The sequence below is a fragment of the Pan troglodytes genome, chromosome 4 (assembly GCF_028858775.2).
Source record: "Pan troglodytes isolate AG18354 chromosome 4, NHGRI_mPanTro3-v2.0_pri, whole genome shotgun sequence".
Classification (NCBI taxonomy): domain Eukaryota; kingdom Metazoa; phylum Chordata; class Mammalia; order Primates; family Hominidae; genus Pan; species Pan troglodytes.
In genome coordinates, this window is record NC_072402.2 from 79,970,929 (window position 1) to 80,115,107 (window position 144,179).

At 41.7% G+C, this 144,179-nt stretch overlaps 1 protein-coding gene across 4 annotated transcripts; it reads right to left on the minus strand.

The window, feature by feature from the left end:
* Positions 1-2,150: 2,150 nt before the first annotated feature.
* NPR3 (natriuretic peptide receptor 3) lies at positions 2,151-86,386 on the minus strand. 4 transcript variants are annotated; one of them, XM_003310761.7, is made up of 8 exons: positions 85,592-86,386; positions 71,534-71,656; positions 57,990-58,156; positions 19,023-19,158; positions 13,059-13,153; positions 10,860-10,995; positions 8,986-9,070; positions 2,151-7,642 (listed from the first exon to the last, which is right to left on the minus strand). In XM_003310761.7, exons 1-8 carry the CDS (start codon positions 85,710-85,712, stop codon positions 7,531-7,533), a joined length of 975 nt encoding a protein of 324 aa, XP_003310809.1. In that variant the 5' UTR covers positions 85,713-86,386; the 3' UTR covers positions 2,151-7,530. The 4 variants fall into 4 exon arrangements, with proteins under 4 accessions (XP_003310809.1, XP_054541079.1, XP_526959.2 ...); XM_054685104.2 differs by having other exon boundaries at positions 8,986-9,073; positions 85,592-86,178; XM_526959.9 differs by lacking the exon at positions 85,592-86,386 and adding an exon at positions 83,812-85,049.
* Positions 86,387-144,179: the final 57,793 nt, after the last annotated feature.

A 144,179-nucleotide genomic window follows, 5' to 3' on the forward strand; every position in this document is an offset into this window, starting at 1 on the left:
ACCAGTCCTCTACGTCATGGCAGGAACTGCTCTGACCAATCACAGCAGTGAGGTGATGAATTCCAAAGAGCAGTCCCCAGACCCGTCTCAGCCAGGGGAGAAAGCAGGGGGTGGAAGGCAGGTATAGCATGTATGGCCTACTGCTCCTGGATTGGCGCCTACACTCTAAGGAGGGAACCCAGATTTGAGTAAAGCTGCGCAGGCCCTCTGAAAGCTTCAGAGGCAATGTGGCTATCACTGTCCCTTTCTCGGCCCTTGTCGGGACCCTTTAGAGAGGGGCGGTGTACAGAAAAGGGACCTCTTGCCTTTCATCTCATCCTCCACGAGGTCGAGGCTACTTGTCATCAAGCCAAATTGAAAAGAAAGAAATGTGGGCTGCCCGGCTTTCAACAGTAAAATTCCTTTTGCCTTAAAGGCCTCAAAAATTACCAACTGAGAGGTTTGTCTCCTTATCCAAGGAGACAGGAGAGTATAATAGTAATTCCACTGAATCTTTCACTACCTGCCAGGCAGAATCCTAAGCGTGAAGTTCTCACAGTAGCCCCATGAGGTTGGAATTGGTATTATCCTCATTTTCACACAAGGATCGGAGCCAGGCTATGAAACCCCAGGAGTCTGGCTCCAGAGAGTCGCCATCTATGAAATGGAAATGACAGAAGGGGCAGCATGTGAGAAAACGGCATGACGGATTAATACAAACCACATAACCCATCATGCCCTGCTCGTCTTCCTCCTCCTCTCCACTCCTCAAGAACTTCAGCAGCTAATGATCATCAGGGTTGCACAGGCCTGCAAAGGGAATTTTTTTCTTGACTCTAGTTTGATGCTAATGGATGGTTTATAAAAGTGCTATTTTTTGGCCAGGCGTGGTGGCTCATGCCTATAATCTCAGCACTTTGGGAGGCCAAGACGGGTGTATCACCTGAGGTCAGGAGTTTAAGACCAGCCTGACCAACATAGCGAAACCCCGTCTCTACTAGAAATACAAAAATTAGCCAGGCGTGGTGGCACACACCTGTAATCCCAGCTACTCAGGGGACTGAGGCAGGAGAATCGCTTGAACCCAGGAGGCAGAGTTGCAGTGAGCCGAGATCGCGCCGTTGCACTCCAGTCTGGGCGACAGAGCTAGACTCCATCTAAAAAAAAAAAAAAAAAAGTATTTTTTCTTAAAGACACATGGCCATTGGTATCTCCCACTATAGTAGTTGCTATTTAAGTCAATGCCAGATGCCCCTGATTTAGGATTAGGGCAGAGCTCTAAATCAATGGTGTTTGGAGCTCCCTAGGGCTTCTTCAGTGGGCACAGCCCCAAGAGCCAGTCATGAGGCATCTTTAGCCCATCATGGGATGTTGGGTATGCATGAAATGAAATTCAGAGGGGACTGGGGAGGTAGGAATATGGTGGAAAGATTCAAGGAGGCCATGTTTCCCAAAACGGAGATGGAAAAGTCACAGTGGGAAATCTTGTTTTCCAGAACTTTTCTGTCTCTACCCTTCATTCCTGCCATGCCCCCATGCCCTACCCCACCCCACCCCGAGTCAGCAGAATCTCCTCAAACATGGGGAGTTTGAGTGGTATTTGTGGTGTCACCTGGGGACCTCATTGGTGGTGGCAGCAGCAGCAGGATCAGGGGAACATTGCTCCAACCACGCGAATTGCTATATGTTTCTTGGGCTTAAAATAAATCATTAGTAACTTCCCAGATGGTGAAGCAGCTTTCTACAACCCAGAGGCAACTGGAGATGCTGGAGACTGGTTAATCTGCTTAGTATGCTGGAACATGGGGAGGTCTTTAAAGTGACAAAATTGACTTAGGACCTCTTTAAAGTGGCAAAGGACTTAATAACATGAGTCGATGAAGTCAAACATGAAGTGCTCTCGAGCTGTAGTGACTCAAGATGATGGTTATTCTTCATGAAGATTCTTTCCCTTACCAGCTGATTCAAGGTTTGCCCCTCATTTTAAAATTCTGTCGATTTGCCTTTGCTAGGCAGAAATTCTTGGGTTTTTTCATGGGTATCATTCAAATATTACAATTCATCGGACCCACCTATTGCTCTTTGACTTAAACAAGTCCCAGGAGAACAAAAGCCCTCAAAGAATATGGATATGTGCAGTGCATGCTGGTTGAATTATAAACAGGAAGAGGTTTCCGTGGGATGTATTTTTTAATGAGAACACATTGTTATACTCTGAGTACGTGGCATTCTTGCTTGATAGAAACATTTACAAGGACACATACACATTTATATCCAAACATCAAATGAAGTAGATATTTTAAATGACCAGTTTGCACAAGAAATAAAATATATTATACAAAACATGGGTTATATCCACAGTCATTAGTTCTCCTTTTCTACACAAAACAGCAATAAATTAAATCACATTATATGCAAATAGTTGTACATTAGAACAATAAACAGTATGTAACGTGTGCAGCTTTTACTTTTACTTTTCTACCAGACTCATGATAGATTTGTACTGTTTGGTAGTCCTGTATTTAAATCAACAATGAATAATGTGACCCAGAAGACAGAATTGGTCTGTCACAAGGTCTATCCCATGTCCTCTTGGTTTCAATTATCCACCATGCACAGGGAACAAAGCTCAGATTCCCAGGACCCAACACAAAGGTCTGCAATGAACAAACTCACAGCAACTCCATGCTGTTCAGGGGCTACTTCATTGTTGTCTTATAAGGTGTTGAAGATTTTCAGATCTTGGCAATAAATAATGAAGAGGCCACCCTGTTTCCAAATCTGAATTTGCCTCTTTTTTAGCCATCTCTGTCCAACTATCATGCACCGTGACAGCTTTGTTCTCCTAGCAAATAAGAAATATTTTGGTAGCCTATGTTGTGATTTACACTTGGTAAGTAGGCCCTTTATTCCTTGTGCATAGAAATTTAGGTCTTTAAACATGAATCAAAGCAATGCAGCATTTTTGCTAACACTTAATTCTGCTTGTTCAAATCTCTCCCTTACGAATCATCTCCCACTGATATATCACAGAGCTATTATAAAATGGATTTTTACTCATGAGATCTGGCTCCCATTGAAACACTTCCATTGTGTTTGAAGTCACTTAAAACTTGAACACTAACAGCATCAGCTGGTTTAGAATACTTTGCATTTGGTATGAATTAACATTAGTGGTTAATGAGAAATTTGAACAAACTCCAATCCAGCACCTTTTGGAAGTTATTTTAATCCTGCAGTCTAGCTGTGGGGTATGGCTGCAAGAGATATTTATGGAATGTGCATGCTGAACACCAAAGCCAGGCTTGTTGGAGTTTATGCACATCACAGGCTTGAACTTCCCCGAGAGCAAGTGTGGTCAGGTTAGCATAAGGGTTCTGATGAAAAGCCAGCTACATTCTTAAAACCAGCACTAGTTTCTCTTTCTTCCCCCGAGGAAGTATGGAGGCCTACTCACAAATTTCTACCTGCATGAGCAAGATGCTGACACATCCTTGGAGTGATGCTGAATGTGGATGTGGGTGGAAGGGCAGAAGGGGCAGTAAAGACAGTGGCAATGGGCAAAGCTACCCTCTTCTATTTCTGTTAGAGGATCAAGCTTCTGATTCTTCTTGCTCAGCATGTTCCATGCTTCTTGCTGAGTATGGCTGTTGAAGGGGCACTAAATTATTGATTATTCTTCAATTCTAAAGACAACTGAAAAAGAAGCTGGTCCCTCTGAACACCATCATCTCATTCTCTCTGCTTCCACAATTGCCTCTAAAATATATCCCGTGTTTTTAGACAGTTTCAGTTTTTTTCACTGAATAAGAAATTCAGCTCATTACCAACTTCTTCATGTAGCCCCAAACCATGGGGTGTGATTAAATAAAACCCATGAAATGTCTGTAGGTCGAGGGGCCTAATTTGGGCTGACATTTACTCTCATGTCTGCATCCACTCAGGATCTGAGTGCTTTGTGTCCCAAGAAACACAGGTACTTGTTCCTTCCAGTTTATAAACACTCACAGTGGCATAATACTCTATTTGATCTCCCAAAGAGATTTCCACAAATAGCCAGTGTATACTGGCTTACAAGAAGGTAGTGACGCCACTGGAACCTACTTTCTGAATCCATCACTATCTGCATGAGATCTATGCAATGGCCTTCATCTCATTGTTGACTGCATGTCTTACACACACACACCCAAAATCAGCCATAACTAAAAGGAAAGTGATGCATTTGGGGCAAAGAAGGCACATGTGCCTTGAGTAAATTAATGATTTTAGAAGCCTGTGAATAGGGAGAAGTGAGGGCATTCCAAAGCAAACGTCTTTGAATTTAAGAGAAAGGAGAAAAGGAGGTGTTCTTTTCCCATGCATTTCTCTCTTCCCTCCATTAAACATGGGTTCTGAAATGTGAAGAATTATAGTAGGGTCTGTAGAACCATTCCTGTGGTTCAAGAAAAGACAAGTTGATGGTTCTTCAGAGAAATGTGATGTTTTCAGGGACCTTCTCATGAAACCTGTGGTCAGTCTTGAGGGAGAGAGGGACTCTATACAAAAAATTCTTTCCAGATTGAAGTTATCTGGGGAACGCTTTTATTTCTGAGTCTCCCCCTACCTGGCCCCCCTACCCAAAAATCTAAGAAGACAATGATGACCATAAGACAGACACTTATTTCCAACACCAAAAAGCATCTACGCATTTTGACCTGTATCAATGTCAGCTGAAGTTTGACTGGATGAGAAAATACTGATAAAGTATCCTTTTTGAAATCTGAACACCCTGGATTTCAGGGTAAAATCCTATAGAGTTACTTAAGAACTAAAGCCCTATTTATTTTACTATATGACATGTGACTACTAGTAGAGTATGAATTACTAGTTGTCAAAGATGTTGCTTAGCAGTTAGGAACGTAAATCCCCAAATATAATCATGAGAGATCTGAATCCAGGGTAACCATGGGCCAGGCACCTACATTTTTAACCAAGGTTTCCAACTTAATGGAATTTTCAAAACCTAACAGAGTTTTTGTAACCCATATGCAGATTTCAAAGAAAAAAAGTAGATGACTGACATGTAAATAAGCAATCGATATTAACATAAGAATTGATTTTAAATTGGTATAGCATCCAGAAACCTCATGATTTGTTCTGCCACTTTTAGAATACTAAATGCTCACTTATCTTTAAGATCTTATCTAGAGCTATCATGTTAAGTTTAGGACTATTCCTCTACCTGAAGTTAAAATAGAATATATTTGCTCTAAAAATGTTAGTGTTAATGGGCTGCTATAGAAGTTTTAAAAAGGTTAGAAATGTTTATACTCAAAGACTGCAACCAGGTAGATTATTTTTCCCCTGTAATAAGCACATAGACTTGAAATGTAAATGCTTTTTACAAGCACAAGATAAGAGAAAATGAATATCTCTAAAATATAAAGAAAACATCATTGAAAAATAAAAATGAGAGAGAAACAAGCTCTCCAATTCAAGTAACTAAGATGGACACAATCCTTCCTTGCTGTTTCACTTTGGGGAGTCCCAAGCGGTACAACGCTTTGCTTTCCTGGATTTTACTTCTCAAACTCTCTTCCTGCACTAGAACTTCTGGAGTTTGCCCTTCTTGCCTTCTTCTTCCATCCTTTTTGGAATTCGACACTTTTCCCTTTGCATCCAGCATGGAGAACTACAACATAGTTGTTTCAGTTGATCACACTTAATTCTTTTATCACGCCCTCTCAGCTGCCTCCCAGCTCCCATTTCTTAAACAACAGAAGAGAAATGTGCCTCACACAGAAATAATCTGTTAACTGTGACTCAGGTGGGAGTAACAGAAGCAGACTTCTCCAGGGAAGCACTCACACATGGGCCAGCATCTGGGACAGGCAGCTTGCGCTTACCTTTGCCTCCACTGTTACTTGTGTGAACTACCACCTTCATCACCACCAAGGGATTGCTCAGACTCTCCTGTTTCCTCCCTAGACATGCCTTTTAATAGATATTAAGACAATTTTTTAAACTATTTTTCAGATGCTCAAAATGTTATTGAGGAAAGACCCCAGTTATGTAATTCCAAGATGGTGCACTCTCATGACAGCTTCCCATTCCTCCCTCACTGTCTATCTTCTCCATAAAGTATAAGTGAAAGTAGTAACCTGAGTTTAAACTCATGTTGCAGACTACTGGGTGCAAAGCAGATACCCAGTAAAAACTTACTCAACTTTCTCCAAATTCCTTATCTCCACACCTAACCCACTATTACAGGTATTCATGGATGCCTACAAAGTTCTGTGGAGTTAACTGAAAGGGAATAGAGTAGATATTTAGGTTCCCTCTTTTAAACAAAATAATCACTGGGAATTTTGGTAAATGCCATGTGTAAAAGTTTTAAATTTGTCATTTCTGTGCTTGCTGTCAAGTAGTAACTCTCAACAAAGTTGTTCTTGAGGGAAAAGGGCTGCCTCCCTTTATAAAACTGTTTAATTCTAATAACTTTTTACTCTTGATCTTGAAACTCATGATCTGGCCAGAACTGGAAGGAGTGTCACCCTAAAATAACTTGCATTTAAAACAGTTAAACAGTAAAAACGCAAAAGAGTTAAAATTTTGATGTATTCCTGTAGAGTTTGTAATCTGAATACATTTACACATCTCTGTAATTAAAGCAGCAATTAGCATTTGGCTGTGGCCAAGGGAAAAAGGGAAACAGGGAGAAAAAGAGAAGTATTTTTTATCATTATTGGTTTGTTGTACACTTCACCCATGCTTTTAAAATGTAAGCAACATTTAATCTTCAAAATGAAAAAATAGACAAATTTTTCTAATACCAAAATATAAGATTAAAATACTTGTAAAATAAAATGTTAGTGCGAAATAGGGCTTTTTTTTTACATCAAAAAGGAAATATTTTTGACTTGCTTTTCTTCTGTAAATCCTCCCATCTCACTAATATTTACAACAATCCAGAGTAGCGTTTATGAGACACTGAAAAAGACAGGGAGGAAATCCTTTTTCAAGATATGAAGTCAGAACCTGAATGTAGACATTGGACAGAGAAGTCCTCAACCACAAACCTGTCCTCCAGCTCTAGAGAGAGTAAGGCTGTATTTCCAACCTTGAGATTTTTCATTACATTTTCCCCTTTTTGGGTGTTAAATTCTTTCCAAGAATGCTGTACTTGTAAAAATGATTTTATTCTAGCTACAAAACATTTCATTTAAGAAAACCGCATTTTATATCCTTGTGTGAAATGCTCCCCAAAGCCATCAAGATATGGAGACAACAGATTTTAAAAACATAAATCTAATCATATGGCCTTGAAACAGTATGAACATTTAACAGAGTGACACGATATCATTATTATATTTGTTTGTCATGAGATGAAAGGCCTGGAGGCAGATGGTGATTAATAATTCCTGAGCTTCTACAGAAATTTTAAAATGAAATTACTAACTGCTTAAAATTATGAATTCTTCAAGAACGCCCCTTCTGTTTCATTGATGTCTTTCAACCCGTCTATCTCCTTAAAGAATCTCAGGCAGAAAAAAAAAAAGTGGGGGGCTTCCTTTAAGCTACTGAAAAATGGGATCTGATGGAATCTTCCCGTAATTCCCGATGTTTTCCAAGGTTACTTTCTTCTTGCTGGGTTCGCCTCTCAATGGTTATTCTGTATTTCTTCCTGGGTAAAGGGAAAGTGAATGTGGTAATAAAACTTGGCTGCAAAATACCATGGTTTCTCTTACAAAGAGTGCCCTCAAGGGACATCTGGGTTTCAGTTGATAAATGAGAAGTGACAGAATATGAAACCCTGGTCAGAGATTAAAGTAGTGTGCCCCCAGGCATGGTGCCCTTATTCAAGAGAGAAAATTGGCATGCTTTCCCAAATACCACAGAACAAGCCTTCCCCTTCTTCCCTGGGTGCCTTGGGGGTTAGGTCTTGTCTATTAGGCTACAGAAGTTCTCCCTGATTCCCAGGATATGCCCTTGATAAAGATCAAATTACATGTACTGTGGCCAAAGGAACAGGAATACAATTGTTCCCACAAAGGGTCACATATGCCTAGTTACAATCCCATGCAGAAATAAAGAAACCTTGCTCTAATGACTTATGAATAAACCACAAACTCAACCACCAAAGATTACAAAGGAATGGGCCACCCTCACGGGGCAGAACAATCAGTACCAGTGCACACACGTACATTATTACAATTTTGCAAGCCTTGGAGCTGAACCACAGTGGCAAATGAGCATGTGGGCTCTCCAGATACTGAGCACAGATCAGCCTGAGAGCATGGGCTACGCAAAGCTCCCTCCTCCTCTTTAAGGTGAGCCCAGGCATCTATTTCTGAATTGGAGAAAGCCTGAGAAGGGGGAAGTTGATTTCCCCCTTTATCCAGATTCCCTCCCCACTGCTTCACTTGGTGGGTGGTAGGAATTCTTGTCAGAATATCTGTGATCAAAGGGCTAGACACAGTGGCTCACACCTGTAATCCCAGCACTTTGGGAGGTCGAGGTAGATGGATCACTGGAGGTCAGGAGTTCAAGACCAACCTGGCCAACATGGTGAAACCCCATCTCTAATAAAAATACAAAAAATTAGCCAGCCATGGTGGTCTGCACCTGTAGTCCCAGCTCCTCGTGAGGCTGAGGCAGAATTGCTTGAACCCAGGAGGTGGAGGTTGCAGTGAACAGAGATCGTGCCACTGCACTCCAGCCTGGGTAACAGGGGGAGTGAGACTCCGTCTCAAAAAAAAAAAAAAAAAAAAATCTGTGATCAAAGGGCAGCAGCATCTCTCTGTCCCACTGTGAGATGTAGTCAAAACCCATGACCCCGGCACCCAGTATGCTAAACCACTGACCACACCAAACCTGGGGTCCTGCCAAAAGAATGGCTAAGATTTTTTAACCACCGTGCTTCCTGGGTGAAAGAGGGATGTGGACAAATCACAAAGAGAATCATGTAAAATCAAATGACAAAGACAGTAGAAGAGAGTGAATTGTACCTTTACAAACGGTCCTCACCTGAAAAAGTAGAAGGCCATTAGCAAGCCAGCTCCTAGTAAAGCCCCCACGACAATTCCTGTCACTGCCGATTCTTCTAGGCCACCTGCTTGAAAAAGAAGCATGGATAATCAGGGTTCATTTTGAGATACAGTTAGAAATGCCTCGAGTTTCATTCATTGCAAGAAGTTCCTCGATTTCCCATTGGAGGCAACTTTTCCTTTTTCAGAAATATTTTCTAAGGGACCCTACACTTGTTTTTTGTTTTATGTTTTTGTTTGTTTGTTTTTGCCCAGTGCAAAGCTTAAGAACCACTTGAGAAAGTGCTAGATAAACAAAAACACTATTAAGAGAGTGGACACAGTGAGAACAGAAGAAAATTCAAGAATCAGAGGAAAACTGGAACTGAAGATTTCAGATATAGCCACTCTCTTTTGAGTTTAAAGTCAAAGAATTGGGAGGCCAAGGTGGGTGGATCACCTGAGGTCAGGAGTTTGAGACCAGCCTGGTCAACATGGTGAAACCCTATCTCTACTAAAAATACAAAAATCAGCTGGGTGTGGTGGCAGGCACCTGTAATCCCAGCTACTCAGGAGGCTGAGGCAGGAGAATCACTTGAACCCGGAAGGTGGAGGTTGCAACGAGCCAAGATCGCACCACTGCACATGAGCCTGGGTGAGACAGCAAGACTCTATCTCAAAATAAATAAATAAAGTCAAAGAAGACAACCAGATGGACCAGGGCACTGACCCAGGGCTTCTTATTTTCACAGATGGATGGTGACACTTCAAAGTGCTAGAAGATTTGATGAAAAATTCATTGGGTCAATGTTCTGTTTTTAGATGTTCTCTCACCAAAGCCAGCGTTTCATGTCAAAATGTCCTACATAGCTTTGGAAAATGTGGATAACAATTTGAAACAATCAACTTCAGTAGTATCCCAGTTATATAAAAGTGATAAATAGCTAACTTGTATCTAGAGTTTAGTACGCGGCCCTTCAATGTGTTATCTTGTGTAATCCTCAAAACAGCCCTCAAAACGCTTAGGTGGGCACATTTCTTTCTCTTCACACATTGGAAAACTGAGGCTTAAAAAGCTGAAGGAAGACTCCTAGGGTCACAAAACCAGCAAGTAACAACAGTGGGATTTCAAATACAGGCCCAGTCTCCCCAGTGTGTTCTTAAAACACTTCCTCCTTAATTCCTTCCCGTAATTATTGCATAGACATAAATACCTAACAGTTTAAAAGATATTTTCAAAAGCACACATATATTAGCCTAAAATGATCAACTGGCCTCCTGAAAGACCTATATTCACTTTGTTCTCCCTCACTACCTTATTCTCTAAAACAATTATTTCTAACAGCTTTCCTATTTGTAAGCTACTTATGAGAACATCCAATTGCTTCTCTACTTATATACAAAGCTGCTCATAAGTAATACATCTTACACTTATTTGCCAATGTGTAAATGTTCAGATGTTTAAAGGATGTTATCTCTTTGGTTCTGAGGAGCTGGAAAGTAACCACAAACTTGAAAAATCAGAACGAGACTTGCTGTGACAGATGAATAAGGGAGTGATATTTACTAATTGATATTTTGATTATCTCTAAAAGTGGAAACATGACCTAGCCAAGAGATTATAGTAAGAGATGTAAAAATAGGAAGAAACATTCTACCATTGTGGAAGAGAAGACTGGAAGGGAAGGAAGACCTGAAAGCCTCTGATAAAGGCAAGATGCCAGTTTGTGAACTGTTCCCATGCGTTTTACCACATCAGAGAAAGAAATGTAAACTTCCAAAATGTAAGCCCCTAGAAACACTTGGGTTTTAAACTTACATTACACTGAGGTTAGAGGTGATGACATACATAGCAAATTAAGTCTCCAGACTTACATGATTTGCAGGGAGAGCTGTTTGTATGCTCTACAATTCGGTTTTCATCTATTCTCAGTTTTAAAGGGCCCCAAGGATATTTGACATTCGGCCGCATTTCAAAACGACCTTCTTTTCCAAAATAATCACCAATAACCTATATAGAGGCAAAAAACAAATAGACAAACCAAAAAGTCAAAGGAGGCACAAAGCTCGCAGCCTTCCACAGCTATTCCCCAAAATGTACAGCCTGATCTAAACTGGCTGCCTCTGGGCATTTCATCACATCACCGTCTCCAGGGCAAGGACAGCAAGTGCTTCAGAAAAGCGTGGTACATTGGGCACGTTCCTCGGTTGTCCACACTGATGGTCATGGTGTGTTCTGGGGACTTCACAAGTCAAGATTTGAAGTCGCTAATGGTGCTCTCAAGAGAGCATTAAGAGCGGTCGTGCCAGAGCAGGATGTGGGAAGCGGTGAGAGTGGTGTCCCCTGGGCTCTGCACTCACTGAAGGCCCAGCCCTGTCAGTGCTGCCCCTAGGATTCTTCAGTCACTACCCCCTCGTGGAAAAGGAATAATCTCGGAATTCCCGGCTTTTGCTTTGTTCATCGGATAAGGCACTATCCCACCCATCTGTCCCAGAGCAGCCCACCCCGTCAGCCAATTGTAAGGCCCAAGTTACTTTCAGGGACATGTGAAGGACAGCCAGGGTCCACCGTATACCCGATTTAAGCATATGACAGGTACCCAGCCTCACAGCCCTCAATTGTTCAACATATAATTAAAGAGCGTCTTTCAGGAACCTCCTGTTTCACCACTTCCGGTTGCCAGACTATTTCTTCAAGAGTTGCACTCTCCTCTCTGATGAACCCACCCTATGTGCACCCCCATTTCCAGGCAGAATTCTGTTTCTCTTAATTGGCTCCTTTGGCCCCTGGAAAATCATTATTCTGTTATGGTTTAATTCCACGGTCATCCCTCAGTTTCTGGTTAAAATGATTGTTTGATCAGCTCCCTAAGCCCCAGTCTAGAAGTGCCTTCCCACCCAGGTTCTTGGAAGTCATTTCTCTTTTGTCTGAAAACAAGCGCATGGCTCTCGAGTGGCTGGTGACATCTCCCCTTCTCCTGACGGAGGTACAGCAGGTTCTCACAGGCCATGTCAGGTCTAGAGGAAGTCTAGATCGCCACCAAAATATAACAATCACTGGCGTGTACTGAGCACTTGCCAAGGGCTTTATACACCTCCACCCCTGCAACCTCACAATGGACTCTGATGAACTGTTGCTACCCACCTTTCCCAGGGGGAACCAGAAATACAGATGAGACCCAGACCACTCAGTGGGCAAAACAATCATTCATTAAACATAGCGAGGGTGACTCCTGCTGCTTCAGAACTTCCCACAAGAGCCAGGCATCTATTAGGTTGGTGCAAAAGTAATTGAGGTTTTGGTCATTAAAAATAATGACCAAAGCCGCATTACTTTTGCACCAACCTGATACATACAAAGAGGAAAACAGCAAGTCCCATATGCCAGGTCCCATGAAGGGCACCGGAGCAATGACCCTGGGAGCCGGCGATCAAGGAAACAGAGGAAGTGGCATTCTTTGCTGAAGAACTGCATATTTGTATAATTGTATATGTATATTTATAATTTAAAATGTAGATAGTACTTTTCTAGGTTTCATTTGATCTGTTCCCCTTAACAATAATCATGTGACATCAGCCAGGAAGACATGATGATTTCCATGTTACAGCTGAGGAAACTGAGGCAGAGAGTTCACACTCCCAAGCACAGAAGACTCATCTTTGTGTCCAGGGCCCTCTTTTCCCTTCACGATGTTATCCTGAAACTACATCATCTTTGGAAATGTTAATACACATTGAGTTTGTAACCACCCACCCTCCCACTCCTCCTCAGAAAAGCTCAAATCTTAAGGGAGGAAATACAGTTTCACTTTACTGATTTTACCCGATGACCCTCATCCACAAGACTAAGGTGTGATTCTTGGCCACTTGAAGGGTAGGATTTCCTCACTTAGAATAAACAAGGAACCATTTCCTGAAGTCTTCCTTGAACCCTCAATCAAAAGTTGAGGTTTTTCAACTCATTTTTATTTGGAAGCTGCATTGGAGACAGCTCTTTGGCCGCCAGAACAAATGCATTCCTCAGAGCCCCCACGAGCAGAAGGAGCAACTGGTGCAGAGGTCTCACGTGCTCACCTCCTGGGTGCCCGCCTCCACATCAGTCATGGCAATCACAGAGAAATCCCCATATCGGTCTCCGTTGGCATCTATGGACACCTGCCCGGCGATACCTACAGGACCAGAAGCGAAGAACTCAACGTTGGTTACTTAAAATACCTCTGTCTGCCAACAAAAACAAGAAAATGAATTGGCAGGATTTTTTAAACAAACTCATGCCACAGGGAATCTCATCAGACTCTGAGCATTTTTGTTGGCATTTTGGAAAGACATTGTAATTTCATCTGCGTCTGCATTCCTAAATTCTTAACATTTCTCCATTTAAAAATGAAAAGAAAAAGAAATAAATGATCTTCTTTGGGGGATATGTTTGAAAAAAGATTAAGGCTAATCCTGAAAGCAGCATGCTTATCCCAGAGTTTTGTATTAATTTTTTTTAATCGCAGAGTTAGAAGTGGAGGTGGGGTACATTTATAGATTTGTCATGGGTTTGCGTTATCATTGGATGAACATTATAATAGAAAAATCATTCCAGCCCAGGACTCAGTGAATGTGCTTTTCTCCAGGCTGCTTTAATACACAGGAGAGCAGCAGGCCTGCTTTGTGGGTCACTGGAGCCAATAGCTAAGAAGAGCTATTCTTCTTTATCCTGGTTGAGTTCTTCGCTAATTGTTTATCCAAACATTCTCTGGACGCTTAGTACTGAATTAGTGCTGCAGCTGAGGCAAAGATGAATTGAACACATTCTCTGCTCTAGAGAGGGGCAGCCTGGACTGGGGATTTAGCTTGTTCACACCAGAATCTAACCACTTGCATTAAAATCCCAGTTTTTACATTTACATAGCTCCATGACCTTGGACAAGGAACTTAGCCCTCTAAGCCTCAGTCTCCACAACTGTAAAATGGGCATAATAGTACCTCCCTACCAAGAGGCTTTGGAGAAGATTAAATGAGACAAAACAAATAAAGCACTTTCAGCACATTTAAGGGAAGTTAATTGTTTTCATCTACTGTCGTTATTACTGTCACTATTATTACTACTATTTATTTTATAATTACTCTTGGTAGAGAAGACCCAACTGTACCCACATCACTCAGAGGAGGAGCCAGCACAACAAGTTGGAGAATCAGGGAGGACTCAGTGAAAGAGTGGGAATTTTATAGGGATGTTGGAGGAAGTCTAAGATTGGGCAAGCAGTAATCAAGAAGTGGGAGAGAGGCTGAAAGGCTGGCCTAGGTGTATCTGCCAAGGCACAGAGGCCCAAAGAGACCAGACGAATTGTGAGATTTCTGGGAAGATGGCCCATGTGGACAAAGGGAGTCAGTGACATGTAAGGCTGGAACGGGGTGGCCAGAGAACGGAGGGCTTTGGGTATCCACTTGCTTTGGCCTATAATGGTGGCTCAGAGCAACTAATCAATAAAAGCAAATATGTCATCGGCTGATATTAAGTATGTCTATGTCATAATTCTCATTCACTAAATAAGAGAATGCGTACATCAGCCCCATTTTAATTAACTAAAGCTATTCCCTTTTCAACTGGGGAGAGTTCAGTGTAATTCTTAATTGGCATTTCTATTGATTTGGTTCTCTGATTTGGTTCTCTCTGGAGGTACTGACTCCTCAAGTAAAATGAATGTCTGGGAAAAAGGATCCCAAGGGAAAGTTCCAACCTCTAGTGTGGCTTGGAGAGGGCATGTATTTGGGTTTACTGTCCTTGGGTTGTGGTTTGAAGGCCCATTGATTTTTCCAGACTTTGGTCTACTTTACCGGAAACAGAATGGAAGCTACCATTCACTTTGATTTTTTTGTCTTCTTAAAATAGACTGGTTACAAAGGGTACACCTACCATAAACTTGTGTATCCTTGACAGCCTATAAAACTCTTAAGTGATAAATAGGCTTAAAATATATTTGTATATTGGCTATCCAAAACCATTTGTCATTCTATTGAGAGATGTTTGTGTTGTGTCCTGCTAAGCATTTTGCAGAGTATTTTATAAGATGAGGTGGCCCTAGTAATTTAAGACCTCATTATGCCTTTAAGCTATTGCAATTCTGCCAAGAAATGGGGTAAGAATCCTCAGCGTGGCCAATTAGCAAAGTGAGACTTCACCTGAGAGTATCGTACATAAGGTGAGATTGCCAGGCTTACAGTAGAATTTTCCTGTACATAAGTAATGAGACTTTCCACCCTATTTCTGTTTGGCTGTAGTGGAGCTCAAAGTTTAAGCCACAGTCCTATTTACCTTGTCACTCTGACCTCTCACACAGAGGAAATCCAGCTTCTTCCCAGGCCATTTATTGAAATGAGAGTTGATCACAGGTTTCATGGCAATAAAAGCCAAATTTGTCAAATCACAGTCAGAGTATTTTTCCCTTGACAACTTAATGGTCACTTAATGGTGACCATTAAAGTTAAAATTGTTTTCAATTTTAGGAAGGTTTGAGTTTTTCTTCATACAGATACCTTAGAGATCTTTTTAGGCCTACCCTCAAATGGACCATTGTTTAGCAAATAAAATGGGCTCTCCAAGCAATTCAAGCCAAAAACTTAGCTTGGCTTCAATTATCTTTACATTTAAACAAATGAGATTCTAATTGTAGACTGAACTACACAGTTGATTGTTTCAGGACTCATTTCATATTGCCTGTGTAGACCTGGCCCTAGAATAGAGACATCAAGATGGCCTATGGGAAAATTGAACCCATGCCCTGGCTCTAACCAAAATACATTCCAGCCATCATTGGCACCTACCCTCCCCTTCACACCCTCCCTCAGTGGCGCCCTCCAGCATCCCCCAACTCTGGCTCCTGTCCCTCTGTCAGAAGACCAAGAACAAATGACCACACCATGTAGTGAGTAATAGCTAAGAATGGGATGTGGCCGACCAAGGTTGTGTCCACAGATGCCAGGTTCTCAGTGTATTGTGCAAAACTTCTGGGAAATTTGGCTCTGTCCTAATATGCCCCCTGAATTATCCTATTGGATTCTAGCTCCTCAACTGAAGCAGTCAGAGGTAAAACAAGATAATCCCGGAGGTCTACTCACCCATGAACTACAATCTGTCTAATGCTAAGGGAGATCTCACCCTGGTTTTGAGTAAGACACGGCATCCACTAGAGAGAAATGAAATCTACCAATTGCCACCATAGATACTGCCCAGACAACTCTAGCTGGAGCTCAACCTCTCCCTACTGTACTGTCCTGCCCTTTCTAAGAACTGAGGACAAACTAAGGGACAGGAGTCCCAACTGAAAAAATATGAGCCCCAAATCTAAACTTGGCAGTATTTGCTCCTGCCATTGAAAAATGTCACTAGTTGGATTACAAATAGATATAGGCATACCCCAGTGCATTAAAGGGCTCAAAGGAGGAAGAGCAAGCACAATGTAAAACCGAAAGAGCTCTTGTCAGTCATTAACTAGACCAACCTCCTTATTATACAGGTGAAGAAAGAGAAGCTCAGAGGACAAGGTTACTAGTTAGTGGCTAGGATGCACTGAACCCTGGTTCAGTAATTTGTACCTTATGTTACCGGTTGTCAAGTGATACCCATAAGCATATATAGTTTATTTTCCACATAGCAGCCATAAGGACCCCTTTTAAACACGCAAGGCAGATCATGTCACTCAAAAGCCTCAGGTGACTTTCTGTCTCACCCAGGTGGAGCCCAAAGACCTCAGCAAGGCTTGCAGGTCCGCATGATCTGGCCCCATTACCTCTCCGGCTTTGGCACCTATCACACTGCCTGTCACACTTGGTGTCAGCCACATTAGCCATCTTGCTCTCTCTGGGGACACTCCACAGTCTCCCAGATGCACTCAGGATCTCCACGTTTGCCATTCCCTCTGGAGTGATCTCTCCTAAACATCTACAGAGCTTCCCTCACTTCCCTCGGGTCTCTACTCAACTTCACTCTCAGAGACCTTCCCTGACCACTCTAAACTAGCAGCCCTACTCCTCCTTGCCTGGCATTTTCTAGCTCCCTATCCTACCTTATTTTATAGCTCTGAAAGATATACTGTATTCATTGTTTGTTGCCTCATCCCCCCACTGGCATGTAAGCTCAAATGATTGCATAAAATGTCTTTAGTTCACTGCTGAATCCTCAGCACCTTGAACAGCACCTGTCACATAGTAGGTGCTCAATGAACATTTGTTGAATGAATAAATTAATATAGAGTTGATATCTGCAAGGCTCTTGCAGTAAGATCACTTCCATATTGAGTTTCATGTTCATTTTCTTTGAGTGTTGGTGAGGTGAGAGGAAACTAGCACTCTTATATACACTGTTAGCAAGAATATAGATTAGCAGAACTTTCTGGAAGTTTTTGGCAATTTCTAATGCACTTTAAAAAGCACCAACATACTTTTGGACCCAGAAATCCCACAAGCAGGAATGTTCCCTGTTGGAAGGACTCACAAAAATTCTTCAAGATGTGCAAGAGGCTTGTGACAGCATATTGCATAATAGCAAAAATTGCAAACAATTTTACAAGTGACCATCAATAGGAGATTGGTTAAAGAAATTCCTGTACAGCCATACAGTAGAAAAATATGTAACTGTCATTTAAAACTGCATTGGATCTATGAGTTCTCATATGGAAAATTCTTTAACTTGACATACAAGTAAAAAACCTAAGATGAAAAATAGCATTCATACTATCACCCCTTTCATACAAATTTTAAGATAAGATATACAAGTGCATATGTGCTGGCAGAAGGCTTAAAATATTTATACACAGAATCAGAGGAAATCATTAATAGTGATACACAGTGGGGAGAGGGGACTAGGTTGGGAAGGAAAGTTTTCAGCTTTCAATTTGCACATTTTTGTACTGTTTAAATTTCCTAGCCAAGCATAGTCTTATCTTGTACAATTTTTCAGTGCCAACAGAAGTTGCTTGAGATGAGATTATGGGTCATTTTTTGTTGTTTTCCTATAGTTCCCTGTTATTAAGAAAGCTTGGGAGGCCAAGGTGGGTGGATCACCTGCAGTCAGGAGTTTGAGACCAGCTTGACCAACATGGTGAAACCCCATCTCTACTAAAAACACAAAAATTAGCCAGGCGTGGTGGCACACGCTTGTAATCCCAGCTACTCAGGAGGCTGAGGTACGAGAATCACTTGAACCCAGGAGGTGGAGGTTGCAGTGAGCTGAGATTGCTCCATTGCATCCCAGCCTGGGCGACAAGAGCGAGACTCCATCTCAAAAAAAAAGAAAGCAAAAACTAACAGTCACTATTTTAAAAGTAAAATAAAAGCACTTTGGGAGGCTGAGATGGGTGGATCACCTGAGGTCAGGAGTTAGAGATCAACCTGGCCAACATGGTAAAACCCCGTCTCTACTAAACAATACAAAAATTAGCCAGGTGTGGTGGCAGGCGCCTGTAATCCCTGCTACTCAGGACACTGAGGCAGGTAAATCATTTAAACCTAGTAGGCAGAAGTTGCAGTGAGCCGAGATCGTGCCACTGAACTCCAGCCTGGGCAACAAGAGCAAAAACTCCGTCTCAAAAAAAAAAAAATGCAGAGGCCTCAATTGAACCTGCTAATCATCTCAAACCACCAGGTTTAACTGTGACAGCTAATGTTTTCTGTGTTTCACAAAAACCAACATAGTCTGAACACATGAATGTATATCTGGGATTAATACTGGTTTTAAAACTCATCACAGAACTCTTCACAAACTGTCCTGTCGTGCATGAGGCTTGTGTTCAATGCAATATTAAGAAGCATAGAGCTATTACCTAAATAATCAGGAGACAAGGCCTTTCCTCTTTCAGTGGGGCTTGTTCAAAGCACTTTCACGTGTATTATCTCATTTAATTGGTACAACAAGCCTATGAGATGGGCTGCTTTAGAGCTGAGAAAAGCAAGAAGCTGGAAAGGCCCCACAGCTGCAACTGAGAAAAACAGAACCAGAAAAGCAGCAGCTCATTTGGCCCCATGTCGTTGCCTTATAGATGGAATCCCCACCTTCAAATGTTCTGTTCCAAGTCTGCTGTATAATTTTCCCTCCATCCTTTTTGCTGTAACCAGCTCTGAGTACTTCATGTAGAGCCAAGACGTAGAGGAGGATGGCATCGTGGAATCCTTCAACAAACATGTTAACCTGAAAAGAAAACCCCAGATGGGTGAACCAAAACACCAAGTGACTCATGCCAGGAATAAGATGAGCAATCCAAAGGGTTAACAAGTTAGACTTCAGGTCTGTTAGCCATGGCAGAGGTGGGCAGAAGGGGTACTGACAAGAATCATGCCATGACTTTCCTGGCATGGCTCAGAGGGGAAAACCCTTCCCCAGTTGGGGAATTTGGAAAGCCTCGTACAGAAGTCAAGAAAACTGTACCTGTTGACCAGGTCAAGTATTTCAAGTGCGCCCACTTTTGCCAATGGTCCCTTTTGGACAAGTCCCCTCCTCCTTCCCCACATCTGCCTCTACCTCAAGCTTATGTGAATTCAGCTTCCCCCTTGAGGTCTTCTCCACCTTCAACAGCCCCACGATCTCTTCATGCTCTGAACATGGAGCATAACTAAAGAACAGTAGAGATCCATTCACTTATATTTAGCAACTGTTGATATCTACTAGAGTGCTGGTGCTATGGGTACAAAGAAGAGTAGATGTTGCAACTTCTGCCTGTCTGCCTAGCATTTGTGTCCTCTCTCCCATTAGTAATAATGTCTTAGTCTCTCTTTCCAATTTGTGTTTTGAGTACATCTAACCACTCCCTATCCCTACTCCCTGCCAAGCTCCAATGACAGGAATGGAAAACAGGCTTGGACTGTTGGTATATCCCAGTTGAGCCCTGACTCAAGTAAGCTAGCCCTTGCCCTCAGGAAACTTAAAGTTTCATAAACATAAACACTGGTCATGTGGACTTGGGGAAGTCACTTTATCTCTTTGAGCTTTGTTCTTTTCATCTGTATATTGACCATGAGACTAGTGCCTGCTTCAAGAGGGAATTGCAAGAATTCTATTAAATAAAATGTTTGGTATTATCATGCCTGGCACATATCAACTTCTCAACAAATAGAAGCCAATGCTATCATGATATTATGTGGGCTTTAAAGTGTTGGAGTCTGTGCTGTGTTCGAAGTCTGTTCAGAATACAGTACAAATACCAAAAAGGGAGTGGTCAATCTGATGGGTTGGAGAAGGGCGGGCAAGAGGGGCTTAACAGCAGTGAAAAAAAGTCGAACTGAGTTATGAAGATGAAGGGATGTTTCTCAAGTGAGGGCCAAAACACAGAGTCAGGGCACATTCTCACAGCCTGGTGTATTTTGGGAAGTGCAAATGTTTTGCTCGGCTGGGAGCAGGAGAAACAGGGTCACACCAAGATGGAGAGGTAAGGAGGCTGGAGAGGTAAGGAGAGTCAGATCATCCAGAATCTGGAGACCACACTGAGGAACTTGGACTGTCTTCAGTAGGCATCTAATCACTTTAGTTCACCCCTTACCTACATTAAAAGCAACCTTTGGTAAATTCTAATACCACATTTAAACCCATTATAACATTTATTGGATATGAAATGAGCAAATTGAATCTTCAAACACCAAGAGGTTTACAAAAAAACTCTGTACAAAAAGTACAAAAAATCCAAGCCTTCTCATTTCAGAAAAAAGTGTCAATGATGAAATGCCAATGATGCAGAATGAACTGGGCATTCTGTAGATGACCACCTGGCATGGCTTAGTGGGGAAAACCTGCTACCCGCCCCATCTCTAGAAGGAAACCTCGTGGGAAGAGAGCTGCAACTGACCTTCTGCATCACCTGGTTCAGATACACAAACATTCACAAGATACGGTTCTGTGACTGGATCTACTTAACCTTATCCCACCCCTAGCTAGGATGGGGACTCCTGTTTGCATCCCGGAAGCAGATATTTCGTGTTTGCCAAAAGCTAGTGCTGAGAAGCAGTTTAGAATAATGGTTAAAAATCCTCGCCCCCCCTTTCCAGTTCTGCCACTTCCTAGTTGTGTTCTGGTTTCCTCATCTGGAAAATGAGAAAAATTAACAGTACCTATTTCGTGGGGATGTCGTTAGGTTTAAAAAATTAATAAATGTAGAAGACTTCAAATAGTGTCTGGCAGAATCAGCATTCACTGTTAGCTTTTGTTGCTGTAATTGTCTAGAGATGGAGAATTATTAACCTAGAGATCCTGCTTAGTTTGAAACTATTAACACCAGTATTCAAAATAAAAGTGATTTTCTTACAGGTATCATGTATTTTATTGGCCCATTTTACACTGAGTAGGAGAGAAGCCTACTGTTCATGTTGTTTGTGCCCTAGACAGTTCTCTTTATTCCACAACACCAAGCTCTTAATTCCATCCCAGTATGACAAGTGCAGTTCAAGTGGTCATCTGCTGACCCTCTGCAAGAGGTGGAGGGTGGGAAAGAGTGCTGATTTGCAGGAGAGTTTGGAGTTAGCTGGCTGGACCCACAGTCCAGTCCTGGCGCTGATAGGTTACTTAATCTCTCTAATCTTCAGTTTCCTCATCTGTTAAGTGGGGGTTTAGTACCATCTCACTTCAGAGAGCTCTTCTGAGGATTAAATGAACTAGTGCATGTAAAACACCCAAACAGTTCCTGGGACCGTGGAAGGAACTGATAGATTCTGGCTCTTACTCTTAGCTGTCAAGCTTAAGTGTCAGAGTGATTATTTTCTCAGGCAAAGAAAAATAATGTAGAAATAACATCTACCAGTCAAAGATAATTTCTGCTCATTTGGCTATGCCAATTTGATTTTCCAAAGGAATATGAAATTTCCACTTAGGCCATGAAGTCATTATGGCTTGAGAAAGTCTTCATGCTGATGAATTTTAATAAGTGAACTTTAGCGGTGTAATTTCATTCTCAGTTCACTTTTTTTTTTAAGTTTGAGGTCTATCTTCTCTTTGATAATTTTACAGAAGCCAGCCAGCTACAGAGGGAAGTCAAAGAATCACAGTCATGGCCTATGGGAGATGCCAGGTGCCCTCGGAAAGCTCTGATCAAATCCCCTTCTTACTTTGAGGACCCAAAGAGCATTCATTGCTCTCCTCAGTCTTCCTGCATTCTGTTCTTATTGTACAAGGGTTGTGCCCTGCAAGCTACTTGTTCCTGGGGTTCCCAAGACAGGCCTCGTTTAAATTGTGAAGAACCAGCCACCGGGCATCACCCATCCCCTTCTCGTCCTCCTCCTTCCATCTCATCCTCAAAATCCTAACCCAGGACCACCACGTTGATGTTGATCACCCAAAGCACTGACTGTGTGCCCCAGCACCATATCCTGTATAGCCCTTCCCCTTCCTTCCTTCTTGACATGCCCTCTGAGCTGCCCCCGCTACTATCCAGGATGGGAAGAAAGATTACGTGGTGGAGAACAATGAACTTGAGTTACTTTCGTCCTTGCAGGTTTAATGGTAGAAGGAAATAGATGGGCCCTGAATACACACCCCGGTCTGAAAATACATTCTAGCTTGATTTGCAAATGGATCGCAAAATTTACCTTCTTTCTTCTCAGGGTGGCTGAGTGTCTCCCTCTCCTGCCAAAATTAGCAGGAGAGCTGCTGACCCCGCTGAGGTTTGCTGGCACCCCGCCCACTGCGGGGGAGGTTTCATAACACCTACCCCACAGGACCTCAAGCCAGAAGCAAAGCCCCAGAGACCGGCTTTTCTTGAGAAGAACATTCTCACATCTACACGTGATTTTTAGTGGGAAGAAAGCCCATTAGCACATTGTAGACACTGAAAATTCGACGTGCAAATTAAGAAAAAAATAAGGGAGAAAAAAAAAAAAACCAAGTATGAAGTTAGCTTAAGAACACTTCCTATTGGCCCTCCAGGCTGAAAGGAACAAGGTCAGCTGGTATGTCCCCTGCCTCTGGACAGAACAACCCTTGAACTTCAAAGTCCAAGTCCTGACTAACACAGGTCATGCTGTCGTTATGCTGTTGTTACCTATCACAGGTAAACAACTGGGATTTCCCCACGGAGCAATCTGTTCTAGTAATTAGCATCCTTTATTGCCAGGAAGCTTTCCTTACTATCATCAGCCATAAGTCTTAATTAAGTTCCTACATGCAGCCATTTCCTCTGCTAGATGCTCAGAAAACTGGGAGAAGAGAACAATGCAGTTTCCAATCTCCATCAAACAGCACCACTGCTACCTACAAACAGGTAGATGGGCTCTGTGCATGCAAGTTACGAAGTTATGACATGGGCCTCGCTGAAAGCCAAGCTCCAGGGTAATCGTTATTGGTGCTGTTTATCAAATAAAGTGGCCTTTCAACGAGATGAAAATCATTCACCATCTTCCACCCATTCTTGCCAAAACAAGGTAGCATGACAAGAGGGCGCTAACTCTCGTTCCTTTCATTTCTATTTTCTTTCTATTCCTTTTTCTTTTCTTTTTTTTTTTTGAAACAGAGTCTGACTTTGTCACCTAGGCTGGAGTGCAGTGGTGCAATCTCAGCTCACTACAGCCTTGACCTACCCAGTTCAAGTGTTCCTCCTGCCTCAACCCCACAAGTAGCTGGGATTACAGGCGTGCACCACCATGCCCGGTTAATTTTTGTATTTTTTGTAGAGATGTGGTTTCACCATGTTGCCCAGGCTGATCTCAAACTGGAGCTCAAGTGACCCGCCCACCTTAGCCTCCCAAAGTGCTGGGATCACAGGCGTGAGCCACCGCACCAGGCCTGTCATCTCCATTCTCTTGCTTCTGTCCTCTGCAGCTGGCCAGAATGGAAGAACACTGTTTTGCCCCGGCCTTCCTCTCTGATATCACCTGCCAGCCACATTGATTTATTAGTGTTTTTTTAGATCCTCTATCATGGGGAGAGCTGAATAGAAATCATGTTGTTGCTGCTGTTTATCTTCCAACTGATCATAAAGAGTTGGTGCGCACAGCCTGGCTCCCAACCGTGGCAGCGAGCCACATCGCTCTCACTTCTCTCTGGAGACACAAATTCATAGTTAGATGAATCCCTCAATGCCGGTGTTCCAAACAAGTCAGCATAGAACGCTGCGGGCCTCAGCTGTTCTGTAAAGTGAGAGTGGTCTAGCTCTTGGGGTTGCTGGATAACTGACAAAGCCTGTCAAGCTCTCAGATAGAGGCTGCTGGAAGAAAGTGACCGAGTTCAATGCTTAGCTAGGCTGTCCTGGAGCTTTGCCTTTGGTGTTCACGGGAACACAAGCATAGCACACAGTAGTTCTACCTTCCCTACCACAGACCAGTGGTTCCCAGTGCAAAGGAGGGAAACTGAGGGTGCCGGGCAGCATTTCTCAAGACTGTCTTGCAAAAGACATGCCTTCTAACCACCCATTTTGGTTGAAGGGGAGATGAGAGAAAGGGAAATTTGGATGGAAAGCAGGTAAAAGAGGAGATGGGCCCATCATAGGCTTGTCCCTCATCATAGTGAACAATGGCTGGACCACCTTCTCTGACCTGAATTGAAACTGGTCCAGCCCGCCTGGACCACTGGAGGTGGTAGATAGCAGAAGGAAGTAGTCTGGGAGTGCTGTGTGCATAGCACGAGGGTTAAAGGACATTCTGCATTTGATGAACACTTTACAAATATAATACAGTACCTAGACTTTAAAAATAGAATATCTATTTTTGTTCAATTTCCTTTTAAATCATTAAAATAAGTGTACAATTTAGGGTCACAGCAGCAACTGCCATAAACCAAGTAGCCTCACAACCTCCTCAGCACCAAACAGAGGGAGGTCTCTTTCTTACTGACAGAGACCCCAATTCCTGTTCCATAGTGGGCCTGTCTTCATGGAATTCTCACTTGGTCACTTGATGACGTATTTTAGCCTTGAGGAAAGTTAAGCTGAAAATCTGCGCCTTTATCCCAGTGGAACTCTGGGAAAATGCAAAGGGCAGGTGACTGACAGGAAGCACCACAGGGAGAGAGCTGGGGTCTTCATCTACAACTCTGTGCATAGTGGAAGCATCTCTGAATCCTCTGGCATACTTCTTGCTCCCCCGACTGAAGTTAGAACTTACTTAGGGTGGGATCTGACCTAAGTTTTCCAAATAACTGTCCCCATCGTGGGCTTAGCTCTGCACTGGTAGCAATGCACTGGGCTGGCAAATTAACTTGGACCTTCCTGAGGTGTGGCTGCCTGCAGACTGTTTTCTCTCTCATGACCTAGAACAGACTGGATCATTAAACAAAAGCAGTCTTAGGAAGATCATTAGGTAGAGTTAGGGCCCTCATTCACCTCCTGTAATGACAGGGACAATAGAGGGTCACACAGCTGGCACACGGAATCCAGAGGCATAAGCACACCTCAGCAAGGAAAGCTGGTCCTGTTCATGGGAAGCAACGAGGAGATCTCTGTGGGCATCAGTTTTTGGAATTGGTGGGTATGGAGCACAAGTAAGTGAGAATGACTTTTGAAAATTCTCCCAAGGCTCATGCAGGGAATACGGTCATATGATATATTTGCCCTTTGGATGTGTCACACATGCATCATATACAGATGCTTCTCGTCCCATCACCCTCTTGAAGGCTTAGTTGAGAAATGCACATACACAATGACACAATCGTTCCTGGCCTTCAGATGAGCAAGTGAGTGATGTCTGTCCTAGGCCCTGATGATTCACCAGTGCCAGCCAGACATGCCTCTGAAAGGCTGGTGACCCAACCCCCACAAGACTGCTCGGGACACATGCAGGCCTCTCTTCCCTGAGGTCTGTGTCCTGTCAAGGCACGAAGTTGAGGTAGGCAAAGGCATAAACCAAAACCCAACAGGAGAAGGGCGGGAAGAGGAGCAGGATCAGGAGCAGGCATCCCACTCACCCTGCAACTGTGCCGGGCAGCAATACAAACAGGAAGAGGGGTGATCAGGTCAAACAGAGGTGGAGGCAGGGAAAGAGGAGGGGCACAATTTCTGGCCTCATTACTTCTGATCGTCCAAAATCAGAAGGAGCATGTAATTCTAATTTCTCTGACTTCATGATACCCTCTTAAACTTGTCCTGAGAACTTCGGACAGCTTCCCTTGAACTTTCTGAGTCACCTAGAGATGTGTTTACAAAGAAGAGATGAACAAAAATACAGGTTTTTATATGGATGGCTTTTTTTTCATTTCTGCTTTATACCCTAAAATGAAACTTCCCTGTTTTTATTTAAGAAATTTCAAGGTGTGGTGAGGACTGAGCTAAGATCCAGAACCCCAACTCCAACAGTTTAATTTTGTCCAATTCTTAATTCAGAGTTTCCCAAGCTGTATTCCACAGAACAGTAGCATTCCTTGAAATGTTAATGAATGGTTCTAGAAATAGAAGTATTTTGGTTAAGCAGTTTTACAAAATGCTAAATTAAACAAAGTCAAGCAGTTCTCTTCACTGCTGGGCAATAATTATAATAGCCAACTTTTATTGAACACCTACTATATGCTAGGAGTTATGTAAACATAGCTTGAGTTCTGTTGCACCTTACAAAACATTCATAGATGGGTACTGTTATTATCCTATGACAGAGAGTCTGACCAACCTCCGAACAGGAAAAAGAGATCTTGGTCAGTGGATGGGGTCAAAACTCAAGAAAACGTTGAGTGGGCAAGTTTTTAAGAGTCTAAACCTGGCTTGCCCAGTTATAACATTTATCCTATTGACACATTTGTTCAGCCAGCAAATATGATAAAACAGTTTTGTGCTCCAGTTTGTGTTTTTAATTGGCCAATACTTGGGTGGCTCTACAAGTGAGCATGTATGCTGTGAGAGACAAATGACACAAGACTAAGACTGACAATGTCCTTCAGTTGCTGTGACTGAGTTGACCTCCAACCCATCATCAGGGTGAGGGAGGAACAGAAACTGCACCTGGAGAGGGAATGAGAGGGCAGAAGATGGAAGAGAAAGGACAAAACAGTACGTAAGACAACAAGCTAATTGTCCCTCATCTCAACCTGGTCTTTAAACCAACAGCTAACAACAGCTTGACTCAGGTCAAGTGAATCAGGATTTCTGCTAAGTTGTGAACTCACCAAAGATATCTCTAAATAAGCCAGACATGAAGGATGAGTGTCCTACCTCACATAGCAGCTAAACACATCAGCAACTCCACCAGGTAATAAAAGATCTACTGATTAAATGTTTTCCAACTAGCACTCACTATGAAATAAGATGACTTTGGTTTTGAAGGGTCTTTGTTCTGGAGTGATAATTACAATAATAACCTTGATAAATAACAATAATAACCTTGATAAATAACAATAATAATAATAATAAATGTAGTAAAACTTCATTTACCCAGTCTCATTAGGAAAAAGAGATGTTACAAATAAGCAAATTTTCCAGGTTCCTTAATGTCATTTCTCTAAGTATCAAAACTTTTTATATAATCTAAAGACCTTTGATTGGAAATGCTCCTAAAATGAACCACAGACATTGCTGTCTTGGCAACAGAAACATGCTGACTGTGATATGTAATGCTATGATCATGAGCAGTCCAGTTGCCTCCACCACTATTGAGGTTGGGATTGTGCTGTCTACACAATGCTGACACCAGACTTGTGTTTTTCAGATATTATTTTTTCGTCCGCACTAGTGGAACATGAGCTGACGACCCTCACTCTTTCCTGCCATGCTTTCTCCCCTTGGCTGCTGGTCCCCTTCCTGCTAGGGACCTCTAGAGTACAAAATTCTACTCAACTTTGCTGGATATTCTCAGGTTACTCCTCCAGTCCACTTCCCGCCCTTCTCCAGCCAGCTCTGTGCTGATATATACCCACAGCACCAATGGGCACCCCCGCCATCCTCTGGCTTCCGGTTGGATTAGCAGGAGGTGAGAGGGCAGAGGAGATAAAGGTGGGATGCCAGGGGCTGCTCTCCCAGACCAGATGCCACAGGCAGTTCCCCCCCACCCCCACTGCCACAGGCCTTGCAGGCTCTGGTAACTTTTCCTCCTCTTGCTCCTTCTGGTCTAGGGATGGTCACAGCTTCCCACCATGTTCACAGGCCCTGGGGTTCTTAACCATCCTTTGTAGGTTTTCCTAAACATAGCTTTGTAAATAGTGCCTTTATTTATAGATTCCATTTGATTCCCTTTCAATGTGTCATCTGTATCCTCCAAAGACCCCTACGGACACAGAGATCAACCTTATGTGAGCCAGCGAACTTCTTCTCACTGAAGTCTTCTCTGAACCATCCAATTCCTCCTTCCTTCCATAACTGCACTCAGTGAAAATTTGTTATTGTTTCACTCACCAGTCCATTTTGCACTTTTGCGCATCTGTGTTCCCGATACTGCACAAGCTCCCTGATGCACAAGCCAAACCTCAGGTATCTTTGTTACCCTGGGACCTAGCCCTGCATCAAATACAGAAACTGCACTCACTGGAGTTAATGCTGCTGTCACCAGTCACTTCCTGCCACTGTCATCGTGCCTGCCCATAGCATGCCATCATCCCCTCTCTCACTCACTCCCACTAATGTTCTATAAGCTAGGGGAAGAAATCACAAGGCTTGTTATAGCTGTACTTAAAATCGGGGTAAATAGGTTCCAAGTGAGGATTTGAAAGATTCCCATGTGATGAAATTAATTGATTATATGTCTATTTTAGCTGCTCAGAGGCCTTTGTCACATACTTCTTTGCTCTTGACCATGTCTTGAATACCTGAGATTACCATAAAACTGGCTCAGCAGCTGCTGCCAAGGGGAAGACTTCCTGGCTTTAATACCAAGACAGGGATGCTCACGCTATAACTATTAGCAATTGCGGTACTTACCATTACTTTTAATGCACCAACCTAGTAACAATATGCTTCTCAGCCAGGGAATGAGTAAACTCATTTTTTTGAAAGCTTTTCTATCAAATTTGCTATAAAAAAAAGAAAAAAGCTAAACTAAATATTATCTCCCTCACAAGAAACTTAATTCCCTGCATTTGGGTAAAATTAAGGAATCATTGGCAACTTTTTGGTGTGATTAGTAGAATTATTGTTATGTTTTAAAAAGAGCATTCCAGTAGTGGTGGCATAGTTTGTATCAGATTAACTCTCTCCAAAAATAATTCTATATCCTGGACAAATTCTTTTTTTTTTTTTTTTTTTTTTTTTTGAGATGGAGCCTCACTCTTGTCACCCAGGCTGGAATGGAGTGGCGTGATCTCGGCTCACTGCAACCTCCACCTCCTGGGTTCAAGCAATTCTCCTGCCTCAGCCTCCCAAGTAGCTGGGACTACAGGCACCCGCCACCACGCCCGGCTAACTTTTGTATTTTTGGTAGAGACGGGGTTTCATGATGTTGGCCAGGCTAATCTCAAACCTTTGACCTCAGGTGATCCACCCGCCTCGGCCTCCCAAAGTGCTGGGATTACAGACAGGAGCCACCGTGCCCGGCCAAATTCTTTTTTTGAAGAACTACTTGAAAGCACTAGAAATTGACCAAATGCAGACGGTAGCTAGCAGAGATTTGACCCTCAAAAGAAGAGACAACACTATTTGGAAACTAAATTGACAGGGCTTTTCCCTTGAGGGTACCCCCTGGCCCCAGAAGCAGGGGGCAGCTGGCACTCAAGCAGAAGGTCACAAGCTTCTTGGCTTTAAAGATCAGAAGAGATAGGTGAGAGCTGATATCAAGGGGGTAATTCCTGGGAAGAACAGAGCCACAGAGAAAGGAGCACCCAAGTCTTTCATAAACTTCTGCTGTCCATGGTAAATCCCTAAACTGCACATGCACGAAGGAGACATCAGGAGTCCAGTAGAAAGAGGGTAGGCTGAGAAGCTGAGGAACATCTGAACTGCTGCCCTCTGTGCGAAAGAGAGTTTGGAGTTTGAACCCCACCAAGCTAGAGGAAACTGGGGAATGCCTCAGACTTTCCATGAAAACCCTACAAAAGGACCACAGGTTAGGAGTCAAGACTATGTCCAAAGACTAACAATTCATTCTAAGACTAAAAGCAAAACCAAAACAGAGCAACCCTAAGAAAGACCAAAACCAAGTTTCCAAAAGTTCAAGGACGTCAGTCAGTAATTTAATTACCTGCTAGAACAAAAATTAAGACTTCAAATAAATACTCTGAATACAATCTTTATAACATAATACCCACAACATCCAGTATAAAATCAAAACATACTGGACATGTGGGGGCTGGAAAGGTGACCTATACTCAAGAAAAATATCGTGAATAGAAAGTGACCTGGAGATGATATAAATGTTGGAATTAGCAGACATGAGTTTTAAAGCAGCTATTATAAATATGTTTAGAGACTTTTCAAAAAGATGGCCAAAGAGGCTGGGCACAATGGCTCAGGTCTGTAATCCCAGCACTTTGGGAGGCCAAGGTGGGCAGGTCACTTGAGATCAGAAATTCAAGATGAGCCTGACCAACATGATCAAACCCTGACTCTTAAAAAAAAAAAAAAAAAAAAAATTAGCTGAGCGAGGTGGCCATTGCTACTAGGGAGAATGAAGCAGGAAAATTGTTTGAACCCAGGAGGCAGAGGTTGCAGTGAGCTGCACTGCAGCTCTGCACTGCCACTGCACTCTAGCCTGGGCAACAGAGCAAGATTCTGTCTCAAAAAGTAAATAAATAAATATAAATAAAAAATAAAAGATGGGCAAAGAACAAAGCTGGAGGCATCACTCTACCTGACTTCAAACTATACTACAAGGCTACAGTAACCAAAACAGCATGGTACTGGTACCAAAACAGATATATAGACCAACGGAACAGAACAGAGGCCTCAGAAATAACACCACACATCTACAACCAGCTGATCTTTGACAAACCTGACAAAAACAAGCAATGGGGAAACGATTCCCTAGTTAATAAATGGTGTTGGAAAAACTGGCTAGCCATATGCAGAAAACTGAAACTTGACCCCTTCCTTATACCTTACACAAAAATTAACTCAAGATGGATTAAAGACTTAAATGTAAGACCTAAAACTATAAAAACCCTAGAAGAAAACCTAGGCAATACCATTCAGGACATAGGCATGGGCAAAGACTTCATGACAAAAACACCAAAAGCAATGGCAACAAAAGCCAAAATTGACAAATCGGATCTAATCAAACTGAAGACCTTCTGCACAGCAAAAGAAACTATCATCAGAGTGAACAGGCAACCTACAGAATGGGAGAAAAATTTTGCAATCTATCCATCTGACAAAGGGCTAATATTCAGAATCTACAAAGAACGTAAACAAATTTACAAGAAAAAAACAAACAACCCCATGAAAAAGTAGGTGAATGATATGAACAGACACTTAAAAACAGAAGGATATGACAGAAGGATATGAACAGACACTTCAAAAGAAGACATGTATGTGGCTGACAAACATGAATAAAAGCTCATCATCACTGGTCATTAGAGAAATGCAAATCAAAACCACAATGAGATACCACCTCACGCCAGTTAGAATGGTGATCATTAAAAAATCAGGAAACAACAGATGCTGGAGAGGATGTGGAGAAATAGGAATGCCTTTACACTGTCGGTGGGAGTGTAAATTAGTTCAACCATTGTGGAAGACAGTGTGGTGATTCCTCAAGGATCTAGAACCAGAAAAACCATTTGACCTAGCAATCCCATTACTGGGTATATACCCAGAGGATTATAAATTATTCTGCTATAAAGACACATGCACATGTATGTTTATTGCAGCACTGTTCACAACAGCAAAGACTTGGAACCAACCCAAATGCCCATCTCTGGTAGACTGGATAAAGAAAATGTGGCACATGTAAACTATGGAATACTATGCAGCTGTAAAAAAAGGATGAGTTCATGTCCTTTGCCAGGACATGGATGAAGCTGGGAAGCATCATTCTCAGCAAACTAACACAGGAACAGAAAACCAAACACCACATGTTCTCACTTATAAGTGGGAGTTGAAGAATTAGAACACATGGACACAGGGAGGGGAATATCACACACCGGGGCCTGTTGGGGGATTGGGAGCTAGGTGAAGGATAGCATTAGGAGAAATACCTAATGTAGATGACAGGTTGATGAGTGCAGCAAATCACCATGGCACATGTATACCTATGTAACAAACCTGCACATTCTGCATATGTATCCCAGAACTTAAAGTATAATGAAAAAAATATTATATTTTTGAGTTAAAGAAATAAAAAATAAAACTAAATTTAAAAATAAAATAAAATAAAAATAAAAGTAAAAAGATGGCCAAAGAGAGTTACCATATGAGTAATCTCAGCAGAGAAATGAAAGCTATATTAAAAAAAATAGAAATTATAGAACTGAAAAGTACAATATTGAAAAAGGAAATAGTCACTAGACAGGCTTAAAAGCAGATTAGAGACAGCAGAAGAGTCCATGATCTTGAAGAAATAACAATAGAAAATATCTCAATCTAAAGAACAGAAACAAACACCAGTATATAAAAATCAACTGTATTTCTATATACTAGCAATGAACAATTGGAAATGGTTGTTTTATTCTGTGTCCAATAGCAGCAAAAGACATAAAATTATTTTTTTTTGAAATCAGAAATGTGCAGGATCTTTACACAGAAAACTATAAACATTGCTGAGATAAAGAAGACCCAAATAAATGGAGGAGTATCTCATGTTCATGGATTGAAAGACTCAGTATATTTAAGATGTCAGTTTTCCCCCAAATTGGTGTACAGATCAACACAATCCAAATCAAAAATCCAGGATTTTTTTTTTTTAGAAACTAACAAGTTGATTCTTAAATTAAATTGACAAGTTGATTTATATATAAAAAGGAAAAAACTTACAGTAGGCAAAACTTTTTCAAAGAGAAGGACAAATTAGGGGGCTCACATTGCCAGATTTGAATATTTGCTACAAAGCTACAGTTTTCAAGACAGTGTAGAACTGGTGTAAGAATAGACAAATAGATAAATGGAACAGAATAAAGAGTCTAAGAACCACACTTAAAATAGTCACTTGAGTTTTGACGAAGGCACCTGAGCAAGACAATGGGAGAAACAAAGTATTTTCAATGCATTGTGGCAGAACAAAAAAAGATGGGAAAAAACTAAAACTTGATTCCTACCTCACAGCAAATACAAAAATTCACTTGAGACAGATCACAGACCTAAATATAAAAGCCAAAACTTTCATGAAGCTCTGAAAGAAAATCAGAAAATATCTTTGTGACTTTAGGGTTGGCAGATTTTTATTGAAGATGATACCAAAAAAGCAGAACATTAAAAAAACTGACTACATCTAAATTAAAAAAAAAAAAAACCACTGCTCATCAAAAAGCACAGTTAAAATATTAAAATGCAGGTGAAAGACAGAGAACATATTCACTATACATATATCTGACTTATATCCAAATATATAAAAAAGAAATCTTTCAAACAACAATAAAAAGACAGCCTAATTTTTAAATAAGCAAAGTATTTCAGCAGACCGGTCACAAAAGTGAAGTAGCCAACAAGCACATGAAAAGTAGCTCAAAACCACTAGTCATCAGAATATAATTTAAACTACAGCAAGGTAGCATTTTACATCCAACAGAATAGCTAAAATTAAAAAGCTGACAACACCAAGTGTAAATGAGGTTGTAGAACAACTAACTCCATACATTGCTGGTTGGAATGTAAAATGATACTACTTTGACAGCTTCTTATAAAGTTAAACTTGCATCTATGCTATGACTCAGCAATTCCATTCCTGGATGTTTACTCAACAGAAATGAAAGCATGGGTCTGCAAAAAAACGTATACAAGAATGCTCATTGCAGCTTTGGTCACAATAGTTCCAAACTGGAAAAAAAAAAAAAAATCCATCAACAGAAGAATAGATAAACAAATCGTGGCATATTTAAACAACATAGTATTACTCAGCAACTTTTTGAAAAAGAATGAACTACTAAGGGCAGCCACAGAGAAAAGTCGGGTTACCCACAAAGGGAATCCCATCAGACTAACAGCGAATCTCTCAGCAGAAACGCTACAAGCCAGAAGAAAGTGTGGGCCAATATTCAACATTCTTAAAGAAAAGAATTTTCAACCCAGAATTTCATATCCAGCCAAATTAAGCTTCATAAGTGAAGGAGAAATAAAATACTTCACAGACAAGCAAATGCTGAGAGATTTTGTCACCACCAGGCCTGCCCTACAAGAGCTCCTGAAGGAAGCACTAAACATGGAAAGGAACAACTGGTACCAGCCACTGCAAAAACATGCCAAATTGTAAAGACCACTGATGCTAGGAAGAAACTGCATCAACTAACGAGCAAAATAACCAGCTAACATAATAATGACAGAATCAAATTCACACATAACTATACTAACTTTAAATGTAAATGGGCTGAATACTCCAATTAAAAGACACAGACTGGCAAATTGGATAAAGAGTCAAGACCCATCAGTGTGCTGTATTCAGGAGACCCATCTCATGTGCAGAGACACACATACGCTCAAAATAAAGGGATGGAGGAAGATCTGCCAAGCAAATGAAAAACAAAAACAGGCAGGGGTTGCAATCCTAGTCTCTGATAAAACAGACTTTAAACCAACAAAGATCAAAAGAGACAAAAAAGGCCATTACATAATGGTAAGGGATCAATTCAACAAGAAGAGCTAATTATCTTAAATATATATGCACTCAATACAGGAGCACCCAGATTCATAAAGCAAGTCCTTAGAGATCTACAAAGAGACTTAGACTCCCACACAATAATAATGAGAAACTTTAACACCCCACTGTCAACATTAGACAGATCAATGAGACAGAAAGTTAACAAGGATATCCAGGACTTGAACTCAGCTCTGCACCAAGCGGAACTAATAGACATCTACAGAACTCTCCACCCCAAATCAACAGAATACGCATTCTTCTCAGCACCACACCACACCTATTCCAAAATTGACCACATAGTTGGAAGTAAAGCATTCCTCAGAAAATGTAAAAGAACAGAAATTATAAGAAACTGTCTCTCGGACCACAGTGCAATCAAACTAGAACTCAGGATTAAGAAACTCACTCAAAACTGCTCAACTACATGGAAACTGAACAACCTGCTCATGAATGACTACTGGGTACATAACGAAATGAAGGCAGAAATAAAGATGTTCTTTGAAACCAATGAGAACAAAGACACAACATACCAGAATCTCTGGGACACATTTAAAGCACTGTGTAGAGGGAAATTTATAGCACTGAACGCCCATGAGAGAAAGCAGGAAAGATCTAAAATTGACACCCTAACATCACAATTAAAAGAACTAGAGAAGCAAGAGCAAACACATTCGAAAGCTAGCAGAAGGCAAGAAATAACTAAGATCAGAGAAGAACTGAAGGAGACAGAGACACAAAAAACCCTTCAAAAAATCAATGCATCCAGGAGCTGGTTTTCTGAAAAGATCAACAAAATTGATAGACCACTAGCAAGACTAATAAAGAAGAAAAGACAGAAGAATCAAATAGACACAATAAAAAATTATAAAGGGGATATCACCACCGATCACACAGAAATACAAACTACCATCAGAGAATACTATAAACACCTCTATGCAAATAAACTAGAAAATCTAGAAGAAATGGATAAATTCCTGGACACATACACCCTCTGAAGACTACACCAGGAAGAATTTGAATCCCTGAATAGACCAATAACAGGTTCTGAAATTGAAGCAATAATTAATAGGCTACCAACAAAAAAAAGTCCAGGACCAGACGGATTCACAGCCGAATTCTACCAGAGGTACAAGGAGGAGCTGGTACCATTCCTTCTGAAACTATTCCAATCAATAGAAAAAGAGGGAATCCTCCCTAACTCATTTTACGAGGCCAGCATCATCCTGATACCAAAGCCTGGCAGAGGCACAACAAAAAAAGAGAATTTTAGACCAATATCCCTGATGAACATCGATGCAAAAGTCCTCAATAAAATACTGGCAAACCGAATCCAGCAGCACATCAAAAAGCTTATCCACCATGATCAAGTGGGCTTCATCCCTGGGATGCAAGGCTGGTTCAACATAGGCAAATCAATAAATGTAATTCATCATATAAAGAGAACCAAAGACAAAAACCACATGATTATCTCAATAGATGAAGAAAAGGCCTTTGACAAAATTCAATAGCCCTTCATGCTAAAAACGCTCAATAAATTAGGTATTGATGGGACATATCTCAAAATAATAAGAGCTATTTATGACAAACCCACAGCCAATATCATACTGAATGGACAAAAACTGGAAGCATTCCCTTTCAAAACTGGCACAAGACAGGGATGCCCTCTCTCACCACTCCTATTCAACATAGTGTTGGAAGTTCTGGCCAGGGCAATCAGGCAGGAGAAAGAAATAAAGGGTATTCTTTATTTAAAGAGGAAGTCAAACTGTCCCTGTTTGCAGATGACATGATTGTGTATTTAGAAAACCCCATCATCTCAGCCCAAAATCTCCTTAAGCTGATAAGCAACTTCAGCAAAGTCTCAGGATACAAAATCAATGCGTAAAAATCACAAGCATTCTTATACACCAATAACAGACAAATAGAGAGCCAAATCATGAGTGAACTCCCATTCACAATTGCTTCAAAGAGAATAAAGTACCTAGGAATCCAACCTACAAGGGATGTGAAGGACCTCTTCAAGGAAAACTACAAACCACTGCTCAATGAAATAAAAGAGGATACAAACAAATGGAAGAACATTCCATGCTCATGGATAGGAAGAATCAATATCGTGAAAATGGCCACACTGCCCAAGGTAATTTATAGATTCAATGCCATCCCCATCAAGCTACCAATAACTTTCATCACAGAATTGGAAAAAACTACTTTAAAGTTCATATGGAACCAAAAAAGAGCTGGCATTGCCAACACAATCCTAAGCCAAAAGAACAAAGCTGGAGGCATCATGCTACCTGACTTCAAACTATACTACAAGGCTACAGTAACCAAAACAGCATGGTACTGCTACCAAAACAGAGATATAGACCAATGGAACAGAACAGAGCCCTCAGAAATAATACCACACATCTACAACCATCTGATCTTTGACAAACCTGACAAAAACAAGAAATGGGGAAAGGATTCCCTATTTAATAAATGGTGCTGGGAAAACTGGCTAGCCATATGTAGAAAGCTGAAACTGGATCACTTACTTACACCTTATACAAAAATTAATTCAAGATGGATCAAAGACTTAAATGTTAGACCTAAAACCATAAAAACCCTAGAAGAAAACCTAGGCAATACCATTCAGGACATAGGCATGGGCAAGGACTTCATGTCTAAAACACCAAAAGCAACGGCAACAAAAGCCAAAATTGACAAATGGGATCTAATTAAACTAAAGAGCTTCTGCACAGCAAAAGAAACTACCATCAGAGTAAACAGGCAACCTACAGAATGGGAGAACATTTTTGCAATCTACTCATCTGACAAAGGGCTAATATCCAGAATCTACAAAGAACTCAAACAAATTTACAGGAAAAAAACAAACAATCCCATCAAAAAGTGGGCAAAGGATATGAACAGACACTTCTCAAAAGAAGACATTTATGCAGCCAACAGACACATGAAAAAATGCTCATCATCACTGGCCATCAGAGAAATGCAAATCAAAACCACAATGAGATACCACCTCACGCCAGTTAGAATGGTGATCATTAAAAAGTCAGGAAACAACAGGTGCTGGAGAGGATGTGGAGAAACTGGAACACTTTTACACTGTTGGTGGGACTGTAAACTAGTTCAACCATTCGTGGAAGACAGTTTGGTGATTCCTCAAGGATCTAGAACTAGAAATACCATTTGACCCAGCCATCCCATTACTGGGTATATACCTGAAGATTATAAATCATGCTGCTATAAAGGCACATGCACACGTATGTTTATTGCAGCACTATTCACAATAGCAAAGACTTGGAACCAACCCAAATGTCCATCAATGATAGACTGGATTAAGAAAATGTGGCACATATACACCATGGAATACTATGCAGCCATAAAAAAGGATGAGTTCATGTCCTTTGTAGGGACATGGATGAAGCTGGAAACCATCATTCTCAGCAAACTATTGCAAGAACAAAAAACCAAACACCGCATGTTCTCACTCATAGGTGGGAATTGAACAATGAGAACACTTGGACACAGGAAGGGGAACATGACACACCGGGGTCTGTCGTAGGGTGGAGGGAGGGGGGAGGGAAAGCATTAGGAGATATACTTGATGTAATGATGAGTTAATGGGTGCAGCACACCAACATGGCACATGTATACATATGCAACAAACCTGCACATTGTGCACATGTACCCTAGAACTTAAAGTATAATTTTTAAAAAGGAAAAAAATAGAAAAGAAATATGATAATGAACAACAATTTTAAAAAAAGAATGAACTACTAAAATATGCCTCACCATCCAAAATCTCAAAAGCAGCATATAAAGTGAAAGAAGCTAGACACAAGAGTATAAACCACATGATTTCACTCACGCAATGTGTGCTGTATGAATTCAAAACTGGACAAAACTAATGTGTGGTAATAGAAATAAAAATGCCTGCTTATGGAGGTGATAATTGATTGGAAAGGGACATGAACAAACAGTATATGATCCCACAGATGTCCTATATCTTGATTGGAGTGGTGCTTACAAGGACATACACTTTCATCAAAGTTGACCAAATTGTACAATTAAGATCTACATATTTCATTGCGTACAAATTTTAACAAAATAATAAAGAGCCTTATCTTTTAGATACATACTAAAATATTTACAGATGAACTCATGATGCCTCAGATCTGCCTCAAAATTATCAGGATGTGAGAGAAGGGAAAAGCTTATAAATCAAATTAGATCGAGCTGATAATTGTAGGATCTGAGTGATGGGGGCATGGAGTTTCCCTTTACTGGGCTTTCTATTCGTGTTTATTTGAAATTTGCCATTTTTTAAAGTTTTGTTTATTAATCAATTTCCTAAATGAACCACCTAAGCCTAGAAAATTGTAGAAGCTTTTCCACAGTCAGTACCTTTAGAACATATGAAAAACCATTAATAATAAGGTCAACATTCCTATTTTTGACCAGTCCAGCACTGTTTTCTCACCATTTAACCAAAATAATTCTTTAAAAGAAAAAAGACATTTGTAGATCTCAAATGTCAACCTAAAAGGATAGGGCAACACACCAATGATCAACGCTCTCTTATTCCCATTTGCAATCCATCATACTGAACTGATCTAAATCATTCTGGAACCCATTTTAAAAGTCTTTGGAAACTATGGAAATAATGAATTTCATATGCTTATTAGCTATCAGGAAAAATAATAATTCATTATAATTATCCTGAAAGGATCCCTTCAGTTTGAGAATTCCATTGTCTTCAAATTTCAAGAAATGCCCCATAGTCTTCACAAGGTTGGATCATGCTGTATCCTACATATTTTAAAGAGACTGATCTTTTTAGCCTATTTTATAAGAAAGTTGTTTCACTCCTTTGGGCAATTAAAAGATACTCTATTTCTTTTTTGAAACCTTTAAAGCTAACATACTCTACTAATGTGGTGAGACTTATTTCTGTTAAGAAATTTATCAAAACTATACAGAGTATTCCAGATGCAGATGTATCATGATTTGGAATCATAAAGATAGTCCCAATATTTTGAAAGGTAGAATGACCTGAGCCCAATAAATGCATTGGCCACCATACAAGAGAGACTCCTGGGGTACAAGTCTTAGAAGGATGCATTACCTCAACCTTATAGGCATTCTTAACAGCCTAAAAGAGTTACACATCACAAAATTTTACAACTGGGAGGGAATTTAGACCTTATACAGTACAACCAGTATACTGTGTAAATGAGAAACTGAAGCCCACAACAGTTGCCTGATTCACCCAACATCATGCAGAGGGAAGGATGGAGCTGCAACTAGAACTGAAGTCTCCTAACACCAAACAAGCACCTTCATCATCAGTGTCCATGTGTTTATCAAGCAACACACCTCCCTAAACACCTAACTTACACTCAGGGATAGAACTCCAAGTATATCAGCCTCTTCTTTAGAAGACTTAATATGACTTCTCTAGCAAGTATAAAAAGTTCCAAGATGCTATCTGCATATCAGGAGGGATTAAAAGAAAGAAAGAAAGTTTGCCCTATCAAACAGAACTTTTAATTAACTGTCAGGAAAATATGAACCATGAAAAAAAAAAAGGTAACATTGGATATTAGATTGTTAGTCAGCCTTAGGGTTGTTGAAAAGAATTCTGTAAATTGACATAAAGCCAGAAAAGAAGGCTTAATCTTTTTAGGTCCACTGCTGACAAAGCCAATTCATCATTATTTAAGGATCTGCTATAATTTTTTAAGAGCTGAGATGCAGAATTTAAAGGGAAAAGAAATCGTCTTAACCAGAGTGTTCTCAAAGAACTGAGACATCAAAAATCTTATATGTCAAATATCATTATCAACTGATACAAGTGCCCTCCCTCACTCTCAGGGCATAATGAATACATTACGGAGGTCAGAAGTCAGCTCACATTCTTCTTCTCCACCCACATTCTATGGCATTTCTGGTGAGCCACTTCAATGTCCCTGTGCATTATCCATTCATTCAACACTGTAAACTCTTGGTTCCTTGCCCGCCATATTTCATCTCCATTCAATTTCATCAATTCACTTTTATGCACAAACTCTCTACCAATGTCTCTCAGACTTTAATGTGCAGACAGTGCCCCCTGAAGATTTTATTCAAATGCAGATCATGATTCAGTAGATCTGAGGAATGGAGGACTAAGATTCTTCATTTCTATAATCTCCCATGTGATGCTAATGCCACTGGTCCATAGACCACCAGTTTGGTAGCAAGCCTGTAGACCTTATTATCGCCTGGAACGGCTCAATTTTCAAAATCCTTGGAAATCATACTTTTTGCTACTATCCCCTTGCCTTCCTACACTCTTCTGTGGGCAAAACAAGCTCTTTGAACTCAGACTTTCATCTTCCTTGATTCCTCTTCCAGGCTTGGTCACAGAGCTCTGAATGGAGTAGTCAGTAGGTGACATAGATAGATAGATACAGTGCTACTTAGGCAGAGGTGCCAGCGGGAAACTGGAAGTTGGGGCTGTCACTCAGGAGAGAGGTTGGAGTCAGAGATAGAAGGTTAGGTGTTATCCACATAGAGGTGAACATCCTGCTCAGGCAAGCAGATGTGTTGCCTAGAAATAGTGTTTAGAGAGAAAAGGGCCAAGGGAAAAAGCTTGGAAAACATCAATATTTATGGAGCAAGTAAAAAAAAGGTGTCATCAAAGAAGACAAAGAAGGATGCGGCAATGTAGGTAGAGAACTTGGAGATGATGGTGTTTTGGCAGTCAAGGAAGGAACAAATTTCAAAAGGACACAGATCTTTCCAAACCACTCTTCTAAGAAATCCATCCATTCAAGCGGGGTTATTTCACTATTTCTTAAATGTGTCTAATGCGTCTCTAGTTCTAAGCTTGGATTCCCTGTATTTGCCTCACTTAAGAGGCTCATATCTACTCATCTATTTTGGCCCACCAGGGTACCCCAACACAGGTGCTAAATTGTCCTCACAGCACATAGTACAATACCTTACCCAGAGGAGGAGCTCAGGGAGTGCTGGAGGGTGCATATATGGGTTCAATCACCAACCATCTTCAGGCTTAACTATATGCGTGCTGATAGGGAGAGTCAAGTGGTTAACAAAAATATATGTGCACTGAGAGGTCAAATAAACCACATCTGAAATCTGTTTAATCCAAGGAATTCTTGAACATATGGTTACCATAAATATATGTCACCACTGAGCACAGAAAAGGAAAAATAACCTAAGATCGAAATGAATATAATATGTGTGGCAACAGTGGGAAAACTGGTATGTCAATCTCACACAGAATTGTTGACTAACAAAGAAATTAAATCTCTTGGCCGGGCGCGGTGGTTCACGTCTGTAATCCTGGCACTTTGGGAGGCTGAGGCAGACGGATCACGAGGTCAAGAGATCGAGACCATCCTGGCTAACATGGTGAAACCCCATCTCTACTAAAAATACAAAAAATTAGCGGGGCGTGGTGGCGGGCGCCTGTAGTCCCAGCTACTCAGGAGGCTGAGGCAGGAGAATGGCGTGAACCTGGGAAGCGGAGCTTGCAGTGGGCGTAGATCACGCCACTGCCCTCCAGCCTGGGCTACGGAGCAAGACTCCATCTCAAAAGAAAAAAAGAAATTAAATCTCTTTAAGATAGGGTATAAACACAACTTTCCAACACCAGTGATTTAGTAATTATTCCACATAGAGATATCTGGGTAGAAGAAATAATTAATAAAGGTCTTCAAATTCAGGCCAATAGTCATATTGTTTATTATACAAAAAATAATCCTCTCTGCACCCCCCTCCCCACCTCCAAATCACGGTCTGTGGGGCCAGATTTTTTAAGATCTTTATAGAAGAAGCAAGTTCACCCCAGAGGAGAAAAAAAATCAGAAGATAAATACTAATCCAAACTAATTTCCTACAGCTTGAGCTCCTTTGAAATTTTATGATCAGTAAGAGGGCTGAATCCCCAGTAATATATTATCCTAGTTCCTCTCTCTTAACAATTGGCTGGACCCCAGAAAGGATATCACTTAAAACTGTTACTACATACACACTGCTTGCAGGGCCATGGGGAGGTTCTACACTCGGCTGCTGGGACTATTGTCTTTGGCTACTATCACTCAAAGTGCTTGAGCTTAAAAAAAGAAAAAAAAAACCCTTTACAATCATTTTTCATAACTTCCAAGAGCAACTCAGTGTGGTTTACTTCATTTAACAAATTAAAGTCTCTGGCACACGAGGTGGCATGCCCTTGGGTCATCGATTGTTTTAATACCCATCAATTAATATTTATTGAACCACTACCTTGGGCTCCTCCACCACATCCACCCACATGGATAGCAGCATCAATGGCCAGGCCTTGTGAACCAGAACTCTGCCCTAAGACTTTAAAAAACTGTGGCTGCTGTCAGCATCAAACACCACAGTCCTTGGTTAGTACAGTGGCCAAGGAAGCTGGCAGTGGCCTGTCAGTCTCTCTTCTTCCAAGCTGGAAGGATGACTACACGAGCATGCCTTTCTGGGTCCTGTCAAATGATCTAAAGTGCAGAGTAATATTGCTTCCACTTTACTAGTGCAATGCAAAACTTCATGCAAGGGAGTTTAAGTTGTGAATGTGGCCATCAGGTGGTCTGACTGAAGACATGTCTCATGAGCAGGGCTCTCTTATCAAAGGAGTAAATCCTGGCATTTGAGGGACACTCTCATCTCCTGTGACTGACAGCAAAATATCACCTTTAAATTTGTTTACTTTAAGCCTTCCTTTTCCAGGTTCCTCCTTTAAATGCAATGTCCTGGTAAAGCTACTCTACTGAACCTCTAATGTTTTGTGCATTAGAGGTCCTCACCAAGTTAAAAAAAAAAAAAAAGGATACTGAGACCCTGAGGTGCTCAGAGGCATTGGAAGGGGTGAGAAAGGCAGAAAAAAAAAAAGGAAATCTGAGCTTTTACCCTCTACAGTCTTGCCTCAGACTCCTTCAGTTACACTGATGGGTATAACTGCTGGAGCTAATACCTGTTCTTTCTACAGGCTGAACTGGTAATGTGTCTATAGTCCATATTTTAAGTGATCGGACTATTCCAACAAGAATTTAAATTGTGTTTCAATTGTGAAGAAGTTGGCCAAATTAACTGAAGTGCCGTTCTCCTTCATACAGGAAAAAAAAAAAGAAAATAGCATAGCATTTCAATTATAAAACATATTCCCACGCTGCATTGCTATTTTAGTCATGCATATTTAAGTATATTGTCACCATTATTGCAAAACATATTTCTAACTGAAATTAATTACATTACCACACATAATGGAAAAAAAAACAGTGACTACCTTTCAGAAGGACAAAATGAAGCTCATTGCTTGGAAAAGACCTTTTTTACAGGTATTGTGGCTCTTCACATTTTCAGATTGTACCACTTCAATAGTATTTTTGAAATTAATAAATCCATACCTGCCAATATGTGCCAATTGCAAGCAAATACTTATTTACAATCAAACAAAAAACATTCTAATCAGGAGATTCCCAAGTTCTTCAAATTTTCTACTTTAGCACAACTAAAGCTAAGTAAAGATTAGAGGAATAAACAAGTTTCCCTTTTAGTCCAAGAAAATGGGAGTAATGTATATTTTTTAGATTTTAATACCTCTTTATTTAAATGAGTTCTGAAAGCCAACTGATAGTTCTTTAGCTAGAGAAAATGAATGGCTTTTAATCAGCCATTCCTCCTGCAACACCTCAGTCCACTTGATTACATTTTCCTAATAAAACTAATCTTATTAAACATGTTGCCATGCGAACTCATTATTTTTCTGTTGTTAAAAGCCAACTTGTAGTTTACCTTTATTCTCTCAAATACAATTAGCAAAGCCCTCCAGTGCCTGAAAGGACCTTTTTATATGGACAAATTATTCCCTAGCTGACTTTAAAGAAAGGGAGTGAGGGCAAAGGAGGGGAGGGGAAAGCCTCCTTCTATCCAGATGCAGCTCCAGCAGAAGAGCCCAGCCTTGCAGTCTCACTGGAAGGGCAGCAAATACAGCTTCATTTTATTTCTCCCATTAGCTTCTCCCATTAGCTTAAAATTTTTTCTCTAGGAGTATACAATTCCAATTAAATGATATTGTACAAGGCAAGAGGGCAGGAAGTGTCTGGCCAAGATTTTATTGATGATCTGATAACTTTTCAAATAATGTCACCTCCCATACTGCTTCTGTGCAAAACTAGTATCAAAATCCAAGTTGGTTTTTTGTTTTTGTTTTTGTTTTTGTTTTTGGAGGTGGAGGAGTCTCGCTCTTGTTGCCCAGGCTGGATTGCAATGGTATGATCTTGGCTCACTGCAACCTCCACCTCCTGGGTTCAAGTGATTCTCCTGCCTCAGCCTCCCAAGTAGCTGGAATTACAGGCACCCACCACCACACTCAGCTAACTTTTTTGTATTTTTAGTAGAGACGGGGTTTCACTATGTTGGCCAGGCTGGTCTTGAACTCCTGACCTCAGGTGATCCACCTGGCTTGGCCTCCCAAAGTGCTGGGATTACAGGAGTGAGCCACCACACCCAGCCCCAAGTTGGTTTAAACAGCTTTAATGCTGACACTTCTCCCTCATATAAGGAAATTAGAGCATTGTTTTTCAACATTTTAGACTTTCCAACATGTGACGTCTGGGCTATTCTAAACAATTACTTTTTAAATCCAGTCCCTTTCAAACACCTTGGCTAGATAAACCACCTGCTCCTCAACCTCTTGTTTCATATTTGAGTGTCAGAGGGAGACCTGGGAGAGAGGGAATGCCCAAACACACATCCCACCTCCCTATCAATACTGCTGTGCATTGCTTACTACTGGGGTATTTGTTTAATTAGTTAAATTTTCACTTCTAAATAAGGAGAAGAAACAAGCTACGGGTGGCCTGCTAACCTCAAACGAGCAAATATCCAAGGTTATAAAATCACCCCCTGCTCAGAATACCTGGTTAGAAATAAAAACAGCATTTACCAAATTCTACCCCAAAAACAAGAACAGAGGTTGCATTAAGAAGTATAAAACTGAATTTGAAAGCCAAAGTACTAAGGATGCAGCATTATTTTATTTAAAATATACTTTACATGTTCTTTATAACTAACACAACTTTCTTTAATGAAACAAAACCAAAAATATATATATATCTGATCTCTGAAATTCACTGGAGAAATTCTGACCCACTTTTAAAAACTAGGCTCTAATTTTATGTTTGCAAAACTACACTTGCAACTGTATCTTTGCAAACACATATTGGACACAGAACATTGCAATTACTTAATTTGTGTATACAACGGTGGGTTTTGCATTGAGAAACAGTTACACACCATAGAACGGTGACAGTTTAGAGCTGAAGAAAAGCTGGCCCTTTGTATTTTAAAGCTGGAGTAATGAAAATTTCCAAGAGACATTTCTGATGTAGTGTTACAAGCAGCAGAATACTTGATTGTAACAACATTCTCCTCAAATGGGGGGTGAGAAGGGGTGCCTGTGATTATTGGGACTCTGATTTGTCAATAAGGGCTAAGTAAATTCCATACCGAGATAACAACAATGAAACTCAGCCTCTAAATTAAGACTATTAGAAAAACACTGTTTGCCTGCATGTAATACCAAAATCCGGGGAATGGGAAGGCTCCTTGTGGTGGGGGACCAAATGTCTGGCTGCACAACAGAGGAAGCACCAGGAAGATGAGGGACCTAGCCAAGGGCTTTCTCAGCCCAAGTCCGCTGAGCTTGGCCACAGTCAGGACCCTGCCTTCCCTCCTTTGGCACTAGAAGGATGCTGTCTGCAACAATGGAGATTACTACAGAGTGGATTCATTTCAGAGGAGATGGTCTCTGCTCTCTAAGGGTACAATGGAAGGTAACTGCGGCCCTTTCAACAAGTTTATATCCTCAAATATTTTTCACCTTATTCTCTCTTATTTTACAACAAAAGAGTTTTAACAGATTGTAGAAAGGGTATAAAATTGCTACATTATGCTGTGATAAACTACAAATAACCTGCCAGGACACAAATATCTCCAATTATTTTTATGTAAATATCCCTGTTTTTACCTTAAAATTGAGTCAGCTCAATTTTTTAAAATCTACTTTAAAACCTAAAAGTCTCCTTACACTGGGAACAGGATCCCTAAATGATGTTCCTGTCCATGTAGGAAAGACGCATTTTTAAAAGCCAACAAAGAGCTATGTTAGAGGAAACAGCTCCAGACATAAAGTAAAATCAACAGTCTTCATATACCAAGATGACAAACCTGCAAGACACCACCCTTTTTGTTGTTACCTGGCAAAGCAATTGGTATGCATTATTGTTCGTGTGTTTTGCTTGTCTGTAGTTGCTTTTAAAGAACCACAGAAGTCAGGTATGTCCACAAGGGTAAAAGAATGCACTGAGTTAGTAAATGAAGAAAAGCAGCCCTTAGAAGGAAACTATAACCAAATGGGAATTTCTAAAGGAGCTAGGGCATTTTGGACCAAAACATATGTTCACTCGCTCTCTCAAATACATCCTGTCTCTCTTTCCCCTGCTTTGATAAGATTATTCCCCACCCCACCTCCACCCCACAAAAAATGGCACCACCATCTTTGAACACTTGCATGGTACTGAGAGTCAACAATACAGAACAGACTTCAGGTAAATCACAGCCATATAAACACAGATTCTTTCTAAAATCCCCACCAAAATGAAATAAATAAATGTTTTAAGACATAAACCTATACGTCTAAAGAGTACAGAAAGGAAATAGCAGGTAAGAAATATCGACAAGCCGGGAGGGGTGGCTCCCGTTTGTAATCCCAGCACTTTGAAAGGCTGAGGTGGGCGGATCACCTGAGGTCGGGAGTTGGAGACAAGCCTGACCGACATGGTGAAACCCTGTCTCTATTAAAAATACAAAAATCAGCCATTAGCCATGCGTGGTAGCTGGCGCCTGTAGTCCCAGCTACACGGGAGGCTGAAGCAGGAGAATTGCTTGACCCTGGGAAGCGGAGGTTGCAGTGAGCCGAGATCGCGCCACCACACTCCAGCCTGGGTGACAGAGTGAGAAATATCAACAAAATGTTGGAAGTTCGGAAAAGGTAACTGACTCAATAGAACTGAAAAACTACAACCAAAGTGTACACAGAAGGGTGGCAGGGAACTCCAACAAGAAGCAAAGCCAATCCAGTTCAGAGGCTCTAGAATTGGAGTCACTGTCACCTCTGGAGGTGGGGGATGCAGTGGCACTGAAAATAGCAAGATTAGTTGAAAGTCTGTATAAGGAGCTGTCATAATTATTTTTATGTAAATATCCCATTTTTCAACCTTAAATTGAGTTGGATCTCCTCCCTAACCTTATACAGAGAAGAAAGTGCCCATACCATCTAGGCAAAAGGCGTTAGTTTTATTGTCTGAAGATGTTGAAGCCAAGAAGATCTGAACAGGAAGGTACCAGGCATAGCTGAAGATTGGGTGAAGCATAAAACTGAAAATTGGGTTTAAGTAATAAGTCTGCAGTCCTAAAGGTGAGACTTTCACTCCCTGGGCCCCAAGAATATAGGGCAGCCTTATGACCCTCAAGAAGGAATTTGGAGGGAATTTTGTAGTGAAACCGAACAACCTAAGATAAGCAACTTCCAGATATTCATATTTGGGATAATCCGTTGAATAACAAGCTTGATACATTATTACCCTATAGTAAAGTTCACCACTATAACAAGTTCCACTCATACACATAGAGCTTCTGGAAAGCTCCATAGTGGCTCACCCTTAAATATAAACAGCTAAGGATTACCAAAAGTTTAGGAAAAGTTTATAACATAAAAGAGAAAGAGATCAAAATTAATAGAAAAAAATGAACTTGAAAGGCAAACACTATGCAGAAAGTAAAAAAAAAAATTTTTTTTTAAATCTCTTTTTTTCCTTCTGATTTAGTTCTCAGAGGAAAAAACTTTATCTCAACAAATGTAATATACCTGCAATTGTAAGAAGCACCTTTTTTTCTAAGTTGCCCTTAGAAAGAAAAAATTCTACTTATTAAATTATAACAGTCCACCAATTATAAAATGAATCTCAATTTTGGATAAGTTTAAATATTTTTTAAAAGTGTATTCTACAACTGATGAAAGCATGCACTCAGAAAGATAAAATATTGTATACAGGAAACAAGTCAAGGTGCTATCTTTTAAAAGGGGGGCACAGAAAACAAGAGAGAGCTCTTGGAAATTAAAAATATGACAGCAAAAATTAAAAATTCAATAAATAGGCTGGAAGGTAAAGTTGAGTCAATTTCTCAGAAAGTAAAAGAAAAAAGAAGAGTTGGAAAATAGGAGAGAAAATTAGAGAATCAACTGAGAAGAGCCACATCCCATTTTAAAGTTCCAGAAAAAGCAAGCAAAAAGTGCTCATAACAAGGATGTAAAAACACTCATATTATTGTGAAATTTCAGAACGCCAGTGAGTACAGTTGTCTGCCTATTTCATTCCCCTCCAATTCATTCCCCTCCCTTCATCTGCTTTGCTCTGCCCTATATCATATGAAAATCACTCCTCCAGGTCCCTTTCCCTGTCAGCTGACATCTAGTTGGTTCAGCCAAGAAGAAGCACTGGTGGGAGACTAGCACCAGAAAGAACAAAAAAGCCAGGATATTTCTCCCACTTTCCCTTTGCCTTGGGCAGCATCTCTAGAAGAACCTGCATTTACTCTATCCTTTTATCTCCCAGGGCAACCCTACCTTTGGAGTCTTAGGAAAACTCTCTCTTCCTTGGTCCTTCCAGCTCTACAGGTGGTAATGCTTTCTGCTGTTGCTAATCTCTGGCTTGCATTATTCTTGCATTTGGCGTTTCAGCTCTTTCTACATCTTAAAGGTAATTCCTCATATTAAATCCCTGTTGAATCACCTGGCATAGGCTCTATTTTCCTGACTAGATCCTTACTGATACAATCAACAATACAGAGAAAATACCAAAAGCTTCTAGAGATGGAGAAAAAGAAAGCATGAAAAATATAAATAATCAGAATGGTAACACCAAAAGCTACAAAACAGCAGAGTAATAGCATCAAAATTTTGAGGAAAATTAATATTCAAAGAAAATTTTATACCCAGCTAAACTGTCAATTAAATGTAAGACTAAACAAAATGTTTTCTGATACTCAAAGTCTCAAAAGATTTTCCTGCCGGGCATGATGGCTCATACCTGTAATCCCAGAACTGTGGAAGGCTGAGGTAGGAGGATTGCTTGAGCACAGGAATTCAAGACCAGCTTGGGCAACATGATGAAACCCTGTCTCTACTAAAAATACGAAAATTAGCTGGGCATGGAAGCACGCCTATAGTCCTAGCTACACAGGAGGTTGAGGTGGAAGGATCTATTAAGCACAGGAGGTGGAGGCTGCAGTGAGCTGAGATGGCACCACTGCACTCCAGCCTGGGTGACAGAGTGAGACCCCATCTCAAAAAAAAAAAAAAAAAATGCATGCCTCCTTTCTTCTTCACAACCATGGGGAAATTTAAGAAAAAAGGAGATCTGATACCTGAGAAAAGAGATATAAGAGAGAACTGAAGGACATTTCCAGGTGGTATTGGAGAAATAAATTACTCTAGATTAGAGCAGGAAGATAAAGGGTTTTAAAAAATCAACATTATCTAAAATGTTTGGCAGAGAAAGTGAAAATGAAATAGTAAGAACTACATAGGCACAGAAGCAAATAAAAAACTAAGGCAATTAGTAAGGCCAGAGAAACAAAAAGCTATACTGGAAAGGATATGTAATTGTAGAATACTATATGGTCCTACTATAAATATTTATATGGTCATAATAATAAAAGCTCTGAATTTTTTAAGCTTTTCTTCACATTTTATTTTATGAATGTATTTTTAACCAGAAACTATGTTACAAAGTATTAGGAAGGTAGAAGGAAAAGGAAGAACTGGCAGAGAAAGAGTACATAAAAGAGCTAGCTAAATCTTTTTCCACTTTAGGAAGTCAAGAGATAATATCAAAATTTTTACTATCAAAAACAGCAATATGGATAATCAATTTTAGAAATGTGGAGAGAAACAACAGAAAAGCAGATAAAACATTAATGATGATTGTCTCTAGGGAAATGGGAGTTAGAAGTAGAGAATGGCAGAAAAGAAGATTCATGTTTATCTATAACTCTTTAGTACTATGAATGTATTTTTAATTCATTATATTGGGCCCTTTCAATCTAGAAAGTTGTGTATTATTTATCATTTAATTTGTTGTGTATCATTTAATTGTGTATCATTTAATTCATTATATTGGGCCCTTTCAATCTAGAAAGTTGTATATTATTTTGACTTAAACAACAACAATATGAGGGAAGGAATGTGAACTTCACCCAAAGACAGAACCAACTGTTAAAGGGCCAGTCAGTGAATGGGTCTCAAAAGTGCCAAACACAATCAGGAGAGTGGGTCAAGTCAAAAGTGAAATTTACAGGCCAGAAAAGCCAAATAAGCTGACTGAGAGGAACATCTGTCTCCCACACTGACTCAGTCTAACATGAGAAATAGTAGCAGGGACAAATTTAAGTCTACTCTTAAAAGCATAATGCAAAAACACTGGGAATTGAAAAGACTGAACTGTCTCCCTAGTCCAGAATGGAAAAATGAATATATCTTTCATTTCAGAAATAAAACTAATGGTTTTTATCATGTAAGATAAGGTAGCATTTAAGCATTTAGGTCTTTGTTTAGTTTCTTCCAAGGGAGTGATTTTTCAGTGCAACCTGACATACATGATGTTGTCGTACCCTATCCATGTGAATAAACAGGGCTCAGGACAGTAACTGGGTGAATGGAATACTGACAAGCCATGGTCTAATTCAATGATTTTCTACTTTTTGCTACACTGACCCCCATTAAGAAGCAGATGATGGATGCTGACCCTTCTCTCCAAAAGTATACACACGTGCACTTACACACAACATTTTGTACATAATTATAAAGTGTTAACACACCCTAGGTCAAGAAAACATCCACCTAACGAGCTCATGAAAACATGAATGAATTTGAAAGGTACCTCTTACTAAAGAACAAAGTGAACTCACTGTTTAATTTCGATTCTCTAGAAACATGGATATTTTCACACATATGCCACATTCGATCTGCTACAAAATAAACTGTCCAGACTCCTGTGATTATCACCAGCGTGTCAGAGTGCTTTACACTAAGGTATATGTTGTTTTTTGTGCATGCTGGCATAAGAATGCAGCTCTCATGGGCCCCCAGAGCTCACAGTCATGGATATTTATGTACCTGCTCAAGTATTTTTAGGGGGTGAGGATCCCACCCCAAATGGGACCACTCATTTTCCAGGATCAGACTCACATTCATATTTCTGGAGCACTCAATAAACAGCATCTGATTATCAAAGGAATGATGGTTTATACTTCAGAAAAAAATAGGAAAACCAGGTCACTGAGGATGAAGAGGAGATGAAGTCCTAGCCAGACTTTGCCAAGTGTCTGAAAGAGGAAAGAGAAATCAGTATCTTACAAGTGTGTATTTGGGCAGGTGGGGTGCAGGGAAAGGAAGGAAATACTTCAGCCTGTGTTGCTGCCAGGCTCACTTGTAGAGCCTGAGACACATAATCTTCAGGTCATGGGTTTGCCCCCTTATGGGGTACATTGTTGTTAAAAGGGTCAGACTGATGTAGTGGAAAAAGAAAGTCACTGACCCAGGCAGGAGTCAGGGGATGCAACTAATCTTGGCTTGGCCACCACACAGTGCATTCTAAAACCAAATACCAGTGCTCTGGAATTGGAACTGCTCATGGGCAGAGGCCAAGCACCACCATTAAGATGCCCTTGAGTGAGGGCCACTGCACATATGGGCAACCCAATAGAAACCACCAGAAAAGGCCAGGCGGGTACTTGGCAAAAACTTGTCTGAGCCATACCTAGAGCCCCACTGACACTTGAGAGCCTCTGCAGTAGGGCTTTACTTCTCACTTTAGATTTCAGGTGACCTCCAGATGGTCCTCAGAACCCCCACTGTGAAACCCCATTACTATCTCCACACTATTTCCCATGGTATAAGAATTGTAAGAGGCAGCCAGGTCTATGAAATCCCAAGCCTGCGTATTTAACCACTGGGCTGCACTGCCTCCAGTGGTGGTCACTGAGCCTCATTAAAACATGATGCAGGCTGGGCGAGATGGTTCACGCCTGTAATCCCAGCACTTTGGGAGGCTGAGGTAGGCAGATCACAAGGTCAAGAGATTGAGACCATCTTGGCCAACATAGTGAAACCCCATCTCTACTAAAAATACAAAAATTAGCCAGGCGTGGCGGCACGTGCCTGTAATCTCAGCTACTTGGGAGGCTGAGGCAGGAGAATCACCTGAACCCAGGAGGCAGGGGTTGCAGTGAGCCAGGATTATGCCACTGCATTCCAGCCTGGCGACAGAGCAAGACTCTGTCTCAAAAAAAAAAAAGATGCATCAGAATGGAATAGATTTCCCCTTGGTTCACTAGTAAAAGAACAAATGCATTTTTTTAATATTATAGTACCCATAGGAATAGTGAGGACACTGTCATAAGATACATGTACTAATAACTAGACAATTATAGTATATGCAACACTTACAGCCCCAGTGATAGACTAGCCCTAAACAACCCTATTTTCTATCACACCACACACATGTAGCACCCAAGCTGAGGGAAACAGGAGTGAACACTGGACTCAGGGAAGCTAATTTACAGGCTGCTAATAGCATGTGAGACAACCCAGCCTGAAAATCTCCACCTAGGCAGGCATGTGTAGGTTCAATCATAAGTATATTCTCCAAAATATGAACTGGGAAATAGAACGATTCAGTCTTGAGGTTGAGATGGTCCTGAGTTATTCTAGGAGTGCAGAAATGGTTACAATCAGAAACATCTACTAATGCAACTCACATCACAACTTTATAACAGAATAAAGAAAAACTGAGTATCACAATATGTGTAAGAATACGCATTTGATAAAATTCAAACACTCAAATCTACACAGAATAAAATTGCATAGAACTTAATACACACACACACACACATATGAAGAGTATAGGTAAAACTGGGAAATCTGAGCATAATGATTGCATTGCATCCGTGTCAATATCCTAGTTGTGATCTTATAATTTTCCAAAATGTTACCATTGCGGGAAACTGGGAAATGTATACAAGGAATCTCTCTGTATTGCATCTTAAAACTGCATGTAAGTGTGCAATTACCTCTACTAAAAAGTCAATTAAAAAGAGAGAGGGCAAGAGATGGATAGAGGAGAGAAGAGATCAATTTTACCAAAACAAAATGGCATTAATCCATCAAAATTTGGTAAGTTATAAATATGAAACATTAATTTTACTAAAAACATCATTGCTACTCTATCCTCTCAATGCTTCAGTATAGTCTGTAAATATTTTAAAGTTTCAAATTTTTCATTTTCAGAAGATCATAACCTTTTTAAGGATGCTGACAACATGGTAATACGATGAATGCAATACCTACATATAAGAAATAGAGTCAGCGGTATCATACGATACATAACGCCTAAAGTAAAAAAATCTATGTCCAAAGATTTTCCTTAACCTACATTATACAAACCTTGATGCTTGATGTGCTATTTTTGTTTCAGTTATCGTATTAGAAGGAATAATTTTGCCAAAGAAAAAAACTTCACTAACAAGAGAGAAAAGGGAACTGCCACAGTCTAATAAAGAGTGTCCCCCGAACCCCACAGCAAACATCATGCTTAAGTGGTGATGTGAACAGATATGAATTCTGTTATATGCTCTTTACATTAAAGTTAAGATGCCCACTATCACTGCTTCTGTTTAATACATATTGGGATCCCACCCAAGGCCATTTAAAGTTTTAATTTAATTAATTATACTTAATTTTAATTCAATATATTTAATACTAAAATTCAATTAAGTATACATATACTTAATTATATTTTTAAAAAATTACCTTATTTACTTATTTTTTTAGAGGTGAGGTCTTGATATGTTATCCAGTCTGGGCTCAAAGTCCTGGACTTAAGCGATTCTCCCACCTCAGCTTCCCAAGTACCTGGGATTACAGGCATGTACCACTGTGCCCAGCTTCTTAAGTACACTTTCAATTAAGCATACTTAAAAGTAGAAGAATTTAAAAGAAACAAAACTGTCACTATTCCTAGGTCATGTGATTCTTTGGAAAATGCATGGTAAATTTTAGAACAAATGAGAGAGTCCACCAAAGTCACTGAATTCGAGATGGATAGCAGAGAACGAAGAGCTCATGATGGGCATCATGAACTGGAGTTCTAAGTAAGCAGATGAGACAACTCATTAGCACAAATAAGAAAAGCAAAAAGACTGAGTCTGGAGAGAAGACCCCAGACTCCTACAGGCTTCCCCACCACACTAGATCAAAGACTAGTCTCTGCGAACCCAGCCGCACCAGGTGCTGGCTCTTTGGCTCCCATAGTTCCTTCCCATGATACTTACCAGGATCACCCGTCTAACCTAACTTAATAAACATCTGCAGCTGGTGTTCACAACAGCCCAACTCAGCCAGGCGTGGTGGTGTGCACCTGTAATCCCACCTACTCCAGAGTCGAAGGCAGGAGGATCCCTTGAGCCCAGGAGCAGCCAGAGCGACACAGGGAGGCCTCATCTCAAAAAAAAAAAAAAAAAACCCCACTAAAACCTACATACATACAAAAGATGGACACATCTTTAGAACTAACATAAGTTATTATAGTTAGTTCTAACTTCTACTTAAAATTCTAATTTTTATTTATTTATAAAGTCAGTTTGAATAGGCCCACCATCAGAGGGAAGCAGTATGGTAATCTAGGGCTGCAAATAATCTCTAAAGTGCTCTTATCAGGTTTGGAATGTACTATAAATCTTTGTAGTAGGTATACCTTTCCAGTGAGATTTTGCTTAGACTACCATTAAAATAAGATTTAATATTATGAACACAGAATAACAGATAATCAAGAAGAATTACCCAGTAGTGAGATGCCAACTTTTTCTTTGAGACAGGGTCTTACTCTGCCACCCAGGCTGGAGCACAGTGGTGCAATCACGGATCACTGCAGCCTTGAGCTCCCTGGGTGCAGGTGATCCTCCTACCTCAGCTTCTCAAGTAGCTGGGACTACAAGTGCATGCCACCATGCCTGGCTAATTTTTGTATTTTTTTGTAGAGATGAGGTTTTACCATGTTGCCCAAGCTGGTCTTCAACTCCTGAGCTCAAGCAATTGCCTGCCTCAGGCTCCCAAAGTGCTGGGATTGCAGACATCAGCCACCACTCCTGGCTGGAATACCAACTTTTGTCCAATGAGAGGAAACCAGACAACATGGCACCACTGTTGAGTCTTTAAACCATAAAATTAATATGAACCTAATAAAGTAAAACAATATACAGTGGCATATGTAAAAGAGTTTGATGTTTTCAATAATGGCCCAGGCTACATTTGGCAGCACTACTGAAGGAAGTTCAGTACCCTTTGTGTTCTTTCATATTTCTGAGACAAAGGATTTGGATGATGACAACACTATCACATGTTTCCTTAAACGTAGGCTCTGTTGCAGAAACCCTACTTCTTTCATAATTCAGAACACGCTGTCCAATATGGTAGCCACTAGTCATGTGTGGCCCATTGAGCACTCGAACAAGGCCTCTGCACACTGTAAGTGTAAAATCACACTGGATTTCCAAGACATAGTACAAGAAATACATTAAAATCTCATTAATAATTTTTAATTGATTAAATGTTGAAATATTATGTTTATATTGTGTTAATTGGAATATATTATTAAAATTAATTTCACCTGGGTTTTTTTTTCACTTTTTCAAATATGTCAACTAGAAAATTTTAAATTCTATATGTGGCTCACTTTTTTGGGTCACATTGTATAACTACCAGACAGCACTGATTTAAAAAGTCAAAAGGTATTTTAAATGATGTGAGTATAGTATATGTAACATTTAAAACATTAATAAAATGTTTATAAGATCCTTTGTATGTCATTTGATAACAAATTCCTATAAAGACAGGTATAATCTTGCAACAGTGGTACAAAAGAGGTACAGTTTATTTTTTTCTAACTTTCTGACAGGGATGGCCCTAAATGCTTCAGGTAAATAATCCGAAATCCTCCCAACAGGAAAAAGTAATTTGAATCGGGGAAACTGAGCAATTTTTCCAAGATCACACAGCTCAGAAGTGCTAGATTTAGACTCAGAAGGCAGCTCTGAGGCCAATGCCAGTACTCTGTGGTACCTCAAGTAGAGAAACTAGGAGAAATCCTGTTTGGAAGTGGCCATCTCTTATGAAGTTGATCATTATCCAACTTGGGCAGAGAGTATCCAGGCCGTATGCCTATCATTAAGAAGGTGCTTCTAATTAGCTGGGCATGGTGGTGTGTACCTTTGGTACCAGCTACTCAGGGGGCTGAACTTGGAGGATCGCTTGAGCCCAGGAGTTTGAGGCTGCAGTGAGCCGTGATCGTGCCACTGCACTTCAACCTGGGAGACAGAGCAAAATGTTGACTCAAAAAAAAGAAGAGGAAGAAGAAGGTGCTCCTTTTCAATTTGGGATGCTGTAGAGTGATTAGTTTTGAAGACCAGCACACCTACTCAACTAGCCCAAGGTGCCCATCACTCATCCTGTTCTAAGAAAGGATTTACAGGAGTGGCATTTTGGCCACGTAGCAAAGCATGTCAGAGGCAGTCAAAACAATGATGCCAAATGAGGTGTGGTCAGCTGCCTGTGGTGCCAGCTCTTAGATGAATCCCTCTGTTTAATCCTCAGTCTGAAATGAGGTTCTGACTCTTGTCCACTCTTGAAATGCACTAGTAACAACAGCACTAATGGAATGTGAAGCCCTACAATATGTGAGTAGGAAGCAACTTACAGCAGAAAGAGGCAACAACACCATCCACAAGCAGACTAGCCAGAACGCTAAGCCAGGCTGCCAAAAGAAAATGTCTCCTAAAACCCCAAATATCAGCTGCCACCAAGCTTTGAAAAAATTAGGCATGCAAATCTTTGGCACTCCTTCATCCTCCTTCTCCCCCAAAACCCTCTTAGTCAAATACGTGATGGAAGTCTACAGACATTCTACTCAGCACCACCACAAGTGCCCATGAAAAAGCAATTGTCTGTCCTTCCTGCAGCAGCTGAAAAAGTGTAAGTGAAGGGTAGAGATGATAGTGGGTATACTGAGGAGGGAAGGAGGAAAACCACCCAGAAAGGAAAAAAAAAAAAAAAAACGCACACACACACACACAGAAGGCAACAGTGACATTCAGACCTGAACCTAGGAATTTTTGAATGGCTCAGAATGGGACACTCTGTCATCTCTGATTTAATTAGAAGACAGTTTTCAGGATGCTAAAGGTCTAGGCTCATAATCAGGCACTTACGTAATCCTCCATATTGAGCCCTTGTTTCTCAACTGAACTTTTCACCTCCATGGAAAACTTCTCAAACTCAGGTTTCACTGTCCTCAGTAGAGTGACTGTCTGGAGGGACGAGTATGCTTGCTTAGCTTCAAAGTCGTGTTTGTCTCCTCTCTTCCATGAGCCATCTCCTACGGAAGAAATAAAAATATTTATAATTCCAAGCCAGCCACCATAAAGAGGCCATTCTCCCTTCACAACTGTGAGGCGCCCCCGCATGTTACTTTTGGCAACCAGGAAGAGAAGTATTGTCATAGTTTTGCACTTAGGTATGATGGGACAACGTCAAGACCATTAAAGGAGAAGAAGGCCCTTTGGACATGTGTTCCTTTGAAATGTGAGCGAGAAAGAAGAGTACTGTTGAGGTAATTGCCTTGTAATAACCATGTAACTGCAATTTTCAGCCCTGCCCCACCCCCAAAATTGCAGCACTGTAAGAGAAAGAATTCAGTTTTTATTCCTTGCCATTCATACTTCTTTTTTAATACCTACAATCAACTGTGGAGGTGAATCAAGTGGCTAGTGTGGTATAATAAACCTGATGTTATGTGTGTGGGGGACGGCAGGTCACAGTGACTCATGACAATGGATATGCACAACTATTAGACAGTTAGTGATGTTACTCATAAGTGGGAGTTGAACAATGAGAACACATAGACACAGGGAGGGGAACATCACACACCAGGGCCTGTCAGGGGGTGGGGGGCTGGGGAAGGGATAGCATTAGGAGAAATATCTAATGTAGATGATGGGTTGATGTGTGCAGCAAACCACCATGGCATGTATATACCTATGTAACAAACCTGCACATTCTGTACATATATCCCAGAACTTAAAGTATAATTTAAAAAAAGAAAGTTAGTGCTATTAAAATAAAAAAGTTTGAGATTATTGATATTTCTTGAGTTTTTTCAGGGTGAACAGTAGCTTAGGTGAACTCAAAGATTTGTGTCTCTCTCGTGCTAGCAACATCATAGAAATTATTTATTAGACAATGTCCATTAGTGCATTAGTGGTAATGAGATAAAAATTGCTAACATTTATTAAGCACATATATTATTATAATAATAATAATAATAAAAGCTCTATTTGTTGAGCACTTTATATGCATAAAAACATTTACTCCTCAGAAGACCCCGTGATATGGGTACTATGATCCTCTTTATTTTACAGATAAGAAAACTGATGCATTGAGAAGCTAGGTATCCCAGTGTTTCACAGGTCTCTCTTTTACAAAAGCAAAAAATTACATGAATAAGAATAATTATTTTTCTCTTCGTTATTTTATTTTCAAGAAAACGTGGCTTACAGGGCCCCAAAAGGCAAGGTGGACCTCTAACTTTTGACAATAAGCTATTTTTTCTACGAAGTATTGTTATGATTCCTGGAGAGCTCTGAAAATACAAAGAACTCCACCTGCTGGAGTCCAGTGCCAAAGTCATTTGTTTGCCCCAAGCCCCCTCATCCTTGGTAGAGGCCTTGAACCCAACAGCTAAGCAGTGAGAATGTCTCTGGGATATACGGCCAGGACTTTGTGGCACTCACTCTACTCTTCCTGAAGAAGTTTAACAAAGACCTGGTGGCTTTGGAATTTCTATGACAGTGTGAATCAGACAAACATCTATGAACTATGCAAGGTCCTGAGATTGGCAGGGTGAGCATTGTAAATACAGTCTCCACCACATTCAAGAGAGAGGCTGAGGGTGTGACATGTAAACAATTGAAGTTATCACAGGTAGGACCACAGCTTACTATGGGGGGTACAAAGAAACAACACAGAGTAGAGAGGAAGATGCAATGAGCTCTAACCTGGGGGAAGGCTGCATGTGAGGAAGAGGCATTAGAAAGGTCCTAACTGTGTGAACAGGATTTTAATAGGAGGGGAGGAGGGTGGAAGGCATGCTTGGCTGAGACTACATCACAGCACAGGCAAAGGTGCAAATGTGCCTGACAGCCAGGAGGCAGCTGGCCACTTAGTCTAGAGCCCGAGAAAAGGCAGAGACAAAGAAAATGTTTGCAGAGGCATCTGTATAATCATAATCCTAATAATAGCAACCATTTATTAATTGCTTACATGTGCCAGGGAGCTGTTAAAAGACAAATAAGACACAGCTGAGGACAGAATTCATTAGGAACTAAATCTGTGCTCAATGAGCATAAGATTAAATTTCAGGCCACCGAGCAAAACTTGACAAAGTCCTCCTCCTCTCCCACGAAACCTCCCAGACACTGAGGAGGCCACAGTGTGAGCAGAGCCATACCCCTGCTCGGGCCAGTGAGCCATCAGGCAGGCAAAAACCAGCTGGATGCTCAATCACCAAGATACAGCATGGCCTTTGTTAAGGGGCCAAGTCCATTGCCAGGAAGACCCCAAATTCTAAGAATGCTCAGGACATCTTTGTCCAATGGAGGAGCCCATTGCTTGCAGGCATGCAATAAATAGTTATTGATTCATTTTTAATTGACTCAAAGTATCAAGACTCAGTAGAGGTGATGTCTTAGGCAAAGAGGGTGTGAGTTTCTCAGCTCTGGAAAAAAGTTCTCTCCAGGGGAAGGGAAATGCTTAACTCTACAGACTTGTATGTTATGTAATTAGAAAACACACATAGGACTAGAAACTGCAACTATCTCACGGACTGAAATGGACAAAAACTTTTTTTAATTTGCAAAGAAGTAAAATCCAATACAATAAATCTGTCTACCACAATCTAAAAGGTAATGGCTTTGGAGTTTTGTTTTCCTTTTTTTTTTTTCTTTTCTTTTCTTTTTTTTTTTTTTTGAGACAGAGTGTCTCTCTGTCACCCAGGCTGGAAGGCAGTGGCATGATCTCAGCTCACTGCAACCTTTGCCTCCAGGGTTCAAGCAATTCTCCCGCCTCAGCCTCCCGAGTAGCTGGGGTTACAGACATGCGCCACCATGCCCGGCTAATTTTTGTATTTTTAGTAGGGACAGGGTTTCACTATGTTGGCCAGGCTGGTTTCAAACTCCTGACCTCAAGTGATCCACCTGCCTCGGCCTCCCAAAGTGTTGGGATTACAGGCGTAAGCCACCGAGCTCAGCCTGGAGTTTTGCTTCCTAGAAAAAAGGAAGGAAATAGTAGTGCTTATTAAATTTAAGCCAAGCTAAATAGGTATCTATTCCCAACCATAACTGATACTACGACTTCTTGCTTTTGTGGGCATTTCTAACTGTGGTGTGTCAGTAACATTTCCCATATCAGGGCTGTTGAGCATTAGGAAAGCAGAGGTCGGCTTGGCATGACGCCCCATCAGTGGGGACAAACTTAATGCAGTAGACAACTGGGTGCCTCTGAAGATTTATGAGCAGAACAGAAGAGTGATATGATGAGAATCAGCCTTGGGAAATAGCAGTGGATTAGGGTGGGGGAGACACCAAGCGTTCACAGCCACAGTAATCCAGGCAAGAGGTTAGGGAAGGTTATATGTGGGAAGTCACACCAAAAAAGTTAAAAATGGTTCTTGGGATGTTACAATTATGAGCAAGTTTTCTTTTCCTTTTTTTTTTTTTTTTTGGTATTTTTCTGAATATAGTAAATTTCCAACAATAAGCATTGACTTTTATTATAAAAAAAGAGATAGAGCCCTTGAGAACAAAGGCAGAGCACTGTGCGTGAGGAATCTCAAGACTGTACAACAGTAAGGGAGTGAGGGACAACACAGACGGAGGCATGTCACAGATGACGCCAAGGAGAAAAGGAAAACAGATTAACAGTAAAGAAGCAGCAGAGCCAGATGGAGGAGGAGGGGTTAGAAGGACATGGAAATGATTATTTCAGTTAGGGGTATGGTAAATCCAAGGCGACTGCAGAATGCCCAAGTGACCACCAGGCTAGAGGTGGAAATGCTAGTCCGAAGCCAAAAAGAGGAGTGAGGACTAGAGACCGTGCTGAGTGTCATTTCCACACGGCTCCAAATTAGAAACCAGGGGCCGCCTCGCCAGACATGAAATACAGTGCAGAAAGCAGAGGGAGAAGGGCAGAGCACAGACACTTTGGGGGGATGCTATTTTTAGTGAGCAAGAGGAGTAAGAGGAAACAGAGAGGAGCTAACAGAGAACCAGAAGAATGCTGTGTCACAAAGCTAAGAGCATAGGGTTACCAGAAAGGGATGGATGGCAACAAGATCGAATGCTCTAGAGCGGTGCTGTCTCACAGAGGAGCCACTAGCCATATGTGTGACTATTTAAATGTAATTAAAGTTAAAAATTCAGCTCTTCAGTCACACTTGCCATATTTAAAGTGCTCAATGCCACATGTGGCTAGTGGCTACCACATTGGGCTGCACAGACTAGAACATAGCCGTCATTGCAGAAAGTTCCATTGGGTGGCACAGCTTTGGAGGCATGAAGCATGGTCTTAGGTAGGGCTAATGGATTTGGTAATGAGAAGCTCACTGGTGACCTTGAGGAAAGCACTTGCAGAGGAGTGGTGGATTCTAATGCTGTATTGAACACCCAAGCTTGCACTGGGTACAGAATATTTATGAAAGAGGAAGGTAGTCTGCTCAGCACCAAGCCCTGTGCCCAGCGATCCTGTGGCTGAAGAGCTGCAGCCAATAAGGGGTACCCATGTTGGGGTAACTGTGCCATCCTGTAGTTCCCAGTACTTACCGAGGACCTAGCACATAGTAAACTTTCAATATATATCACCTGAATGAGTGGCTGAGACATCACAGAATGTGTCCAAAAAATGAATGCTAAGCATTCACCTGGCCTGGCCCCACAGTACTGTGGCTCTTCAGCTCTGGTGGTCATTTAAGGAGAGAAAATATCTGCCTTCCTTGGCTTACCCCCACCCTCTCCAAACGACCCACTGTCACATGCTTGCCATGGCTAGGCTGGTCCAATTACACCCATTGTTAATAACAGCACCCCTTAATGGGGGATACCACCGTGCACAGCTCCATATGGCTGTTCGACCTGCAGTATTTCTTTCTTTAATTCTCCTAACAACTCTTTGAAAAAGATTTAAGTATAATCCCTATTTTACAGATGAGGAAATTGAGGCTCAAGGAGATTAACATGCCCGAAGTCGTTTAGTTAATAAATGATAGGAACAAGATCCAAATGCAAGCCAGACTCCAGATACCAACACCCCACCTAACCTACATTCATTTCATCAGAGTTTGGGTGTTCTAAGATTTAAAACTGCATATGCGGTGATTGACAAAAACGTTAAAAACAAATGTAGAAGAGGAAAAAATATCAAAAGGGGAAGTGCCAAAAGCTGTTTAGCAGCTGTTATGATTGATGAATTATGTGAGAATTCTTTTTCTTTTTTCTATGTTCCAAATTGACTTTAATGTACATGTATCACTTTTATGGCAAAACATAATTCTAATCTCTCCCTGGTTTTTCTGTTATTTTTCCATTTTTAGCCAGTCAAATAATTTAATCTTTGCGCATCACCAATCTCTACTATACTTCTGTTCTCATCTTAATTAGTGCTCTCTGAGTTCTCAGGAAGATAGGGAAGCTCTACAATAATAGCAGTTCTAGACAGGATCACCCAGATAAGTTACCACCTAACTCACCTTCTAAGTAGGTAATGCCAATGGACAAAAATGTCAATCGGTGCCTTTAAAAACTCTATGGGGCAATATATATTATCTTCTTTCTAGACTTTTTTAAACCTATGTTTTAAGTCTTATTTTCAATCACTTGAATTATCCCATAATATATTACCCATTGAACTCCTGTAATCACATAATTTGGGCAAATCTGAGAATCTTTTTTTGAGTGCTCACCAAGACCAAACAATCTAGTAATTAGTAAAAATGGACGCACTATCAATATGTTTTTTTTTTTAATCCAACATCAAGTAAGTAGTGACTAAAATTAGATGCCTTGGCCGGGCACGGTGGCTCACGTCTGTAATCCCAGCACTTTGGGAGGCCGAGGCAGGCGGATCATCTGAGGTCAGGAGTTCGAGACCAGCCTAGCCAATATGGTGAAACCCCATCTCTACTAAAAATACAAAAATTAGGCCGGCGTGGTGGCACATGCCTGTAATCCCAGCTACTCGGGAGGCTGAGGCAGAAGAATTGCTTGAACATAGGAGGCAGAGGTTGCAGTGAGCTGAGATCATGCCACTGCAATTCAGCCTGGGTGACAAGAGCGAAACTCTGTCTCAAAAAAATGAAATAAAATAAAATAAAATAGTAATAAATAATAAAATAAAATAGAGGTCTTTTCCTAGAACAAGCATAGGGTTTGGTGTGAAGAGGCCCAGGGAGAGGTAGATGTTGAAGAACTTTTCACGAACATATATATCTGATTATTAGGGCACAGAGTTTCAAACAAGGCCCTTTACTACTGATGTATAGCAGAACCTTGGTCTAGGTCACTCTGCCCACCATGTGATTCTGTTGACTGCTTCTACCCCAAGGAAAAAGGTGCTTCACAGTCTGTGGAAGATGGACAGTTGCCTTCCTACATCCATGCTCTCTTCTTCCTCAGTAACAGATTCCTAAATTGAGGTAGGATAGCAGTGAGTCCAATTAAAAGCACACATTCCCTGATACCCCTTGTCACTAAAGCTAGTCAGTGAAATGTAAGCAGAAGTTAATGAGTGGGGCTTCCGGGAAAGCCTTTCACAGAGAACCATGTCAACAAGGAGGGTCTCTTTTTACCTGTTGTCTTGTCTCTTTGTCTTGCCTAGAATTAACACACGATCCCTGGAGCTCTAGCCACCATCTTTGATCTTGAGAATGGATTTTATGCACTAAGATTGAGAGTAGCAGGAAAACAGAACCAGCTTGGACTCCTGATGACATTAGGAAGTCATCATCCCTGCCCTCAACTTCCCACCCCTGGATGTGCTTCAGGTAAGAGAATAAATCTCTACATTTGTTTAAAATCACTACAACTGGACGTCTTGGTTAGGTGCATGAAGATGCAATTCCTAATGCACCGAGGTCCTTGGGATATATTATATTAACATTGGCTAACCTGATAACAGAATGTATGACCTTAAATCTATCTGTAAACCTAACACCACAGAAAAAATGTATAAACTTAACATAATTTTTTAAGTATTAGGTGTAATGGTAAAAGTAAACTAGGACTAATAAAATATAGCTAACATTTATTAAATAGTTATTCCAAGAAGTTTGCAAGGTATTTTATATACATCACCTCATTTATTACTGAGTCTGATGCCATAAGATAAGTATTATTATTCTCATTGAAGAAACTAAGGCTTGCAGGGGAGGGCAGAGTTATGTTACTTCGCCAGGGTTAAGGATTAAGCTCTTAACCATCTCTTAACCCTTACCTCTTAGAGTTAACAGCTAGTTCATGGCAGAGCCTCTGAGGCAGAAAAACACCAAAGCACAAAGTCTGAGCAAATATGGCGTAAAAGGTAAAATATAAAGGATCTAATCAGAAACCCCAAGTATACTTTGTAAGTGGTATAAGAGCATTCTGTATAACTCTGTGTAGTAGAATTTTCAAGAAGCAGAAAAATTAAACTCATAGGAAAGGAAGTGTTAAAAAGTTGTCCAAACATCACCAGCAATAAGTCATATAGTATGGCTTCTTATGCACTGGTATTATGCAATGAGAGGGACATAACATCACGCCTGCAGTATTCTCACCAAAATACATAAACTCAATCTCATTGTGGAAAAATACCAGATAAATCCAAATTGAAAGACATTCTGCAAAATAATGGGCTCATGAAAAGTGTCAAAGTTAGAATAATCTTCCTTACATCTAAAAAAAATCTTGTTGAAATTTTTGTAAGATATTTATTTAACCTCAATGTAAGAAAAAATTGTCTTCTTTACCATGTTGAGTCTTCCAATTCATGAACAAGGTATGTCTCTCATTAATACAGATTTTTTTATTTCTTTCATTAGTGGTTTCATCAGTGTTTTGTAGTTTTCAGCAAAAAAACTTAGACATTTTTTAATTTACATTTTTTAAGTATTTCTTTTTTGACTAAATGATATTATATTGTTGATTTTGGCATCTACATGTTCATTGCTAGAATATAGAAACACAAGTGATTTTTGTATGTTGAACCTGTATGGTGGGAACTTGCTAAACTCATTAATTAGCTTTAAGGAATTTTTATAGATTATTTGGGATTCTCTACATAGCCATGACATCTGCACAACACAGCAGATTTTTTCTTCTTTTCCAACCTGTATGCTTTTTATTTTCATTTCTTGCCCTGTTTATCTGGCTAGAACCCCCAGTGGCAAATTGAATGAGTAATGAAAGTGAACATCCTTGCTTAGTTTCCTGTATTATGGGAAAAGCATTCAGTCTTTCACCATTAATTGTGATATCAGCTGCGAGGTTTTTGTAGGTGTTCTTTGTCAACCTAAGCAGGTTCCCCTATGTTCCTGGTTTTATACTTTTTTATTTTTTATTTTTAAAATCATGAATGAGTGTTGAATTTTGATAAAAGCTTGTTCTGTATCTATTGATATGATCATGTGACCTTTTTTTTTAACTTCCTTAATTTGATGGATTAAGTTGATTGCTTTTCAAATATACAACCAACTTTGCATCCCTGGGATAAACCCCGCTTGGTCATAGTGAAAACTTTTTTTTTAAGTGTCAAAGTCATGAAAGACAAGGAAAGACTGAGGAACTATCACATACTGGAGGAGATAAAGGAGACGCAACAACTAAATGGCAGTGTGAGATCCTGGATTGGATCCTGGAACAGAAAAAGAACATTAGGAGGAGAAGTGGTAAATTTCAAATAGGCCTGTAGTTTAGTTAGTAATATTGTGCCAATGTTAATTTCCCTGTTTTGATAATTGTACTATGGTTATTTGGTAACATTAGAGGAAGCTTGGTAAAATATGTACAGTCATGCCCCATATAACATTTCAGTCAATGACAAACAACATATATGACAGCAGTCTCAGAATATTATAAAACTGTATTTTTACTATACCTTTTCTATACTTAGATAGAATCTATGTTTAGATACCCAAATACCATCATGCTATAATTGCCTACAGTACTCAGTACAGTAACTTGCTGTATAGGTTTATAGCCTAGGAGCAATAAGCTATACCATGTAGCATAGGTGTGTAGTAAGCTATCTGCCATTTAGGTTTGTATGAAAACCTATGGTGTTCATACAATGATGAAACTGCCTAACCACTCATTTCTCAGAATGTATCTTCATCATTAAGCAACACATAACTGTACACGAAGTCTCTACACAGATTAAGCTTCCTAATCCAAAAGTGGGAAATCCAAAATGTTCCAAAATCCAAAACTTTTTGAGCATCAACATAACAACATAACACCACAAGTGGAAAAATTCCACACCTGACTTCATGTGATAGGTCAAAACACAGGCACACAATATTATTCAGCATCCTCAGGGAAAAAAATAAAATTATCTTTAGGCTATGTTTATAAGGTATATGGAACATAAATGGATTTCATGTTTAGACTTGGGTCCCATCTCCAAGATGTCTCATTTTACATATATATATATATACACACACACACACACACACACAAATATTCCAAAATCCAAATAAAAACTTGGAATCTGAAGCACTTTAATACCAAGAAATTTCAAATAATTGATTTTCAACTTATATTTTTTGCAAGTTTTTTATATCTGAAATTATTTCATTATAGAAGGGTCTTTTAAAGTTGTCCAAAAATTACCTCCAGAAAGAAGTTAGGTGCAAATACAGAGTTGAGCTGTTTTCTTATTTCAAGGAATATTCCTATGGTATCAAAATTGTTATAGAGCATGGAAAACAATGGAAAGTATCTCAATTGATTCTATAAAGCTAATAAGAACCTGATATTAAAATCTGGCAATACTATCCCAAGAAAAAGACTCTTTTTTTTTTTTCTGAGATAGAGTTTCACTCTTGTTGCCCAGGCTGGAGTGCAGTGGCAAGATCTCAGCTCACTGCAACCTCCACCTCCCAGGTTCAAGCAATTCTCATGCCTCAGCCTCCCAAGTAGCTGGGATTATAGGCACGCACCACCATGCCCAGCTAATTTTTGTATTTTTAGTAGAGACGGGGTTTCACCATGTTGGCCAGGCTGGTCTTGAACTCCTGACCTCAGGTAATCCATCTGCCTCAGCCTCCCAAAGTGCTAGCATTAAAGGCATGAGCCACCGCAGTCCAGCTAAAAACTGCTGTTGAATCTCACTCATGAATATAGATCCAAAACCCTAAATAAAACACTAAAAACTTAAACTCAACAATATATCTTTTGAAAAATCATCATGACAAAGTACACTTGATTCCAAGAATGCCATGGTGGCCCAATATTTTAAAATTTATTAAGAGAACAGGTCAAATGCATTTGATATTATTCAATATTCATTTCTGATTTTTAAAATCAGACTTGATAAACTAGGAATAAAAGGATACTTTACCATCTACTTCATGACAGAAGTCAAAATTTAAAGTATCACCCCTGTTATATGATATTATTCTGGAAGTTCTTGCCAATGCAATAAGAAAAGAATAAGAAATAGGATGTTCAACTATCAAAACAGAGAAAAAAACTGTCATTGTTATTTGAAATGATATAAAAACTATTAGAGCAGAGGATTTAATAAGTAGAATTCTTGCAAAATAAATAAACAAGAACTCATTGCTTCTCTACATAAATACCATTCCAAAATACAACAGGAAAAGATCATGATCATAATAACAACCAAAAAACATAAAATACTAAGAACAAACTCAGCAAGAATAATGCACAATATAAATGAGAAAACTGCAAAACTTTGCTTATAAACATAAAAAGAAATTCAATTAAATAAAATAAGGTAAAAGATTATACAGGCTTGACAAGGCTACAGGAAAACAGATAATCACATACTTTGCTGCAAAAGTAAAAATGGACAATATCTATCAAAACCTAAATGGCAGGCAGCATGGTAGCTCATGCTTGTAGTCCCTTTGGATTTTGGGAGGCTGAGGCAGGCAGATCACTTGAGCCCAGGAGTTCGAGCCCAGCCTGGGCAACAAGATGAAACCCTGTCTCTAAAGAAAATAAGAGAAAGTAACCAGGCGTGGTGGCACATGCCTGTAGTCCCAGCTACTCAGGAGGCTGAGGTAGAAGGATCACTTGAGCCCAGGGTGTTGAGGCTACAGTGAGCCAAGATCACGCCACTGTACTCCAGCCTGGGCAACAGGGTGAGATCCTGTCTCAAAAAAAGAAAACAAAACATTAAATGCACATAACCTTTGAGCCAACAATTCCACTTCTAGAAATTTATTTTACAGATAATATATATGTATAAATATGTGAGAGAGAAAGTGTATGTGCGTATGTACACTCAACACAGCATTGTTCTTAATAGCAAAAAGCTGGGAACAACATCAATATTGAAAAATAAGACTTATAAAAGATGACTATCAACATTATAAAAGAACATGTAGCCATACCATAAATAGTATGATCAATATATTGAAGAATATTTTTGTAAAACATGTATTTATAAAATAGGCAGGATGTACATACTTCCAAAAATTATCAGTGTACTTTTGTCTGCGTGGCAGAATTATGGTAACTTGTTTTCTTTCCTGTGCTTTTCTATGTTTTCTAAATTGTCTACAATACTCATGTATTGTAATTAACAGGGAAAAGTAATAAAAGCTTTATCTGTGGATAAGAGGAATTCTAGTACCTAACATTTGTATCAGGTACTTGCCAGACCTAATGCCTCTAAATTCACATGCACTGCCTCTAAACTCTGTATTTGTAGTTGCCAACTTGCAAAATTCAGCGTACATGTTTTTCATTTTCACCAGTTTCTACCACTATTTCAATGAACTCAACCCTGCAGCCCATAGTAAAACTACATTCTGATCTTGAGTGAAGAAGTGAAAGCATCACTCTGCTTGTGTAAAACAGAGGGGAAAAGACCATCATGGCAGGAAGGAGGGCAAACTAGGGTGTTTATCTTGCAAGCCTCAAATCTCTAATTTTATCCACTACAGGAAGCAGTGGCTACTTTTGTTTCATCAACTTTTCTTTATCTCCATGATAAGCGTGTTTTATTATCTGTATATGCACAATGATGTACTGCTCCAGTAAGCCAGGATATCAGGGCAGGAAACCGGGGAGTATGTTTTAAGGTTTAGATCCTGTCCAACTATATCTCATTAGCAAGAACTGGGAAGTGAAGCTCAGTATAAACATGCCATTTGTGATATACACACTTACACTTCCCCTACAACTGCTCCGCTCTGAGCAGCCAGCATGCAGCGTTTGAGAAAATGTTCTGTAGCCCGATGCTGTCTGCTTCAGAGAGAGCCCTAACCACATTTGGGGGAGAAATGTCTTGTACCTGTTATCTTTATGATCTCCTTAAACACCCTCCATGACAGGAACCCTGCAAACTTCCCCAGATTCATTATAGGGAATTAAATGCTTTCAACTCTATACATTGGTGGTTCACAACTTCTGTATAGGAGAGGTTTAAGGTGCAGTAATCTGGAAGAAAGAGGGGACTGGGAGCAGTGGCTTTCAAATGATTTGTACCTCAATTTGCAGTAACAGTTATTTTATTTCACACTGTGACCCACTGTAAACATAGGTGTAACATGCACATATACACACAAATGTGCAATAATATTACTAAAGTAAAAGCTTTCTAAAACAATACACATGCTAAGTGTGACACACCTTTACCTATTCAGTAGTGTTATGTTCTAGTCTATTCCATTCTATTAAAAATTCTGCCCAAATCTCACTGAAATTATTCTGATCATGATGGTATCATGATGATTGCAATGTGCAGTTGGAAAAGCACTGGACAAGAGGTCTTTGGGGCCTGGATTTATGACCATTTGGAGTGTAGGAGTGGGCTACGCTCATACCCAGACAGGTGTCTTGACATCATAGGTACATGGTATCTTTTTGCTCTAATTGAATTGTTGGAGATGAAGCAAATTCAAGAAATTTTTGAGAAGCTGTAGGAGTGTTCAGAGTCACAAATTTCCAAAATCGCATTTATGGAAATCACATTTATGGACATAATTCAAATTTCTGAATCTTTCTCACAACCCTCTTGTTTTTTATTTTAACTTTTACTCTAGATACAAGGGGTACATGTGCAGATTTGTTACATGGGAATATTGCGTGATGCTGGGGTTTGGAGTATGGATCCCATCACCCAGGTGGTGAACGTAGTACCCAACAGGGTTTTTTAACCCACCCCCACCACCCCTAGAAGTCCCCAGTGTCTATTGTTCCCATGTTTATGTCCGTATTTGCTCAATGTTTAGCTCCCACTTATAAGTGAGAGCATGCAGTGTTTGATTTTCTGTTCCTGCATTAATTTGTTTGGATCATGGCCTCCAGCTCCATTAATGTTGCTGCAAAGGACATGATTCCATTGTTTTATAAAGCTGCATAGTATTCCATGGTGTTTATGTACCACATATTATTTATCCAACCCACCATTCATGGGCATCTGACAATCTCTCTTGGAACCCTAGCAGAGGAGGGGAAAGTGGAAGCAGAGTTACCATAGGAAGAGCTGTTGAAGAGCTCAATGTTGAAGAAGGCGTAGTCTCCACTGGTCATGCCATGCCTGTGCGCCACCAGCATGATGCTCCGGATGGTGTCACTGCTCGCACACATGATCACCACTAGGGGAGGAACAAACAACACACATGAGGCACCCCTTTGCAGAGCACTTCGAGTATGCTGACACCAGTAAGGGACATCTGACAAGGAACGGGATACTTATATGGCCCTGAAGTATCTCCTCACAATCACTTGTTAACTACAAATGGACCATGGAGGAACCTAGCAGACGCCTCCATAACCAAGAGATGGAAGCCAACATCACCAACCATGGGAACACAGACTCATGAGACACCTGGAATAACACTTTGAGGACCAAAAATGTCCAGATAGGCAGCCTACATCTAATCAGAAGGTGGCAGCCACAAACCCAACTTGGGGGATGGTCTGTAGAAAATCGGCCTATGCTCTTTAAAATGGTCAATTTTAAGAACAACAAAGACAGGCTGAAGAGACATTCTAGACTGAACAAGGCTTAAAGGAATAGGCAACTGACTGCAACGTGTGATGCTGGATTGGATTCTGGACCTTAAAATAAATACATACATATATACATAAATGTTTTGCTATAAAGGGCATTATGAAGATGACTGGTGAAATTTGAATAAGTTCCATACACTAGATAATAGAACTCTGTTTGTGTTAAAGTTCTTACTTTTCATAATTATGCTGTGGTTATGTAAGTAAACATTCTTGTTCTTAGGAAGTACACAGTTGAATGTTTAGGGGTAAATAAGCATGATTCTGTACTTTTGAATGGTTCATAACAAGTATTATCTGTGTGTGTATGTATATGTACACATATATTGATTGATTGATAGATGATAGGTAGATGGGTAGAAAAGAGGAGAAGAAAGGAAGGGAGAGGAGGGGAGAGGAGAGGAGGTGAGAGGAGGGGAGAAGAGGGGAGAAGAGGAGAGAGGGACAGGGAGATACTTGAAATCATAAATCAAATGTGGCAAAATATTAACAATTGATCAAACTCTAAATGAAGCTTTTACAGACCAGTTCTTTATACTTTCTTACATCTTTTCCAAAAGTGCAAGATTATTTCAAAATAAAGTTCTTTTAAAAAAAACTGCATCAAATAAATCACCAGATTTGCCAGATATAAGATAGTGAAAATTGTCAACTGCTTTTTATACTTAATAGCATGGTAAATGCATTGTCCTGAAAAAGCAAACTTAATGATTTTAGAGAGAACATTCACTTAGCAAATCAGAGGATTCAGAGGGTGCTACAAGCTTTCTGCTGTTTGAATTTTAAAACATTATTTTCAGGTTGTCTCAACATACGTAAGAAATCGTTTGTAAGATTCCAGGTATCTCTCTCATGTTCTCTCAGTTTATATCCACACTGTTGGATTCAAGAGGCTTCACACAACTCGAACGCCTCTCGAATTGGATATCGTTGCCTACCACATAAGGGCTACACAGCCTAGAATGAAGTAGGGCTTGACCATTACCCAGTCTATTTGATCCCTGTTGATAGACCCAGGTCTCCATGACCGGTACCACTGTGTTTTGCTGCACACATACTGTGCAAAGAGACCTGGAGAGACCTGGGTGCTATAAACCGCATTATCACGATGCATGCCAGCCCTCCAAGATGTGTATGTTCTTTGTAAAAGCATGGGTGCTGAAAGACATAAAACAAACTTCAGGCTATGCCAAAGCGGCCTTGGCAACCTGCATGGAGGTTGGGTTCTTGTTGATATTTAGTTTACTGCGCACGTTAATTCAGTGTTAGATCATGACTCTGACATTTCATACCCCAAAAGGGCTCGGTGTACAGCATAAAATCTCTAGAGAAAAAGTTCTTAAAACAATACAAATATTAAAGTCTACAACTATGGGAGTAGGTGTTGCTTCTGCCTGAAAGTATAGGTATACATTTGGAATAAATAATCAATTCCAAGATGCCTCAGTAAGAAAGTTTTCAAAGAAACTCCTAATTATTTGTTATGACTTAGACCCTTGTTTTACCTCTGATTTGATTCTAGCCTCTTAAATGAACAAAGAGCCAAGGTGTCCCATAAAACATTCAACAAGGGACTGAGGCTGGACAAGTTTGAAGAATGTGGATTCCAAGAGTGGATGTCTCCAGGAGGTTCCAGGAAGTTCTGGCTGACTGGCCACCAAGCAGCCCTCATCATTTTTCGATCAAGTGATCATAGTCCAGGGTCTGGCTCTCAGTCCCAAGATGCAGAACCTGATTCTGTCAACATATAGAGAGTAGAGTCATTGCTTAGGAGCAAGTTTCCAATAACCTAACTCAGATATGTATAGGTAATCTGAAATGCATACTGTTTAAATTCAATGAGGTCCAGGATGGTTATGAATATATTTGTGTCAACATGCCCTGTACCTGAGCATGCTAACTGGAGAGACAAATTATAAGCAGTAGGATGCAAGTAAGGATGAAATCAGAATCAGGGAGGCCAGTAGAGGATTCAGATGTCAAAGGCACCAGAACTTGATGACCCTAGGCATCCATCTAAGAGATATACCTGGTCCAGGACCAAACAGGCAGGGTCCAAGGACCAGAGGACAAGCTTTCCTAAACTTTGCCTGAAGTTTCCCTAAACATTGGCTTCTGTGGCACTTTTTTTTTCTATTTTTACATTCCTGGCCCATCTCCTTCTCTCTCTTCCTGCTATGGTTTGGTTGTGTCCCCCAGATTTCATGTGTTGGAAACTTAATGCTCAAAATCATTTGTTGGTGGTATTTGGAGATGGGGCCTTCGGTAGATACTTATGATTAGATAAGGTCATCAGGTTGGGTCCCCTAAGATGGGACTGGCAGTTTAGAAGAAGAGGAGGAGAGACCTGAGCTGGCACACATTTGCTCTCTCACCATGTGATGCCCTTCATAGTGTTATGACACAGCAAGAAGGTCCTCACCAGATGCCAGCACCATGCTCTTGGACTTCCTAGCCTCTAGAACCATAAGCTAAATAAACTTCTTTTTTTTACAAATTATGCAGTCTGTGGCATTTTGTCATAGCAACAGAAAACAAACTAAGACATACCCCACCACCACCAAGTCCTTCTGATGGACACATTCTTTGTTTTCTTTTCTGTTGTTATTTTGTTTGCTGGTTCATTTGTTTGGAGACAGACTCTCACTCTGTCACACGGACAAGAGTGCAGTGGCTCAGTCTTAGCTCACTGCAACCTCCATCTCCTGGGCTCAAGCGATCCTCCCACCTCAGCACCTCCCAAGTAACTGAGACTACAGGTGCATGTTACCACACCCGGCTAATTTTCGTTCTTTTTGTATAGATAGAGTTTTGTCATGTTGGCCAGGCTAAGTGATCGGCCCACCGTGGGCCTCCCAAAGTGCTGAGATTACAGGCATGAGCCACCACGCCCAGCCTACCTTCTTTCTGTAAATGTTAGTAGCCACTTAGACTGAGCAAAAGAGACATAGAGTGGCACTGTGTCTATCTAAGCAGATTTTGATTATTTTAGATCTTATCCATTTTGTGTTGGCCATGTGATTTAAGATTCAAAAGGAAGCCCTAATTTCCAAGTTCATGAGCAGAGCACTGTCTTTCTTGAATGAACCAAACCCATAATGCACATTATCATCCAGTTTCAGTTCAAACTGGAGCAAGCACCTAATGACAGTTGCAAAGTAGTCAGAGTGCATGATCCTAGATTTTTATGATGCTCCCCAATCTCTTAGGGTTGTCTCACTCATGCCTAATTGAACAGCAAGTATTTTTAGTAACTTGCCTTTATATAATCAAAAGGTTTAGAACAATTTTAATTAAAATAACTTTCTTTTCCTGCTTATGTTTCATCAATTTATATAATAACTAATTAAATTACATATTTATCATAATAAGCACAACCAGCATCAACAGATTTGTGGACAACTCTTAGAAAGTACATGAAGAAGTATGAGAAGTGTGCAGCATATTCAGGAGAACTATACTAGCTGCCAGCACCTACCAACAGGTGATAAGATTTATAGAGAACAGAGGACATCAGCTAATCCTGCGACCTGCATAAGTGGAGGTTAATTAAGGCAGTTTTTGTTGTATCTCAGTATAGTTAATATATAAATATTAATTTTGGGTCACATTGTTAAAATTCTAAAAGAGGGAATGATGGTGTAACTGTAACTTTATGTATAGACTTTTCTTCATTCTACTCTATTTCCTCCTCCTTGCCAAAGAACTTTCAATGTTCCATGCCACCCTCCATCATCTGGTTCCCACAGTGACTTCTGTAAATGGCTTCTCACTATTGCATCATGTTCTTGCAATCACTCTAAGAACAGCAGAGAGAAATGCAAAGAGGTAGCTATAGAAGTCAATTCAGAGAATCAAAAACATTCCAGGTAGTATCCCTGAATTGGGGGAATACTTATTTCCAAAATCTCAAGTTTTCATTGGGAGAAACCTCTAATGTGCTAACATTTCTCATCTCTCAATGTGCTTTCATTTACACTCCCCTCACCCCCAACAAGAGGAAAAGAAGTGAAATGTCTGATTGTTGAGCCTAAAACTGAGTATGCTGGCTCAGTCTTTTCTTCCCTCTTCTTTGGGTTGTGGCTGTTTGCAGAAAGCACACATCATGGGCTTCTTTTGTCACATGGTCAAGAGTTAGCAGGGGAGATTTGCAGCTAAATGGCACTATATGTGATTTAATAGATATTCCTGCTTAATTCTGGGAGGAAGTAATAGCAAGCAGGCCCTTTTGGAAATAGATCTAAATCCATGTTCAACTGCTTTTATCAATAATAAGGATATATTCATATTCTCCATCTGGTTACTGTACCCATCTTCCAGTTAATTACAAATTTAGAAGGAAAAGAGGGATATCACTGCATGGAAGCAAAGCAGAGTATGCCATGTCCTGCACACTGAAAATGTGATACCAAAAATGAAAAACTCAACAGTAACTTTAAAAGTGGCCAAGGAAATATCCAAACAAGATGAATTACAAAAAAAAAACAACAACAACATAGGTGGTAAATAGAAGGTAAGAAAAGTAGAAGATCAATCCAAGAGGTCTAGCATCCAAATAAGAAAGAAACCTAGAAATAGGAAATAGAGAAAATGAAAAGGACACAATTATCACAGAAATAACTTAAGAAGTATTCCCAGAATTAAAAGATATGAGTTTCTGGATAAAAGAGGCCTATTGAGTACATAAGGAAGAGACGAAGATTCTAAAAAATTTCCAGGAAAGCAAAGCAATAACTATAAGTTCAGAATCCAAACTGATTCCAGCTTTCTAATAGCAATGTTAGAATTTTGAAGACAGTAAAGCAATACTGTCATATTTCAAGGGAAAATTATTTCCAACCTAGAATACTATAACTATGTGTAAATGTATGATGAAAATTTTTCAATCACAAAACCTCTCAAAATTTAGGCCTTATTCATCCTTTCTCAGAAAGCTCTTGGAGGATGTGCTCCAACAAAACAAAAACATAATCAAAAAAGAGAAACACACAGGGATCTAGCTCAACAGAGAGGTGATGGAAGTCCCAGGAGGATGTTGAAGAACCCAGAGTGGCAATTGTGCAAAATACCTAGAAAATAACTGGGATGCAAGGCAGATTCAACATACGCAAATCAATAAATGTAATTGATCACATAAACAGAATCAACAACAAAAACCACACGATTATCTCAATAGATGCAGAAAAGGCCTTCGATAAAATTCAACAGCCCTTCATGCTAAAAACTCTCAATAAACTAGGTATTGATGGAATGTATCTCAAAATACTAAGAGCTATTTATGACAAACCCATAGCCAATAGCATACTGAATGGGCAAAAACTGGAAGCAGTTTTTCCCTTTGAAAACTGGCATAAGACAAGGATGCCCTCTCTCACCACTCCTATTCAACATAGTGTTGGAAGTTCTGGCCAGGGCAATCAGGCAGGAGAAAGAAATAAAGGGTATTCAATTAGGAAATGAGGAAGTCAAATTGTCCCTGTTTGCAGATGACATGACTGTATATTTAGAAAACCCCATTGTCTCAGCCCAAAATCTCCTTAAGCTGATAAGCAACTTCAGCAAAGTCTCAGGATACAAAATCAATGTGCAAAAATCACAAGCATTCCTATACAACATTAACAGACAAACAGAGAGCCAAATCATAAGTGAACTCCCATTCACAATTGCTACAAAGAGAATAAAATACCTAGGAATCCAACTTACAGGGGATGTGAAGGACCTCTTCAGCAACTACAAACCACTGCTCAATGAAAATAAAATAAAACAAAATAGGACACAAACAAATGAAAGAATATTCCATGCTCATGGATAGGAAGAATCAATATCATGAAAATGGCCATATTGCCCAAAGTAATTTATAGATTCAATGCCATCCCCATCAAGCTACCAATGACTTTCATCACAGAATTGGAAAAAACTACTTTAAAGTTCATATGGAACCAAAAAAGAGCTGGCATTGCCAAGACAATCCTAAGCATAAAGAACAAAGTTATAGGCATCATGCTACCTGACTTCAAACTATACTACAAGGCTACAGTAACCAAAACAGCATGGCACCAGTACCAAAACAAATATATAGACCAATGGAACAGAACAGAGGCCTCAGAAACAATGCCACACCATCTACAACCATCTGACAAAACGAGAAATGGGGAAAGAATTCCCTATTTAATAAATGGTGCTGGGAAAACTGGCTAGCCATAAGTAGAAAGCTGAAACTGGATCCCTTTCTTACACCTTATACAAAAATTAATTCAAGATGGATTAAAGACTTAAATGTTAAACCTAAAACCATAAAAACCCTAGAAGAAAACTTAGGCAATACCTTTCAGGACATAAGCATGGGCAAGGACTTCATGACTGAAACACCAAAGACAAGGGCAACAAAAGCCAAAATAGATAAATGGGATCTAATTAAACTAAAGAGCTTCTGCACAGCAAAAGAAACTATCATCAGAGTGAACAGGCAACCTAGAGAATGGGAGAAAATTTTTGCAATCTACCCATCTGACAAAGGGTTAATATCCAGAATCTACAAAGAACTCAGACAAATTTGCAAGAAAAAAACAAACAATCCCATCAGAAAGTAGGCAAAGGATATGAACAGACACTTCTCAAAGGAAGACATTTATGCAGCCAACAGACACATGAAAAAATGCTCATCTTCACTGGTCATCAGAGAAATGCAAATCAAAAACACAATGAGATACCATCTCATGCCAGTTAGAATGGCAATCATTAAAAAGTCAGGAAACAACAGATGCTGGAGAGGATGTGGAGAAATAGGAACACTTTTACACTGTTGGTGGGAGTGTAAATTAGTTCAACCATTGTGGAAGACAGTGTGGCAATTCCTCAAGGATCTAGAACTAGAATTCTCATTTGACCCAGCAATCCCATTACTGGGTATATACCCAAAGGATTATAAATCATGCTGCTATAAAGACACATGCACATGTATATTTATTGTGGCACTATTCACAATAGCAAAGACTTGGAACCAACTCAAATGTCCATCAGTGACAGACTGGATTAAGAAAATGTGGCACATATACATCATGGAATACTATGCAGCCACAAAAAGGCTGAGTTCATGTCCTTTGCAGGGAAATGGATGAAGCTGGAAACCATCATTCTCAGCAAACTATCCCAAGGACAGAAAACCAAAAACCACATGTTCTCACTCATAGGTGGGAACTGAACAATGAGATCACTTGGACACAGGGTGGGAAACATCACACACCGGGGCCTGTCAGGGGGTGGGGGGTGGGGGGGTTGGGGGAGGGATAGCATTAAGAGAAATACCCAATGTAAATGATGACTTGATGGGTGCAGCAAACCAACATGGCACATGTATACCTATGTATCAAACCTGCACGTTGTGCACATGTACCCTAGAACTTAAAGTATAATAATAAAAAAACACTCAGGAGATTTAAAATAAAGAATTAGAAGATTATTTAATTATAAATCCATAGGAAATTAAGCAAATAAACAAAAACAGACTGTTTTAACTCCAAGGAAAATAGGTAGGGGAAAAAAAGGAAATGTCAACGTAGAAGCCTATGTGACTTAACCTTAAATATCATTTAGAAAGTAATGATAATATTTGTACTGAATACTGAACTAACTAAAAAATATTGTGTAAGAGATGGGGTCTAGCTATGTTGCCCAGGCTGGAATGCAGTGGCTATTCAAATAGGGCAATCCATAGCCTCAAACTCTTGGACTCAAGCAATCCTCCTGCCTCAGCCTACTGAGAAAAATTTTGGCACAACCATATTGGAAAGATGACTGGAAAGAAAGCTTGCCTGTGTGATTAACAGGCAGTAGAATGATCAAGAAGAGAATTTTCTTCCACTGGGATTCCAACAGATAAGACCTAAAACTGAAAAAAAAAAAAAAAGTAGCATGTTATTAAGAGATATGAAGGCCAATACCTACAGGAAGAGCTAACAAGAATTGAGAGTGAAAAATGGAGAGTAGGAGACACGAAACTTTTTCTCCTCATAAACCTTGTGTAGTTTTCTCACTTTCTATAGCTGTACAACTAAATTTTGGTAAAAAGTAAATCTAACTTTTTTCAAAAAAGATTTCTCTCTGGCTGTTTCTACACTCCATAGCAATGGATATTGTTTGCAAAATGGAGATTGCATCTTTATTTCTGTTGTTCATAAAGCTCCATCTACTCCAAAGGCCTTTAGAATTTCCACACTGCAGCCTACAAAGCTCCTTTTTTCCCCTGCTGTGTTAGTTATTTTACACTTATCATGGGTTCTTTCCTTAAAAATGCTGCTGATTGACCACTTGGTCATTTACCCCAGACTAATTCTAAAAATAAATGATTCTTGTATTGATTAAATACTGTTATCTCTATCTCTACAGACTGTATAATGTTGTACAGTCATTATGCAGGCCCAGATTAATGACATACTAATAACTAAAAGGATAAAACTACAGTTCTTCACATAAAAACATTTGCGTTAGGATACTTCTAGTTCTGCATCATATAAAGTGCATCGACAAAACAACTACTGGCTTGTATTGCTTGAAAAAATTATTTCTAAGCCTGTCTTTTTAAAACTAAATTTATTGTTAAGTGTGTGGAATATTGAGGGCAGTAGCTGGCTGTGTAAGTGAATCTATTTTAAACAAAGATAATTGTTTTTAAAAATAATATATGCTCAGGTCTGTTTATTTTAGTGGCATTAGCGAAAGACATGACAGGAAAAAAAAAGATTTTAAATTATTGACTTAGATGGTAAATCCTTAAAATGAAGGAATAATTGATGCCCCTTAGTTTTTCTTTCTACCGTATGCCATGTGAAATTTTAGTCGCATTATTGTTTGAGATGCTGGCACGGTCAGTTTTTTACTTGTTCAAACATTTGTGATTTGGTTTTAAAGAGAAACTTAAGTCCAAAAAAAAAGTAATACCAATGTTCTCACCAAAAGAGGGAGGAATTCTCTCTACTTTAATTCATAATACTTAATAGGGAATTTTCAAAAGCAAAAATACTGTCAGTTGCATTTTCACACTTGGGTGAGAATATCAGTTTGAAGAGGCCTGATTCTCACCCCACACATTGTTTCACAGAGAAGAAAACTCACATAAGGAGGCCAGCCAAATCCAGAGGCATCTGCATCTCAGCCCAGGGTTCTTTCCCATGGCATGGCCTCACCCTTGGGGTAAAGGTGATTATCATCATATATAAAATAATAACTACAATGAAACCGCACTTTTATTGAGCACTTCGTATTCTTCTGGCACTGCTCCCAGGCATTCCTGGGTTAGCTTCTGTAACCCTCACAGTTTCCCAAAGACGTGGGTGCTCTGACTACCCCCACTTTACCTAAGGAGCTCGAGGTACAGAGGTTTCATAGCAGTCCAAGATCTCCCAGCCGGTGACTGAGCCAGAAACTTCACTGCAACCATGTACCGAAGCCCTATTTAATACATTAACTGCTTACGGTAAAGTAACTGTGTTACTTCAATGTATTTTTTAAAGGTCCCCTAAGAGAGCTTTGATATCAAGTAACTTTTTCCCTTGAGTGTAAGGAATTTCGGGGTGGAAGGATGATTAGAGGCGATTGGAGGACGATTAGAGGAGAAACTGTTTTGTTTCATATTTCTAAATATCTGCCAGGTCACTGTTGGAAATACTTTTTAGAGTAAGAATTGTAAAATCCTAACCTTATCACTTGTAAAATATACAGGTCAGTTAAGCAAACTTTCACCCCTCAATGCAAACTTGGAAAAAAAAAAAAAAGCAAAGAGACTTCGGAACGTCTATGAGGCTTTTGGAATTAAAAAATAATTCTTACAGCCGACTGCAGCCCTAGTCCTCAGAAGCCCGGGGCGCACCAGTCCCCAGGCCCACCAGGGCACTGCTGTCCGCCCAGCCCCAGGCCTCAGCCACCACTGTGAGGGTGAGGGGCCCCGGGGCCGCGATCTGCCCTCCTCTGGTCTCACACATGCCCTTGGTTTTGTATCCCAGGCCACGTGCGCCGGGGCAGCCGCTGACATTGGGATCTACAGGGTAGTGACATTACGGAGGAGTCAGCAAACCGCGGATCTCGCCCATAGGGGGACACACCCCCAGTCCCAGCCCGCCTTGGGAAGTCTCTGACTTCTAGCGCCTAGCCCTCGAAAGCCGAGAACTGGAGAAGCAGGTTCCGGGAGCCATAGCAGCCCGGGGCGCAGACACCCCCGTGGAGGCTGCAGTAACCTGGCGACTGGGACTTGGGAGTGTAGATGTGGGTTCCTTGCCGAGGCGTGGCAGGCGTGGCAAGTCCGCAGCCGTTGGACACACGTGCCCTTTTTCATAATCGGCAAAGCCTGCGCCCCGCCTGCTTGGCTGGTAGGAATTCGGCACAGACAGCCTGGAGTTCCAGAGCTCAAAATTTGGCCATGCATTCCCACTGTCAAACACCTCTCGCCTCTTTGCTCTAAAGGGTGAGTCCGAGGTGGCCAAGATGGCAAGGCGGTGACAGCAGCGCCATTATCGATGGCTTCTCTGTCCACTCTCACCTGTTCCTGGGGCCCTCGGCCTCAGGTTGCGCTGTCCCCTACGACCAGCGCCCAGGTGCTCGGCCATGCCAAGTTGTGGACTAGCCCGGCGCCTGGCTCAACTCCGCTCCCCTTCGGTCTCATCCGCGTGGCACTGGGGTCTCGGGGAGCTTTGCCGGGATTGCACCACTCACATTCCAGGCGCGTGAGCGCCAAGGGGGAGCAGAGACGGGATTCCCTCATCGCAGTGCTCCTAATCCCTGACTAGAGGGAGGAGGGATCGGCGCTATACCGGCATCTCAATCAGCCTTCCCTCAGATTCTACCCTACCGTAAAATGGGCCACACTGGCGATTACACGTCCGCGTCCACCCGCTCCCCGAAGCCATAGCCACCATCCTCAGCCTCGAGCTCTTTGTCCAGTTTGGGTTTTATTCCAACACCCAAAGACCCATGGAGAAAACTTGGGGGACAGGTGGAAAGAAGGTTCAGCGCTCGTTTCTTCAAAAGGCACTCCCGCAAAGCTTAGCTCTGGGCGCATTAGAGACTGCGTTGCAGAACACGCTGGGAGAAGTGAGTGTCGCCAGAATTCAGACACACAGGGGCATTTTTGGTGGAAACCACAGAAGCTCGTTTATAAGGGGCTGGAAGGGAAATGAAAGGAATGAGAAGAGTGATTCAACAAGCCTTTAAAAGAAACCTGGGGTCTGTGGAAACAACAGTCAGAGAAACCCCAAGAGCGGGCGAGCTAAGTGGCGACGCCTGGCTGCGAGGCGTCCGCGGACGCTTCCGCACTAAGTGGGGGCGCACGCTGGCAAAGGACTGGGGAACAAGTTCTTTCCGCCTCGGATGCTTCAGACCCTGGATGGAGCCAGGCACTGGGAGTGCGCCCCCTAATCACCAGCCCGGCGCTGGCAAAGTAGAAACTGGGAAGAAAATACATCCAAGTGTTTGACAGCACCTGTTGGACCTGGGCACGCAGGAGCTGCAGACGCCCTCCCCTCCAACCCCTTCACCTCCCTGGGACCCTCTACGTACACAGCGATGGGCGGTCGTCAAATGTTGTCGCAGCCACACAGCGCATACCTGAACGAGTGCCTGCGCGCACCCGACCTCAGCGCCGCAGGGGGGAGTGGGGTCTGCAGAGTGGACGAGTGTGCAGGGAGAGCCGCGGAGAGCGGTTGGGTTAGGGCCCGGGGCCCGGGGCCCGGGACGCGCCCCTGCTCACCTCTCTCACTGGCCTGGATATTGCGCACGATGTCTTCCAGATCCAAGTCTTTGGTCTCGTCGAAACTGTAGATGGACGTGTGCAAACCCTCCTCCTGGAAGACCTCGTGGACCCCCTCGAGGGTGAAGTAGCAGTTCCGCTCCAGCTTGTCGTCGCTGTAGACCAGTGCAGCGCGGCTCCAGTGGTGGTGGCGGAACAGGGCGAGCATCATCTCGCCCATCTTGGCGTAGGCGGGCGCCACGCGCGTGAGGTGCGAGTACTCAGAGTCCTTGTGCTGGAAGCCAGCGGCCAGCGCCCCAGCCGACAGCATGGGCAGGTCCCAGTGCGATGCAAGCCGGGCCACTGGCGCTGCTGCATACTCGCACACTGGCCCCAGGATAAGGTCCGGCTTGGCGCCCCGCGCCGCCGCCACGCGGTCCACCAAGCTGAAGAGCGCACGGTTCCCACAGTCTGAATCCTCGTAAGCCACCTGGAAGCGAGTGCCCGGCGGCAGAAGCCGCCTCCCAGTCCCGTTGCCCTCCACGCTGCGCAGAGCATACTCGATGGCCGGCCGCACCCGGGTGAGTGAAAACAAGTACGAGTCATCCTGGGGCAGTAACACCAGCACCTCGATCTTCTGTGGCGGCAGCGCCTCTCTCTCCTGGCGTCCGCCGCCTATGCCCGCGCCACCGCCGCCGCCGCCAACGCCACCGCCACCGGTGCCGCTGGCCAGCAACGCCCAGCCGAGTAGTACGCACGGGGAGAAAGTGAGCACCAGCAGAGACGGCATCGTGCCGCAAGAAAGAGCTTGCCCTCGCCGCCGCCGACTCGCCCTCTGCCCCCCACCCACCCTTCCTTTTTCCTCCCCACTCTTCTCTCCAAGGTCCCTGCGCCCCCTTGGGCGCTTTAACAAAATAGAATACCCCCTTCACTAATGCGCCAAAAGATAGAGAGGAAGCGTCCTTCTCTGCAATGTCACTAGTTTTTCTTAAAAAAAAAAAAAAGAAAAGAAAAGAAAAGAAAAAGAAAAAGTTCACCGGGTGTAAACCTGTGCGTCTGTAATATACATATATATATACTTGTATATATTCGCCCTCCGTTTATACATATACTATTTTGCTTAGAGGTGGCTTCTTATTTGGGCGTTGCTAAGGTTGCTTTTGAAAGCGTTTTTGTAGAAGAAAAAAAAAGTTAGACTTGTCCAAGTGTTTGTAATTGACGGTGCATCTCCCTCGCATTTGATCTCATTGATTCGCGCCGGTTCCTGGATCCATAGCCCGCGTTTAAATAGCGTGGCAGCGGCTGAGCGTGTTACCACACATGGCGCGCCGAGGCCGGGCTTGTATTTCCAGCGGGTGGGGTGGGTGGGGGTGGGGAGATGTGGAGGCTGGGCTGGGGGAGTCTCTCATTAACATTCTTACATCAGGGCTCCTCCCTGCACCCCTTCACTACCCATCGCGCCCCTGTCCCTAACCACCACTCCCCGCAGGCCCTCTGCCTTTTCCTTAAAGCTGAAATCGCCCACGTCTGCACCGGCAAGAGCCCCCACCACGCCGCGTGCCTGTGCGATCCCCGCCTCTCCCTTGCCACGCTCTCCAGCTCCTGGCTTCAAAAAAGGAAACGTGCTTTAAAGTAGAGAAATGCACGCGCGCATGCACACACATACACACACACACACACACACATATACACACACACACCGTGCAAAAAAAAAAAAAAAAAAAAACAGGACTAGGGGAAAGGGATGGTTCTAGAAATTGTGGTTTCGGTGCAAAAATCCTTAGGTGCCGCTTGCTCTCACCTTTCTCGTTCTGGCCACATTCCCTCCTGAAGCACCGACGCGGGGCGAGCACCTGACCTTCCTGGTCCCTCGGCGCAAGGTCAGGGAACAAGGACCAAGGTCCCAGTGCAGATGGCTCCATCGCGGACCTGGTGTGCCCGGCTGGCCCGGGCGTCACCTACACCCCGCCTTCCTCAGCCCCGCGCCAGCCCCCTACCGCTGGGCCACGCAGGTTTGCGCTGGAATCGCAGCGGTGCCGGGGACACAGTGTCCCAGCTCACGGACCCTCTGTCAGCGCACTGAGAGCGGGAAAGTGAAACTTGTTGCTCCCAAAGGCGAGGGAATGGTTCAACTTCTGGAGGTGTCACAAAGCTTGGAAAGCATCCCCAAAGCGTCCTCGGGGTTTTGTTTGCTAAACCAGGTACCTAAATAAAGGGACTGTCTTTCCCAAAACGTTCCCGGTAGGTCCCCCGGGTACGACACACGCTCCCCTCCAACCTGAGTGCTCAAAGATCCAACCGCTCCTTCTCTGGAGCGCTTGAGGCACTGTGCTGGGGTTCCGCGACTCCAAGAAAGGTCCTGCCTCGGAGACCCAGTCCTTCCACAGCAGCGGTGGAGACCGGAGGGAAGCGGCTCTGGAGAAGTCCGTGACCAGAGGAGCATCGCGGGAGTCCGCCGCGCGGCGGGGCGGGTCAAAATGGAACTGGACCTTCTGTGCCTACTGCAGCCAAGTCATTTGCAATGTGAACGGGCTACACTGGGCGGGAGAATTCTGACAATTAAGTCCCGCACATTTAAATACATTGAAAATGTGTTAAAATGGTCTTTCATTTGACTAGGCGTCCGTGTCCACAAATTTCTTTTAGTCTCAGACCGACGCCCTCTTTCGGCAGAAACTTGCACCCGACTCAATCCGGGTGCCGCAGTCCCAGACGCTGCGTTTTTTACTCTGAGGCCTTAACGCGCTCTGGTTCTCACTTGCGACGGTGAAAAGGCAAACTGGGGTTTCTGGGGATATGGCAACTTCTGACGTCAGCGCTCGCCTCCCTTAACAGCACTCTCCTTATCGCTGTTTCTGGAACCGTCAATGTGATTATGGGTAATGTTTCAGCTTCTGGGTCATTTATATTTCAGCTTATGCACTGTGATTCCGAAATCTTCACTGTTAAGTAGGAGCTTCTAATTCCTGCGAGAATTTCCATTTATTTAATTAGAGCCACTAACCAGGAGCAAAAGAGACATCTATATAAAATTTAATTCCACAAACAGGGTAATCCACACACACTGGAAATTGAGATTTAGTGCTCCACAGCAATTAAATCTTTCCTGAATTTGCAGAAGGGCAGGCGTTTATGGCAGCACAGATTTAAAAAACAACAACAACAACAAAACAAGAACTAAATCATGAATTCCAAGGGTCTTAATGGATTTCAAAACTGGTTGCCAGGCACTGTGCTGGGGTTCCGAGACTCCAAGAAAGGTCCTGCCTCGGAGACCCAGTCCTACCACTGGCCACAGTGGTAGGAACCAGTGTTTCCTATTACTCTGCGGTATGCCCTGTGTCTGCGGAACACCAGCCAATGGCGATATGATTCTGCCGCGTGTGGTGTGGGTTTATGCGGAGAGTCTGGGGTTTCAGTGGCACCGGTGTGAACGCCTGTCCCATCCCAGATGCTACCTAGCCTCGCCTGCAGTTCAACAGCAGGGCAGTGCGCTTAAGTAAGGGTGAGTGCCCGTAGCCTCTCCGCAGCTTTTGGACAAGAGCTCTCGACTTGCAGTTTGTCACACTCAAGAGCACCAACAAGACCAAGCTGCGGAAGGGAAGAGACCCCAAACCAAGCAGCGGAACGAATTAAAAAAACAAAAAGCCAGTGTTATGCTTTTGCTGAGGCTCAAAACACCCCTTAAGAATTCCAGTGAGCAACAATTAGGGTTTTTAAAAAACCTTTTCAAATGAAAAGAGTCACAAGATTACGGGAAGACCCACCAAGTAATGTAAGTGTATGGATTTCAACGTTACGGGTTTGTTTACTTTCCATCAAGTTAGAATTTTTGCAACCAACTGAAAGTTTGTGTAAATATGTAGTTCTAAATCTTCAGGCCAGAAGACTTAAGTCACCCAGCCTGACACCCCTTACTCTCTAGATGAATTAAGGCCCAAACAGTATAAGTTATATACTTAAATACCTCTTCATCCCCTGAGAATATTTTTAAATGGGATTGTATTCAAAATAAACCAAGGACCACCAGTTACATCATGTGAAAGTGTTGGGAACAAAGTTAATTTCTACTCTAAGTAATAACATTCTTTATATCAAATTTATATATATATATATATATATAGCTAAGTTTGGAGGCTAATACAGCACAATAAACCCAAAAATAACATTTTGTAATAGAATTTTTGCAGCACTTTAATCACAAAAATGAACCAAAAGGAAAAAATAGAAATAACTTATTTATTTGACTCAATTTTTAAATATTATTTCTTTCAATTCTGTAAAACACTGAAATGGGGAAAAATAAGTATTTTTTTAACATTCAAAAGAGTGGTAACCTTTTTACTAGGTGCTTCCTTTCTGGCTTCAGTTGTTGAATGAAGCCAAAGGAAAGTTATGGGAAAATGCTGCAAAATGAAAGAAAATTAGCCATTTGAAAGAAAGACAATGTTAGCTCTAAACAGGATATTTCAGAAACTAATAGACTTTTTATGAGGTTTAGAAATGTTTTACTTAATATCCACAAACCATGTTTTATTTTTTTTAAAGCTACTACAATAAGGTGGCAAGTTTTCTATAAAGTATTCAACGGTTTATTTTCCAGCTCTATGAAATGAAATTACTGTCTATATGTTATTTCTCACTACCAGGAAAGACAGCATTAATATAGGAAAACTAACATGTGATTCTTTGAAGTGTATTAAAAATTCTATCAGAAGTAAGTTTTCTCCACCACCAACTGTAACAGTCTCTGCAACTCTTCTCCCTTGGCATCTTGGCTGCAACCTCTAAACTAAGAACCCACCTAGATTTTCAAAGGGCCTTTTCTCCCTTGTTGAGCCAGCCCTAAAGTTGTATTCGAGAATACCCCTGTGAAGCCTGTGGCCCACAATAAAATACCTTCTGAGGCCAGAATTGTTGAAAACACACTCCCCCCTAGAGGCAGAAAAGATGAAAGAACATTACAAATAATTCAAGAACATTTCTGTAATGTAATCAGTGTTGAGATTTCATTCTTTACATATTGTTGCTGTTTTAGAGTGAACTATTCAAGAAGTGGGGAAAAAAATCAATGGATGCCAAAAAATTAAATTAAAATTTTGCCTCTAGGTTTTCACTTTCCTTAGCAGGGACTTTATTAACTTACTCTTTTTCTTCTATTATATAAATCTATTATTTTAATTTGCCAGCACTGTAAATAATAGTAATTTTATATTTTTCTAATTAAATTTATAATTCAATCTCATCAGAAGCTGCAGCTAAATGTGACCTTAAGGGGTTCTTTTGAAAACACAGAGTTGTTTCTTTATTATAATCCTCTTAGATTTCCATCAACTACAATCTTTTTTTCACTTCTTTGAAGATGTTCTGAGGCAAAGTGACATTAGAAAGACTTCTGAAAAATGTATAGCTAGTCTGTGATTTAACCTGAATACTGGCATAAGATTTGCAAGCTATATGAAGAATTCTCATATTATTGATTTATAGACAAGTTAATTTATGTAGATTATTATATTCACAAAAACGAGTGTGAATGGGGACTTCAAAAAGTTCATGTAAAATGGAATTAAAAGATAAAAATTTTAAATATGAACTTTATTTCTTAACAAAAGATTCATCAAGTTCAAGACACTCTTCTGAGTGATGATCCCAACCATGTAGTTTATCCCTAAAAAACCAAGGATCCTGGAAACTTAAGCATGTCAATGCAATCTTTATTAACTGAAAAAAAAAATGAGTGCCCTTTACAAATTTATTTAAGATCAGGAAACAAAGAGAAGTCAGAAGGAGCCAAATCAGGACTATAAGGTAGATACCTAATGATTTCCCATCAAAACTCTCACAAAATCACCTTTGTTTGATGACAGAAATGAGCAGGAATATTGTCGTGGTGGGGAAGAAGTCTCTGGCAAAACTTTCCCAGACATTTCTAGGCAAAGTTTTGACTAACTTTATCAAAACACTCTCATAATAAACAAAAGTTACCATTCTTTGATCCTCCAGAAAGTCAACAAGCAAAATGCCTTAAGCATTTCAAGAAACCATTGCCATAGCCTTGGCTCTTGACCACTTCCACCTCTTGGTAGCCACTGCTTTGATTGTGTTTGTCTTCAGGATCATGTTGGTAAAGCAGTGTTTCATCCCCCTGTGTATTAGGCCATTTTTGCATTGACATAAGGAAATAACTGAGACTGGTTAATTTATAAAGAAAAGTCGTTTAATTAGCTCATGGTTCTGCAGGATGTACAAGAAGCATGGCACCAGAATCTGCTCGGCTTCCGAAGAGGGCCTCAGCAAGCTTACAAGAATGGCAGAAGGTGAAGGGGGAGCAGGCACCTCACATGCTGAGACAGAGTGCAGGGTTGGCAGGGAGGTGCCACACACTTAAACAACCAGATCTCATGAGAATTCACTCACTATTGCCAAGGACAGCACCAAGTCATGAGGGATACTCCCCCATGACCCAAACATCTCCCACCAGGCCCCACCACTGACATTGGGGATTACAATTCAGCATGAGATTTGGCAGGGACAATTCTCCAAATAAATGCTTTGGGATATTTCACTTGTTTAAAATTTCCATTGAAAGTTCTGCTTTTGTCTTCAACTAATCTGGCTGCAACAGTTTTGGCACCCATTGACTGGAATATTTGCTGAACTTTAATTTTTCCATTGGAAATGTGTAAGCTGAACCAATTGAGATATCTATGGCGTTGATTATTGTTTCTGCTGTTAATCGCTGGTCTTCCCCATTGATATGGTTTGAATCTGTTTCCCTGCCCAAATCTCATGTTGAATTGTAATCCCCAATATTTGAAAAGGGGCCTGGTGGGAGGTGATTGGGTCACAGGGGCAGTTTCTCATAGTTTAACACCATCCCCCTTGGTGCTGTCATGGTGATAGAGTTCTCATAAAATCTAGTTGTTTAAAAGTGTGTCGCATCTCCCCCTCCCCATCCCTCTTCCTCCTGCTCTAGCCATGTAAGACATGCCTACTTCCCCTTTGCCTTCTGCCATGATTGTAAGTTTCCTGAGGTCTCCCCAGAAGCTGAGCAGATGGCCATCATCCTGCTTCCTGTACAGCCTGTAGAACTGTGAGCCAATTAAACCTCTTTTCTTTATAAATTACCCAATCTCAGGTACTTCTTCATAGCAGTGTGAGAATGGACTAATACAGGCACAAACAAGATTGGTTGGTTGGTTTGTTTTTTCTCAAAACTTGATGTGGATGGTCTGCGACTGTGGGCTTCATTATCAACATTATCTTGTCCTTTCTCAGAATGAGTTATCTGTTTGTAAACTTCTGATTTCCTTAAGGCATTGTCCCTACAAGCTTTCTTTAAAGCATCAATTACTTCACCATTTTTCAACCCAAGCTTCACTGTAAATTTAATGTTTCTCCTTGCTTCAATTTCAGCAGAATTCATTTTGCTCTGATAGTGCCTCAAATTGAATCCTATACAGACATGTCATAAAAAGTTAGTATAAGTTTGTTAAAAAATAATTTTGAAATCTATGCATAGTTTTTTTCATAATACACATATTCCACAAACTTTTTGAAGACCACTTATATGCACTTCAACTTCATGCATACCAATACTGACTATGTTTAATGGATTTATTTAGTTGTACGCTGCCTTCTTCCAAAAAGGATTTGAGAAAGCACACAAATACATAAAATCAAATTTTAGAAAACTTTCCTGCACTGGCTGGGGAGTGCAGGAAATGGGCACTGGGCCATGTGCAAACGCCAGTGCATGTTGCAGAGCCATTGGGTCTTACTCTTTTGTAATGGCCTCAGAAATGATCTCCTCTCCCATCTCAGTTTCCATAACATTGCTCAGATTTGTGATCACACCAAATTGTATTTCCATTTGCAGGAAAATATGTCTGGGTTGGGATCCAGTCTCCAGGGTGGTATACTATGTTAAGATCATGCATTTAGAAGCCTCATCAAAATGTCTGTGCATTATCACTTAACCTGTTTAACCTTCACTTTCTCAATTTTCTCATTTCTAAAATAGAGATATCAATTGGAAGACAGAGCAAGCTGGCTAAATAGAAGCCCCCACCAGTTGTCGTCCCCACAGGAACACCAAACTGAACAACTATACACACACACACACACACACACAGCCAAAAGAACACTTCATAAGAACCAAAAACCAGATGATAAATCACAGTACCTGGTTTTCATTTCATATCACTGAAAGGGGCATTAAAAAAGGGTAGGAAAGACAGCCTTGAATTGCCAATGTCAACCTTCCCCCATCCCCCAGCAGCAGCCATGTGGTGTGGAGAGAGAATCTGTGCACTTGAGAGACAGAGTGCAATGACTGTGGGACTTTGCACTGGGACCCAGTGTTGCCCTTTAACAGCAGAAAGAAATACTGGGCAGAACTCAGCCAGTGCCCATGAAGGGAGCATTTACACTAGCCCTAACCAAAGGGGAATCATCCATCCTAGTGGTTGGAACCTGAGATAAAACAAGCCTTGCCACAGTGGGCTAAAGTGCTTTGGGTTCTAAATAAACTTGAAAGACAGTCCAGGCCACAGGGACTGCAATTTGTGGGCAAGTCCTGGCGCTGTGCTAGGCGTGGAGCCAGTGGATGTGGGGGACACATGACCTAGTGAGACACCAGCCAGGATGGCCAAGGCAGTGCTTGCACCCCACCCTCTCCCAACCCCAGGCAGTGCAGCTTGCAGCTCCACAAGAGACTCCTTCCTTCCACTTGAGGAGAAGAAATGGAAGAGAAAAGAGGACTGTCTTGCAATTTGGCTACCAGCTCAGCCACAGTAGGATAGGCCACCAAAAGGAGTCCTGAGGCCCCCATTCCAGGCCCTAGCTCCCAGATGACATTTCTAGAAATATTCTGGGCAAGGAGGGAACCTGCTGCCTTGAAGGGAAGGACCCAGTCCTGGCAGGATTCATCACCTGCCGTCTAAAGAGCCTTTGAGCCCTGAATAGTCAGCAGTAATAGCCAGGAAGTATTTGCTGTGGGCCTTTGGTGAAACCCAGGGCTATGCTGGCTTTAGGTGTGGCCCAGCACATTCCCAGCCATGGTGACTACTGGGAGAGACTCCTTCTGCTTGAGAAAAGGAAAGGGAATAGTAAAGGGGGCTTTGTCTCAAAGCTTAAGTGCCAGCCCAGCCACAGTGGCATAGAACACTAAACGGGCTTTTGGGGTCCCCAGTTCCAGGCCTTGGCTCTTGGAAATGGAGACCCCAAGATGCCATTAGATGGCATTTATGGACACTCCCTGGGCCAGAGGGGAGCCCAGTGCCCTGAAGGGAGACTCCCAGGCCCAGCATTTATGACAAGCTAACTGAAGAGTGCTTGGGCCATGAGTGAACATCAGCAGTAGCCAGGAAGTACTCATCATAATCCTGAAGTGGTGATGACCATATGGAGAGATTCCTTTGCTTATGAAAAGGGAAAGGAATAGTGGCACAGAATTTGTCATGTGGCTGAAAAAATGCTCACCATCACTGGCCATCAGAGAAATGCAAATCAAAACCACAATGAGATACCATCTCACACCAGTTAGAATGGCAATCATTAAAAAGTCAGGAAACAACAGGTGCTGGAGAAGATGTGGAGAAATAGGAACACTTTTACATTGTTGGTGGGACTGTAAACTAGTTCAACCATTGTGGAAGTCAGTGTGGCGATTCCCCAGGGATCTAGAACTAGAAATACAATTTGACCCAGCCATCCCATTACTGGGTATATACCCAAAAGACTACAAATCATGCTGCTGTAAAGACACATGCACACGTATGCTTATTGCGGCACTATTCACAATAGCAAAGACTTGGAACCAAACCAAATGTCCAACAATGACAGACTGGATTAAGAAAATGTGGCACATATACACCATGGAATACTATGCAGCCATAAAAAATGATGAGTTCATGTCCTTTGTAGGGACACGAATGAAATTGGAAATCATCATTCTCAGTAAACTATCGTAAGGACAAAAAAAACCAAACACCGCATGTTCTCACTCATAGGTGGGAATTGAACAATGAGAACACATGGACACAGGAAGGGGAACATCACACTCTGGGGACTGTTGTGGGGTGGGGGGAGGGGGAAGGGATAGCATTAGGAGATATACCTACTGCTAAATGACGAGTTATTAGGTGCAGCACACCAGCATGGCACATGTATACATATGTAACTAACCTGCACATTGTGCACATGTACCCTAAAACTTAAAGTATAATAATAATAAAATTAAAAAAAAGAATTTGTCATGTGGCTTGGGTACCAGCTCAGCTGCAGTAGACTAGTGCGCCAGGTAGATCCTAAGGTTTCCAACTTTAGGCCCTGGCTCCTGGATGGCATCTCTGAACCCACCCAGGGGCAGGGGGAACTCAGCATCCTGAAGAGAAGAACACAAGCCTGGCTGGCTTTTCCACCTGTTAATTGTAGAGCCTTAGGGCCTTGAGTGAACCTAACTGGTAGCAAGGCAGTGGTTACTACAGACCTTGGGCAATACCCACTGCTATGCTGGCTTCAGATCTGACCCAGCACAGTCCCAGTGGTGGTGGCCACAACAGAGATACTTATGTCAGCATTCCCTGGCTTCAGGCAGCTCAGCACAGAGAGAGAGACTCCGTTTGTTTGGCAGAAAATAAATGGAAGAGAAGAAGAGTCTCTGCCTGGTAATCCAGAGTAATCTTTCGTGTCTCATCCAAGACCACCAAGGCAGTACCTATATAAGTCTGCAAAAGCCACAGCATGACTGGGCTTGGGATGCCGCCTAATGCAGATACAGATGCAGTGATCAAAAACTTAGATTACAATACCCAAGTCCCTTTGAATACCTGGAAAGCCTTCCCAAGAAGGATGTGTGTAAAGAAGCCCAGACTGCAAAGACTACAATAGATGACTAACTCTTCAATGCCCAGACACTGACAAACACCCACAAGCATCAAGATCATCTAGGAAAACATGACCTCACCAAATGAACTAAATAAGGCAACAAGGATCAATCCTGGGAAGACAAAGATACGTGATCTTTCAGACAGAGAATTCAAAATAGCTGTTTTGAGGAAGCTCAATGAAATCCAAGATAACACAGGGAAGGAATTCACAGTCCTATAAGATAAATTCAACAAACAGATTGAAATAATTTAAAAGAATCAAAGAGAAATTCTGGAGTTGAAAATGCAATTGACCTACTGAAGAATGCATCAGAGTCTCTTAACAGCAGAAGTGATCATGCAGAAGAAAAAACTAGTGAACATGAGGACAGGATATTTGAAAATACATAGTCAGAGGAAACAAAAGAAAAAATAATAATAAAAAAACAGCCAGCAGACACTTGAAAAAATGCTCATCATCACTGGTCATCAGAGAAATGCAAATCAAAAATACAATGAGATACCATCTCGCGCCAGTTAGAATGGTGATCATTAAAAAGTCAGGAAATAACAGATGCTGGAGAGGATGTGGAGAAAGAGGAACATTTTTACACTGTTGGTGGAAGTGTAAATTAGTTCAACCATTGTGGAACACAGTGTGGCGATTCCTCAAGGATCTAGAACTAGAAATACCATTTGACCCAGCCATCCCATTACTGGGTATATACCCAGGAGATTATAAATAATGCTACTATAAAGACACATGCACACGTATGTTTATTGTGGCACTATTCACAATAACAAAGACTTGGAACCAATCCAAATGTCCATCAATGATAGACTGGATTATTAAAATGTGGCACATATACACCATGGAATACTATGCAGCCATAAAAAACGATGAGTTCATGTCCTTGGCAGGGACATGGATGAAGCTGGAAAGCATCATTCTCAGCAAACTATCACAAGGACAGAAAACCAAACACCACATGTTCTCACTCATAGGTGGGAATTGAACAATGAGAACACATGGACACAGGGCGAGGAACATCACACACCAGGGCCTGTCGGGGGGTGGGGGGCTGGGGAAGGGATAGCATTAGGAGAAATACCTAATGTAAATGATGAGTTGATGGGTGCAGCAAACCAATATGGCACATGTATACCTATGTAACAAACCTGCACGTTGTGCGCATGTACCCTAGAACTTAAAGTATAATGAAAAAAAAGAAAAAAGAATTTAAAAAAACAATGAAGCACATCTACCAAATCTAGAAAATAGCCTTAGAGGGGCAAATTCAAGAGTTACTGGCCTTAAAGAGGAGGTAGAGAGAGTGACGCAGCAGAAAGTTTATTCAAACGGATAATAACAGAGAACTTTCCAAACCTAGAAAAAGATATCAATATTCAAGTACAAGAAAGTTATAGAACACCAAGCAGATTTAACCCAAAAAAGAACTTGAGACATTTAATTATGAAACTCCCAATGGTCAAGGTTAAAGAAAGGATCCTAAAAGTAGCAAGAGAAAAAGAAACAAATAACATACAATGGAGCTCCAATATATCTGGCAGCAAACATCTCAGTAGAAACCTTACAGGAGAGAGCAGGAGAGAGCAGCACAACATATTTAAAGTGCTGAAGGAAAAAACTTTTAAACTAGAATAGTATATCTGGTGAAAATATTCTTCAAACATGAAAGAAAATTAAAGATTTTCCCAGAAGTGCAAAAGCTAAGGATTTCATCAATACCAGACCTGTCCTACAAGAAATGCTCAAGGGAGTGATTCAATCTGAAAGAAAAGGACATTAATGAGCAATAAGAAACCATCTGAAGGTACAAAACTCCCTATTACTGTGTAACAGTAGGTACACAGAAAAGCACAGAATATTATAACATTGTAATTGTGGTGTGTAAACTACTCATGTCAAGTAGAATGACAACAACATAAACTAATCAAAAATAATAACTACAACAACTTTTCAAGACATACACAATACAAGAAAATATAAATACAAGTGACAAAAAGTTAAAAAGTAGGAGGATGAAGTTAAAGTGCAGAGTTTTTCCAAACACTGCATGTTCTCAATCATAAGTGGGAGTTAAACAATAAGAACACATGGACACAGGGAGGTGAACAGCACACACTGGGGCCAGTCAGGGGGTTAGGGGATGAGTGGAGGGAAAGCATTAGGACAAATAGCTAATGCATTCGGGGCTTAAAACCTAGATGATGGATTAATTTGATAGGTGCAGCAAACCACCATGACACACGTATACCTATGTAACAAACCTACACGTTCTGCACTTGTATCCCAGAATTTAAAGTTAAATAAAATAATAAAAAACACAAAAATGAAGCGCAGAGTTTTTGTTCATTTGCTTTTTGCTCGTTTGTTAGTTTGTTTATGCAATCAGTGTTAAGTTGCCATCAGTCTAAAATAAGTGGGTTATATTATTTGTAAGCATCATAGTAACCTCAAATAAAAAACATACAACACATACATAAAAAATAAAAAGCAAGAAATTAAAACACACCATTGCAGAAAATCACCCTCACTAAAAGGAAGACAAGAAGGAATGAAAGAAGAGAAAACCACAAAATAACCAGAAAACTAATAACAAACTGGCAGGAGTTAAGTCCTTACTTATCAATAATAACATTGAATGTAAATGGACTAAACTCTCCAATCAAAAGACATAAACTGGCTGAATGGATTTAAAAAGACAAGATCCAACCATCTATTGTGTACAAGAAACACACTTTGCCTCTAAAGACACACATAGACTGAAAATAGAGGGATGGAAAAGATATTTCATGCAAATAGAAACCAAAAAAGGGCAGGAGTAGCTATACTTAGACAAAATAGATTTAAAGTTAAAAACTATAAAAAGAGACAAACAAGGTCATTATCTAATGATAAAGGGGTCAAGTCAGCGAGAAGATATAACAATTGCAAATATATGCACCCAACTCTGGAGAACCCAGATGTATAAAGCAAAGATTATTAGAGCTAAAGAGAGAGATAGATCCCAATATAATAATAGGTGGAGACTTCGACATCCCACTTTCAGCCTTTGACAAATCTTCCAGACAGAATATTGACAAAGAAACATTGAACTTAACCTGCATTATAGACCAAATGGACCCAATAGATATTTACAGATCATTTCATCCAATGGCTGCAGAATACTCATTCTTCTCCTCAGCACAGAAAAGACCATATGTTAAGCCACGAAACAAGTCTTTAAAAATTCAAAAAAAAAATGAAATTATATCAAGTATCTTCTCTGACCACAATGGAATAAAACTTGAAATAAAAAATAAGGGGAATTTGAAAACTATATAAACACATGAAAATTAAACAATATGCTCCTTAATGACCTGTGGGCTAATGAAGAAATTAAGAAGGAAATTTTTAAATCTCTTGAAACAAAGGATAATGGAACACAACATACCAAAACCCATGGGATACAGTGAAAGCAGTACTAAGAGGAAAGTCTATAGCTATAAGCACCTACATCAAAAAAAGTAGAAAAACTTCAATTAAACAACCTAATGATGTATCTTAAAGAACTAGAAAAGGAAGAGCAAATCAAACCCAAAATTGGTAGAAGAAAAGAAATAATAAAGATCAGAGCAGAAATAAATGAAACAGAAACAAAGAAAACAATACAAAAGATGAACAAAATGAAAAGTTGGTGTTTTGAAAAAATAAAGAAAATCGACAAACCTTTAGCAAGACTAAAAATAAAAGAGAATACCTGAATAAATAAAATCAGAGATGAAAAAGGAGACATTACAATCAATACCACAGAAATTCAAACGATCATTAGAGGCTACTATAAGCAGCCATATGCCAATAAATTGGAAAACCTAGAAGAAATGGATACATTCCTAGACACATAAAATCTACCAAGATTGAACCATGAAGAAATCCAAAACCTGAACAGACCAATAACAAGTAACAAGGTTGAAGCCATAATAAAAAGTCTCTCAGCAGAGAAAAGCCCAGAACCAAATGGTTTCACTGCTGGATTTTACCAAACATTTAAAGAAGAACTAATACCAATTCTACTCAAACTACTCTGAAAAATCGAGAAGGAAAGAATACATCCAAACTCACTCTATGCAGCCAGTGTTACCCCTGACACCAAAACCAGAAAAAGACATATCAAAAAAAAAAAAAAGAAAGAAAACTACAGGCCAATATCTCTGATGAACATTGGTGCAGAAATCCTCAATATAAGAATAGCAAACCAAATTCAATAACACATTAAAAGGATCATTTATTGTGACCAAGTAGGATTCATTCCAGGGAAACAAGGAAGGTTCAACATAAGCAAATCAATCAGTGTAATACATCACATCAACAGAATGAAGGACAAAAACCATATGATCATTTCAATTGATGCTGAAAAAGCATTGAATATAATTCAACATCCCTTCACAATTTAAAAAGCCCTCAAAAATCTGAGTATAGAAGGAACATATGTCAACACAATAAAAACCATATATGACAAACCCACAGCTAGTATCATGCTGAATAGGGAAAAACTGAAAGCCTTTCCTCTAAGATATGGAACATGACACTGTCACCACTGTTATTCAACATAGTATTGGAAGTCTTAGCCAGAGGAGACAAGAGAAAGAAATAAAGGGCATCTAAACTGGAATGGAAGAAGTCAAATTATTCTTGTTTGCAGATGATATGATCTTATATTTGGAAAAATGTAAAGACTCCACAAAAGGTATTGTAACTGATAAATTCAGTAAAGTTACAAGACACAAAATCAACATACTAAAATCAGTAGCATTTCTATATGCCAACAGTGAATAATCTTAAAAAGAAATCAAGAGAGTAATCCCGCTTTCAACAGCTAAAAATAAAATAAAATACCTAGGAATTAACCAAAGAAGTGAAAGATCTCTTCAATGAAAACTATGAAACGCTGATGAAAGAAATTGAAGATGACACAACAAATGGAAAGATATTCCATGTTCATGGATTGGAAGAATCAATATTCTTAAATGTCCATACTATCAAAAACCATCTACATATTCAATGTAATCTCTATCAAAATACCAATGACATTCTTCACAGAACTAGAAAAAAACAATTCTAAAGTTTATATGGAACCATAAAAGACTCGGAATAGCCAAAGCTATCCTAAGCAAAAAGAAAAAAAAAAAAAACTGGAAGAATCACATTACCTGACTTTAAGTTATACTGCAAAGCTATAGTAACCAAAACAGCATGGTACTAGCATAAAAACAGACACAGAGACCAATGTAACAGAATAGAGAACCCAGAAACAAATCCATACCTCTACAGTGAACTCATTTTTGAAAAAGGGGTCAAGAACATCCATTAGGGAAAGGACACCCTTTTCAATAAATGGTGCTGGGAAAACTGGATATCCATATGCAGAATAATAAAACTAAAACCCTATCTCTCATTATATACAAAAATCAAATCTGAGACCTCAAACTATGAAACTGCTACAAGAAAACACGGGAAACTATCCAGGACATTGGTATGGACAAAGATTTCTTGAGTAATACCCCACAAGCACAAGCAACCAAAGCAAAAAATGAATGAATTGGATCACATCAAATTGAAAAGCTTCTACACAGCCAAGGAAACAACCAACAAAGTGAAGGCAGCCCATAAAATGGGAGAAAAAATTTTCAAACTATCCATCTGACAAGGGATTAATAATTATAATATATAAGGAGCTCAAACAACTCTATAGGAAAATATCTAATCATGTGATTTAAAAATGGGCAGAGGATCTGAATAGACATTTCTCAAAAGAAGGCATATCAATGGCAAACAAGTCTGTGAAAAGGTGCTCAACATCATTGATCACCAGAGAAATGCAAATCAAAACTACAATGAGATATCATCTCACCCCAGTTAAAATGGCTTTTATTCAAAAGCCAGGCAATAACAAATGCTGGTGAGTAAGTGAAGAAAAGGGAACTCTTGTACACTGTTGGTGGGAATGTAAACTAGAATAACCACTATGGAGAACAGGTTGGAGGTTCCTCAAAAACTAAAAATAGAGGGCCAGGCGTGGTGGCTTACGCCTGTAATCCCAGCATTTTGGGAGGCCAAGGCGGACAGATCACGAGGTCAGGAGATCCAGATCATCCTGACTAACACCGTGAAACTCCGTCTCTACTAAAAGTACAAAAAATTAGCCGGGCGTGGTGGCGGGCACCTGTAGTCCCAGCTAGTCCAGAGGCTGAGGCAGGAGAATGGCGTGAACCCAGCAGGCGGAGCTTGCAGTGTGCCGAGATCGTGCCACTGCACTCCAGCCTGGACGACAGAGCGAGGCTCCATCTCAAAAAAAAAGAAAAGAAAACGAAAAATAGAGCTACCATAAAATCCAGCAACCCCTCTGTTGGGTATATACCCAAAAGAAAGGAAATGAGTACACTGAAGAGATATCTGCATTCCCATGTTTATTGCAGCACTATTCGCAATAGCGAAGATTGAGAAGTAACCCAAGTGTCCATCAGCAGACTAATGGATAAAGAAAATGTAGTTAATATGCACAGTGGATTACTATTCAGCCATAATAAAGAATGAGATCCTGTCATGTGCAACAACATGGATGGAACTGGAAGCCATTATGTTAAATGAACTAAGCCAGGCACGGAAAGACAAACTTAATATATTCTCACTTATTTGTTGGAGCTAAAAATTAAAATAATTGAACTCATGGAGACAGAGAATAGACTGACGATTACCAGAGACTGGGAAGGACAGTGTGGGGGAGGGAGAACATAGGGATGGTTAATGGGGTAAAAAATATACTTAGATAAAATGAATAAGATCTAGTATTTTATAGCACCACAGGGTGGCTACAGTCAACAATAATTTGTTGTACATTTAAAAATAACTAAAACAGTATAATTGGATTGTGTGTAATAAAACAAAGAGATAAATGCTTGAGGTTATGGGTATCCCATTCACCCGATGTGATTATTATGCATTGTATGCCTGTATCAAAATATTTCACATACCCCATAAACATATATACCTACTCTGTACCTACAAAAATTAAAAATTAGACAAATAATAACAATAAATAAAACTCAGATATCATCCTGGTGTAGCAATAAGGTTGAGAAAAAGCAGATGCAAAGTGCTTAGTATACAGTAGAAAATTAATAAATGGCAGCTCTTTTTATTACATTCCCTTCAATGCCTGGAAAAAATTTTACACCAAGTAAGTGTTCAATAAATGCTTATGGAATCAACAAATGAATCTAAAACCCTAGACAATATTGTTATGTTGTAATTTGTTTGGAATTATCTACTGCCTGATTACAACAGACCTTACTATATAATGTTTGCTTGTTAACAGTGGCTTCCCTGGGGGAACCCTTTTAGTAGTCACCTTGATATTGGCCCTGGTATCCCAACTTCAGATATTTCCAAGTAAGCTTGAGACCAGCACTTGTTCAATATTCTTTCTCTTACATAATGGGACAAAGAGAGTAGGACTCATGTTTGCTACCCCACAAGTGCCCTTAACAGCTTTCAGTATCCTCCAGAAACTCAGGCTGCCTCCAGCTAGAGAGAACTAGAAGGAGCAAGAGAAGACAGGAAGCCATCAGAGGCAACGAGAAAAGAAAGGGTGAAAATAAAAGTGGCTATGCAAGGGGCAGGACTTTGAGGATGAAGGAGAGCCAGAAGCAGATTGCATGAAGGCACAAAGAGGATTGCATTGGGGGGAGTGTATGTAACTTTTGGATCATGGGTGTTATAAATAATGAGAGAAGAGTAGAATATACTAATGTACTCAATACTCAGCTTATAAAAATGTCCGGCCCAGGGCTTAATGCTCTTATTAAACTCAAGAAACCTTTGAAACATCTACAGTATGTCAAGGACTATGGTGCTCTATGGCTTGAACCTTTTGGATCAGACATTCATTCCTTTTGTTTGAGGATGTGATTTGGCCCAAATTATATTTAAATCTGTGTGATAGCCAATCGTGTTACAGCAGGCAAATATGCTATGTTCAAAAGTAACATTATCAGGACAAAAATATACCAAATTTCAAAAACACCTTATAAAAATCATTTTTCTGATCATATTACATCACAATATTGAACATTTTCTACTCTAAATTAGTCAGCATTAAGCCATTAAAATATAAACTCTGTAAGGGAGTTTTTTCTTCAATCCTGCATTCCCTCCCTGAAGAACAATATGTGATCACTTAAAATTTTATTTTACCAATGATAAATCCAAAGAATGCAAAGATTACAGAATTTATAAGAATTTAAAGAAGTTAAAGAAACAGAATTTACAAGAGAAAGAATGAAACAATAAAAGGAAAAAAGAGATAATTCAAAGTGAAATTAGCTCATTTATATACAAATTTATTTGTATGTATTTCTAAAATCATAATTTTCAGAACATTCCGATACAGTCATGTTAGATTTCTGATTATACAAACAATATAAGAGATCAAGGATCCCTTTTTTTTTTTGAGACAGGGTCTTGCTCTATTCCCAGGATGGAGTGCAGTGGCACAGTCACCGCTCACTGCAGCCTCAACCTCCCAGGATCAAGGGATTCTCCTGTCTCAGCCTCCTGAGTAGATGGACTACAGGCACATGCCACCATGCCTGGCTAATTTTTTTATTTTTTTGTAGGGACAGGGGTCTCACTATGTGGCCCAGGTGGGTCTCAAACTTCTGGGCTCAACTGATGATCCCACCTTGGCCTTCCAAATTGCTAGGATTACCGGCGTGAGCCACCATCCCCAATCCATACTTAATTCTTGATTATTTCCTTGCTAATGAGAAAAATGCAATAGCCTAAAGAAGAATCAGTGTGTTCTCTTTTATTATGCTAGGAACAGAAATTTAAGGTAATGAGGAAATTTTCTATTACCATGATGTGCAATGTTGTGAGATACAATTTTTTATTTCTTTCCAGCAAGTACATTCCAGTTGGTATTACATCTTGGATAACTGATGCATGAGACTAAAATAGAATAGAATGCCATAAGAAAAACATCAGGAAAATTCTTGACATTTGCCCTCTCATATTTTTGGTAATCATATTGTAACATCAAATTCTGCCCTCACATTAGTGGAGAAGTTTATTTCATCAAGCTGACATTGTTCCTATTCAGTTGTTGGTAACTCCTTTCACTTTAAATATTCGTCTTTGTTCCTCATCTATCCTACAAAAATATTCTCTTGTCAGCCTTTTTATTATTGTTCCTTTATGAATTAACTTCCTGGGAGAAATAGTAAGAGCTATTTTAACCTGAATCCTGTTGTTTGGCAGGCTCTTGGTTGTCTTGAGTTATGACATGGAAATGCCTTTCTTCTTGGGTAATTTCTCATGTCTAAGTATATATAAGTGTACACATTTTCTTCATTTGCAAATCATTCATGTACTAGTGAATCACTTCGGGTTCTTTTTTAACCTCAAGTAAAAATGTTTAATTAGCTATATCCTCAATTCTTGGCACACTCTCATTTCCAATCTGCAAGGTTCTTGTCTTATTTTACTTTGCCCCTTCGTTGCTCTCTTCACATTCCTTTCATTCCATAGGATTCTTCTTAATGTGTTTAATATATGCTGTAATAGATCTGTTTTCCTGAAAAAGAGTGTTTCTTGTGCATTCATGTATTATTCCAATATAGAAATTGTATTGTGCTATTTCTTATTTTTGCAGAGAATAGCATGGACAGATCTTAACAATAGTAAGTGTAAAATCTACATCATTACTTTTGCATGCTGCATAACATGCTAACATGTTTTACTTATTCCTTCTCCTCGCTTTTGACACCTATGCTATTTCCCTGTTAGTAGAAACTGCTCTGATGAAGCTCTTCATCGGTGTCCCCTTTTAGACTTACGTGAGCATTTTCCCGGGATACATGTTTCTAGCTCAAAGGTATATGTGCTTTATTTTACTTAGTACAGCCAGATTACTCTGAAAATGGCAGCATCAGCTAACATTCTCACCAGCTCTACAGGGAGGATTCCTTCAGTACAAATTCAATATGTTTCTAACGCCTTTCAGGTGTGTCTTCATTCCCAAAGAGAAAAGCTGAACCAGTTTCCTGAGATCTTTCCTAACTTCAGAGTCTGTCTTCTGGATGAAGCGAGAGTTTGAACATAAGTTTTGGATCTGATCTTTAATTGTCCTCAATTAGGTCACCCACCTATTCTGGTCCAAACACTGTGGCCAAAGGAACTGCATGTGATACATTGAATAATTGATTTCCCTAAGTAAAATCCCAGTATTGTGCCAAAAGTAGAAGAAATTGATGCATAATGTCCAAAAACAAGTACTCGCTTAATGTCCAAAAACAAGTAAACAAGTGCTCGCTAAAACCGCAACTTTGCAGATAGGGGTATGAACAACACATAACACTTACCCAAGCCATAACTTCTCTGAACAATATCCAGGATGTCTCAGTTTTCTATTTCTGCATAGCAAACCACCCCAAAACTTAGTATCTTAAAACAGCAACCATTTATTTACTTAGAATTCTGCAGGTAACTTCAGATGGGCAGCTCTTCTAGTGTCTCCTCTAAGAGAGCTCACATGGTTACAGTGAGCTGTCTCACTGCCTATCAAAAAGGAATTAAAATATCTGCTCATCTGGCAGTTTATCTGGAGCAAGAAGGTCCAAGAGAGCCACACTCACATGTCTGGAGAATACCCGGGGTGGTCGGCTGGAACATCTCAGTTCTCATCCATGTGGCTTCTCCAACAGGGTAGACTGCATTTCTTAAATAGTGGTGTGCAGTGTTCCAAGAAGACAAGCCTCAGTGCACAAGTGCTCATCAACCCTTTGGCATGACATTTGCTGATGTCCCATTGCCACAGCATGTCATATGGCCTAGACCACAGCCAATATGGGAAGACACTACACAAGGGTGTGAGTACCAGGAACATGATTTACAGGGAGCCATCAAAATAACAATTCTACCATGCTCAAGGACAGTTGGTGAGTTTCACTAAGAGTTCCCTAGGAAAAGGTATGACTTCCAAGCCAATAACTGAAACCAAGGACAAGCCCGGAAAAACATCTGGCTCCTCTGGCTTGAGCCAGCCCATGGTACATGGAGGAAGAACTAAGGTGATGGTTCTAGGATGATGCCTGCACAGGGAGACTGGAGAGAAGCTCAAAGCACAGACAAAATACAAGCAATGGGGCTTTGAGCTTTTGCCAGCTTTTGGAGCTGGAGGACATCCACCGAGCTGGGCTTCTGAGCCATGGAAGCCATCTGCAGCAGAGACACCTAGTGGCCCATCCAACATCCATTCTCCCTTTTGTCCTTAATTAACAGAACTCTGTTTTATTCAGGGAAACGATCTGCTCTGCTTAAAAACTATTCTGATTAGCCTCTCTTGAAACTAAGGGAGGGAGGGGGAGAGGGCAGGAAGGAGGGATAAGGAAATAGAAAAAGGATGACAAAAGCTTTCCACTCATCACCCGCCCCCAGAAAGGCATTAAAATAATTGTAATTCTTATTTTCTATCACCATGATTTTCTAAAAGGATGATACCCAAAAGTAAAATGAGTCATCTCATGTAGCAAAATAATATTTTTCTATTAAGCTCTACTCTTCAGAATGGTCCAGGTGGTTTCCTACCACTCAGACAGCACCAACAGTTTTCTGCTCTAAGCAGAGCTAATACCAAGAGAGCAGTCTTGTTTTTTACTTTTGAGCATCTAAGCAGGTATTTGTAGATCTGTAGCAGAGTCAATAGTCTAAAAACCAAAATGCTTTTGATTTACAAACACCAGGATCCCAAAAGAGAAAATTTATTTTTATTCTAAAATATCAGCTTTACATATTAAGGAAAAATGCTGGAAGGCAGGGGTCTATCCATAAATAAATTGGGAAAATAATGCTGAAGATGTAGGAGTATCCAAAAGAGGATAAAAAATTTTACCAGAGAGATCTGGAGGGGGTATAAGTGGTGCATAGATGCTTCCTGGCTCTGAGTCCTGGGGTCAGGGGGTAGCCCGTACTAAAACCGCATGTAGGTTTGGGAAAACCCAAAGATCAGGAGAGTCACTGCCTAGCTTCCCGGTTATATTCAGAGAGACTGCACACTCAGAAAGAACTCTCCCATCCAAACTGGTACCTGAGGAGGAGAGCAGCCAGGGCCACGGGAGGTGCACAGGCAGATGGCCATGAGGGAGCCTTGCCGAGGCCTGCCCATCACCTGTGAGATGCAGGTGCCACTGAATGTGTTCTATGCCCCCAGGAGAGAAGCAGAAACAGCTGGAAGGGCTGGAAGACCAGCAGAAGCCTCACAGAATGACAGGAAGATGCTGGCAATGGCTGAACAAGGACTGTATGTCTGAGACAACCCTGGGATCCAGAGAGTAGGTAAAGATGCAGGGGATGCAGGGAGGTAAAGAACAAGACCAGGCCTACCCAGTCCTATGGAGCAGAGGCCAGCAAGGGCAGAAGGCCGGAATAGCTGGAACATCCCTCCCCAGGGCCAGGTTCCGTACACAGCACATCCCTCTGCCATGCTGCCACCGCAAAGAAGGCTTAGGCTTCCAAGAAGGGAAGGAGATAATAGGGAAGGGACATAATCATTAACTGGTGGGATTTAAATCCTGGAATAACTGTGTCACAGAATTCTGAGAAAATCGTGTTACCCTAAATCAACAAAATCAAGTTTCCCACTTCCACTTGGGCTAAATTCATTGAGAGGGTATTAAATTGTTTCCCCATTCCTGATTTTGTGCCTGTTACTCTCAAAATAAAGGAAGGTTGACTGACAATCTATTAGCAGAATGCTAAGAAAATGTCTATTTCTGCTGACATCAAACATTAGGGAAACTGAAGATAAACACTGGCAAAGCACCCACAGATAGGATAGCGTATAGCTTGTTAACGTTCACTTGAGGTCACCTGCAGCTGATCACTAACCTAATTCAAAAACATTCCAAAAAATTAAATGAGTTAGAACTTTCCTTAGGGAATGGGGCTGAGGGTGCAAGAGATGCAACTAAGGACTAGTATTTTTAACCATGTGGTTAAAAAATATTAAAAACAAATATAGATACTCCTTCAAGTCAAGTTTAAAACATCCCATTGCTTTTTTATTATGGAGTCTTTAGGCTTAGCATTTATAAAACACCTTCAATGAATAGCAAACTATTGAGAAACAACAAAAAGAAACAAAACAAAATATTCTCCTGGAATCCCTCTTCACACCTACAAGGGCATCAACATTAACTCAATATTAACTTTTTTTCCTGTTCAGTCCCTACCTCACCCTGACATGCTTGCTCTGTTATAAAGTCAGACTACATTTATCTGGTTTCCATGAAGGAATGTGCAAATTGATCTCGTGATTCTTTACTAAGATCCCCATCTCACCCCCAGTGTGAAAAAAAAAAAAAAAAAGCCTAGGGGTCCAGATATTCTAAAATCAAGTTTCTCCTCTACCCCACCCTGAATGGGAGACAATGTTTATGGGGTCCTCCATATTCTACCCATGCAGGTATCAAAGAGTTTTCAAATCAGTAGCCAATGCTGTTGCAATGCCGTGGATCAGCCCTCTTGTGGGATAATCAAGCATTGAAAAATTGAAGTTATAAAACCTAGTAAATTTGTCAGCCTTTCTATCGTTCCTTACTTCAGATTAGTTGTCTGTCCTCTGTGTCATTCAAGATTATAGAAAATGGAAACCACCATAGTTATTTCAAACAGGAAGGGCCTTAATACAAAGATTTAGATGCTTAAAAATAATTGGAAGTTGCTTTGTATTAAAATATTAAACTCCCTTTATACCCCTCCCAAACTTCCTTACATGACTCCTATTTTTCTTAAAGCTCATTTTTATACATTATTTTGGTATAAAACTTCTGTTTATTACTTCTACTGGTATTTATCTGTTCAGTGCTCATGAACTGAGCTCCTGTTTTGCATTAGGCACTGTGCCAGGAGTAGGAATGTGTTTCCATGCCAGCAAATTCTAGCAGGTGGGGATGGGTGCCAAATTTCCAGAGTTAATATTATACCAGTCCCAGAGAATGTGCTTAATTTTTGTTATATTTCCCAGTCTGCACTAAATTAACTTAATTATAATTATAGGTGCAGCCTATTTTTAAAAAACAGAAATGAAAGTTATAGGGTGATTATACCGTTTAAAATGAACTATTTACACTACAGCTTTTTAAAAAAATGATTGGAAAGACTGGAGGAGCAGAATTGGAGATCTCAGCTAGACTTTTGACCTCAAGGTCACACCACCATGTCTGCAATTTCAAGATGAGGAACCTACTTGCACAACATCCAGCCTTACTGCCAATGTCACAGCTGTCCCTTCCTCTCCAAGATGGTGGCTGAATTGTAAATCATGACTGTGGGTCCTTCAAAAACTCATGCCCACATCAGCTGCCACTGCCACAAGGATAAAGGTCTTCCTCCCTTTCTGCTTTCCAAATGTCTCAAGAGGAAGTAAGATGCATCGAGTACCCTAATAGCAAGGGAATCTGAAGAGTTTCATTTTTAGCCTTCCCAAACACTGTGATGTAAGAGGAACACAGAAGGGAATGAAATGGGTGACAAATCTCAATGCATCATATCAAGCCCATCCCCAACTAAGAATGATTCATAACTTGACAAAACTGTGTAGATGCTGTGAACCTTTTGATGTGCAGAATGATAAGATGCCATTGATATATAAGTAATACGACTCTTCCCTGCCCCTCACTTTATTCCTGACCCTTACACAATTTCTGGCCCTCACACCTTTCCTAACCTTTATCCCATTCCTAACTCTCACCCCATTTCTGACCTTGACTTCATCCTTAACCTCATCTTCACTTCACTTTTAAATACTTATCTGAGTTTCACCCAATTGAGTTTCACCCAATCACTGTCCCTCACTCTTTCCCTGAGTCCCACTTTAACCCCACTGTCTTGGTCCACATAGTGTTGCTATAAAGAAATACCTGAGGCTGGGTAATTTTTTTAAGAGATGAGATCTCATTCTGTCCCCCAGACTGGAGTATGGTGGCATGATCATAGCTTGCTGTAGCTGCAAACTCCTGGGCCCAAGATACCCTCCTGCCTCAGCCTCCCCAGTAACTGGGGTTATAGTCACACACTGCTGCAGCTGGCTAATTTTTTTTTTAGAGATGAGGGATCTTGCTATGTTGTCCAGGCTAGTCTCGAACTCCTGAGCTCAAGCAATCCTCCCACCTCAGCCTCCCATGTATCTATGATTACAAGCACAAGCCTCTACATGACTGGATAATTTATAAAGAAAAGAGGTTTATTGGCTTATAGTTCTGCAAACTGTACAAGAAGCATGGTGCCAGCATCTGCATCTAGTGAGGGCCTAAGGCTGCTTCCATGCATGGCTGCAGTGGAAGGAAACTGGTGTGTGCAGAGAGAGATGTTCTCTGGTGAGGAGGCACCATGGCAAGGGCAAGAAAGAAAGGAAGGAGGTGCCAGACTCTTTTAAACAACCAGCTCTCAAGGGAACTTACAAAGTGAGAACTCACTCATTGCTCTGAGGATGGCACCAAGACATTCATGAGGGATCTGTCCCCAAGTCCAAACACTTCCCACTAGACTCCACTTCTAAGATTGGAGACTGAATTTAATGATAGACTGGATAAAGAAAATGTGGCACATATCCACCATGGAATACTATGCAGCCATAAAAAAGATGAGTTCATTTCCTTTGCAGGGACATGGATGAAGCTGGAAAGCATTATTCTCAGCAAACTATCACAGGAACAGAAAACCAAACACCACATGTTCTCACTCAAAAGTGGGAGTTGAACAATGAGAATATATGGACATAGGGAGGGGAACATCACACACCAGGGCCTGTCAGGGGGTGGGGGGCTAGGGGTGGGACAGCATTAGCAGAAATACCTAATGTAGGTGACGGGTTGATGGCTACAGCAAACCACCAGGGCATGTGTATACCTATGTAACAAAACTGCACGTTCTGCACGTGTACCCCAGAATTTAAAATATAATTTAAAAATTAAAAAATTAGAAATTTTTAATTTTAAAAAAATTTTTAAAAAAGAAGTTAAGCTAGATATTTTCCCAATCATATAGAGAAATGTTAAACAGATCTTTTCCCAATCTCTTTTGTTCTTAATCTGTAATGGGTGGATATAGAAACTATTTTCTTCTGTGAATTTATCAAGTACTTTGAAGATAAAAGTATCTTATTGTTTCTATCAAAAAAAAATCATGAGTTTTGGGAGACAAACATATACAAACTACAGCATTCCACCTCTGGCTTCTCAAATCTCATGTCGTTCTTACACTGCAAAATACAATCATTTCATCCCAATAGTCCCCAAAAGCCTTAACTTGTTCCAGCATCAATCCAAAAGTCAAAAGTCTCATCTGAGACTTAAGGCAAGTTTCTTACAGCTTGTGAGCCTGTAAAATCAAAAACAAGTTATTTATTTCCAAGACAGAATAGCTGCATGGGTATTAGGTAAACATTCCCATTCCAAAGGGGAGAAATCAGCCAAAAGAAAGGGGTAACAGGTTAGACATTAAATCTTAAAGCTCCAAAATAATCTCCCTTGACTCCATCTCCCCTGTCCGAAGCACACTCAAAGCAAGGGGTGGACTCCTGTGGCCTCTGGGAGCCCTGCCCCCATGTTTTGCCCATTGCAGCACACGTGGCTGTCCTCATGGGTTGGAGTTCAATGTCTGTGGCTTTTCCAGGCTGAAGGCACACACTGATGGTAGCTCCATAATTCTGGGGTCTCAAAGGCAGCAGCCGTTCTCCCAGGACTTCACTAGATAGTGCTCTAGTGGGACTCTCTTTGGGGGCTCCAACCCCACATTTCTGCTCAGCATTGCCTTAGTAAATGTTCTCTTCAGGAACTCTACCCCTGTGGCAGACTTCTCTGTGGGCACCCAGGCTTCCCATATATCCTCTGAAATCTAGGTGGAGCTGCCACACCTCTACCGCTCTTGCATTCTGCACATCTGCAGACTTAATGTCACAAAGTCACCAAGGCTTACTACCTGCACCCTCCCAAGCAGCTGCCCAAGCAATACCTGGGGGCCTTTGAGCCTCAGCTGGAGCCAGAGGGGCCAACATGCAGGGAACAGCATCTTGAGGTGGCACAGAGCAGTGGTGCTGGGGCCTGACCCCTGAAATCTTTCTGTACTCCTAGGCCTCTGGGCCTGTGATGGGAGGGGCTGCCTCAAATATTTCTAAAATGCCATAGGAGACTTTTTCCCTTTTAGCCATGCAAATCTCTCTAGCAAATGGCATCTCAGCTGCACCTCTGGATTCCTCCCATGAAAATGCTCTTTCCTTCTTTAACACTTGGCTAGGCTGCTAATTTTCCAAATTTTTATGCTCTTCTTCCCTTTTAATTATAAATTCCAACTTTAGGTCACTCCTTTGCTCTCATATCTGATAATAAGCTGTTAAAAGCAGCCATGTCACTTCTTGAATGCTTTACTGCTTACAAATTTCTTCCACCAGATGCCTTAGTTCATCACTCTCCAATTCAGCTTTCCACAAGTTGCAGGGCATGGACACAATGCAGCCAAGTTCTTTGCTAAGGGGAAAAAAGGGTGACCTTTGCTCCAGTTCTCAATAAGTTCCTAATTTCCATCTGAGACCTCATCAGCATGACCTTTACTGTCTATATTTCTATCAGCATTTTGGTCACAACCATTTAACCAGTCTTCTTAACCAGAACTTCTTAAAGTTCCAAACTTTCCCTCACTTTTTTATCTTCTCCTGAGCCCTCCAAACTCTTCCAACCCAGTTCCAAAGATGCTTCCACATTTTCAGGTACCTTTATAGCAACAGCCCACTCCTCAGTACGTATCTTCTGTCTTACTCCATGTAGTGTTACCGTAAAGGAATACCTGAGGCTGGACAATTTATTAGGAAAAGAGGTTTATTTGCCTCCCAGTTCTGCAGACTGTACAAAAAGCTTGGTGTCAGCATTTGCTTCTGGTGAGGGCTTCAACCTGCTTCCACTCATGGTGGAAGGCAAAAAGGAGCTGGTGTGTGCAAAGAACATATGGTAAGAGAGGAAACAAAAGTTGGGGGGAGGTGCCAACCCCAGCAGCTAAATTCTGGGAAGAGTGTTCTTCAAGAGACAATTGTATTTCCTGCATCCTGACTTCCCAAAGCTACCTTGGTTTATGTTTCAATTTCTGAGCCTGGTCTCCAGCATCCTGCCAATTCTATGAGGCCCTAGTATTCCTTTTCTGGCTAAGATGCCTGAGTTGGTTTCCCTGGCTTGCAACCAAGAATACCGTTCAAAACAAAAATTGGCACCAGCAGATGTGTTGTAGGCAAAGACTCTAAGGAAAACGGGAGAAAACTGGGGTTATCTAGATTAACTGGGGCAGAATGAGTCAAAGTCTCATTAATATTCACATGATAGGAATCTGGAAGTTCATAGTATATAGTAGCAAGATGGCCAAATAAATTATTATCAATGGACATCTGAAATAACATGCCCATGTGAAGCAAAACTTTTTGATACTGTCTTCCTGCTTCCAAAGAAGAGTATAAAAGATGTGAGAAATTCAGAGATGTAGAAATGGGATAGCTGCTTCTAACAGCCAGCCTGGCCAACATGGTGAAACCCTGTCTCTACTAAAAATACAAAAATTAGCCAGGTGTGATGGTGCATGCCTGTAATCCCAGCTACTCAGGAGGCTGAGACACAAGGATTGCTTGAACCCAGAAGGTGGAGGTTGCAGTGAGCTGAGATCATGCCACTTTACTCCAACCTGGGCAACAGAGCAAGACTCCATCCACCCCCCTGATCCAACAAAAAAAAAATAGAATGACAAGTTCAAATCCTTGTCTTTCCCACTCAGATGTAAACTAAAACCAAGGGATTCTTAATTCTTCTGGCTTCTTAATTCTGAAGTAGCCAGAAGGAAAGCAAAGTTTGGGCCTGCTGGTTTCTGAGTTGCAACTGGAGTTGAAAATAATGCCTTTTAAAGTCTCCTATATGAAAGATAGGAATTGATTGGTAAAGAGTGGCAATCTGAGAATATGAATAGGGGCATATGAGAGGATTTGTAGCACTTGGAGCCCCTCAAACTCTCCATGCCAACTGAGCCTTTCTTGATTCCAGGCCACTTCTTTCTACATTTAGGGTCAGATCCTGGATTTCCCAAAAGCTGCCATTAAAAAGTCAAATTTTGAAGAGGCTGACTTAAACACAAAAGAATTATATACTTAACTAATTTACATTAGCAAAAATCTGGGGTATGTACATGAGAATACATTCTAAGGATTTTCAATCAAACAAGAAAAACATTTAGATTTTGTTTTTAAGTGGGATTACATTTAATGGTATGGGTACTGTGGTGGTCAATTTTATATATCAACATGGCTGGGCCATAGTTCCCAGTTATTCAATCAAAACTAATCCAAGTGTTGCTCTAAAAGCTTTTTGTGATGTAATGAAAATCCATAATCAGTTGATTAAGTAAAGGAGATTATTTTAGATAATGTAGATAATCCTAGATGATCTGAGTGGGCTTGATTAAGTCAGTTGAAAGGCCTTAAAAGCAGAACTGAGGCTTTCCTAAGGAAGAAGAAATCCCACCTGTGTAAAGTAATTAAACCTCTTACCCAGAAATTCCAGCCTGCCATTCTTGATGACCAGCCCTATGGATTTTGGACTTGCCTTGTCAGCCTCCACAATCATATAAGCTAACTCCATGCAATACGTCTCTTATATCTTTTATTTCTTTGGTTGAACCCTGACTGATACAGATAACCTAGCCCAAGAGTCTGGATTCAATGTGCCAGCTCAAGCAGTTCTTAATGATTCTAACAGTTGCTCCACTATTAAACTATGGTGACGAGCGTTAAACAAAGTTTTGAGGTGACAAAAATCCACTGGTGTAATGCAGAAAAATACATTCTAAGTGGAACATCATGTCCCTAGCCTTCAGATCACACCTATGGTAAGGCCCATTATAACGGGCTGCTGAAGCTGTGCAGAGCTGGAAATGGGCAGCTGCTGTGCTATTGCCTGTCTGGAGGTGGCCCTGAAACACTACAGCAAGGGGCACTATTCACAATGAGCAGAACTTTAGACCACACACCTGTTTGCCCACTTTATGTGGAAAGAGAAGTGGCTCAAGGTAAGAACGTACACTGTTATCCATCTCTAGTGAATAGGAACTGTTTCTGATCCTCCTTCGTGACAAGAATGGCTACAATCCATGTACTTACAGCCTTGTTCATTTGCTAGTGAAGATACCCACATCTGACACAGCAGCTGCATTGGGAGATACTACCTCGTTGAGTTTTGGTAAGTTGTAATCCTCCAGGGAGTTTACGTAGTGGCCAAATCTGTAAATTAAATGGGGATATTAGGGAAACCATGACCCCTGCATCCTTTAGGATACCAATCCGTGCTGTTTCCTATGACAATGTAATACTCTTTTGGCTGGGGCAGTGAGCAATGGACAAGGAGTTTCAGGGATTTCCCCACTATGGTGTTCTTAGCCCTCAAGCCAGAGAGTCTCAGGATCCAGTGTCATGTACATTCTCCCAGCTGCTGCTAGTACATGTTGGTGAAATCCTGTAGTTCCTTCAGGGTAGAGTCTCTATCCTTCCTTAGCAGACCCAGCACCTCCACAGCTGAGTTGTATTGTGATTAAACCCTAATTAATAGGCTGGGAGCCGGGATATGAAATAGGGGTAGATCCTGCAGGAGCTTCATATTGTCTTGCACAGAAGAGGCTTCTACATTGTCTTCAAGCAAGGAGGGAACACAGGTCCTTTAACAGCAAGTGGTTTGCTTTTTCTGCAGGCTTAGAAGGTTCAGAAGGATATGGAGATTCAATATTTTCTAATGCATTGACCCAGATGTTCCCATCCCATGTCATAATGTACCACTCCTTCCAGTCAGGACCCTAATCTTGGTGTCACAGACTTTCTAATACTGAGAATTCAACCTCATCTGGAGTGATATTATTCTTATAATTACACACTAGGCCCAACCCTCAGGTTTTTCTGCCTTCCAGCTGAGGAGGAGTCTTTCTATGCTACCAGAGATGCCCTCTGTCTTTCACACTTAGCCTTTCCTTAGTGATTCATGCCCCCTGCCTCCGTTTTCCATTGTCTTACTCCATTGCATTAATAGCCTCCCAGAATAGCTATTCAGTTCCACAGTTAATTACTACTTCCCCCAAACTTCTCAAACACCTGTGGTATTTCCCCTACCTCTGCATTTTTTTCGGCAGTCCATGGCTGGATTCTTTTCTATTGGTATCCCATCGTGTACACCAGCCATAAAAGTTTTAATGAATGCACCACTGCAGTATGACAGGGTCTACCAGTGTTTCACTCCCACAGAGGATGCTGTCCTCAGTAGCAGTCAGCTGGCAGGTGATCCTGATCCAAAATCTTATTATAGGATCTGTTTCCTCATACCATACCTGGCACAAGCTGCCTTAGATATGGTCCTCCAGGAAACATACTCTGAGAGGAGATACACATGTAGGAAGTTTATTGGTGAATGTTCTCTTGTTCTACATGTGTGGGGGAGTGAAAACAAGAGGATGAGGAAGAGGGAGGGATGAACTGCAATGTAGTTCCCACCAAGAGCTCTGGAGCTGGAATGGCCACCTTTGAGGCATGGTGTGCAGACCCTTATAGCTTCATGTTGAAGGCTAACCCCCAGGGAGGGGTGTGATCTTGGCGAGGTGACTTCCTTCACCTGAGCGCAGTTCCTGGTGAGCAACTTAGCTGAGAGCCCTTAGCTACCAATCCTAAAGAGAGGGTCTGGGCAGCACAGCACACACAAGCAGGGAAACAATCTCATTGCACAATTGATTGCAATTGAAATTATCTCTTCAATTTCAGTGGGGATGAAGGAATCCAAGATATTAGAGATGATGGAGTCCAAGAAGCAGTATTCAATCAGAGGTAAAGTCAAAGCACATGATGACTCTTACACAGGTCTAGGGTGAGGCCATTAAAGCACCTAAGACACAAAATTTAAGGAAGCATTCACTCTCAAGGTTGTGCAAGAGAAGGGCTTGGCACTTCTGATACCCTAGGAGTGCGGGCCTCCTTAAGTTTTCTATCTTAGAAACCTTGATTTCCTCACCCCCCACCCTCAACTTCCTGCTATTATAGACAATGAGTCATCATTGTAATCAAAATGGTCTGACCCACATGGAACTCTGGTGATTTTTAATAGATTATTTAGTCCCTGGAATAAATATGTGAAGTCAGACTGCTGAGGTTCTACTTGATTTGAATAAGAAAACACCAAGTCCTAAGAATACCCCAAGAGTAGGAAGACTTTGCCCAATTTCCAGTCCTGAATCCTTCACAGACTCAGTGAAGGATTAGTGAAGAAAAATCCGGGTTCCATGAAGGAATGAATAAACCTAAAGTAATACCACAAGTGGGTACCATGATTCTTCCTAGTCTTCTCCAAAGCGGCCTATAGCTAATCATCAGTATAACCTGGCACTAGAAAAAAAGGAAAGTACCCAAATATTTTGAAAACTATTGTACGCTGACTCTAAGGTAACACCAACTCCCAGAACTCCCAGGTTATCACTGCAGTCTACAAATCACAGTAGAAATAACAGAAGACATATGATATTGACTTTTTTTTTTAACAATATCCACCTCACCAGAGGTCCAATGGGACCGAGAGGTGACAATGTGCTAGCAGCCCTCGCTCACTCTTGGCGCCTCCTCAGCCTTGGTGTCCAGTCTGGCTGCACTCAAGGAGCCCTTCAGCCTACCGCTGCACTGTGGGGGCCCCTCTCTGGGGCTGGCCGAGGCCAGAGCCAGCTCCCTCTGCTCGCTTGGAGGTATGGAGGGAGAGGCGCGGGTGGGAGCTGGGGCTGCATGCAGCACTCGCAGGCCAGGGCAGGTTCTGAGTGAGCATGGGTTCATTGGGCTCTGCACTCAGCACTGCCAGCTGGCACCTGCTAGGCTTGATCAGAGGCTGGGTCCCGTGCATGGACCGCCATTCCCTCTTCACGGGGTTGTTGGCCATGATGGCAGGTCTCCATCTCTTTCTCTCTTCCCCTCTTTTCCTCTTGGTTGTCTGGGACAAGCTCCCTCTGGGCTGCCAGAGTGCCCAGGCTAGGTGCCACAAAGTCCACCAGTGAGTGCTAGTGAGAGGTGAAGATGGCTGGGCTTCTGGGACGGTGGGGACTTGGAGAACTTTTGTGTCTAGCTAAAGGATTGTAAACGCACCAATCAGCACTCTGTGTCTAGCTAAAGGTTTGCAAACACTCCAATCAGTGCTCTGTGTCTAGCTAATCAGGTGGGGACTTAGAGAACTTTTGTGTCCAGCTAAAGGATTGTAAACACACCAATCAGCACTCTGTGTCTAGCTAAAGGTTTGTAAATGCACCAATCAGCACTCTGTCAAAATGGACCAATCAGCTCTCTGTAAAAGGGAGCAATCAGCACTCTGTAAAATGGACCAATCAGCAGGATGTGGGGAGGGCCAGATAAGGGAATAAAAGCAGGCCACCTGAGCCAGCAGCGGCAACCAGTTCTGGTCCCCTTCCACGCGGTGGAAGCTTTTTTCTTTCACGCTTCACAATAAATCTTGCTGCTGTTCATTCTTTGGGTCCACACCACCTTTATGAGCTGTAACATTCACCACAAAGGTCTGCAACTTCACTCCTGAAGTCAGCGAGACCCTGAACCCACCAGAAGGAAGAAACTCTGGACACATCTGAACATCTGAAGGAAGAAACACCAGACACACCATCTTTAAGAACTGTAACACTCACTGCAAGGGTCCGCAGCTTCATTCTTGAAATCAGTGAAACCAAGAACCCACCAGTTCTGGACACATTTTGCCAACCATGAAGGGACCATCACCCAGCAGTGAGACCATTGCCTATCACCAAGTGGTGAGACTATTGCCTATCACCAAGCAGTGAATACCATCGGACCCCTTTCACTTGCTATTCTGTCCTATTTTTCCTTAGAATTTGGGGGCTAAATACCGGGCACCTGTTGGCCAGTTAAAAGTGACTAGTGCAGCCGCCAGACTACAGACACGGGTGTCAGGCTTTCTGGGAAAGGGCTCTCTAACAACCCTAGACTCTTTGGAGTTGGGAGCATTGGATTTCCTGGAACCAGCTTCCACTTTTCCTGTACTTCTGGGCTGAGCTGAGGTTTGACAGAGAGGAAAGCCGTTCAGCTCTGGGGTCCTGACAATAAGTTGGTTGGCCCTGCGGCCATGAGTGGAACTCTCAAAGTCATGTTGCCCAGTGAGACTTGCCCATCTATTCTATCTACCCTAACCCTTGCCTCCTGGGTCCTAATGCCTGCCAGACAAACTTCCTCTTGCCTCTCTTCTCCAAGGCTAGTCCCACTTCTAAAAACAACTCCCTGTCTCTGGTGCTTTTCTAGTTTCTACTGTAAGAATGATTTCTAGTATACACTCCAGGACTCTGTTACCTTCTTTAGGTACCCAGGCTCACCAATCAGAAAGACATAATTTTTGCCCAAAGCCCCGTCATAGAGGGGACTATCTGGAATTTTAGGATCCCTCCTCAGACTAGCAGGCCTAACAAAAGCTATTCCTGAAGCTAGGATATGGGGAGCCTCAGAAATTGTATCCTTCCTATTCACATAAGTGAGGACAAAAGGTGTCACTCTTCCAACTCTGGAGGTCCCTCACTCAGAGTATGGCCCTCCACTTAATTTTTGGGGCATAACATCTTTATAGGACACAGTTAAGGTCCCAATACTAACAGGAGAATGCTTAGGACTCTAACAGGTTTTCAAGAATGCATCGGTAAGGGCCACTAAATCCAATTTTTCTCAGTCCTCCTTGTGGTCTAGGAGGACAGGCAAGGGTGCAGGTTTTCAAGAATGCATCAGTAAGTGCCAGTAAATCTGACCTTCCTCAGTCCTCCTTGTGGTCTGGGAGGAAAACTAGTGTTTCTGCTGCTGCATTGGTGAGCACAACTATTCCAATCAGCAGGGTCCAGGGACCATTGTGGGTTCTAGGACAGGGGTTGTTTCTGCAGCTGCATCAGTGAGTGCAACTATTCCAATCAGCAGGGTCCAGGGACTGTTGCGGGTTCTTGGGCAGGGGTTGTTTGTGCTGCTGCATCAGTGAGTGCAACTATTCCTATCAGCAGGGTCCAGGGACCGTTGTGGGTTCTAGGGTGGGGGGAGAAAAAAACAAACCAAAACCATGGGCGGTTTTGTCTTTCAGATGGGAAACACTCAGGCATCAACAGGCTCACCCTTGAAATGCATCCTAAGCCAATGGGACCAATTCGACCCACAAACCCTGAAAAACAGGCAGCTCATTATTTTCTGCACTACAGCCTGGTCCTAATATTCTCTCTCTGATGGGGAAAAATGGCCACCTGAGGGAAGTGTAAATTACAATACTATCCTACAACTTGACCTTTTCTGTAAGACGGAAGGCAAATGGAGTGAAATACATTATGTCCAAGCTTTCTTTTCATTGAAGAAGAATACACAACTATGCAAAGCTTGCAATTTACATTCCACAGGAGGACCTCTCAGCTTACCCCCATATCCTAGCCTCCCTATAGCTACCCTTCCTATTATTGATAATCCTCCTCTAATCTCCCCTGCCCAGAAGGAAATAAGCAAGGAAATCTCCAAAGGACCACAAAAACCCCCAGGCTATCCATTATGTCCCCTGCAAGCTGTAGAGGGAGGGGAATTTGGCCCAATCCAGGTACATATCCCCTTCTCCCTCTCTGATTTAAAGCAGATCAAGGCAGACCTGGGGAAGTTTTCAGATGATCCTGATAGTTACATAGATGTCCTACAGGGTCTAGGGCAAATCTTCGACCTCGCTTGGAGAGATGTCATGCTACTGTTAGATCAAACCCTGGCCTTTAATGAAAAGAATGCAGCTTTAGCTGCAGCCTGAGAGTTTGGAGATGCCTGGTATCTTAGTCAAGTAAATGATAGAATGACAGCCAAAGAAAGGGATAAATTCCCTACCAGTTACCAAGCCATCCCCAGTATGGGTCCCCACTGGGACCTTGACTGAGATCATGGGGATTGGAGTCGTAAACATCTGCTGACCTGTGTTCTAGAAGGACTAAGGAGAATTAGGAAAAAGTCCATGAATTATTCAATGATGTCCACCATAACTCAGGGAAAGGAAGAAAATCCTTCTGCCTTCCTTGAGTGGCTACGGGAGGCCTTAAGAAAATATACTCCCCTGTCACCCAAATCACTCAAGGGTCAATGGATTCTAAAAGCTAAGTTTATTACCCAATCAGCCACAGATATCAGGAGAAAGCTCCAAAAGCAAGCCCTGGGCCCTGAACAAAATCTGGAGGCATTATTAAACCTGGAAACCTCGGTGTTCTATAATAGGGACCAAGAGGAACAGGCCCAAAATGAAAAGTGAGATCAGAGAAAGGCTGCAGGCTTAGTCATGGCCCTCAGACAAACAAACCTTGGTGGTTCAGAAAGGACAGAAAATGGAGCAGGCCAATCACCTGGTAGGGCTTGTTATCAGTGTGGTTTACAAGGACACTTTAAAAAAGATTGTCCAATGAGAAACAAGCCGTCCCCTTATCCATGTGCTCTATGCCGAGGCAATCACTGGAAGGTGCACTGCCCCAGAGGACAAAAACCCAAGGAGGTGGCAGTCTTACACCGCCAAAGCCATCAGAAAGGGGAAAGAGAGGGAGAACAGCAGCATAAGCGGCTGGCAGCAGGGAAAGACCAGCAGAGAGAAAGAGAGAGACAAAGTCAAAGAAGGAAAGAGAGAAATAGACAGAAAGTCAGAGAGATTGAGAGAGAGAGAGAGAGAGAGAGATAGGAAGTCAAAGAGAAGGAGACAGAAAGGAAAGAGAGAAAGAGACAGAAAGTTTAAGAGAGAAGAAAAGAGAGGAAGAGACAAAGGAGTCAAAGAGAGAGAGAGAGATAGAAGTAGTAAAGAAAAAACAGTGTACCCTATTCCTTTAAAAGCCAGGGTAAATTTCTGTCTACCCAGCCACGGTATATTCTTCTTATGTGGAACATCGACCTATATCTGCCTCCCCACTAACTGGACAGGCACCTGCACCTTAGTCTTTCTAAGTCCCAACATTAACATTGCCCCAGGAAATCAGAACTTGTCAGTACCCCTCAAAGCTCAAGTCCATCAGCGCAGAGCCATACAACTAATACCCCTACTTATAGGGTTAGGAATGGCTACTGCTACAGGAACTGGAATAGCCAGTTTATCTACTTCATTATCCTACTACCACACACTCTCAAAGGATTTCTCAGACAGTTCGCAAGAAATAATGAAATCTATCCTTACTGTACAGTCCCAAATAGACTCTTTGGCAGCAGTGACTCTCCAAAACTGCTGAGGCCTAGACCTCCTCACTGCTGAGAAAGGAGGACTCTGCACCTTCTTAGGGGAAGAGTGTTGTTTTTACACTAACCAGTATGAGATGCTGCCTGGCATTTACAGGAAAAGGCTTCTGAAATCAGACAACACCCTTCAAACTCTTATACCACCTCTGGAGTTGGGCAACATGCCTTCTCCCCTTTCTAGGTCCTGTGGCAGCCATCTTGCTGTTACTTGCCTTTGGACCCTGTGTTTTTAACCTTCTTGTCAATTTGTTTCCTCTAGAATCAAGGTCATCATGCTACAGATGGTCTTACAAATGGAACCCCAAATGAGCTCAACTAACAACTTCTACCGAGGACCCCTGGACCAACTTGCTGGCCCTTCTGCTGCCCTAAAGAGTTCACCTCTAGAGGACCCTACAACTGCAGGGCCTCTTCTTTGTCCCATCCAGCAGGAAGTAGCTAGAGCGGTCATCGGCCAAATTCCCAACAGCCGTTGGGGTGTCCTGTTTAGAGGGTGGATTGAGAGGTGACAACGTGCTAGCAGCCCTCACTCGCTCTCAGCGTCTCCTCAGCCTTGACGTCCTCTCTGGCTGCACTCAAGGAGCCCTTCAGCCCACCGCTGCACTATGGGGGCCCCTCTCTGGGGCTGGCCAAGGCCGGAGCTTGCTCCCTCTGCCCACAGGGAGGTGTGGAGGGAGAGGTGCGGGTGGGAGCCGGGACTGCACGTGGCACTTGTAGGCTGGTGCAGGTTCCAAGTGGGCATGGGCCCGGCAGGCCCGGCACTTGGCACTGCCAGCCGGCACCTGCTGTGATTGATTGGAGGCTGGGTCCTGTGCGTGGACCACCATTCCCTCTTCACGGGGTCATTGGCCATGGTGGCAGGTCTCCTTCTCTTTCTCACTTCCCTTCTTTTCCTTTTGGTTGTCTGGGACTAGCTAGGTGCCGCAAAGTCCCATGGTGAGTGCTAGTGAGAGGTGAAGCCAGCTGGGCTTCTGGGATGGGTGGGGACTTGGAGAACTTTCTGTGTAGCTAAAGCATTGTAAATGCACCAATGAGCACTCTGTGTCTAGCTAAAGGTTTGTAAACACACCAATCAGCGCTCTGTGTCTAGCTAATCGGGTGGGGACTTCAAGAACTTTTGTGTCTAGCTAAAGGATTGTAAGTGCACCAATCAGCACTCTGTCAAAATGGACCAATCAGCTCTCTGTAAAATGGACCTATCAGCAGGATGTGGGTGGGACCAGATAAGGGAATAAAAGCAGGCCACCTGAGCCAGCAGCAGCAACCCGCTGGGGTCCCCTTCCACACTGTGGAAGCTTTGTTCTTTCGCTCTTCACAATAAATCTTGCTGCTGCTCACTCTTTGGGCCCATGCTGCCTTTATGAGCTGTAACACTCACCGGGAAGGTCTGCAGCTTCACTCCTGAAGTCAGCAAGACCACGAACTCACCAGAAGGAAGAAACTCTGGACACATCTGAACATCTGAAGGAACAAACTCCAGACACACCATCTTTAAGAACTGTAACACTCACTGCGAGGGTCTACGGCTTCATTCTTGAAGTCAGAGAGACCAAGAACCCACCAATTCCAGACACAGGACCACTAAAATATCGCATGATTGCTAAAAATATAGATAGCCTCATCAAGTCAAGAATACTTGTGTTGGCTTCCTGACAGAAGGAGTGAGGACCATTTTTGTCCTATTTTACTCCTTATTTTAGTAGACAGGACCAACAGGAACCTGTGTGGTTTCTCCTCCCTTCCAAAACAATAAACCAAAAGCAATTCTCCATTTCTAAGAAATTACATAGGTCAGAGCCTGTTGGGAGAAAAGCTGAGTGTTGGGAGAGAAGCTGAGGCGGGGCTTGCATGTCTGCTAGACTTGCTGACTCCTTGCTTCTAGCACTCCCATTATCTCAAGTAGCCATATGTTTCTCATTCACTTGATACACCATTTCCTTTCAACCCCCACATCCTCACCACCCATTTCTTTGAACACCAATAAATAGCGTGGGCTCCCAGAGCTTGGGGCCTTCACAGCCTCCACACTCACAATGGCCCCCTGGTCCCACTTTCTCTCTCAAACTCTTTTTCTCATTCCTTTGACTCCACCAGACTTTGTCACCCCCATGTCCTGGTGTTGGGTCTGATCACCCCAACAGGAGCCATCATGAAATATTTTATTTATACAGGGAAGGAGGATGATTTCTATTACGTGTCCACCTATATGTCCAATTGGCTAGAATGAAAAAGATTTGTATTAGGAAAATGATAATGAATATTTGATTTTAATCAGGTGGAGACAGCATTTGTAGTGTCTAAACCGATCTGGGCAAACCAAATCATCCCTGAAACCTGTTAGGCAACTATTTATCTATTGTCCTCTTCATTGTTAGTGACTTTAACTGAGCACATTGCTTGATGTGGGCCAATGTGAATAATGATGAGATTTGAACAGCAATGTTGTGTGTAGCTTCCAGAAAGGTTTATTAAAGAAATCAAAGTTAGCTATTTTCCTCTTTCCTCCTTTCTGCCAGTTAGAAGGTAAACATGATGATTGGAGTGCTAGAAGCTATATTGAACCAAAAGACAAGGACCACACCCTAAATATGATGAGGCAATATCAGCCCTGGATAGCCTAGCTCAATATTTCTTTTATGTGAGAAAATAATAAATTTATTTTTGTTTATCCCACACTTTGAGTTTTCTCTGTTACATGCAGCTGAATTTAATATCAACTGGCGTGATGAGAAAATATTAATGGTATAACTCAATTGTCAGAGTTGTGGTAGGAAAGATTTGAATATTGAGACAGAAAGATTTGGGAAAGAAGTTTATTATAGACATTTTGAATGGGCTCAGAGTCTGAGAATATTTATGTTCCATGTGAATGCTTAACAGAAATTTCCTCCCATGGAGGAAACTCTTAATTAGTCAGATGAGAAAGATGACCTGCTCTATCTGCTTCCTTCCCCAGCTACTCCATTGCTATTCAAAGGATTCAAAAACAAAGTGCATGGTGGCAGGAGTGGAGGTTATGCAGGAGTTCAACAAAATATTTTCCCTTAGCAAAACTGACTTGACTACTACCATTATAAGTGCTAAATTTGCCAGCAGCAGAGACCAACCCTAAACTCCCCATTCCTTAGGTGGACCACCCCATCCTTTGGGTAATGATGTATTTTCACCAAATCTACCCACAATGCTTCTGCCAGCTACACCATCTATGGAGGTACTTTCATGGTATCACATACATCATTATTTATGACCAAGGAATTAATTTTACAGTGAAAAAAGATAGGTAATAATCTCATGCCCTTGAGATTTGCAGCTTTTATTGTGTATTCACCATTAATCTGAAGCAGCTGGTTTTAAAGAATATAGGATGGCCTATAGCTATTCAAGTTTCGGTGAATATATGTAACTGTTGCTCTCACAGCCAGAGTACAAGGATCTGGAATCAAGGGACAGAAATTGGATTGTCACCTTTTATTAGTACTCCTACTGACCCACTTTCCAAATTTATGCTCCCATCTCTGTGACTCTGGGTTCCACTGGCTTTGAACCCAGGAAGGAATGATTCCACAGTCAATGATGGCTACACTCAGGATCCTCATGCCAGTTGGAAGACAAACAAAAACAGAGGTGGATTCTAAATTGGTGAAAAGGGTCGATCCTGACTCTCAAAGGGAACTAGGTATGCTGAAACCCAGCAGGAGCAGGAAGGAACTATGAAGAGAATCCAGAGGCTCCCATCAGATGCCTTCTCACATGACCATATTGTTAATGATGGAGGGTGTCCAGGTTCTTGGCATCTTGAAAAAGAATTGGACGAAACACACAAAGCAAGGAAGGAATGAAGGGATTTATTGAAAATGAAAGTACACTCCATGGTGTGGGAGCAAGCCTGAGCATAGGGGCTCAAAGGCCCTGTTACAGAGTTTTTATGAGTTTAAATACCCTCTACTTGGGGTATGTCCTAGGTAAATGAAGAGGATGAAGTAAAGTCACAAAGTCATTTATTTGCTATATGCTCTATGGAGAGGAGATTTCCTGTTTTATTTATTTATTTGAGATGGAGTTTTGCTCTTGTCGCCCAGGCTGGAGTGCAATGGCTCCATTTTGGCTCACTGCAATCTCTGCTTCCCAGGTTCAAGGGATTCTCCTGCCTCAGCCTCCCGAGTAGCTAGGAATAAAAGCACCAACCACACCCAGCTAATTTTTTGTATTTTTAGTAGAGATGGGGTTTTGCCACGTTGGTCAGGCTGGTCTCGAACCCCTGACCTCAGATTATCTGCCTGCCTCAGCTTCTCAAAGTGCTGTGATTACAGGTGTGAGCCACCCCACCCAGCTGAATATTTCCTGTTATAGCTGAAGTGTGGATCGGCCTTATGTTCCCTGCCTCCAGACCCTGTTTTGCTGCCTCCATACCAGTGATGCAAAGATAGTAGAGACCAGGCGCAGTGGCTCATGCCTGTAATCCTAGCACTTTGGGAGGCTGAGGCAGGAGGATCACTTGAGGCCAGTGATGCAGGAGTCTTTCTTGATCCCTTCATTGAACTTGCAACCATTTACTCAGCCCGAGGCATTCAACCTCTTGAGGGAGGGAACGCTAAGCAGCCAGCGGGATCCCACACTCACTGGCTCAAGCACTCCCTCCTGCAAGAGGTTGAGCACAAGGGGGGGCCAGTAAACGGGGCACCCCCATCACAAGTCCGACGAAGGAGTCAAGAAAAACTCCTGCATCATCTGGGGGCTTGCCTGGGATTCATCAGAAGGGTGAGTAAATGCAGATCTGTCTCTTCACTTTTTTCCCAAGACTTCTTGTCCTCAGACTTTCCTTGAAGACAGATGATGCACCGAACCTCCCTGAGTGGCCAGTTAAAGGCAAATGGGACAGCTACAGAGGACAAGATGTGACTCTGCCACTTCTCTTTCTTTCGGGAGAAAGGAATATTAGCTTTGTTTCCCTTCACGGAGGTCTAGCAGTCTCGTGGGACCGGGATAAGGTCCTGGGGCAATTCAAGGCATCTGGCCGAGGCCACTCCTCCGTGTTGCTGGAAAGCCCCTAGACTGGCTTCCATCCCAGACCACCCATTAGGGCATCGGCCAAGACCCCCAGACTTTTCTATGGTGTCTTTACTTCCTTCTTTCATGGTTTTGAAATGGCTCCTATCTCTTCTTTTATAATGTTAAGGCTGTTGCTGTAAACTGCAGAAATATAACTAAGTAGAATGAGTCTTTGGCCCAGCCATCAGTTATGCAATTCAGAACAATTCAATTTCCATCTGTTCTTAGAGGTGCCTCCCCATCCAAACAGCCACAGGTGCACAAGACAGACGGATGGGCAGAGGGCAGCTCCTCACCCCACCAGCCACCCTACCAGCTGGGGTGCATGGCCATGTCCCCGGCATGCATGCTGCACCCAAAGACCATGGCGGGTGGGAGTGAGCTGCAGTCAAGGCAGGGGCTCCAGGGCAGTCTTGGGGGCCCTGCGCAACTGGCTGGTCAACATTGCCCACTCTCCGCCCCCTCGTACCTACACGCTCCCACGGAATCCTTCCTCCCATGACAGAGGGGCCCAGCTCAGTCTGAACCAAGAGGAGGACACAGTGATTAAGAGCCTTTTCCTGTTAAAGGATTCCATTTGCATAGAGCAAAAGGTTTCTCCCCCAGGCCTTTCCCCCACCTTGCACTTAAGCTGTTTTTTGTTTGTTTGTTTGTTTTTCCTTTTCTCCACCTTGTCAAGAGTTAATGCATAGCCCTGCAAACTCAAACCCAAGCTTCAGGTTGAAGCCCTAGAAAGGAAAACTATATCTGAGGGATCCAAAGGCAGGCAACTAAGGAAGATAGACAGCGTGGGTGGGCCAGACTAATTCCTGCTGATTAAGCCCCTGGTTCATGGATGGAGGTCGCACTATTAACCATGGCATAAGTGAGGCCCAAGGAACTCAAATGTTACCAACACTGTGGGGGATAGACAGTGCAGGTAAATGTAAATGTAAATAACTCCTGCCTTCTAGGCCCTTCTGCTTCATGGGTGCAGGTCACACTGGCACCCATGGATGGCATCCCATCTGGGTCGCCATGACTCAGGGATGGAAAGATGGAAGCGAAAGGGGAATGCCCTTTTCTCTCTCCCTCACACACCCCGGGTTTTTGCTGAGAGAATGGAACTCAGGGACACCTGTTTCCCTCTCTCTTTCAGATGGGTAACCATCTTCACCATCTTCAGTCTGTACTCCTCTGGAGTGTATCCTGAGTCATTGGGATTGCTCTGACCCTCAAACTCTGAGGAAAAAAAATGTCTCATAGCCCTTTGCACAAAGGTTTGGCCAAATTATGATTTGCAGGAAGGACTGGCTTGGCCTCAGGAAGGAATCATTCATTTCAACACCATCCTGCAGCTGGATCTTTCCTGTAAATGCAAAATGAGGCAAATGGTATGAGACCCCATATGTGCAGTCTTTCTTTACCTTCCAGGGTAATCCAGACCTTTGCCAACACTGTAGGATTGATCCAGGCATCCTGTTTGCCTTCTCAAGAGAGGCTGCAAGGGGCAATCCCAGGGAACAAAAGAAACAAACCCCAGAGGCACCTCCAGGAGGGAAGCTAACTCCCTTTGGCCCTGCTCCTCTGGGTCTACCTCATCCTCCCTATCCAGTTCCCCTCTCTCTCTCACCCCATCCTAGAAATCTTCACTCTAGACAGGCCCCGTGTCTCATTCCTGCCCCTGTAACAGATGCCTAGTGAATATGGTCCCAGTAAGGTCCAGGTCCCCTTCTCTCTACAAGACTTAAGGCAAATTAAGGGGGATCTTGGCAAGTTTTCAGATGACCGTGACAGGTATATAGAGGCTTCCCAGAATTTAACCCAAGTATTTGAACTCTACTGGAAAGACATTATGTTACTTTTGAATCAAACCCTGACTGACACTGAGAAGCAGGCCACTCTGCAAGTGGCAGAGAGATTTGGGAATGAGCTTTGTATCTCATATAGTATCAGGGAAAGGTATAAGCCTTATCCAATTGGAAGGGAAGCAGTAACATTGGATGACCCTAGATGGGATCCCAATGATGGAATGGGAGAATGGAAGAGGAAACACTTTCAAGTGTGTATAATGGAGGGCTTAGGAAGGACCAGAACTAAGCCTCTCAACTACTCCAAACTATCCATAAGAGACCAGGGATTTTGATGAGAATACTGCTGCCTTCCTGGAAAGGGTAAGAGAGGCCTTAGTAAAGCACACCTCTCTATCTCCTAATTCAGTTGAGAGACAACTAATTTTAAAGGATATATTTTATTACTCAAGCAGACCCTGATATCAGGAGAAAGCTGCAGAAACAAGCCACAGGACCAGACAGTACTTTAGAGAACCTCCTGAAAGTGGCCACCTTGGTCTTTTATAACAGAGATAGGGAGGAAGCCTGAGAGAGAGAAAAGAGACACAAGATAAAGGCAGATGCTTTAATGGCCTCCTTTCAAGCCCACAAACTCCAGAATCCCTGAGACGCATCTGCTAACTGTTACAAATGTGGTAAGCCAGAGCATTTTAAAAAGGGCTGACCTGATAGCATAAGGAAGCCACCTCAACCCTGTCCAATCTGCAGTGGGGATCACTGGAGGGTGGACTGTCCCCAAAGAAGCAGGTCAGGTCACCAGGTCCAGAGCCAGTCTCCCAGTGGTCCAGCAGAACTGATGGGTCCTGGGGCTCCTCTCCCTGGCTCCGGTGGTCCAGACCACCATTACCACACAGGACCCCCAGGTAATTCTGGAAGTTGAAGGGAGGAAAGTAGACCTCCTTCTGGACACTGGGCCTGGTCTCTCCGTTCTCTCCAATCCAGGGCCCCCCTCCTCTCTTAGCACGTCAGTGAGGGGTTTCTCAGGAAGGTCTTTAACCCAATATTTTTCCCAACATACAACCCCTTTGTTGTAGTTGCGGAGACCTCTTTTTCACCCGTGCCTTTCTAATTATGCCTGAAAGCCCAACTCTTCTGTTGGGCACAGATATTCTGGCCCATATGGGGACCACCATCATGATGGCCCCAGGACAAACTCTTTTCCTCCCCCTAGTGGAGACCAATATTAACCCAGAAGTTTGGGCAATTCAAGGGAAAATTGGCCAAGCCATAACCACTATACCAGTCGGTATCCAGCTTAAGGATCCCACCTCCTTTTCTAACCAGAGACAATATCCCCTGAAACCAGAGGTTAGGAAAGGACTAGAAGCCATCATTGATAACTTGAAGATGCAGGGCCTCCTCACACCCTGCAATAGCCTTTGTAATACCCTGATACTGGGGGAACAAAACACAAATGGGAAATGGAGACTTGTCCAGAACCTCTGTCTCATTAATGAGGCTGTAGTTCCAATTCACCTGGTGGTTCCCAATCGATATACCCTGCCAGCTCAAATACTTGAGGGAACTAAATTGTTCACAGTCCTGGACCTGAAGGATGCATTTTTCTGCATACCATTATACCATGACTCCCAGTATTTGTTTGCATTTGAGGAACCCTCTAACCAAACCACCCAGCTAACCTGGACAGTGTTACCTCAGAGATTCCAAGACAGACCCCATCTGTTTGGGCAGGCATTGTCCAAAGACCTCTCTGAGTTCTTTTATCCTCAGGTTAAAGTTTTACAAAACATAGATGACATTCTCTTCTGCTCCTCACCTGAGGAAATCTCTCAGGAGGGCAGTAAGGCTCTTCTTAATTTTCTGGCCAGCAAAGGATATAATGTTTCAAAATCTAAAGCTCAGCTCTGTTAGATTTCAGGGAAGTACCTAGGTTTGGTGTTGTCAAAGGAGACCAGGGCATTGGGTGAAAGAAGGATTAAGCCCATCTCCTCCTTTCCCTTCCCCAAAACCCTCAAGCAACTGAAGGGATTCTTTGGCATTACAGGATTCTGCAGACTATGGATACCTGAGTACAGTAAAATAGCTTGTCCCTTATATCACCTAATAAAAGAGACTCAGGCAGCTAAAACTCACTCTCTAATTTGGGAACCAGAGGCTAAAAAGGGCTTTGACCAACTAAACCAAGCCTTGCTTCAGGCACTAGCCCTTAGTCTTCCCATATGGAAGATGTTTAATCTTTACACGTCAGAGAAGAAAGGAATGGCCCTGGGAGTTCTGAGGCCTGAGGTCCAACCCAGCAGCCTGTAAGCAACCTAAGTAAGGAGTTTGATTTCGTAGCTACACAATGGCTGGCCTGCCTCCAGGTAATTGCAGTGGTAGCTGGTACCAGAGGCTACTAAGTTAACCATGGGAAATAACTTAACCATTTATACCCCACATAATGTGGCAGGACTGCTATTTTCTAAGGGGAGTCTCTGGCTAATGGACAACTGCCTCGCAGATATCAAGCTCTTCTTTTAGAGGGATCTGCAGTCCAATTAAGAACCTGTCTCAGCCGGGCATGGTGACTCACGCCTGTAATCCCAACACTTTGGGAGGCTGAGGCGGGCGGATTGCCTGAGCTCAGGAGTTCACGACAAGCCTGGGCAACATGGTGAAACCCCGTCTCTACTAAAATACAAGAAATTAGCCAGGTGTAGTGGTGTGCTCCTGTAATCCCAGCTACTTGGGAGGTTGAGGCAGGAGAATTGCTTGAACCCAGGAGGCGGAGGTTGCAGTGAGCTGAGCTCGCACCACTGCACTCCAGCCTAGGTGACAGAGTGAGACTCCATCTCAAAAAGATAAAAAAGAACCTGTCCCTCCCTAAACCCAGCCACCTTCCTCCCAGGGAAAACTGGGGAGCTTGAACATGACAGTGAACAGATAGTAGTACAAACACATGTAGCCAGAGAGGACCTCAAGGAAACACCCTCAGAGAACCCATACTGGATTCTTTTTATGGATGGAAGTTCTTTTGTAGAATGAGGGATCCATAAAGCAGGGTATGCAATAGTTACCCTGAATGATATTGTTGAGAGCACATCTCTCTCCTCGGGCACAAGTGCTCAACTACCTGAGCTAATTACCTTCATGAGTGTTTTTGCATTAAGCAAAGGGACATCTGTTAACAGTTATACTGATTCTAAGTATGTTATCCTAGTCCTCCACGCCCATGCCACTATCTGGAAAAACAGGAACCTCCTCACACCTGATGGGTCTCCTATTAAATACCATCAGGTAATTAATAGACTATTATCCTCAGTTTTCCTCCCATGGGAAGTGTCAATAATACATTGTAAAGGCCACCAAAAAGAGATGGGTAAAATAGCCAGGGAAATAGGTTAGCAGAAAAAGCAGCTAAATAAGCAGTGAGAGGGCCCCAGATTTCTGATCCACTTGAAGCCCCTCTGATCTGGGAACACTCCATCAGAGAAATAAAACTTCAATATTATCCTGCGGAAATAGAATGGCCACCTCTCAGGGATACATCTTTCAGTCCTCAGGATGGCTGCAATCAGAGAATGGCAAGCTTCATCTACCAGCTGTCAGCCAATGGAAAGTTCTTAAAATCCTTCACCAAGCCTTCCACTTAGGTAAGGATAAAACCTATCAATTAGCCCAGATATTGTTCTCAGGTAAACATCTGCTACAAACAGTCAAACAGGTCGTTAATGCTTGCAAAACTTGCCTTAAAAAAATCCCCTCAATTGACGGCTTCTCCCCCCAGGAACACAAAGAACAAGAGGTTACCTGGAGGAAGACAGGCAAATGAATTTCACCCATATGCCAAAGACAGTGGGGTACCCAGTACCTCCTAGTATGGGTGGATACCTTCACTAACTGTGTAGAAGCATTTCCATGTCAGAGAAACCTCTAAGGTGAAAAAAGTACTAATTAATGAGATAATCCCTCACTTTGAACTCCCTAAGTATCTCCAGAGTGATAATGGTGCCTCGTTCAAGATGGCTGTCACCCAGGGGTTCTCAAATGCACTAGGCCTACAATGCCATCTTTATTGTGCTTGGAAACCACAATCCTTGGGAAAGGTAGAAAAGACAAATGATATTATCAAAAGGCACTTCAGGAAACTGTCTCAGGAGACTCATCTTCCCTGGACTACCCTTCTTCCAATAGTCATACTACATGTTAGATTCACCCCTTCAAAGCTAGGTTTGAGTACCTTTGAAATGATGTATGGACAGCATTTTCCCACCCAAGAGTTCTTCCTAAACCAAGAAACCTCTGATTTGATTAAACAGAACTTCTTTAGCCCATTTCCAACAGGAACTGAAACAACTGTCAGAGGCCCAATCCCATGAACTAGGGTCACCTCTATTCAACCCAGGGGACCTAGTACTGGTAAAGGTACTTCCTTCCTTTTCTCCCTCTATAGGCCCAGATTGGGAGGGACCTTACACTGTACTCCTTTCTACTTCTACAGCAATAAAGGTCATGGAATAGATTCTTGGATTCATTATACTTGAGTAAAGACCTGGGAAGCTGACAGAGTTACCTCTGCCGACCCAGAAGAGCACCCAAAGTACTAATGTGAAGAAATTGGGGAACTCAAGCTAAAAATTACAAAAGATAAGTGTCAATAATTGACCTTCCATGAATATCCCCCTTATAGTCATGCCTATGCTTGCTGTTCTTACATTCATTCTATTCTTCACCATGAGGTATCTTTACCAAGGATCCTTTAATCCTGAACGCCCATGGGAATATGTACTCCCATAAACAGTTATCTTTCTTCTAAAGCTTAACTGCTCCCATACAAGGTTTAATTTCATTCACCAGGATGAAACAAATTGAGGCACAATATTGTTTTCAGAATGATTAGTATATAGTTCACTTCTTATTTCTATAATCTTTGGCACTAGATTCTTTCCTTCTAACTCCTCTTTGTATAATACACATACTTGATCCATGCATACTTCACTTGTAAAACTTGTTTCTTCTTGCCTAGAGGCCATTAAACTTCAAATGGTCATGCAATTGGAGCCTCAGATGATGACTCCCTTTTACCAGGGACCCTTAGGTAGACCTCTGAAGGAAATCTGACTGCTGTTTTCCCCAAAACAACACCCCCTGTCAGCAGGAAATAGCTAAGATCAGTCATCATTCATATTCTAAAAGAGACAGTTAGATGTGCCTCTTTAGAGGGAGCAATGATAGAGGAAGGAGGCAAAAAAAACTCTAGGCAGACAGGGGCAGGTCCCGGGCAAAACCCCACCTTCAAGTTAAAAAGCCTGAAGCCCACGGCCCAAAATGAACAATTCTATCCCTGTTTGCCTGCTCTCTCTCGATTGGTTCTTTCTGAATAATGTCATTTTAACAATTGAATGTTGCCTTTTCCAAAACTACCTATGGCCTGCCCCAACCCCATCCTGTGCCTAAAAAGACCTCAGACTCAGTCAGTAGAGAAAGAGAACCAGCTTGACTGGAGAGAGGCAACATAACTTCAGAGGGACAGCTGGACTTCAGAGGAGAGACGACTTAACTTCAAAAAAGAGCCAGCCAGAGATGGCCAGACTTTAGGAAAGATTACCTGCTCATCCCATCCCCTCTCCAGCTCCCCTCTCCACTGACAGCCTTCTCCATCGCTAAATAAATTGCTCCACCTCCACCTTCCTTCAAGTGTCCATGCAACCTCATTCTTCTTGGATGCTGGACAAGAGCCTGGGACCTATCAAGTGTGGGTACCCAAAAAAAGCTGTCACACCAGCTCTTTGCTCTTGCAGGCAGAGGGCAGCCATTCCACACTATGAGGCGAGGGGCCACTGAGCTCATAACACACCACTGTCCACAGGTGGTGGAGCTAAGAGAGCATTGTAACACCCCTTCTTGGGTTTCAGGGGCCGAAGCCACCCCCACATGGGTGCCACCACAGAGCCTGCATGGAGCCTGCTCCTGCTGGTGCCCAAAGCGGCTGGCCAGATCCTGCATTCACTCTTTCACACACTCCCTCCCACAAGAGGTTGAGCATGGTGCATCAAAAAGCTTATCCACCACAATCAAGTCAGCTTTATCCATGGGATGCAAGGCTGGTTCCACATACACAAATCAATAAATGTAATCCATCACATAAACAGAACCAATAACAAAAACCACGATTATCTCAATACATGCAGAAAAGTCCTCTGATAAAATTCAATATCCTTTCATGCTAAAAACTCTCAATAAACTAGGTACTGATTAAACAAATCTCAAAATAATAAGAGCTACTTATGTCAAACCCATAGCCAATATCATACTGAATAGGCAAAAGCTGGGAGCATTCCCTTTGAAAACCAGCACAAGACAAGGATGCCCTCTCTCACCACTCCTATTCAACACAGTATAGGAAGTTCTGGCCAGGGCAATCAGGCAAGAGAAACAAATAAAGGGTATTCAAATAGGAAGAGAGGAAGTCAAATTATCTCTGTTTCCAGATGACATGATGGTATATTTAGAAAACCCCATTGTCTCAGCCCAAAATTTCCTTAAGCAACTTCAAAAAAGTCTCAGGATACAAAATCAATGTGCAAAAATCACAAGCATTCCTATACAATAACAATAGACAATCAGAGAGCCAAATCATAAGTGAACTCCCATTCACAATTGCTACAAAGAGAATAAAACACCTAGGAATACAACTTACAAGGGATGTGAAGGACGTTTTCAAGGAGAACAACAAACCACTACTCAGGGAAATAAGAGAAGACATAAACAAATGGAAAAACATTCCATGCTGATGGATAGGAAGAGTCAATATTGTGAAAATGGCCATACTGCCCAAAGTAACTTAAATATTAATTGCTATTCCTATCAAGCTACCAGTGACTTTCTTCACAGAATTAGAAAGAACTACTTTAAATTTCATATGGAACCAAAAAAGAGCCAATATAGCCAAGACAATCCTAAGCAAAAAGAATGAAGCTGGAGCCATCATGCTACCTGACTTCAAACTATACTACAAGGCTACAGTAACCAAAACAGCATGGCACTCGTACCAAAACAGATATATAGACCAATGGAACAGCACAGAGACCTCAGAAATAACACCACATATCTAGAACTATCTGATCTTCAACAAACCTAACAAAAACAAGGAATGGGGAAAGGAGTCCCTATTTAATAAATGGTTCTGGGAAAACTGGCTAGCCATATGCAGAAAACTGAAACTGGATCCCTTCCTTACACCTTATACAAAAATTAACTCAAGATGGATTAAAGACTTAAATGTAAAACCCCAAACCATAAAAACCCTAGAAGAAAACCTGGGCAATACCATCAGGACATAGGCATGGACAAAGACTTTGTGACTAAAACACCAGAAGCAATTGCAACAAATGCAAAAATTGACAAATGGGATCTAATCAAACTAAAGAGTTTCTGCACAGCAAAAGAAACTATTATCGGAGTGAACGGGCAACCTACAGAATGGGAGAAAAATTTTGCAAGCTACCCTCCGACAAAGGTCTAATATCCAGAATCTATAAGAAACTTAGAACAAATTTACAAGAAAAAAACAAACAACCCTATCAAGAAGTGGGCAAAGGATATGAACAGATGCTTCTCAAAAGAAGACATGTATGCAGCCAACAAACCTAGGAAAAAAGCTCATCATCACTGGTCATTAGAGAAATGCAAATCAAAACCAAAATGAGATATCATCTCACACCAGTTAGAATGGCAATTATTAAAATGTCAGGAAATGGCAGATGCTGGTGAGGCTGTGAAGAAACAGGAACACTTTTACACTGTTGGTGGGAGTGTAAATTAGTTCAACCGTTGTGGAAGACAGTGTGGCAATTCCTCAAGGATCTACAACCATAAACACTGTTTGACCCAGCAATCCCATTACTGGTATATACCCAAAGGATTATAAATCATTCTACTATAAAGACACATGCACATGTATGTTTACTGAAGCACTATTTACAATAGCAAAGACTTGGAACCAACCCAAATGCCCATCAATGATAGATTGTATAAAGAAAATGTGGCACATATATGCCGTAGAATACTACGCAGCCATAAAAAAAGAATGAGTTCATGTCCTTTGCAGGGACATGGATGAACCTGGAAGCCATCATTCTCAGCAAACTAACACAGGAACAGAAAATCAAACACAACATGTTCTCACTCATAAGTGGGAGTCGAACAATGAAAACACATGGAGGAGAACATTCACACATGGGGGACTGTCAGAGGGTGAGGGACAAGGGGAGGAAAAGCATTAGGACAAATATCTAATGCAAGAACTGCTTAAAACCTAGATGACAGGTTGATGGATGCAGCAAACCACCATGGCCCATACCTATGTAACAAACCTGCACATTCTGCACATGTATCCCAGAACTTAAATAAAATAAAAAGAAAAAAGAAAAAAAAAAGAGGTTGAGCATGGTGAGCCAAGTAAATGGGGCACCCTCATAGCAAGTCTAATGAAGGGGTCGAGAAAAACTCCTGCATCACCAGGAGTTCAAGACCAGCCTGGGCAGCATAGCAAGATCCCATCTTTGAAAAATAAATTAATTACATTTGAAAGAAGACAGGAGAGACCATTAGAACCCCTGGAACACTGGCAATATCTGGCTCAGATCTCCATGAATCAAACGTTTTGTGTCAAATCAGTTGGTAAAGACACTGGCTAGACACAAAAGGACCATGGCATGGTGAAGTTTCCTAAGCCCAATCACAGCCTGAGATGGTTTGGCTTGTCTCCACCCAAATCTTATCTTGAATTGTAGCTTCCACAATTCCCACATGTTGTGTGAGGGACCCAGTGGGACATAACTGAATCACAGGGGTGGTTTCCCCCATACTGTTCTTGTGGTAGTGAATAAGTATTGTGAGAGCTGATGATTTTATAAGGGGTTTCCCATTTTGCTTGGCTCTCATTCTGTCTTGTCTGCCACCATGTAAGACATCCCTTTTGCCTTCTGCCATGATTGTGAGGGCTCCCCAGCCATGTGGAACTGTGTATTCATTAACCCTCTTGTTATTTATAAATTACCCAGTCTCAGGTATGTCTTTATCAGCAGTGTGAAAACAGACTAATACAGTAAATTGGTACCTGTAGAGTGAGGCGCTGCTGTGAAGATACCTGAAAATGTGGAAGCACTTTGGAACTGGGTAACAGGCAGAGATTGGAACAGTTTGGAACGCTCAAATGAAGACAGGAAAATGTGGGAGTTTGGAACTTCCTAGACTTGTTGAATGGCTTAGACCAAAATGCTAATAGTGGTATGGACAATAAAATCTAGGCTGAGGTACTCTCAGATGGAAATGAGGAACTTTTTGGGAACTGGAGTAAAGGTGACCCTTGCTATATTTTAGCAAAGAGACTAGTGGCATTTTGCCCCTGCCTTAGAGATTTGTGGAACTTTGAAGTTGAGGAAAATGATCTAGAATATCTGGCAGAAGAAATTTCTAAGCAACAAAGCATTCAAGAGTTGACTTGGGTGCTGTTAAAAGCATTCAGTTTTAAAAAGGAAATATAGCATAAAAATTCAGAAAATTTGCAGCCTGACTATGCAATAGAAAAGAAAAACCCATTTTCTGAGGAGAAATTCAAGCTGGCTGCAGAAATTTGCATAAGCAACAAGGGGCCAAATGTTAATCACCAAAACAAAGGGGAAAATGTCTCCAGGGCATGTCAGAGACCTTTGTGGAAGCCCCTCCTATCACAGGCTCAGAGTCCTAGGAGGAAAAAATGGCTTTATGGTCAGGGCTAAGGGATCCCCCACCCTGCTCTGTGCAGCCCAGGGACTTGATGTCCTGTGTCCCAGATACTCTAGCTGTGGCTAAAAGGGGCCAAGGTACAGCTAGTGTTGTGGCTCCAAGGGGTGCAAGCCCCAAGCCCTGGCAGCTTCCACATGGTGTTGAACCTACAGGTGCACAGAAGTCAAGAATTGAGGTTTGGGAACCTTCACCTAGATTTCAGAGGATGGATGGAAACACCTGGATATCCAGGCAGAGGTGTGCTGCAAGGGTGGAGCCCTCATGGAGACCCTCTGCTAGGGCAGCGTGGAAGGGAGATGTGGGGTTGAAGTCCCTACACAGAGTCCACACTGGGGCACTGTGTAGTGGGGCTGTGAGAAGACAGCCACCGTCCTCCAGACCCCAGAATGGTAGTCCCACTGACAGCTTGCATCATGTGCCTGGAAAAGCCACTGACACTCAATGCCAGCCCATCAAAGCAGCCAGGAAAGGGGACTGTACCCTGCAAAGCCACAGGGGCAGAGCTGCCCAAGACCATGGGCATTAAGTATGACCTGGATGTGAGACATGGAGTCAAAGGAGATCACTTTGGAGCTTTAAGATTTGACTGCCCTGCTGGATTTAAGACTTGTATGGGGCCTGTAACCCCTTTGTTTTGGTCAATTTCTCCCATTTGGAATGGCCATATTTACCCAATGACTGGACCCCCATTGTATCTAGGAAGTAACTGACTTGCTTTTGATTTTACAGTCTCATGGGTGGAAGGGACTTGCTTTGGCTCAGGTGAGACTTTGGATTGTGGACTTTTCAGTTAATGCTGAAGTGAATTAAGACTTTGGGGGACTGTTGGGAAGGCATGACTGATTTTGAAATGTGAGGCTATAAAAGTTGGGAAGGGCTAGGGGAGGAATTATATGGTTTGGCTGCATCCCCACCCAAATCTCATGTTGAATTGTAGCTCCCATAATTCCCATATGTTTTGGGAGGGACCCAGTAGGAGATAATTGAATCATAGGGGCAGTTTCCCCCACACTGTTCTGGTAGTAAATAAGTCTCATGATATCTGGTTATTTAATAAGGGGTTTCCCCTTTTGCTTGGGTCTCATGTTTTCTTGTTTGTGCCATGTAAGACATCCCTTTCACCTTCCACCATGATTATGAGGCCCCCCGAGCCACATGGAACTGTGAGTTCATTAAACCTTTTTTTTTTTTTTTTTTTTTTTTTGAGATGTAGTCTCACTTTGTAACCCAGGCTGGAGTGCAGTGGTTCGATCTCAGCTCACTGCAATTTCTGCCTCCCAGGTTCAAGCATTTCTCCTGCCTCAGCCTCCCAAGAAGCTGGAATTACAGGCACCTGCCACCATGCCTGGCTAAGTTTTTGTATTTTTAGTAGAGATGGGGTTTCACCATGTTGGCCAGGCTGGTCTCGAACTCCTAACCTCAGGTGATCTGCCCACCTTGGCCTCCCAAAGTGCTGGGATTACAGGCATGAGCCACTGTGCCGAGCCTAAACCTCCTCTTCTTTACAAATTACCCAATCTCAGGTATGTCTTTTTCAGCAGCATGCAGACTAATACACAGCCTCCTGATTTGGTATAGATATGAGGGTTCTAATCTCTACCCATGTTTCTATCTCACTCTGCCCACTATATGTAGTTTACCCAATTCCCCTTTTTTCCGTCTGCTTACTCCACTATTACATTTAGAATGAGTTATGCTGATGACTTTATATTGTGGTCCATCAGTTGTGGAATATTATGTTGGATCATTATTGACTTAGAGAAATAATGGACCCTATTAAGAAATCCTGATCCAGAAGCTAGTACCATAACTGATATGATTTGGTTGTGTCCCCACCCAAATCTCATCTTGAATTGTAGCTCCCATAATCCCCACATGTCATGAGAGGGGTCCAGAGGGGTAATTGAATCGTGGGGATGGGTTTTTCTTGTGCTATTCTCATGACAGTGAATAAGTCTCATGAGAACTGGTGGTTTTATAAAGGGCAGTTCCCCTGCACATGCTCTCTTGCCTGCCACCATGTAAGATGTGCCTTTGCTCCTCCTTCGCCTTCTCCCATGATTGGGAGGCCTCCCCAGCCATGTGGAACTGTGAGTTCATTAAACCTCTTTTTCTTTATAAATTACCCAGTCTCAGGTATTTCTTCACAGCAGTATGAAAGTAAACTAATACAATAACCAATGTGATTTTGAATATTCTTCCTTAGGGATAAGGGAGAGTGCATTTTTAGGTACATGAGGAATTTTATGTTAGGCAGATGAATTTTTGGTTTGGGTGTATTGTACGGGTGTGCATGAAAATTGAGATGTCAAAGTGATGGTTGTGATGAATATTGGTCAGGGTTATTCCCTGACTGCTTCCTTCCCAAATACAGGTGGCATTCAGTGCTCTGCCTCCTGCTGTGGAAATCAGGTCAATGAGCCTTCCTCTCTCCCCAGGCCCTGGCAGTCAGCATACAAGCTGCTGACCTGTTCTCACTGGCATCCAGAAATCTAGACAGAGGGGCACACCTGCATAGCTGAGACTATTAGGAAGACGTGGAGATGTCAGGGAGGCAGCAGTGGAGATGTCAGGGAGGCAGCATTGGAGCTGGGGTCACTGGCCTGTTAGCAGCCACCCTGGTTTCTCTGTCCTGGTCCTGATCTCAACTGGAACTGGCTCTGGCCCTGGAGACGAGACTGTCAGTGCCTCAGCCCTATCATAGGGCCTTCCCCCTCTGTGTGTTGCAGCCCAGGGTCAACTGCCAGAACCTGCATCTGTTTGAGTGGACGGTTCCTCAAAGCAGCAGGCCACCCTGCCTGTGCTGATGGCAGCCAGGAGGGCTGGACAATGAGACCTCAGGCTAGCACCAACAGAAGTCGACGTATAACTACCGAGTGCCTATGCTGCTTGAGTGATGTAACTTTCAGACTCGTGTTCCCACAATTTCCCTCTTCTGATTCATTTCAGGAGCCCATGGTGATAGCTCTGATTACGCACCCTACATTAGCTTTTTCTCCCTACCTTACTTCTTCACTCTCCAAACCACTGTTTCTTCCAGCTAAGATAAACTATCCGCACCTGAATTCTTTTCTCAGATCCTACCTCTGAGAGGAAATAAACTAAACAGGTTCTCTTCAGCAAAAAGGAATTTCACTGGAAGGATATTGGAGGCTCAAAGAACTGAGGAAAATGAAAGCTCACAACCAGGCCTGGGAAATAGAACATCCAAAGTCCTGCCCTGGAAGAGCCAGTCCCCATGTCACTGTATCCCTCACGGAAAAGCCAAAGCCCAAGGTATGTGTCTGGTTTTCAGAGTCCAAGTTGCAGCCTCCCTCTGTATGTCAGTACAGGCTGGAAGAGAGAAAAGGATCCCTTTGGATTCCAAGGTAGGAGGTGGGTGCCATCTCCCACCAAGACTGCGTGCTATGGGAAACACTTGTAGCATAGGCTGGGGTGTTCTTATAAAGAAGGGCTGGACTCCTGCAAGACAAAAGTAAAGACACATGACCCCTCCAAGCCAAAAAAAAAAAATCCCAAAACTACTGGCTTTTTTATTTTCTTGTATTCTCCAGGATCACTGTTAAGGAAGATTACTCACTGGCACTTGTTAAAGTATGATAAGGCAGACTTTACTCAGGACAATTGCAACGAGTGTAAGGACGAATGCAATGGGATTTGCAGTGTGGAAGAGAGATTGGGCTCACCTCCAAATGCAGCATGGACCAGTGGGAATGTATGGCCAAGGAGCAGTGTGGGTGTCAGGGATTGAAAATTACTAAGAGGAAATATCAGGGGTCGGGGGATTCTGGCTAAACTGACCTAACAGGATTCTTGCTAAGGACAGGCCAGGGTGATCAGACAGCACCTGGGGAATGGTGGAGGATGCGGAACCTGATGAGATATCAAGGGTGATCAGACATCAAGGTAGGTAACTGACTTAACAGGTTCTTTGCTAAAACTGGATTTTGCAAGGAAGTGTACAGACAGGCCTAGGAGAAGGTTTGGAGTCTTAGTAAAGTTTGGATGAGCAAAGAATCTTTGTCATCATCAGAAGGATATAAAGCCACTGGCTGTTTTCTGCTGATGCCACCAAAATGACAATCACACCCTCTGCCCTCTGCTTACCAACATGTCTGCAGCATTCAGGCTTCATGGGAGTCAAAATGTTATGTTCCTTCTCAATCCGATACTGGTTTAATAGTTAATTTCTCTGACTTTGTAATCTGCATTGCGATCTGCTTTCTACACTTGCAAAACACATCATCTTTATCTTATGCTAGACACTCTGTTTCCCCCTTCCCCAAGTTCATTTATATTATTTTTAAATCATACTTTACTTTTCTCTTAGTTTTCCTGCTCCTACAAGATCACAAGGGTACAGAATTGAGATCCAAGAAGGCAATATAGCATAATAAGATTAACTACTACTTCTTGAGCTCTTACTTGCTAAGTACAAGGAACTGTTAAATACTGTGCATGCATTATCTCATTTAATCTTCATAATAACTCTCTGAAGCAAGCATTATCAGCTCCATTTTAGAGATAATTAAACTGAATCTTTGAAAAACATTTAATAATTTATCTGCAGGCACACAGGTAGTAGGTAGCAGGGCTGGGACTTTAACCCACTTACTTAACTCTAAAGTTCACATTCCTAGGAAGTACTTATTCCACAGGCAAAACAAAAAATTTGGATTCAATCAGAACTAGGATTAAACTGCCGCTCCCATATTGAAGACCACCACAAAACAGGGGGGCTCCCTGACTCCATAACCTTGCTGAATACTCTCTACCTTCTTTGTTTTGAAAAGTCATTGTCAAAGTTTTTCATTTTAACCATTTATCTTTTTTTTTTTTAATGAGACAGTCTCACTCTGTTGCCCACACTGGAGCGCAAAGGCATGATCTCTGCTCACTGCAACCTCTGCCTCCCGGGTTCAAACAATTCTCCTGCCTCAGCCTCCCGAGTAGCTGCGATTACAGATGTGCACCACCATACTCAGCTAATTTTTGTATTTTTAGTAGAGACGGGATTTCACCATGTTGGCCAGACTGGTCCCAAACCCCTGACCTCAGGTGATCTGCTCACCTCAGCCTGCCATTTATCTTTTCTTTCATTTTTTTGTTATAAAATATAAGTGCCTACTTTTGTTTTAACATATATTAAAAACTGTTTGGTACTACTAATAAATTAAGAAAAGTCCTGGCTGGGCACAGTGGCTCACGCCTGTAATCCCGGCACTTTGGGAGGCCAAGCCGGGGGTGGTGGCACATGCCTGTAATCCCAGCTACTCAGGAGGCTGAGGCAGGAGAATCACTTGAACCTGGGAGGCGGAGGTTGCAGTGAGCTAAGATCGTGCTGTTGCACTCCAGCCTGGGCAACAAGAGTGAAACTCCACCTCCAAAAAAAAAGAAAGAAAAGTCCCAACCAGTGGGATTTTCTATTTGAAACCCTAAAGGTGGGCTTGAAGTAATCATAGAAAGAACCTCAAGTATATTATTAACATTTTAGAATTGAAAGAATTCAGCCAGTCCAATCCTTTCAT

Excerpts from the sequence above, each read along its gene's own strand:
- NPR3 (XM_009449334.5), bottom strand. The coding sequence starts at position 84,580 with ATGCCGTCTCTGCTGGTGCTCACTTTCTCCCCGTGCGTACTACTCGGC. Across the intron at positions 71,657-83,811 it reads TATCCAGGCCAGTGAGAGAG|TGGTGATCATGTGTGCGAGC; the intron begins GTGAGCAGGGGC and ends TTCCTCCCCTAG. Across the intron at positions 13,154-19,022 it reads TTGGAACAGAACATTTGAAG|GTATCGCCGGGCAGGTGTCC; the intron begins GTGGGGATTCCA and ends CTGGTCCTGTAG.